General features: G+C 50.0%; 1 protein-coding gene and 1 long non-coding RNA gene across 2 annotated transcripts; one reads left to right on the top strand and one right to left on the bottom strand.

Moving 5' to 3' along the window:
• Positions 1–27771: 27771 nt before the first annotated feature.
• Positions 27772–43288, bottom strand: WNT4 (Wnt family member 4). Its single transcript, XM_063176869.1, has 5 exons — positions 43152–43288; positions 31244–31479; positions 29133–29264; positions 28622–28764; positions 27772–28417 (listed from the first exon to the last, which is right to left on the bottom strand). The coding sequence occupies exons 1-5, from the start codon at positions 43226–43228 to the stop codon at positions 27950–27952; spliced, it is 1056 nt and encodes a 351-aa protein (XP_063032939.1). The 5' UTR covers positions 43229–43288; the 3' UTR covers positions 27772–27949.
• Positions 43289–43537: 249 nt separating this feature from the next.
• Positions 43538–89788, top strand: LOC134429757 (uncharacterized). The gene is made up of 3 exons (XR_010030643.1): positions 43538–43662; positions 51159–51394; positions 89588–89788. It is a non-coding gene; the product is annotated as an uncharacterized LOC134429757 (long non-coding RNA).
• The last annotated feature ends 50173 nt before the right edge of the window (positions 89789–139961 follow it).

The raw sequence follows: 139961 nt of genomic DNA, 5'->3' as shown, positions 1-139961 counted from the left end.
AACTCTGGGCTTCCTGGAGAAGGTTATGCTGGTGTGTGTTGGTGGCTGTTCTTACAGCTTCTTCACCTTGTAACAGCTAATCCTAATTCCTATGTCTAAAGCCAGCAGCAAGACCAAGGGATTGCCTGCAGGAAACTGCCTTTGGAGTGGAGGGAGAACCCTTATGACTTCTTCAGGGTTACCCTGTCAAGCCTTTTCTGTCTTGGGTATGTTCTTAAGTGGTCCCTCTGCATACATCTTCATGGCAGTGTTCTGTGCCAGCCCTTTTGGCCAAGCAATCAAGTCTATTCTGTTGAATCAAGGCCACGAGGTTAAACTTCACTCTGGAGGGAATCCAGGAAGTGCTAGATGGAAAAACATACTTTTCAAGGAGTGGTGGTGCTGTTTCCTTCTTCCTAGTGTTCATTAGCTTTGCAGAAGTCTGATAGCTCCCTGGATCTGCTAGGATATAGCTGTCCCAGGCCTGTGACTGGTTAAACAAGCTCAAACAGCTCTCATGCCGTTTCACACTATGCCTGGCTTTTTCTGGAGTGTGGTGGAGAGGTTTGTCTGAGGCTAGATGTGTGAGATGTGCTCTCTCTTGCCAGGTTCTTGAATGAGCTCTGTGGTGACTGTCTCTCTTCCCGTATAAAAGCATGAAAAGCTGTCAAAAGCAGGCAAATCCACCACTTGCTTCCCCTTCTGGAACTGCCACTTTCAGCTACTGGGTTTGAGAGCACAGGGCTTGGAGGCAGGTGGGAATATGTGGCACATTTTTTGTCCTAGAATGGCAAACCAGTCTGTAGTGTGAGCTGGGATTTCCTCATGTTACTGACAGAGGATTTGCTTCTGCAGATACACTTGTGGCTAATGGCTCTTGTCCTCTCACTTGTGAGGGCTGCTGAGGCACCTGCAGCAGCTCATGAGTACAAATAGGAATGAGGTTTTGACTGGCTGCTTAACCAGCTGCCACATAAAATCCCAGAATCCCAAACTGGTGTGGGTTGGAAGGGACTTGAAAGCCCATCTCTTTCCACCCCCTCCCATGGGCAGGGACACCTTCTACTAGACTTGGTAGCTGCAAGTCCTGTACAGTTTGGCCCTACCTGTGCTAATGGGGTCCTGTGTAAAGGGCCAAACATCTCTGATGGGAAGATTCCTGAGAATTGTATCAGGCTTGGGCTGAGGGTTACATGGAGGCTGAAGAGCAGCTTTGTGTTTTATTGGCTGAGACACTCCAATTTCTTATTAAATTTTTTGGGTTATTCGTATAAGTCTTTTACTAAACAGCCACTTCTTCCTGCACAAGGATTAAGTTTGTGATTTGAGGGTTTTGGTTGGCGCTCATTGTGAGCTACTAGTTTCTAATCAGGTTCTTGCTTCTGTTGGCTACTCAAAACAAGTGGCACTGGATCAGCTGGTTGTTGTCTCTGAAGCAGGAATCATCTCTTTTCTCTGTCTGGGCTGTGTGTTCCCACACGTCCTTCACATCAGTTCCATCAGCTCCTGTGCAGGGAGACAGTTACATTCATTGCATGGAAATTTGACATCTTGCACAATATTTTCTTGATGAACTAGTGGACCCTGTTTTTCAGGGTCAAGCTGATACCAAAAAGAGTGCAAGGTAGGAGAGCAAATCTGCTGTAGAGGGTTAGGGAGTAGGTGGGAGCATGCCCACAGTGTGACCACTGCAGCTGTGCCAGGTAAACTCCTGTGTGCTGTGGTGACAAACAGCATGAATCAGTTTGTTTTCCCACTGTGCTGTTGTCAGTGGAGTTGACATATGGAAATCGAGGACTAAATAGGGAAGTAGTTAATGTGGAGAAAAACCTTGCCTCTTGTAGGGGACGTGCTTGCACCTGAAATCCAAACCAGGACACTGGACTCCAAGGTTGATTACTGTTGGGAAGAGTGCTCCAGGGCAGCAGTTGCTTTCCTGAGCAGAAGATAATTTTAAGCATACCCTAAGCTTAGTCCCTCCCTTGCTGATTTAGATGGTATATGGAAATTTTCGACTATATATAAAGATGATTCAGCTAATCTTGCTGTTCCTGTACCTTTTGGTGCAGACATAGAGTCTGCATAACTGCTGTAATGCTGACTGGTGCTAAGATTGTATTAAACTAGTGGCCATTTTTTCTCTCCAAGCTTTCCTGTGCTCTACTATCATGTTGGAGTCATGTGCCTTTTCTTGCTCTCCCTTGCCCGTTTCCCTGTGGGGCAATGGGAAACTGTTATGCCATGGAAGAAATGGTACTGTTGAGCATCAGATGCAGTGAGGGTCATCTTTACTGAGGCGTTAGGGAGATCAGTGAGACAGGCTGAGCTCTGCAACTTTCCCAGAAGGCAGCTTCTTTGATCAGCTGTGTTCTTCACTCCTCTCCTCTCTCTCTTTCCCAGTAATGTGCTGGGCATTATACATAGTGTGGCCCTAATTGAAGTATGGGGAGGCTATCAAGTAAGGAGAGATGGGCATATTTGATAGGACTTCTGAGAGAAGAGCTTTCAGGAGCAATGGCATCCTCCCCAACACAACTGAGTCACCCAGGCTTCTGAGCAGTTGGTTTCATGGCATTACATGAACCTGTCATGCACCCCCAGTTAGCTGTTGCCTGTGGCCTTGAAGGCTTTCTGAGGAATGTGTTAGTTCATCTGACCTGGGATGGTTCCCTTTGTGCTTCGCTGTCTCTGCCTTCGTTATGTGTCTGCCCTTCCTGTCCTAAGGGGTTCTCAAAAAGGAGATTTGATCTTGGAATGCAGCTGTGAAGCTCCTTTAGTGTTACATTAGATTGATGTACAAATCTCCTGAGTTTTCTGTCCCTTATGTGCTCTGTTTCACATCCTAGAGTGGTTTTGAAGTGTGGTATTGAGATTTGCACTAGGTGAAATGTAAGTGGATATTGCCATTCAGTGGAGAATGGAATTTGGGTCATTGGGCCCTGACTGGAGAGAGTTTGAAGGGCTCCCAAAATCTCAGTTTTGCTTTTGGGTTGGTTTTGCTTGGTGGATCTGTTCCTGTTGCCTCTGCTGCTTGCTGCTGCTGAAGCTAAAAACAGACCAATAATTTTCTCATGTTTCCAAGAGACAGCAGTGTCCTCTGGTACTTCGCCACCATCTAGGTCTCGATTTGCAGATGGCAGCAGCTGCCTCCTTTTAAAAGTCTGAGTGGTACTTGCAAAAGCATTGTCGCACTGACCTGACCCAGCCTTCCTGCTGCCTTATCTTGTGTTAACCAGCCTTCTCACTCTTCCTGTCCAACTCTTCCATGGGGTGCTTCTGGGGTGCTGTGCTTGGAAGGTGTCTTACTTTGCTTCCCCTGGCTGCCCACACTCTGCATCCTCTGAAGAATATTCCTCAGTGTTGTTGCTCTTTAAAAAGGTCAAGCATGACAGAGGAAATTACTGCTTCAAAAACTGCAAAGAATAATCCTGAACTGATTAAACTATAAATAAACAAGTTCTAGCTACTGAAGTGCACTCGTGAATTTCTGCTAGTTTTGTCACCTTGGTCCCAGTGGTGATCTGTCCGTTTCATGGACTGAATCAGTTCCCGAAATTGAGCCTGGAATAAAGCAACCATGATCTGGGAGTTGGCTGGAGCTCTCTGTGAACTTCTGCCCTAAATGACTTGTCCAGGATTGCACAAGAACCTGGCAGCATTGGTTCGGGCTGGAGCTCAACAACAAGGTTATTTTAGCTAGAGATCCTGCTGCCCTGCCACAAACACACCAGCAAGTCCAGAGCTCCTCCCTCTTTTTCCTTTGGAAGCTGATGCTGACTGACCAATTCCTCGGTACAGTAAGGTGAGATGAAAATACAGCTTATCATGGGCTTAGGAAAAAAGCCCCTGAATGCAAAATAAATTGACTGTAGAAGAGATGGAGGAGCTTGAATGAGGGGCAGGGGAAATCCTGATCTGCATCTGAACTTCTGTCTGTGTATTTTTTTTCAACCCATCCTGATGCTGCTACCCTCTGCTTACTGCTCAGCTTTGGAAGAGCAAGCAAGGGGGTATATTTATCATATCACCCCCTAATGCAGCGGTCCCTGGAAGTTAGTAATTTTTTTAAGTTATGCCAGGGAGATTTTTGGCTTGAATTGTTAATGTGAGCCCTGTGAGCTGTGGACCAGCTGAACATGGGCCCTGTGCAATGTGTTCTGTCAGGTTCCTGGCACCTGGCAGAGTGCTTCCCCGAGGCATGGATGGGAGGGCAGCTCCTGGCCCCTGGAGGGCAGCGTGTGTGCCTGGCTCTTGTCAGTTCCTGTGGTGCGGTAGCTGGGCAAGGGGAATGCTCAGCAGTGGAACTTTTCACCCTGTGTGCTTGTCTGTGGTGCGTTTCCAGCTGCCCTCTGGTGGTCTGCGACAGGAGGGCTGAGATTGGGACTTGGCCCGTGTTCCTGGCGTCGCGTGCTCGCGAGAGCCTCCGCGGCCAGCGGGACCTTCCGGAGCTGAGCGACCCTCGGAGCGGGAGCCTGCAGGGTGGGACGTGGTGGGCGCGACTCGTGCAGCCATCCGGGCCTCCTGGGTGACCTGCAGTGATGCCTGGGTCACAGCTGCTAATAAAGCCTGACGAGGTGCTAAACGAATCGACTATAAGGGTCATACAAGTTGGTTCCTGCACGGGAGTTGTTCTCATGTTCCAAGGTGAGGGGATGGAGTTCTCGAGCAGGAAAACGAAGACTAAAGTCTCTACGGGGGAGATGTCTCCATGGGCTCTGGTGAGAAATGGGGTGATCTCTGACAGAGAGATTTGCCATCACCTTTAATCTTGCCATCAGTATTAGTGCTGGAATAAACTACATAAAATTAAACTAGATACATACTGAGTTCCTGACCTTTCGTCTTAATGTGTGTGTGAAAATACTTCTGTTAGTTTTGAATTTCCAGCTCTTGCTTGGTTTTGAAGAAATGGGGACCCTGCTGAGGGTTGCGTAGGGCAGCTTGGGGTGGCTGCCTGCACGTACTGGAAGTGTATGTGCATCTGCTCACCTCCCCATATAGTGGATACTTTTGCCCCCGACGAAGGAGGAAGGATGAGGAAGACTCCATCTTATCAGAAGGCTAATTAATTACTTTATTATACTGTATTATTCTATACTATGTTATATTACATCGAAACTGAATCTGCCAAGCACCCAACTGCACTCCAACTGCACAGCATCTCGTGACTGTCAGCTCATGGTCCCGACACGCACACATGCTTGGCCCTGATAGGCCAAGAAACAAAACACTGTCACTTTGGGAAACAGTCTCCATATTGCATTCTACTTTTGCACAAACACAGGCACAGCAAATGAGATAAGAATTGTTTTTCCTTTCTCTGAGGTTCAGAGAATGTGAAACCCAGAAATATTCTTGGGAAGAATTGTGCCTCGCTTTTCTCTGTGAAGAGAAATGTGGTGACACCCCTGTGCCTCTTTGTGGTGCAACTCTCAGCCTGAAGTGGCTGTGTAAATGGTGTTTTCAGTGCATGAGGGAGAAGCCTAAACTCCATAATACAAGAGCTTTACTGGTCCTGTCTGTACAGTCCCTGGAAATCCTATACGGAGTTGGACATGTACTGTGTAGGGTTAATGTTGCTTATTTTGGGGTGGTGGTGCTCACCAAAGTCTGCCTGTAATTGTATGAGGAGGAGAGAGGATTTCTTTCCACAGCAGGGAAAGGTTGGTTACTTAGTCCAACACCCAGCTCTGGAAGGATGGGGGTGTTGGAAGCAGAGTGCTGCATACGCCTTCCTTGAATTCAGTGTAGGACCTAGGTCTAGGCTGCTGTCCCATGCTAACTGTGACACCCTCCCTGTGCTCCCAGTGACAGTTACACTGGAGGGAGCTCACCCCAGGAGAAACACACCTCTTGGCCCTTCCAGAATGTTTTGGGAGGCTAAGATTGGAGTAGAGGTTCCCTTGCCAGGTGCTGTGGCAGTGGTGAAGCCCATGGGAATCTTGCCTCCTCCTTTATAGTTCTCTGCTGATTTGGTTCCCATCAGGTGGGAACCGTCAGAAAGTCCCGTGCTCGTGATCTGTAGCTAGTCCTAACTTGGATCATATGTTTCCCAAATCTCCTCCCTCCTACCTTCCACTGTTGGCTATCCAAGGGGAACTGGAGATGCTAGCACAATGCTGCCCACTTCCCAGAGCTCATAGTGGGCTGGACTCCTCCTTGATGGCTTCTGAGTTGTTGGCTGTCAGTCACCTGCTTATGCCATTCTGGGCTGTGGACCTTATATCCCAGGGTCAGCGTAGGGTGAGAAGCAATTCCTTTTAAATGCAGCTGAGGCTAGTGAGGGCAAAACTCAAATGATTGGAAGCTTGCAAGAGTCGAGACCTGATACATTCCAGGCAAGGTAAGTGACTGCTTTGGACCTTAAGGAGTGTTTCAGCCCCCTTGGCCATGGCCTGGCAATGCAACCAACTTCTTCCTTCCAGCCTGTGTGTGCTGCAGAGGTGCAGGGCTGTGCTGAATCCATGGAAGATGCTTGGATATATGTGGGAACTTGGAGCATGAAAAGGGCTTGTCTAGGAAACCTGCTCTAGCTTCTTCCCTTCTCTTGTGGAGAGTCTGAACTGGGCATCACTTTCAGAAACTGCTGCAGAATCATCCTGGCAGCCAAGAGGTTTGGTTCCTGTGAGCCTGGTGAGCTCTGAGATCTGGCCATGTCTGAGTGGTTCTGCCGCAGAGAAGCCACTTTGTTTTCTGGAAAGCAGAGCAGGCAGAGGCAGGAGAGCAGGGCGATGGGCTGGGGGGGCTCTGATGGGGCTGTGATGGGGCTGTGTGGTTGTTCTCTGCTTTTATCCAACATGTGGCTTTAAGAGATGTTGGCAGCCCACTCTAGAGCACAGCATCCCTGACTCATTGCTGGTGGTGACAGTGCTGGGATATGTAGGTGGCCGGTGAAGTCACTGTTCATGGCAGGGGATACTCAGGAACTGAGGACATTGTTATGGCAGATCACAGAACCCTAAAATTGTTTGGGTTTGAAGAAACCTTAAAGATAATTTAGTTCCAATTCTCTGCCAGGGACAGGAATACCTTCCACTAGACCAGGTTTCTCCTGTCCAGCCTGGCCTTGAACACTTGCAGGAATGGGGCAACCACAGCTTGTCCAGATCCCTGGAGGCATTCAGCCCTGCTTCAGAGCTGGAGTCTCTTGAGCCAGCAAAGGCTGAGGTAATGAATGCTGATTCAGCCATGACTGTCTGGGGTTGGATCCTGGTGGAAGGTAAGGCCTGCTCAGTTTGCCAGGATTGCTGTGTGACAGGAACTGGATCTCAGTGGCTCCTGTAGAGTGAATCAGAGATTTGTGAGCACAACTGGTATGACATGGGATCCTTTACTCCCTGTCAGGGTTTACTGTGGGTGGGACAGTCTTGTCCTGTGTTGCCTCTGTTCAGCTCAGCTCACAGAAGTGTGCACCAGTAACTTGCAGCTTTCCAGGGAATTGCCTCTGAAGCACAAGGAAAAAGCCTTTTCCATGAAGCTGCATTTCCCATCTCATCTTCTGCACCAGGAGCAGAGCTCCAGCAGTAAACCAGGTAGGTATTGGTAGAGGCATGGTATTTGCAGGGCTGGGGTTCTCTTTTGGATTTCATGACAAAGAAATGAGTCCACCAAGCCCTAGTGAGGCTGGCTGGCTGTATGTTTTGCCTCAGGCAGACAAATCTAGGCTTCTTGCACAGATTCTGGTGGTGGTACCCAAGCTCCAGGGATGTTGTGAGGCTGCAGGCCTTTTTTTACTTCCTTTGAAATAAGGAAAAGAAAAAGGGAAAACTAAAGAAAAATAAGTCTATGGCAAACAAGGGCAAACCAAAAGATGCTGGCTGATAGCTAAAGCCTGTTTAAAATAAACCTGAAAATGTTTTGCACAGCATCTTCTTCTTTCCTGCTTTGATTTACTGATCACTGGTTTGGGATGTGTTTGGATAACATGAAGATTTGTCACTTTTGTGCAGTGAGTGAACAGGTGGAGATGGAGTTGGCTGCAGGAAGTCTGGAATTTCTCACTGCTGCTCAGCATGTGTGTCTCTGGGGCCTGTGCAGACAACCTTATCGTGGGGTCCCCTCCTCTGGTCATGGGGCTTTACCTAGTATCAAATCCAGCATTTGGGTTGGTAGTTTTCCATTTCCTGTCACATGCAGGATGACTGCGCCACCCCTGAACTCCTTTTCTACAGGCTGAGAGCCCTCAGCTCCCTCAGCTGCTCCTGGTGTCCCAGACCCTTCCCCAGCTCCGTTCCCTTCTCTGGACACACTCCAGCCCCTCAGGGTCTTTCCTGTCATGAGGGGCCCAGAACTGACCCCAGGATTTGAGGTGGGGCCTCACCAGTGCCCAGCACAGGGAACAATCACTGCCCTAGTCCTGCTTTGCCTTGGCCCCTTGCCCACCTGGGCACACACTGGCTCATGTTGGGCACCCCCAGGTCCTTTTCTGCCCAGCAGCTTTCCAGACTTTTCTGCATGCCTGGAGCACTGCCTGGGTTTGGTGTGACCCGAGTTCAGGACCTGGCACTTGGCCTTGTGCAGTTGGCCTCGGCCCATCACTGCAGCCTGTCCTGATACCTCTGCAGAGCCTTCCTGCCCTCCAGCAGATCCCACTCCCACCCAGCTTGTGGTGTTGGCTGTGACAGCACCACCCTGGCTGCCTGGGGTGGATTTTTGGCTCGCACCACATAAGCACAGCCCCCTTGCCCTGATGGATGTTGTCCTCAGCCATGTTCTCCCAGAGCTGGGCTCTCATTGGCAGGATGCTTTGCAAGGTGCTGCTCCACCTCACTGTCCAGAGCGTCAGGGGGCTGAACTGGGACCCTGCCGTGCCTCGGGCAGAGGTGAGTGCCGGCTGTCTCAGGACAGCCCATGTCAGGTTGTTCCCAGCCCACTAGATGGCAAACATGTAAAGGCTTTGCTCGTTCCTGGCCAGCCCGGTCCTTGGCTCCAGTGCCAAGAGGAGTTGAATTTCTTTTTGCTGGTGCCGTCTGCACCAGCAGCCACCGGCTGTGAGTCCAGTGCAGTCATTTACATTTCCAGCTCCTTTGTGTAACATCAATACTGGGGCGTGCACTAACTGCTGAGCTGTTTACAGCTGTGCCAGAGCTGCAGCATCGGCTGAGCAAGCCACATCCAGCTGTGCTCCCATTGCTGCTGGTGTTGGTTTTGGCTTCCTCCGGATGAACCCAGCCCTGGTTAACAGAGGACCAGGAGGAAGAGGACAGAGGCTTGGGGGTTTAGTGGGATAGTTTGTTCCACTGAGTATCCTGAGCAGTTTGGGCTTCCCTGAGTCTCCCTGGCTGCTAAGCAAGCATATCCTCGGCTGCCCTGACACTGTCCCCATTGAGTGCTTTACAGGCACAGTCCCTCTCTGGTACCCCAATCCGAGACGTTTCTGCAGTCCGCAGCTTCCTCACAAGGGGCAGTGGAGAGGCAAGGGCTGATTTCTGCTCTCTGGTGACCAGTGACAGGTCCTGAGGGAATGGCATGAAGCTCTGTCAGGGGAGGTTAAGGCTGGATGTTAGGAAAAGATTCTTCCCCCAGAGGGTGGTGAGGCACTGAACAGGCTTGCCAGGGAGTGGTCATGGCCCCAAGGCTGCCAGAGGTCCAGGAGTGTTTGAACAATGCCTTCAGGCACAGGGTGGGATTGTTGGGGATGTCCTGTGCAGACTCGGGCTGAACTCGAGGATCCTTGTGGATGCCTTCCTGCTTAGGGTGTCCCATGGTCCAGGGTGGGTAGAATGCTTCCCAGACACCCTCTCTCTTTAGATGTCCCTTCAGTGCTGTCTCCTCTTGTCTTTAGCACTGGTCAACCTGGGGCATTTTGGCCTCTTTGGTCAAAGAAACTGCTGCAAGTTGGGTAGCACAAACCTGTCTGAGAGAGACACTGCCAGTAGACCAGTTCCTCTGCCCAGCTTTGGCTCCTGGGCCTTTTGCCTTTCTCACATGAGCGGAAGGTGCCGCTTGAGCTTCCAGGCTGGGGCTTTTCCTTTGCGGTTCAGTGAAAGAGTGGGAGCATCTTCTGTCTGCTGAGAGTGATGAAGCTGGAGTCTGCTAAGGTATTGTGGGATATGGAAGAGCTGCTGCCAGTTACAGATACTGGCCAGGGAATGTGGGGACATGGCTGTTGCTGCAGCAGAGCAGGAGGCTTTTGAGATGCCTGAATAATTCAGGAACTTGATGGATACATGTACTGAGGTGCCTCTGAAAATCCCTCCAGACTGTAATCTGTATGATGAGGAACTGAAATACCTTTGAAAACGTGGCTGTGGTGTCTGGTTGGAGCTCAGCTGCCATGATTAGAGAGCAGTATTACTTTGAAGATGGGACTGTGTTGCTTGATGGGCCTTTAGAAGTGTGAGCTTTGACCTCATGCCCTGATCAAGCCTGTCCTGTTCCTCGGTCCTGTATGGAGACAGAATAGGGCATAATTTGCCTGGGATGACCTGATCTGACTGAAGTGTATGTTCAGATACATTTGTAACCCTGGTAGGAAAGAGGAAGGGTCTGGGCCCTGTGGTGTGTCCACAGTGCTAGGGGGACCTGTGGAGTGCATATAGCACTTGTGCCATCCTTCAGTGATGAACTTGGCAATGGATGCGAAAAGCCTTCACATAGTGCTATGACCATCTGCTTTTTCACAGTAATCCAGACTAATTTGGACTGGAAGGGGCCTTAAACCTCATCTTGTTTCACTCCCCTGCCATGTGCAGCGACACCTTCCACTACACCAGGTTGCTCCAATCCCCGTCCAACCTGGCCTTGAGCATTTTCAGGGATGGGACAGCCACAGCTTCTCTGGGCAGCCTGTGCCAGGGCCTCACCACTCTTGTGGGGAAGAATTTCTCGCTAATGCCTTATCTAAACCTACTGTCTTTCCGTTTAAAGCCATTTTCACCTGGATCCCGGCCCACTGCATGGTGCAGGCTCTGCCTCTGCAGTTTGATTCCTGGCTCAACCTCCCTTCCTTCAACTGTCTTCCCCTTACTCTGCTCCCCTCTAGTTTCATCCTGCCTTGGCTTCAGCCTGGCTCCAACATGGGTTAATCTGTCAAACTGTTTCTAACAAGCCCAGGCAGACAATGGATGATCATGGATCTCTGCCTCCTCTACCCTCCTATGACCTACAGCAGTTTAGGTTAGAAAACAATAGTCCTGGTCTAACAGACCTGATTTCATTCTCAGGAAGATTGCAGCTTTGGTTGTAAAGATAACCAAGTTTGCATAGGGGGCTCCAGATCTGCAGAAGGTGTAATTTACGGTTGTGATATTTAAAACTTCCCACAGCACACCATGAGCTGAGGGTGCTTGCTTGCTCAGCCTGCTGCTCCTGTCCTGTGGGGGCCATCCTGATGAAGAGAGCAGGAAATGGCAGACACCCTGCTGTGTTACTGAGGGTTAGCTGAGGCTGTGGCCTCCCTTCCCGAAGCACAGAGACTCAGGACACTGCTTCTAAGGCAGAGTTTTAGGGTTGGAAGGGGATGGGGCACTGACCATCTCTGTTGAGGGGAGTTCCAGGGTGATGGCAGCTGCTGAAAACATTTTGAGCCAACTACAATGCCATCCATTACAGCCAAGCATGATGTCCAATGCCCTTTCCCAGCTTTAAATCTGTGGAAGGATTTGTTTGTGTACTTAAGAGGTTCATTGCTAATGCAGTGATGCCAAGATGGTGGTTGTGTTGGAGATGGAGGTAAGTCTGACTCCCACCTTTGCCTTGCCTGGTAGAATCACAGCTCAGCCCCAGTGCCCTGGTTTTATTTCCAGGTGTGCTCTCCATAGGTATCATGAGTGAAGCCAGATTTACAGTCTATTTCTTGCCTGCCCCCTGCTTCTGAGGGGGACATCTATTTGCGTACTGATAATGGAGCCCATGAGCTACAGCCATGTTATTCCTTTTCTTTGTGTGCTGGTTTTGGCTGGGGTGGAGTTAACTGCTGTCATAGTGGCTGATGTGGGGCTGTGTTTTGAATTTGTGCTGAACACAAGGTTGATAATATAGAGGTGCTTTTGTTATTGCTCACTGGGGTTTACACAGGGCCAGGGCCTTTTCTGCTTTTCCTAAGGCCATGCTGGGGAAGAAGTTGGGGATGCAGGGGAGGCTGGGAGGAGGCACAGCCAGGACAGGTGACTCAAACTGACCAAAGGGGTATTTCAGACCACACGACATCATGCTCAGTATGTAAAGCTGGAGGGAAGAAGGAGGAAGGAGGGGACATTTGGAGTTACGGCGCTCGCCTTCCCAAGTTGCTGTTCCATGGGATGGGGCCTTGCTCTCCTGGAGGTGTTGAATACCTGCCTACCCATGGGAAGCAGGGAATTAATTCTGTTTTTCTTTGCTTGTGTGTGTAGCTTTTGGTTTCCCTGTTGAGCTGTCTTTATCTCAACCCACAAGTTCTCCAGCTTTTGCCCTTCAAATTCTCTCTCCGATACCACTGGTGGGGAGTGAGCGAGTGGCTGCAAGGGGTTTGGCTGCTGGCTGGGGTTAAACCAGGACAATGTGCCAGATGCCTTTTATTACTGTCTTGGGTGGAGTTAGGAACTGCTGGAAAAGCAATCCAGGAAGTGCTGGAAAGCACAGTGCACCCTGCAGGTCCTGCCACAGCTGGAGCGGTAGGGGAGGCACATACACCTGCTGTATGTTCATTGCCACACCCCCTGGTCTCTCAGCATCCACCCCCAAGGCACCCCGAGAAAGCTGGGGGGACCTAGGCTCCCTCCTGGGTGCCAGAGCAATTCTACAGCTTTGCATCAGTGATGCGTGTATCCAAAGACCAACACTGGGTCCTGGAGTCTTGGAAAATGAGGATTAATAAGGGGGGAACATGAAAGCAAGTGACACTGGAGGAGCTACTGCTCACTCCAGTGACCCATGGACATGTCTTGGGACCAGGATGCTGATTTGGGAAGGTCTGTGTTGTATTTTCATTCTTTGGAACAGTTCAGGGAACCAAACCTCTAGTATGCAGCTGGTCTGTCAGTCTTTTGACACTGTCCTATCCAAAAAGTCCCTGAATCTGCTTGTTGAGCTTGCCAGCTCTGGCTCCCTGCATGCTTCCCTCCTGAAGGCTGGTTGGAAGGCATGAGTGTGGGCAGAAGGAATCTGTCCTGATGTCACTGCAGTGACAACAAGGATCATTTTGGTCACTACAGGTGCTGTCAAAGCTTGAAGGACCAGACACTCCCAACACATTGGCTGTATATTGGCATCTCTGGCTGGGAGCTTCTCGTCTGTTTTGGGGAGGAGCAGGCAGCTGGGGAACCGAGACAAAACGGAAACACTGTTTTTTCTAAGCTCTCATGAGCCTGAGCAATGGTTGCAGTAGGGCCCTGATTCCAAGGGAATCATTCTGTCTGCAGCTGTGGCAATGCTGGTCAGTCTGCTCTGTGGGCACCGCTGCTGCCATGGTGTGCTGGGTCAGTCCCAGCTGGCTTGGAGTTTGGGGCAGACTCTGTTCAGTCATGGCTTTTGGAGGTTTATTCCTCTGCGTCCCTGGCTTTTTCCTTGTCTTTGAAGACCTTGCATGGGAAGGGTGAGAATCTGAAAGGTAGATGTCCTAGGAGTTCAGCTGCCTACACAACATTCCCAAAATAAGCTGCCACTGCTGTGGCGTTTGTATACACAATCTTTGGTCATGTATTGTACGTATGGCTTCCTTCCTTCTCCTGTCTGGGGATATGGCAGCAGCCATTGTGCACACTGGAATACACTGAGAAGACACTGAACCACAGAATCAATTAGAAAGACCTCTGAGATCATTGAGTCCAACCCATGAAAACCATCATGTCAACTGGACCATGGCACTGAGTGCCTTAAACGTCTCCAGGGACAGTGACTCCACCACCTTCCTGGGCTGGCTGCCTAGGAGCAGAGCCTGACCCCCCATCTGGCTACACCTTCCTGTCAGGGAGTTGTAGAGAGCCAGAAGGTCCCCTCTGAGCCTCCTTTTCTCCAGGTCGAGCCCCGCCAGATCCCTCAGCTGCTCCTCACAGGGCATGTGCTCCAGACTCTCCACCAGCTTTGCTACTCTTCTCTGGGCCTGCTCCAGCTCTTCAATGTCTTTTCTGAATTGAGATACCAGAACTGGAGACGGCACTTGAGGTTTGACTTCCCAGTGCCCAGTACAGGGGGAGAATCACTTCCCTGGTGCTCCTGGCCACACTATTCCTGATACAGGCCAGGATGTTGTTGGCTTTCTTGGCCACCTTGGTCTTCTTGGGCACATGCTGACTCACGTTTATCTGCTGTTGACCAGCACCCCGATGTCTGTTCCACTGGGCCACTTTCCAGCCCCTCTGCCCCAGCCTGTAGTGCTGCATGTGGTTATTGTGGCCAAGGTGTGGGACTCGGCACCTGGCCTCATGCCAGTGATCTGAGCCCATTTATCCAGCATGTTCAGGTCCCTCTGCAGGCCCCTCCTACCTTCCAGTAGATAAACACTCTGACCCAACTTGGTTTTGTCCATGAATTTACTGAGGGTACACTCAATCACCTCATCCAGATCATCAGTAAATATATTAAACAGGGCTGGGCCGAGCACTGATCCCTGGTGTACTCCATTAGTGGCTGGCCACCAGCTGGATGCAGCACCATTCACCACCACTCTCTGGGCCTGGCTGTCAGCCAGTTCACCTTCCCCCAGTGAAGATGTACCTGTCCAAGCTGTGGGCTGCCAGCTTTTCCAGGAGTATGCCATGGAAGATCATGTCAGAGGCTGATGTCAGTCTCATGTCAGAGACTTTGCTAAAGTCCAGGTAGACATCTACAGCCTTCCCCTCACTCCCTAGGTGGGTCACCTGGTCATAAAAAGAAGAAAGGTTGGTTAAGCAGGACCTGCCCTTCCTAAACCCCTGCTGGCTGGGTCTGATCCCTTGGTTGTCCTGTATGTGCTGTGTGACAGCACTCAAGATGATTTGCTCCATGGTCAGGCTGGCAGGCCTGTCGTTTTCCAGATCCTCTTTCCCGCTCTTCTTCCCAGCCCATCTGCCTCGGGTAAGTGCTCAGGAAGAGCTTGGTCTTGCCAGGTATAGTGGTCTGGCTCTCCCGCTGTCAAATCTTCAGCCCCTGATCCATCTGCCAGCTTATGCCCTGGTTGCTTCACATTTCCCTCTTCTGTGTCTTTGCAGATGCGTTATGGGGCTGGAAGCTTCTGGGTACCCACAGGCACAATAGGAGGGAGCCCAAGGGCTAGGCAGGGTTGGTAAAGGGGCTGCTTTGTGCCTGCTGGCAGCCTTTGGGCCCTCCTGGTGCTAGAACCCCCATTCCTTGAGATGCTTGCACTGAGGCACAGTTTGCTGAATGCCACCAAGTGCTCCGGCATGGGGACTCCTCGCCAGGATGACACGACAGCATGATCCTGCCCGTGTCCTGCCATGGATACTGGGTGGGCTAAGTACAGCTCCAATAGAGTGAAAGGGGAGGAGGATGGCACACTGGGGTTACAGCTTCTCTGATGCCATCTGGGATCCCCAGTACCTGCTGATTGCAGGCAGGACACAGTTCTCAGCATCACCATAAGCCCACCAACTTCTCTCCCACACTGCTCCCAACACATCTCCTGGTGTGCCAGCTCTGGTGTGTGCTGGCTGCTGCCATGTGGCTGTCTCAGCACACTTGGTCACACAGGCAGCTCTGACCTGCTGGGGATGCAAGAATGGCATCTTGGCCTGGCAGCAGCTGCACAGTGCCTGGTGCCAAACAGCTCCAAGCAGAGCTGGCCTGATGCAGGCTGGCATGCCAAGGGGCACGGTTTGCTGCCATTGTGCCTCCTGTCCTCATCTGTCAGTCTCCTGGAGAGCAGCCTGGGTCCCTTTGTTGTCACATGATCTCCTTGGAGAGGAGGGGCCTGGTTTTAACCTGTTTCATCCAAAATTGTGATGTGCCTCAGAAAAGCCTGTCCACCCTGCTTGCGCTGCTGCTTCCAGTGATTCTAACATGAGCAGGAGGTCTTGGCTGAGTCCCAAAACCCTGCCAGGGACTGTCACCAAGCCCAGGAACATCCCTGGCTCCAGAGGGGATGCGTTGATCTTTGTGGTGACCCACTGGCCTGCATCCCAGCAGTGCCTAGCCAAGCAGGGCTGAGGCAAGGGGGCCCAGCAGTGTTTTCCCCCTTTCCCCAAGTTGTTATTTCAGCTGCTGGAGCCTTGGCAGGGCTGATAAACACCCTGCAGGTGCCGTTTGCAAGTACCTTCTCTATGAAATACCCCCGTGCCCTGGCTGGGGGTTCCCTTGCTGCCTGCCCCCCGCCCTCACGCCTCTTCCCCAGGCTCCTGGGACAGGCCCTGCATACATGGACCCTTGTACTTGCCTCCCTCCTCACCCACCCGTTAACAGAGGCTGCTTTTCTGTGGGCGTAGAAGCCGGCAGCAGAGTTCAGCCTCAGCCATCGTGCTCCAGTCCTCCAGGGCCACTTCTTAACCTGGAGAAGCAGTGGGTTATTTGTGTTGCTCTTGGCAGGCACACCCAGGCCCTCCAAAATGCATGGAGGTGTGGGGCATGGGCCAGCCTGTGCTGTTTGTGTTGGACCCAGCATGCTAGGAATTAATTCAGTTCAGCTGCTAATTGCTTCAGAAGTGTGGGGCTGTGTCAAACAGATGCATGATAGGGACAGCAAGCACGGCTGGGGAGGAAGGCTGGCCCCATGCTGTTTTTGCTCAGCACTCTCAGGACTTTGGTATCTCACCTCTCCTGGCTGCACCAGCCCCGGTGAATCTGCAGGGAGTGGAGGTGTTTGGGCTGTGACCCTGTTTCTCAGAAACCTCAGTATGGTGATGTGATGCTCCTTTTCTGGTGGAGAGAGAGCAACCCCCTTCCCTACTGCACATCATCTCTTCTAGGATGGAGAGGAGAACTGGTGGGCAAGAGGCTTTCCCAGCCCCAAATCCCTCTGCAAAGCCCTGCTGATTCTTCCTGCACTGGCTCACCCAGGTTTGCTCTCATGTTTGTTTGTAAGTTCCACAGTGCTCACACTGGTGGGAGTGGAGGATTTTGCACCACAGAAGGGTTCTCCCTTGCCCAAGCATGAGCTGATTCCCTCCATTCCTGTCCTTCCACTGTACCTGGTCCCTGCCATAGCTTCAGTGCTGGGGTGGTGGTGGAGTTCACTCACCTTGATATGAGCACAGCTGATAGGGCAAGGAGGAGTGGAGAGGCCTTGAAAGCACCACCCTGTGTGTTGTACAGAGCGTTTCTGGGACCTCCAGACATGCTAGCATCCAAACCCTGGATGCTGGCTGTGGGCTGCTCAGCATTTGCCTTTGCACACTGGACACACCACCATTCCCCTTTGAGCAGGTCAGCTTCACCACTGTTTCGTGCAGCATCAGCTGTCCATCCAGGCGGGAGAGGATGTCCTTTCCCAGAGCTGGGTGGGATCTAGGGCAGGAGGAGGTGCTACCAGGTGCTATCCTGGCCTTGGAGGAGGCTACCAACCCTGCCACCATCTTTCATTCAGCCATGACCATGCTGCTGACTCAAGGCATGTTGACCCCAGGGCAGTGTCCGGGGAGAGGGCTCTGTGCCAGGTCAAGGACTGAAACCCCAGGCAGACTCAGGTCTTTGGGGTGGCCATGCTCCCTTGGTCTTCATGCCTCTGAGATTTAGCATTGACTGTTGCTTTTGAGCCTCTGTGGGCTAAACCAGGATGCCTGTCCTGTGGCTTCATCTCTCATGGATGTTTAGCCCTGCCTGCCTTGCTGCCCCACTGGCCTGCATTCTGTCATCCTACCTGTGCCCTCTCCCACCCTTCTCTCCTTGCCCCTGCTTTCCTTCAGTAATTGTCCTTTAAAAGTCCAAACACCTATTGTCCAAATGGGGATTAAGCACCATCTGTACAAACTTTGAGGCCATTTCCAGTGACTGGAAGGAAGCAGATGACTCAGAGAGGCATTGTGGCACAGATCATCAGTGACCCTGGCTGAGCCAGAGGATCTCAATGGAGCAGCCCTGTTAACCCAGGAACCTCCCAGCAGACTTTTAAGGCTCATGGCAAAGCAGCCAGCAGCAGTTTTCAGAGTGCTGTGGGATCCCCCCTGATTTGTGAGCTGTTTCCAAAGAGCCATCCTTCATGGCACAGCTGCAGTCCATCTGGTCCTACTGTTAGACCCTGAGATCTGGTTTGGAGTGGTGCTGGTGAGAAGGTGATGCAGCATGTGGGCTTCATGGCAGAGCGGTCAGGCTGGAAGGTTCATGGTTAGTGTGGGACCTCCCAAGACCTTAATGCTGTGATCCTTCTCCTCAAAATGGTGACCAAAGATGGGTGGCGGTAGCCCTGGGAGAAGGCGACAGCATCCACTGATGGATGTTGGGAGATGTCTCTCATGGGAGCAGAAAAGTGCTCAAGTCCCTTCTCTCCACACCACCCCACCTGCCTTGTACATGACACGTTTCTGTAGCCCCTTGGCACTGCGATGGCATCCAAACTGAGGACGTGGTAGTGGTGCATGGGAGGCAGAGGACCAGGCTGCTGGCTGTGGTGGCCCAGCAGTGAGGAGCACTTGGTCAAAGTAGGATATGCAGCAGGAGGTTTTGCAGGCAAAAGCAAAACCCCGCTTTAGCAAAGTCCAGCAAAAACCCCCTTTGATCCTGTGTCCTGAAGAAAGTTAGGTGAAACAAAACAGATTAAGGTTGGGAAGACTGAGTGGATTCGATGTTTTGAAGAATTTGAGATGATTTAGCTGATCCCATGGTTACAGGAGGTGGATCTAGGTCCTGAGGAGTGCAGGCACAACTAAGCCCAAGGAACGAAACAGGGATCCCTGGGTGATGGATGTGAGGATGAGGAGTGAAATGCTCCTGTTTTTTGTTTGTAGGAAAACTGTAGCTTGCAACTTTTTTCCTTTGCTTGCTGTGTTTGTCATTCTCCAGCCCACCACGGCTTGTTTGTAGCTTACCCTAACTCTGCTGATTTGCAAGATGTGATGCTGGAGCATCTTTGAGCTCAGATCCAACAGCAAGGATGAGGCAGGCCTGGACTTCAGGTGATGGCAGTGGTGTGGGAGGAGCATCAGGAAAATGCTCCTCATTTGGGAGTGTTTTGCCCAGCTCCTCGTGGTGCTGTCCATGCTCACTGCATTGGCATGGCAAACTGGTGTGATATATACTGGGGGTGTGCATGTATCTGAATCTCATGTCCTGTGCACAGCTCAGTGCCTTCCCATCCTGAGAGGTGATGGCTGGGACAAGAAACAAGTAGGTCTCAACAAGGAGCTGTGATGAAGACAGCTTTACCACATGTGAGGCCTAGACAGATACAATAGGGCCAGAAGTTAGTAAAACTATTAGGCAGAGTTTAAGTAAAATTATCTGAAGACACTGCTAAGACAACTAAGATTTTGCTTGGCTTAACACACAAAACAGAGAAGAAAAGGAGAAGAAAGAATTTCCCCAGTGAAAGTCTCAGCTGGTTCAATTTCTAGTGACAGTCAAAGAGTTAAAGTGATATGTTGGGAGTTATGAGTGTTTATCTAAAAGAAAAGTGGCAGGTGAAAGGGATAAAATAACACAGTTTGTACAGCAATGCAATATGTTTGAATTATCCAAGGATCAGAATAGGAATTTGGAAGGTAATATTGGATAGAAGGAAATGAGAGATGGAGACAGAAATAGGATGTGGCAAAACCAGCTTGAGGTGGCTTTCCCATTGGTTAGTGCAAAGGAAAAAAAAGGGGGTTGGTATCATTAGGACCATTGTGAATTTGTCTGTTAGAAGGGCTTTTTATTATACTTTTAGAGTTAAGCTCAGGGTCTCTGCTGTATCAGGATGCAGAACAGACCCTCCTGAGCTGGGTTTGGCTTGAAAAACATGTGCAGTCTGTTGCTGTGCTCAGAACATCCCTGAACAGCCCTTGTTCTCAGATGAACACCCAGTGCCGTTCCTGACTGAGTGCTGCATCCTTTGCTTCCTCCTCGGGGTGCTGTGAGTGCTCAGCCTCATGGCAGAATTGGGTTTCCCCCAAATCTCTGGTGGCTGAGCACTTCTTCAGCAGTGCTGAAACAACTGCTTTCCATCTGCCCAACCAGGTGCTTCTGCTCTTGCCTGCGTAGTACCAGGAGGTTTTCTTCATGGGGAAGCATGTGGGTGAAAGAGTGCTGGCACCATGGGAAGATGCGTGGGATGCAGCTGGGAAAGTGCTCTGCTAGGAGAGATTGGGCACTTCCAAAGGGCTGCTCTTAAACTGTGGCAGAGCCATGCAGGAGGATTTAAAATAAGTGTATCCCACTGCCCTCACTCTTAATTGCCTTCTACAACTTTGTCTTCACCTGCTTTTCAGGCACCTTCCCCCCTAGCCCAAAGATCAACTTTTCCTGGGCTGTTTGCTTGGTTCTGGGACGTTTCCAGCTCAGGCTGGCTGAGAAACTCAGAGAGTGCTTGAGGAAGTTGCAACACCTCCACCATTGCCTCTGCCTTGGAGCCTTCTGCCTGGATAGCTCTGAAATCTCTCCCTCTTCAGCCACATCTTCATCCTCACCTCTGCTCCCGTAAATGGTATGGTGTTGCCTCCAGCATCTTCATCTGACAAAGCCCTTGGATGGCAGCTCACAGCTGTGATGTTGGAAGATGCTTTCCTATTCCATAAGTGGATTTTCTTATCATGGCACTTATGATTTTGCACTTTGGCACTCACCAAGGAGACCAGGACTGTATTCCAACCTTTGTGAGGTTTACAGGTACAGTGACAGACACCAGCCTTCTCTAACCAAGAGAAGGTAAAACTAAAAATCTAACGAGAATGAGTAATTGATGCCTTGACTCCCTGAACCTGCAGGCTCCCCAGAGCAGGGACTTCAAGGTCACCATAACCCCAGTGACATTTCTTATCAGCCTGACATTTCCTAGCTATGTCACATGGAAAATTGAGATGATGAAGTGACTTTATTGAGAAAAAATGTCACAGAGGACTGATTTAATTTGCATCTAACTCAGCTCTAAGGCCCTCCCAGATTTGCTAGGTTTCTTGATGGAAATTAAATGGTGGCATATATTTCAGCTGATCAGGTAGCAGAGTACTCACCCCAGGCCAGGTCTCAGATGAGCTATCTACAGGGCTTCCACTGCTGCTTCTTTACTTTGGTTGTTCTGCCTTTTCCCATAGTCATCTCAAAGTTCACTGTTCTTCACAGCATCCTGGAGGTCTGGTCTGTCCCACTCTTCCCTTGTGGTCCCAGACCTCTTGAGAGTGTCATCGTTCTGCAAGGTTGTCCAGAGAAGCTGTGGCTGCCCCATCCCTGGAAATGTTCAATGCTAGGTTGGATGGGGCTTGGAGCAACTTGGTCTAGTGGAAGGTGTCCCTGCCATGGCAGGTGGTGGAACTGGATCAGCTTTAAGGTCTCTTCCTGCCCAAACCACAGTGATTCTGTGATCTTCATGGTGTCCTTGAAAGTGGCTGCAGGCAGACCATCACTTTGTATTGGTCTCATAGAGGTTGTCTGTGCAAGGTCTGTTACCCCGGTAATTCTGAGATGCCACATGAATACTGATTCCTTTTTATTTTTCCTCCAGAGTTCCATGTTTTTTCACACTTCAAATTAAGCTACATAGTAACTACAGTGCCTAGACCCTCTGCTCTGTTCTGAACATATTCTATATTTCTGTGGTCATTCTTGTACATCTTGTTTTACAGCCAAGGCCTCTATAACCCTGCTACATTAAATTTTCTGCAACAACTTCCTTCCTGGACAGTAGCTTAACAAGAAATTCTGAAGTACAACAGGATTCCTGGACTGTCTTTTTTCAGAAGCAGCCTGAAAACTCCCTTTTGAAAGTTCTAATTCTTGGGTTCATGAGCTATTTTCTGATAAACTTCTATACACCATCTTCCTGTCCTTCAGAAAAGTGGAGACTTTGAGGCTATACATTTGATGATGTCAGGTGCTGCTGTCCTGGCTGTCTTTGGTGGAAGCTGTAGATGAGAAGGAAGACGCAGCGGCACTTCTGGTTCCTACATCCTTTCCTGGCCACAGCAATTTTTCTGACAGTTCCTTGGCATGTTGTGGGGTTGTGCATCTCTTGTATCTTAACCAGCAAAACAATGATGTACATGAAGGCAGTTGAAATGATCTTGCAGACCAAAGGATGGGAGCTGGAGAAGCTGATGTCTTCTCAGATTATGCTGTAGGGAAGAAGTCACAGTCCATCGTGCTCTGACCTGGTGTGCAAACAGCAGGTACATTGTTCTGGCAGTGGTTTATGTAGCTCTGTGAGATCACTTATGGGCACCTAGGGATGATAAGATAGGTGAGAGGTGACCAGCCATCATAGTTTCAGTTCCTATACTATAGAAAAGTCACCAATGAAGACAGATTACCTACCTGCTTTGCCACCCTGCTTGATAGTCTTCCTTTGGAAAGGGCTTGAGGTGGTGGTGAGACTTTCTCATGGGCTGCGTTTGGCCACCCCCAGCTCAGGAACCTGAGGCACCTGAAGATACAGGCTATTGCATTCTTCTTAGTAAGCCTTGCTGTAATAGCCTCACAACCCTCTGGGTAAAGAATTTCTTCCTGACACCCAATCTAATCTCACCTCTTTTAGCTTAAAATAGTTTCCCATGGTCCTATCACTATCTGCCCATGTTAATTATGGGAGCAAAGCTGTGCTAATGCAACAACTGTCCTAGACCAGAACAAGAGGGACAAATAGGCTCAACAGCCACTGAGGGGTTTGGGGTAGGTTATTTTTTTGTACTGCTGAGCAAATGACTCTAATTAAGGCTTGCCATTTGTGATTTCATTTGTGGTGATGAAGATCTGGAAGGAGAGGATCCTGGTGGATCATTTAGCTCCTTTGGACCAAACATCTAGCATTGAGGCGCTGCCAGAGCAGTCTGGGGATCCACAATGGTATGGAGCTCACCTAGGCAACACTCCTTGCACATGCACTTGAGAAAATACCGATGGTCAGATCTGGGATTGGAGAAGGAATGTGTCGCCAAGTCTGGAAGCCAGCCTAGGAGAGATCATAGGTCCTGAGGACTTAACACAGGCACAAGGATGGGACTTGCATGTGGCTGCATCTCTGGATCCCTGGTAAGGAGTTTGGTGGCTTGGTGGCTGCAGAAACACCCTGGGCATACCTGTGAGGGATGAGAAGGGCAGAGCCCAGTGCAGGTGCTGCTCGAGCTCCAGGTGTTAGTGTGGTCCAGCCTAAACGCTGCGAGGCAGGGCCTAATCCTCAGCCCAGCTCCTGCCCCTTTCTCCCCTCCACCCACATTGAGTGTTACAACTCAGTCCAAGGTAGGTTGCACAATTTATTTTCCTGTGCTTAAAGCAGGATTTTGGCAGTCAGGGTTGGGAGGCCTCTCTGAGGAGCGCTGGCTGGGCGCCCTCCTGTTGTCACGGTATCATGCTGCTGTCAAAGGCTCTGCTTCTGCTGAGTGCCTGTCCTTCAGCATGGCCTTGTACTGCAGCCTAGTGCTGCTGAAGGACACGCTGCATGGCCAAGGCACCACTGACATCTTCAGCAAGTGCAGGTGGAAGTGATGGTTGCCCCAGTGTGGGTTCTCCTGTGCCAGACTGATGTGAGGCCCATCATGCCCAATTACAAGTGGCATGATGTGTGTGGTGTGGCAACTCTAAGGAGGACTGATCCTCTTCTTTACCTGCCCATGCAGTAAGACACCATTCTGTCCTTGAAGTGTCTCTTTGGTAGTCCTAGACACTTCTTTCCTACTGTCTCCATTACCTTGCTTCCCTACAGCCAGCTGGTAAAGTCATGTGGATAAAGGGAGAGAAGGAGATGCAGGAGAATTACTGTGCTCATTGCTGAAGGAATATGCAAAGGGATTTGCCGTAATGTTCACTGATGGCGTGAGGGAGGGAAAGGATGTGAGTGCTAACTTGTGCTCTGTCAGCATCATTAATGTCACCCACAGTGATTTAATTGCTTTGCAAGGAGCAGTGGGTGAGGCTGAACATGCCCAGGGAGGGAGAATGAGATAGTTGGGAGTGATGGAAGTGTCCTTGCCTAGTAAAGGGCATAAGCGTGATGTGGTCAAAACAGCTGGAGAAAAATACCAGCTCTGCACATGTGCTTGGCTGTGCTGGGCTTGGACTGGATCTGGGATGGAGAGTTGGGAAATGCGAAGCCCAGAGTTTCAAATAGCTGAGACTGAAGGTACCTGACACCTAGGTGGATTTTCCAGTAGAAAAGGCAAAGAAAACAGAAGAAGCAGATCATGGTGGTAAAGTTGTGAGTTTGGGGAATGGGAAAAAAAAAATGAATTTACCCTTTGGAGCAGGGTGGAGAGGACTTGGAGGTGATGTCCTATTTTTGCTATGATGATCTCGAGTTGGCAGTGGGACATCCAGAAAGGTTTATGAGGGGGAGAGGCTGGGTGGAGATGTCAGCCTGTGAGTTCTCAGAGGAGGGATGAGCTTACTAAGGAGAAGGTGTTGGGGGACTGAGGATGAGGACCCAGTGCTGGGCCTGTGGGCCAGGAATGGGGCTGAGCGTGTGGCAGGATGCAGTGGTGGGGAGAGGCATAGTGTGATGTGGTCTGATGCATGTGGGATTCAGGGGACAGACGGAGTAGGTGGAGGGCCTTGGAAGAGGAGAACACAGATATCTTGCTCTGTGGTCACAGAGAAGCTAGTGTCTCCATACACCTTGTTTCAGGAGAAGAGTGAGGCATCTTTTTTTTGTTGGAGACAATTCCTTACCTGAGGCTGAAGCTGGAGTGGGGAAAAGAAGTGCTGGAGGAGTGGGATCCATCAGGGGAAGAGAGAAGCTGTTGGAAGTAAGGGTTTTTCAGAGGCTCAGGCACCATTTTCTCCCATCCTACCAGGGGAGGCCTTTCTGCAACAAGTTAAACTTAACAACATATCCCTCAAGCCCTGCCAGCACAGAGGCCAAAGGGAGAGAAGACATTGGTTTTACCATGAGCCTATGAAAAGGTGAGCTTTGAGAGCACACAAATGGAGAGCCACAGCTAAAGAAAGGAGACGAGGCAGGGTGCACAGCTGGATCCAGCAGCAGCACCTGCTGAAGCAAGAAGCTCCAGACTGTAGGGAAGTGTGAAAAGGATGCAGCCAATGCTTCTGGCTTGGAGGAAGGACAAGGGACAAGCAAAATGCACTTTGTGGGCAGCTTGGAGCACACCTGGGTATCAGGCACTGCATCCACTCCAAATCCAGCAAACTGCATCACAGCGATGGAGGCAAAAGGCAGCAGGTCCCTGACTTGGCATCTATGGGCAATTCTTGCCCCCTCCCAGCTCAAATGCACCTCAAGGCCGCTGGCAGGATGCTTCCAGCAGCACACGAGGCAGCTGGGGCTCCTTGGCTGTGGGCAGGACAGGGCAGCACTGTTCTAAGCAGATGGATATTGATGCCCTTTCTACAGGATGAAGGCACAGACTTACTGAGATCTAAAATAAGTTGCCTCTTAAGCCAGTGGTGTGTCAAGTGGTTAAGGCAGAAGCAGGCTATACTTCCACTGATGGGAAAGCAGGGATGCCATCTGTGGTCCAAACACCAGCATCTCCTGAGGAGAGACTGGAGGAGGGACAAAGAGAGCTTTAGTGTTCTTTTTGCATTGCCAGGAGGCACCATGTGGGCACCTCTCTTCCCAGCCAAGGACTCTCGGGAGGAGACCAGCGACCATGAGGTGTCTGCAGCACATTATGGTTTTACACAGCCCAGGGGAGCTGATTTCAGGACAGGAAAACCCCATGGCTTGTTCAGCACAAACTTATTATTTAATAGACAAAGTTAATATGAAAACGCATTTCTAAACCCCCCTGTGGTGTTGAAACTTAGTTATGAGAAGAACCAGAGCGCTGCAGAGCCAAACTAACCTTGGGTGGCATTTGCAGGGCTTAGCTTTCATTGCAGTCTGAAAAAAATCCCATGTGCAGAGATTATCTCTATGCTGTTTTGAATTGTCTTGTTCAGCTTTGGCCCTCATCCTAGATGGACAAGGAGCAGAAGACTTGGCCAATGGCCTGAGGTCTGTGACCTCCTCTGCATTAACTGGAAAGGGAAGAACTGTCTCTAAGGTATTTGAGGATTTGCAGCCTTGGGGTTCCATGAGATGCAACCATGGGAGGCAAACCTTAGATTCCCACCCACCCCCCCTTCCCCAGGGATTTAATGCCGTACCCTTGGCCAACTGAGAGAAGCAAACCTTGCTCTGGTGAGGAGATGTCTGGTTTGCACTGAAATGGATCAACCCAACCCACAGTGCTCCACCTCAGGACCCCACCACCATCTGTCACATTTCGCTGGAGGTTTATTGGAACTGGTGCTGAGCAGGCAGGAGAGAGGCAGCTGGGCTGTGCTGGGGTTTGCCCTAATGCAAACCTCCCTCACCCTGCACTGCTTCAAGTCAGTTGTCAGCAGATGGTGTCTGGAGACCTTCCAGTGACCACAGGCTCTCCCCCAGCCCATAGCTACCATGGCACAGATGGGATTTCACATATGCCTGTGCACTCCCCCAACCTCTTCCCTCTCAGGGAAGAGCAGGAACATTGCAGGTTTTGCAGAGACCCCCTCCTTCAGCTGGGAGGGTGATGGCCACAGCTCTGGGCTTTCCTGGGCCATGCAGGGAGCTCCCTCCTGCACTGGAGGGCTCGGCAATGCTGAGCCCCATCTGTTGGCTTGAGGTGTCATTTTGAGGTTTTCCTCTGCTTCCCTTTTACTTCTTGACTCATATACCAGTGGGTAAGGGAGAGAGGAACTGGTTCACTTTCCACCTTCCCTCATAACGTCCCTCTGCTTATTAGTTCTCCAAATATTTCATACTGGACCCTGCACTAACCCAGTCCTAGGCAGAGGGAAGCCAGAGCAGGCAGGACAGCACCTTATCTTCATGGCAATGTCCCAGGGAGAAGGACAGGACTGCTGCGGCCCTGTTGCACTAAATCTCTGTCATTTCAGGGCACACATGGCAGCATTCCTTTGGCTGAGTCCTTCTCGTGTGGCTTCCTAAGGGTGACACAGCAACAGGGGCAGAGCACCAGCATTCCTTCAACCCCAATTGCTCCACTTTATACTTTTGCTTTTCCCAGCGTTCCTAAGGATAGGAACTGTCCCCCAGTGTCTTCCTGAGTGAGGAGAACAGGCACATGGAGGAGAAAGAGGAGACCTGTTGTGGGATGCCTGTGAGGTGGGGGCAATTATGGGACAGAGGAGAAGAAATCAACTTTGTTTTTCTCCCATCAGCTCTCAGCTCCATTAAATGTCAGTGGATTGCAGGTATCACTGCCCTTCACTGTCTCCAGTGGAACCAGGTACTGGAGAAGAGATGGGGAAAGGGAGCATGGTGGGACCATCGTGTCTTCCAATAGCCCTAGGCAGCCACTGAGGAGCTTCTGTAAATCAGAGCAGTCCCTGGAGCTGCTCCAAAATCCATCCATTCCCAGGCCTTCGAGCATCCCACAACAAGGGGGTGCAGGAGTGTCTCACATTGCCCTCATGAACTGATCACCCCGGCTGAGCTCCACGTGGACTTAACTCTTGGAGGACAGTGCCAGCCTGTCACCACCTGCCTGTCCCTTGCCGTGCACCTGGCTGCACAGGCTGGCCGTGCTCCTTCCCTTCCTGAGGCTTAGCCAGGCCAGTGGCACTCCAGGATGCGCAGCACATGCCTTTATACAATAGAAGATTTCAAATGCTGTACTACCCTTGCCTCAAACACTTCTTGTCTGCAGCACTCCAAAAGCAGCAGGAGCCCACCCGACAGGAGCTGGCATCACACAGGTCCCCAGACAGGCAGAGAGCAAACATATCTGCCAGCACAGGACACCAAGGGGCTCTGGCTTCAGCAATACATACAGCAAAGCAGATAAAACAAAATAAAAAAAGCCAACAATGATCAGTTTTTTAAAACTTTAAATATTTTTTTCTTTAAAATCTGTTTTTCTCTGTGGTTCTGTCTCTGTAAAGAGCTGTGCTCTCCCTGCAGCATCTGGGTCACTTCCTCAGTCCTGGCTGTGGGGCAAGGGAGAAGCAGGGTCAGTTAAAGAGGATACAGGTCGGTGCCCTCCCCCGTGCATCACCGGCATGTGTGGATCTCCACCACCCGATGGCAGGGTTTGCACTTGACGGAGCAGCACCAGTGGAATTTGCAGCTGCACCTTTCCACAACCTCCACTTCGTCCGTGTGAAAGCCACGGCCACAACACATCAGCTCGCAGCCATCGATGGCCTTGGAGGTCTTGTTGCACTGCCGTCCACTGGTGCCCAGGACCCCGTTCTTGAGGTCGTGGTCACAGAAGTCAGGACTGGAGTCTAGGTAGACGAGGTCCTCATCTGTATGTGGCTTGAACTGGGAGTTTTTGGGCACCAGCACTTTGGTGGATCCAATCTCGCTCTGTTCGACCTCTGTGGCACCGTCGAATTTCTCCTTGAGGACGTTGCCCACTTTGCGGAAGGGGGGCATGGCTTTCCAGCACGTCTTGAACTCGCACGAGCCTGACACACCATGGCACTTACATTCCACCCGCATGTTGTTCAGGATCGCCTGCAGGAACAGACCCAAGGAACAAGATGGGGTGATCAGTGTGGGATGGACATAGCAGGGAGGGTGCAATGGACAGGACCTGGGAGGGCTGTGCAGAAAACACTGCTGGGTGGGTATGGGATTAAAAAAAGCCCAAATGGCTCAAGCCATGGCTGGGATGCTGCAGAGCGGTGCCAGCTGCCTAGGTTCTCTCCTTGCCATTACCTTCCTCCCTGCCTCGTTGTTGTGGAGGTTCATTAATGCTCTGTTGGAAGAGGCCCCTTTGCTCCTCTCACGGATGTCAACGAAGGACTGCGAGAAGGCCACACCGTAGGCGATGTTATCGGAGCAGCCTGACCACTGGAAGCCTGAGGCAGAGAGCACAGATGAGACAGGTACTGCCACCCCGTAGTGCTTGAACTCTCCAGCCCTACTCTTCCTAAAATCCAGCTGGCCTGCCCTCTCTCTGTCTTGCTGCCTACTAGTCTGCGCCACACGGGAACAGGGGAAGCTAGGGAGTGTGGCCCTAGGGAACACACGGACAAGATGTTTTCAGTCCAGTGGGTGATGCATTCAGGTGTCTTTCTGAGGCAGTCACGTGAACTAACCAGCATTTTGGTTTTTTTAAACTTTTCCCTCTTTTCTGGATGGCTTCAGAGAGTGGGTTTGAATTGCAGGTATTTGGGCTACTTTGCGTCTCCACACAGCTGCAGCTGCTCCCTGTTCAAACACTCACCCTGTGGACTGCCCCCCTGCACTGTGCGGTCACAGCCACACTTGTCCAGCTCGCCACTGCTGCAGGCGCGGGTCACGGCGAAGGCCACCCCTGCTGAAGAGATGGCGTAGACGAACGCTGCCTCTCGTGTCCCTGCAACGGCACAAACCGCGGTGGGAAAGGTGGCAGAAAGTCTGAGGCAACATGAGCGGGAATTCTGGAGGCAATGCAGCTCTCGGTAGACTGCCACATGTATCTCTTCTCCTCTTCCCTCTTAACTATGGTGTGGCACATAAACTCCCCTGAAAATCTGGTCTGAAAGACAGGTCTTGGCAAAACACTTCCTCCCAAGATAGAGGCAGCACATGCAGGACCCTCATTGTCCCCACCCCCGGGGATGCTGTTTGCTTAGTGCCAAGCCTGGACCTGACTCATCAGTGACCCCTGGGTGCTGGGAGATGTTTTGCAGAAGTGAGAGCCCATTCTGCAATAGTGAAGAAGCTGGGAACTGCCCCACAACATTAAAAACATGAATGACGGATGAATGATAAAACCGAGCACTAGGAGAGACAGAGGCTGCACTGCTAATGTGGGCAGAGCTCTAGCTTATATGGGAAGACTGTCTTGCCTTGTGCTTGCAGGGCAGCTCTGCCATGAAATCTTTCCTGCATCCAGAATAGATGGATGCAGGAAAGATTTCATGGCAGAGCTGCCCTGTCTGCTTTCCACATCCAGGAACATTCCCTGCAGCTGCAGATCCTTGCCATCCTCTTTCACAGGGTTGTGTAGCTTGCAATGCCTCCCAAACTACCATGCAAAACCCTGTTCTGCTCCCAAAGCACCCCACAGAACCCCACTAGTGTCCAGGGTGCAGTGCAGTCCGAGTTTTTGTGTCTACCTATGTGGTGCCACATGGTTGAGAAAAACTTGTTTGGGAAGTTGGGCGCATTCCTGGGCATGAACACACAGAGCAGCAGGGGCAGGGATCAGCTTTAGCAACACACAATGCCCACTATCCTCTGAGGCTGGCTGAGGGCACAAACCCTCCATTTTTGAGCAAGGAGGGCTGGCATTTGGGGTGGTCCCATGTTAGGTACAGAGGGGCAATGGCTTCTGAGCAGGCATCGCTCAGCTTGCCAGTCGGAGAGAGGGCAGCTACTTTGGTGGTCGCATCCCAGACTTTGGTGGCCCAGTTGGCAGTGGCTGGGGAGGACCCAGCCAGTGTGGGACTGAACTGCCTCCAAGTTAATCGAGGTTAATAGTAGGATCATGTTGGTCGGTTTGTGCTGTGGCTGCCTAAAAAGAGACGACTTTGAGTTTCTGGTATTTCTGGTATTTCCAGTCCCTGAACCTTCACGAGAAGAGATCTTCACCCCTGCATGGAGGGGAGGAAAGTCAAAAAAGGAGCCAGGGGGATGCTTTGGTTTAGGAGTCCTGGGATGGGAGGTGAGATAGTGCTTGAGGGGAGGCAGAGATAGCACCTGAGGGGAGGCAAGCAGTGCTTCAGTGATCTTAAGGGGTTGCAGAGGGGTTTTCCCCTCTGTATCCTCACTCCACAGCATTACAGTCCTGTGCTTCTGGGAAGTCAGGGTGCAGCTGGGGGCTGCCCTGGCCATGAAGCCCTGAAGGCTGGTGGTGGGGGATGATGCTGCCACATGTTCTTCCCATGCCAGGCAGCACCAACCCATCCTCCTGACGGCGCCCCCATTGATACTCTGCTCAAGAGTGGCCATGTGCCAGTCTGGCAGCAGTCACTGCTTCAGCACTGCTCAGAAAGAGACTGAGTAAATGCACCCATGGCTTTATGGAGTGGAGCTCCTAGTTTGGTGGGAAAGAGATGGGACCAAGGTGACTTTAGGACCTTTGTTCAAACTTGGCATGTCCTTGTCAATTGGTGTGGAAAAAGTTCAGGAGAGCTGAGAAGCAGCAGGAGTCTGAATATGCTGTACCCAGCATACTGAATAGAGCCCCACTGAAGTGCACAGGGACCCATCCACCCCGAGATCCAACACTGGATGGGCCATTCCTGACGCTGTATAGCCACTGGTTCAGGGGCAAGCAGGCAAAATCCCACCTGCAGCCCACCAGGCTGCTTTTATAGCCATTCCCCCAGCAGCATCACCCCAGCTCACCTTGTGTCACCACCTTGCCGAAGACAGGCAGGGTATCCAGCGTGGAGCAGTTCCAGCGGCGGTTGCGGAATTGGTACTGGCACTCCTCAATGGCCAGCTGGGCTCCGCGTCGCACCGAGTCCATCACCTCCAGGTTCCTCTTGCACATCTGCACCTGGCGCTGGATCAAGCCCTTCAGCTTCTCGCAGGTCTCCTCCTCAGAGATGCTCCCTACTGAAGACAGCTTCGCCAGGTACCTGCCAGGACACCAGCACAACAGGTTAGGAGGCAAGGGCTGGGGGAGCCCATATTCATCTGGGACCCATGTTCAGCCTTCCAGAAAGCAAGGAGACTGAACCTAGTACCCCCTCCACAGCTGAGACCTGCTGCCCCTCTGGGTCACCTTTACATGTATCACAGCAGTGACTCTGCAGGATGCATTTCTGGCTGAGAGAGAACAAGCCCAAGCAGAACGACCGTCCCTCTGCAGCCTAGCTCCTGTCTCTTGGGGAGTCCAGCTGTTGGCTCCCCTTTGCCTCTGTTGCCTGCAAGGAAGATATTTTCAGCGCTGTCTGAATGTGCCTGGTCAGGTCTCCTGAGTATTGGCATATCCAAGTGCTACTAGGAAAAGCCAGAGGTCTCCAAAGTCAGCCAAAACAAGCAGGACAGGCACTTGGCTGCCAGCTCCATCTGCCACAGTGCTCCCACAGCGTGTCTGTGTGCTCATAACTGGCAAACATTGCCCCCCAAACCACTTCCCTCCTGGAGGCTGCTTTTAGCTGCCCCAGACCCCAACAGGCAGGGATGGCCTCTGGGAGCTGCCAGGTTTCCTGTCACTTGGGATTCAAGCAGGATTTGAAGCAAGGAAGCAGAATCAGGAGCCTACCAGGGCAAAATTGCACAGGCTGGGCACTTCCTCCACCAGCCCAGCTTGTGAATAGGGCCACGAGGTCTTTGCTGATCTGGAAAAGACTGGCCCTGTGTGGAGGGGACCATGTGTTCTGCTTTGCATAGTGCCATCCTCAGCAGTAAGAGTCACAGAGCTGCTCTTGGGTGTCAGTATTAGGGGAATGAGGGAGCAAACTCCTTGAGGAGCAAGCACCTCAATCCCTCTCAGCATTTCCTTGTCCAGTGTGTGGGTATGATGGTCCCTGCTGCACATCCTAGTAACTCAGCCTCCCACCCCTTGTTGTGTTGTGGGCATGGTGTCCATGCTTGCCCATTTCCCAGTTCCATCCTCCTGCCCCAACCTCTGGAACACAGAAGGAGCTTAAGATAGTCCCAGTCAGATTTTCCAATGAGGCTGTGTGAGAATTCAATATCCTCTACAACCATTGGTGACTGTGTTGGCAGGTGTGTATATGAGACTCCCTCCTTCCTGTGGCTGCTGGCAGCCACTTCAGGTGACGCTGCCACAGTGGAGCCCTGACCTGTTGTGGACATGGAGGGTCCCCTGCATGGGACAGGTGTGACTCACACTTGCATCCATCCACTGTCCACACTGAGCTTTAGTGTCCCTGGGAATTGCCAGCATTGTCTCACACTGCTACTTCTCTGCACCAAGAGCTGCAACTACTGAGCTTTTTTAGAAACTTCATTCCTTGACTCTGCATTTCCCAGCCCTACACAACTTGTGGGTTTGTTTGTGTGTTTTTTTAACTCCTCCTCCCAAGTTGCAACATCCTGCAAAGGATTTTTCTTTTGAAGCCCTGCTTGTCTCCGAGAAGTGACTGTGCAAAAGTGGCTCCTGCTCCCTGCCTGTTCCCATGTGTCCCAGGAGCCAGATCTGCTGACTTAAGCCACAAAATCAAGTTGTCACAGCCTCTTCCTCCCATTAACCCTGCCAGTCTGCCCCAGGAGGGGAAAACAAGATTTTCTCTGCTGTGCATCAGCAGAATTATTCACCAGCTTGGTTTTATGCTCACAACTGGGGGGGCCGTGGGAGCCAGGGAGAAAGCTGTCTTGGCTCATGGTGTCCGTGGGGAGTCTGCATGGCGAGATGTCAAAAGTATTCAGTTTTCCCTGTGTGTGATCATGGAGGCAATGCTTCTCTGACAGTGGGAAGAGGCAGGCTGCTGGGGTTTCAGATTCAAGTGCTGTTAGAGCCTTTATACCAGCAAATCATCTTTGCCCAAGGCTTCCTGCTCCTCCAAGGGGACAGCCCTGCTTGCAGAAGACAGGACCCGATGTAAACAGGTGGCTTGAAAAACCCACTGTGGCGAAACTCAGGACTGTCACCTTTCTGCTGGCCCCCACACCATGCAATGGGTGTTCCCAACCCTGTGGGGCAGTCCCAGACATGGAGTGCAACAACTGCTGTTCTCCCATCTTGCTGCACTTGGCTGACCTGGTGTGAAGGCACCAAACCACCTCTGGGAGCTCTGAGGATGTTGAATGCTGAGCACACACAGGGTGCCTGTAACAGCTGTCCCCTCCCAGGTCCAGCCATCACTCCAGTTTGGGCGTGGGGAAGATGACACACAGCAGAGTGGTAAGATTCAGCTCCAGACAGTGTGGGTTATTGATCAGCTTTGAGCCTGGAAGCCAAGAAAATCAGAATCTATCTCCAGCACCAACTCCTTGTGCTGATTTGGCTTCCCCCTCTGCCTGGCATTTATCATGTCAGGCAAGCAGCTCCTTCAAAGCCAGTGAGACTGGTCCTACAGATGAGTCAGTGCCTGCTTTGAGTGCAGACACATTGGTGGAAGAGTTTTGTGACACAGATGTAGCATCTGCATTATTATCAGCTCTGCTCAGGATGGGGCATAATCTCCTTTTCTAATACATTTCCCAGCTTGAGATTCTCTGGGCAATGTGCAGTAATAAATTCAAAGCATGCATAAAGTGTGACAAAAGCCTTTCAAGCTTTTCCAAGGAGATGCACCTGATAAGGTGCCTCCCCAACTCACATTTAATGCTATTTAGGATTATAAAACAAAGGCCAAGGATGCTTCAAAGATAGGTACAGCTCTCAAGAACAGGTCTGGTAATTTGTTTTGCAATGCAGACAAATAAGATGAAACTATCCAGAACAGTGCTCTGGCCTCTCTCCTCCTTGACAGGTCCTGTGTCCTATCACCCCTCCTTGGCCTATGTTTGCCAGCCCCTCTGTGGAGATGGAGACAACTGTGCCTAAAATGCCGTGGCCCTATAATGCTATTAGTTTGTTACTCATCCAGGAGAACTATCACTGCTTTCCAAAAGACAAGGTTTTTGATGGGGAGGAGGCTCACATCCTGATCCCCGATTCAGGATCCAGCAGCTGAGGCAAGGATTTAAGGAAGGACCTTTGACTGAAGGACCTCAGCTTTGAGGCTCTCACATGGCATCTCATCACAGCACATTCAGGAGCACCAGGCAGGAATTACCCTATCCCCTTCCCCTCTCTGGGGCAGATGAAGAGTTAGGTAAGAACTGGGAAACATGCTCTGCCTTTGTCAGCACTCAGAGGTGCTTCCATCTCCTGTTTCTCAGGGCTGTGGAGCACCAAGGCTGTCAGGAACCAAACACATCTGCAGCATCCCACGGTCCCCATGGAAACCTGGCTGGAGCGCTTTGTCTGGTCGTTAACAAGAACTTTGCTCCAAACTTTGTTTCCCTGGGCTGAAGTGGTAGAATCTGCAGCCAAAGCCTTTGTCTACCTGCACAGAGAGATAGACAGGCACAGCAGGAGGAAGGCAACAAACAGCTCCTGCCCTCTACAAAGTCTCACTGCAGATCCTCCATCATGACATCACATCTCGATTGCTATGCAGAGCTCTGGATTATAATTTAAGTCTCACATACAGCCTCAAAACAGCCCTGTTTGTGGAAAACAAACTAAAACAATGGCGTATTTTCTTCCTTTTCCAAGACTGGGCAAAGAATGTTTCTGGGCAAAGAGGAGAGCTGTTGCCCGCACCATTTTTTAAAGTTCTGTCTTCTTGCTTCATCGTGGCCTTGTATATTTCTTTTCTCCCGCCTTTAAATCCAGGCAAGTCACTTGCACAACAGATTCCCTCTTAAGAGTCATTGATTTAGGAGAAAACTGACTGCAAGCCCTTTCTTTTTTCCCATCTGAAGTATTGAGACCAGGATTGAAGCCCATCATTCAAGCAGCTGCAGCTGATGCACTCTGCAAGATGGCAAATAAGTAAATCTCAAATCCAGCGAGCTTTGGAAAGGTGGGGGATGTCAGAAAGCCCTGCTTAAATAAAAATTATGATAATACTTTCATGAGGAAGAATAATTAGTGAAATGACAAGGAGACATTGAAAGAGCCATAGCATCTGGCAGATAGAGCGAGGAGGAGAGGGGAGAAGATTCCCTGCCATGGACAGGTGTGGGAATTTCAGTCACTGACAAATGCTCAGTTGAAGTGCGTCAGAGAGGGTACCTTGGAGAAAGCAGAGATCTCTAGTGTTTCCTTTTTCCAAACAAATGAGTTTCAAGTGTGAACTCTTTGTATTGTCTCATTTTGGGAATATTTTCCTGAAGATGATAATTTTCAGACCCAGCCAGTAGCATCCCTGATAAACCACTCAATACATGTTCTGAAATCACTCTCAGAAGCTTCACCCTGCCCAGCGAATACCCAACCTTCCCACAAGGTAGAGTGGCCAAGGCCACAAAAAGCTTGTCCAAACCCTAAACTGTGAAGATGATTCAGCTCTGCTCCTGTCTGAGAGGCAGCAAACACCCCCGTGCTTGTGGAGGGGTCAGCAGGAACATATCTGTGCCTCCTGAGGGTGCAAGGACAGTCAGCACTTGGGATTATCCTAAGGATTGAGACAGCTCATGCAGGCAAGCTTCTTCTGGGGTAGGACTAGGATTGTTTATAATGTGAAAAATCCATGGAAAAACCCCATGCATCCCTGCATGCATCTATCTGTCTCCATAGATATATCCATGCAGGGAGAGTTACTGAGCAGTGCTATGGCTCCTTACAAGGAGCCATCCTGCAGATACAGAGGAGTGTTTTATCTTTGCCTTGTTGCTTTCTCCTAGCAAGCAGGGTGAGTGGAGCCATGGAAAGATGTCTCAGTCTGGCAGGCCAGATGATGCTCTATGCAGGCCCTACAGCTCCCATGATTTCTCATGGTGTCCCACACTGGGCTTAGTGCCAGTCTCTGTGTTCCAACAGCTCCAGGCCAGTAGGGCCCACCACATCCATGGTTCCTCAAGCCTGCCAGCTTGGGAATGTTCCTGTCAGGATTTGCAGGAGACCTGCAAGGTTGCCCTTGTCCAGCTGCTGGCTCTGTAGCAGACTTGGCCCTCCTAGGGACCAGGCATTCCCCTCCTGGGATTACACATCCTGCTCTTCTAAGTGTAAACTATGATTTACAAGTCATCACCTGAGAACCTGTCTGGTTGTCTTCCTTGGAAAAAATACAGCGGTCTGCCTAGTCCTTCCTGTCACAGTTAGGGCACCATCTCTTGGCTGAAACCTGGTTTTCACACCTACTCTTCACCTGCAATTACCAGCTGGAGAGAGTGACCCAGGAGGAGGCAGGGCTATGCCTATACCTCCATCCCTCAGCTCAAGGGTGAGTCTACACCTCCTGTCCCCCATTCCTTGGACCCTGCATCCACCACCGTGTGCACCCAGCCAACACCCATGTCCCAGCCCCTGGTGGTGGCTCACCTCCTGTCGGTTTCCCGGCTGTTTGGGTGACCTGGAAAGGCCCGGGGTGGCCTTGGACAGCCCGCGCTCCAAAGGACGAGAAGAGGCTTCAGATCTTTTCTCGGTCTCAGTGTTTATTAATTGTTTATCTAAAAGATTTTCTCTTGGCCCAACAGAGGTCTGCACAGCAGCCAGCCATGAGCACACTGAGAGCCCCCGGGGCGGTCACCTATCTTTATACTCAAAATTACGTATACAATATTTATCAATTTTCCCCAATACCTTTTACCCTTATTAACCAGTGCACTTTTAGTAATAACCAATCCCAAAGTGCCAACATCACCACAGAAGATGGAGGCCAAGAAGAAGAAGAAGGAGGACAGGACACGCCCCAATTCCTCCATCTTACTTCTTTAGACCCCCCTGTAGAGAAATCCTAAACCCTGTGTTTCACACTCTAATTAACTTATCCCTTCACCATTCACCCAGTGAAATCCTCCCATCCTCATACAGGTGTCGTCTCCTGTGCAGGATCAAAGTGCAGCCACCAGACACTTCTGGCAACATTCCAGGACCCCCGAGCCCCCCAAGGGTGGTCTCGGTCACTCTGCACATCAGTCCTGAGGTGCTGAGATCCCACATCCTCCCCCCTCACAAGTCTTTGGGGACTGGGCACAGTGAGATGGCCAGCTGCTGCTCCCGAGCCAGTGCTGCTTTTTGGCTTTCTAAGCACATGGGGGCAAAATCTCCACTTTTTAATGGAGGGGAGCAGGATGGAAGCTAGGGAGAGCCTGAACAGCATCTCTTTTGGAAATCTGCTTTCAATGTGTAAGAAATTTCCTTTACTTCCTTTATAAGACAATAGAAGCTACTCCTGGATTCAGGTACAACACCTAGGCCTTGCTGCAAGGGGAGGCAAGTGCAGACCAACTTCTGCAGTGCTTCAGGCTAGACCTCTGCAGGAAATCTGATGAGTTTAAGGTTTTGATCAGAATTTGCAAATACGTGACACAAAAAGCCTTCGACAGTATTAGTTTGATCTCACCCAACTTTCAACAGACCCCAGGCTGCTCTCCATTGGCCAAGAGACTCAATTACTTTTCCCCAAGTAATTTCATGAAAGCACAATACTGGCTCCAGTTCTGCTGAGCCAGCCAGATCCTGCAAGGCAGCTTCCTGGCTGTGAAGTGCAGCAGCCCATGGCAGCAGCTCCAGGAGAGCCTGGAGGATGCTGCCAGGGCTCACCCACAGGTGTCGGGGACAGACACCCCTGGGCAGGGAAAGCAGAGGTGGCCTGCACTCAATATGCAGAGCAGAGGCTACCATTCAAGCAGCCTTGGATGACTGCAAGTTTTCAAGCTTTAAGAAAAAAAATCACCAATTATTGTAAGAGCCAGTGTCATTGCACTTGTAAGGAAATACAGAAGAATCTCCTAGAAACTGTTAACCTCCAGGATCGTTCAGCAATTTCATAATTTTAAGAGAGTGGCTGTAATGCATTTCTCTACATCTACAAGGATGAATTAATCAAGCAGACAGTAGCTCTCAGCAAAGTAACATAAACACTTTTTTGCTTCAGTGCAAAAGTCCAGTTTTGATTCATGGAGTCACATCAAGCCATTGCAAAAAAGAAACCTGCCTCTTGCTGTTGCTCATTTTTGGAGCTTATCCAGTTCTTCACAGCCTGGCATGCAGAGTGGTTTTATCTCCTTCCTGTCCATCCTCCCTAGAGTTAGGTTCTGCTGTGAAAGACAGGGGTATAATTTTACTTGAAGCTTTCTTAGGAAAAGACAGAAATGCCCATCACCACCGAGGAGCTAGAGAGCACGGGGCCCTTCTGGCAAACACAGCCCTGAAGGGTGTCTGCCAGGCAGGACCATTGCTCAGAGACAAGCCAAACTTGTTTGGAAGTCCAGTGCCAGGACTACTGGGGGCAACCTGCAGGGTGCAACCCACAGCTAGTCCATTTTCATCACTGAGATAAAATTAGCTGGTATTGTCAGAAGTGGCAAGACTTACAAATAAATAAAAATTAAAATATATATCCAGCAGTTTCAATTTCCTACCTCACAGCCTTGGAAACAGGTTCCATTGGTTCATGCTCCGACCTTGTGGATCTGACAGGATTCCCAGAGCAATGCAAAGGAGCCCTGAGCATCTCAGAAGTGGAGAGCCATTTGTCCAACTCACAGCACCCCTCAAAGTAAGGAAATTCCTCATCAAACCCAAATGGTGCAACCCACCACCCTGGCTGCTGGGACCAGCTCAGATGTGACCAGGGAACCTTCCTGACACCGTCCTCACAGCAGAAACCATGGAGCATGGAGAAGGGAGTGCAGACTGGCAGGAACAGCTCTGTGTTAGAGCACCTGCCAAATCTGTGCCATGGCAGCATGGCATCTGAGGAAGGGAAAATACTGCACCGGTTCCTCACCACGTGAAGGACGGAGCATTGCAATGACAATGCAAAGAATGTTGTACAAAACTAAACTATGTCAGGCTCCAGGTGAAGTGATCTGTCCCCACTATCAAAGCTGTGGAGACTCACCTGAAAAAAATAAAGCCTGGTTTAAAACCAGAAGGATGCAATGCAGGACCCAGGCACGCTTCCTCTCAAATCTTCTGCATTGCATAATGACCCAAACAAAACAAGCATTCCGGCTGCTCTTGCGACATCCCCACTCCTAAGCTGGCAGAGATGGGCACAGAGAATTGGGCCGCCTGTCTGAAAGCACTTTGTGATGTTCTGATGAAAGGAGGCCAGGGAAATCCAAACTCCTTTTATCTCTTCCTCACCAGCCCTTGAAAGTGGTTAGAAAGCAGCTGCTTAGCCAGGCTTGTTTGGACCTTCACAATGTCTTCAAGCTTTCCCAGAGCACTCATTTTTTTTTTTTTTTTTTTTAAGGTTTTAAAAGCCCATCTGTGCTCCTGGCCCTTTAAGCCAAGTTCCAAGCCCAGATGGAGATTTTAAATCCCTGTAAAGAATGGGTAGACAGAGCTGCTGGTGGTACACCCTGCTCTAAAATGGCATGACCATATCTCAGACCAAGCATGTCCATGTGGAGAGCCTCTTCCAGAGCCAGTTTTAGCTACAAGAAAATGGAGAGAGGCTGTAATGATTCTCAGATAGTTTGATAACCAGGGGTCTCACCCCTAAAGGACCCTACCCTGTTGTATCTGATGTTTTCTGTTTCTGTTCTCTCATCATTCAGACCCTCTGAACAGCTAGAGAGCAAGGCTGTGGGCCCCAGTGCCCCATGCATTTAGTGGATGCTTACATCCATAACCCACTTTGCACACCTTCTAGTTCACTTTTTCACATGGACTTCCTTCTCTCCAAAATAGGTAAATAAATTAATAACTAACTAACTAAACAACTGGACTAAAACCAAAGCCTGGCACTCCTGTGCCAGCTGTGGAATGCTGCTTGTTTGGCTAGAAGTCTCTATGAAACACCCTCAGCATCAGGATGAGTTTGGAGTAGAAGAGGCCTTGCTTCCAAATTCAACCACATCACTGCACATGTGGGTTCAAGTGTCTACGAAGTGCAAGTTGTTTTGAAAAGTAACTCATCTGCTTCCCCTGTAAAAATTTGCACAGCCCTGGACTCCTTAAGAGATAAAGCAGAAGCCAGAGGGACCTTCCCGCGCACAGCCAACAAGATGTAAAAGGCTCTGTCTACAGCCCTTTATTTAATTTACAAACCTCTGCCTGAAGAGGCGGGAAGCAAATCAGAGCCTCCAAAGGCAGAAGGAAGAGCAAGCCTGAGGCTTTCACAAAAAGTGGGAACAGAGTACCTCTTCAGATTTGGAGAACAGAGGCTTTCTGGATAGGCAGCAAGGCAAGCGGCAACTCCCCAGACTCAAAACACTGATAAAAACCACCTGAGGTTTGCTTCCTAACCAGGGAGAAAGTAGGTTGGTTTGTTTCATGAAAAGACTTGGGAAATCCCTTCCAGCTCAATGGCCTCTGTAGCAGAGTGATCCCTTTGAGAGATCCCTACATCATCTCCTTTTTATACTGGATGGGGCAGCTCATTGCATGGCCAAAACAAGTGCTTTCCCCACAAAGTCAGGCTGACAGAAACCCTTAGCTCAAGCATTGCAAGCAGCGTATCTCCAAAGCACTGGGGGAATGCGAGTCTGTACAGGTCGAAAGAAGCTTTAGAGCTTTAGGAGGAGAGAAAAAAAAAAACCCTCACAACTGAGCTTAATCTCTAATCCAGCAGGTTTCTGAAAAAGCAAACTTCACTGCACGCTGCCATTCCGTGCACACACCTCTGTGCAGAACTATGTGCCTGGATCCATCCCGTGTGCTGGGCACAAGCTGGCAGCGCCCTGGGATAACGCCGAGCACGCTGAGCCCACACACGTGAAGACATACGAGGCACACTCATTCCTCGAATATCTGATAATTCCTGGGATCCTTCTAACTCTGTTTATTGCCTCCGGCAGTCTTTGTTTCTGATGTGAGAAGATAAACAATGGGAATTGTCTTAATCCTAAAGGCAAAGAATAAAAAGCACTGAGCGGGGGACGATCCTTTTATCATGATACATTTGCAACATCAAAAAAAGTTGACCCCCTTCCTTTGAAACGCACTGAAATGTATCTGCTTTTCCTCCCCTGTTGGCAGGAATGAGCCCCCCGCGCCCACCCTTGCTCTGCCAGCACGGACGGCTGCACACAGCCCTCCCTGACTAGTGCGGCGAATCACCGCTCCGCCTCGCCTCCCAAATCCCATTCCAGCTGCGTGCGGCGCCGGGGACCGAGGGGAGTCCCACCTCTGCACATCCGTGCGGGGCGGCTTGCCGACCTCACTCATGAAATCCCCACTTTCCGCCGTGCCCGAACCAGGGCAGCCGAAGCTGCTCCTCTCCAGAGATCTGCCATCATCTCACAGAGCTTCCTCAGCAGGACTTTCTTCCTGCAGGAAAAACACTCCCACAGTTCCCAATATACCTTCACCAGAAGCATGACAGCTTAAAAGACCACCTTGATAGCTGCTATGATCCACCCACCAGTTGCTAGAGACGTGCGGCATGCAAATCGCTCCATCTGGCAAAGAAGGAGGACAGAAGGACTAAGCACTAACGCATCCCAGGCAGGCACCTTTTCCCACAGGCAGGACACTTGGAGAGTGCGGCTGACCTGGCACTTTCCCCAGGCATTGGTGAGCATCCTCCAAAAAACACCTACATCCCACAGCCTCCAGCAAGCCAAAATGTAAAGGCAGGAGCTGCATCCGGATGCAGAGAGGACTCTGTGCACAGGGGATGTGTGCCCATCTGAGCACCTGTGTTTGGGATACACGACACTCAGGATCCTTCATGCTGACAATCCTGGGAACTCCTTAACCTGTGTGGTGCGCTTGCCCCTGCCGAGAGAAATCCATGAAGGTGAGATGGAGGCGGCCCACGCTCCTCAGCCGGAGAGCGGGTCTGCTGGGTGCGTGCACGGGAACTAATTAGTTCCCGTCAGCCGGCAACACGGCAAAGCGGGGGAAGCACCATCTCCCACCAAAGCAGATTTATCAGGAAGAACCGATGCCTTCCTTCAAAGTTAGGTGGGAAAGTGTTGTCATGCTCCATCCCCTCTGACCCGGGAAGGGGGAAAGGGGGGGTGTCCTCTTCAGAAAGTAGTCCCACCGCCTTGGCAAACACGTAGGAATTTTCCAGAACGATTTCCGCCCCTGTTTACCTTACACATTATTTCAGTGTTTGTTCAGCGGGTTCCCGATGTCATCGGGCTCCTCTGCGGCGTGCAACAGCCCCCCGACACCCGTGCTCTTACCGGGAATGGGGGGCCGAGGCGTGGGCAGCCCTGCTCGCTGCAGATCCCCGGGCCCAGCACGTTTGGCCGCTCCCGCTCTGCCAAATCCTCCCCTGGACCGCTGGCCCTCGCGTGGCATCTCGCCAACACCCAGGCCCCGCTCCGACCCGACGTCCTGACCTCCACCCGTGATCCCGGTGTGATCCGGATTCATAACTTAAGGACAAAAAATGGGACGGGGCTAGATAACCAGCCCCATTCCCATCAGCCGCGATAACACTCCGCCGCTGAGCGGCTGGGCAGAGCCGGCATCCCCTGCCGCCCACCTGCCCGCGGATGAGGGCTGCAAGCCCACCGCCCCGGCGGCAAGGGTCACCGGGGACAGGGCAGGGGCGCGATGGCGACGGGCGCCCTGTGCCCGGCCGGGACCGAGCAGCATCGCTGCCGGGGGTCGCGCCCGGCGCTGCCCGACCCCGCGGCACCTGCTCCGCGCCCCCGGGGCTACCAACAAGTGGCGGCGTGTCCGCGTTCCCCCTCTCGCCCCGCGGCTACTCACAGCCAGTTGCTGGCGTTGGCCGAGAAGGTGGCGAGGATGATGAGCAGCAAGGAGCGCAGAGAATACTCAGGGCTCATCCTGGAGGGCAGGCGGGGTGGGACTACGCGGAGCCGGCGGCGGCAGCGCCCCCGCCGCCCCGCGCCCAGGGCAGCCGCCGCCGCAGGTGGGCGCGGGCAGGAGCGCCGGGCGCTGCCCGGCTGATGCTCCCGCGGCCGCCGCCGAGCCCGACTGTCAGCGCGGCCGGCCCGTCCCGGGATGGAGCGGCGGGGCCGGAGGCGGGCCGGGGGCGGAGGCAGCCCCGGGGGCCGCCCCGGCTCCGCCGCTCCCTGGGCGGGACTCAGTGCCGGGGACATCCCCGGGGCGGGCCGGTGGCGGGGAGGGCACCGCAGAGGGCACCAGGGGCTCCCCCGGCAGGGAGGGCGCTGGGAGTTTCTCCGGCGACGTGGAGGGCAGCGGGGAATCCGCCAGCGTCCCCCACCTCGCTGCTGCACCCGCCAAGCGGCGCCTCTGGGTGGGTTCTCTGTGTGCGGGGAGAGGCGAGGGAACCTCGCAAAGGGGAGGGGCGGGGGTTTCCGCATTTGATGTTTTTGGGGTAATTTCCTGGTCGCTGTGAAGCAGCAGAGCCCTGAGATGTCCTGGCGCTGCCTGGAGTGCATGGCCCAGGCTGCCTTCTTCATCAAGCACCCCTTTGACTGGGAGTGATTTCCGAAATTCCAGTTTCTGAAAATTCACTGTAAATACCAAAGTGCATCTGAAAATTGCAACTACGGAGAGGGATCTGGGTGGGTTCTTTCTGGGGGTTCTATCAGGAGAACAGCATTTGGGGATGGAACAGGGACAAGTTTGCAAACCCTCTTGGCATCTCAATAAGGGCTGCCCCGTGGAGAGCTGCCAGTGGCTGGTGGCAGGCTCTAGAATGTGCAGATGGAGGGTGATGCTTGAACAAATATCAAGGTTTAAATTCACCTCTGGAAAGGTCAGCTCTTGAGTAATCCCAAGAGCTCCTAACAGCATGTCTTAACCACCCCAAGAACAAGAGATGTGGTAGGGATCCCTATCTCTGCTCCGTCCACTATGCCCCTGTCTATCCATATCTGCATAAATGACTTAATTTAAAGCCAGGAGCAACATGAGCTGGCTGCTTGGTGTGAAATCCAAGATCCCAGGCAGCCACAACTGTGCACCAAATCTCCTCTTGACAATGTTGTTACTTAGGTCCATTACTAAAACCTCTTGCTACCATCTCTAAAATCTTGCCAAGCTGGTTTGGAGCTATTCAAGATTCCCTTTGTCTTTTCAAACTCCGTTTTCCTGTAGCTGGGGCACACTTATTCAAAGCACGGCAACTTGCGCTAGGCTGCAGATGCCTGTCTAACTTTATTACACCTACTTTAAAATCTCTGCATTAGTTCCCTGTCAAAGTGAGGATTTAATTTCAAAGTGCTTTGACTTATATTCCAGCTCCTGACAGGCAGCAGCCCACCCTCACCTAGTCATTCATCTGGCTTTCACATCCTTGCTGATTATCCTGGATGAAAATGGGATTCTGGCTGCTTTGCTGGTGAATTGGAGGTTGTTGCCGTGAGCCCTGTCTGGGTAATTCAGTGCAACTGGAGCTGATTAATCTGGCTCATCATTTGAGACAAAGCCGATGCCTTCTGGCTTCTAATTGCTCAGGGTGTTGAGTGAACTTGTCACGAAGGCAAGAACTAATTGAGAGGCTAAGGGGAATGAGAGGTTAGAGGGCTGTGGCTGGCTGGCCAGAGCCACATGGGTCTATGGGAATGTCATACTTTTGGGCCTCTCATGTGTTATTCCCCTCCAAGGAGAAACATCAGACAGAAGCCAGAAGGGTGGGCATGAATCCTGAGGTCCTGTCTGCAGCCCACGGGGCGCTGCTGGCAGAAATGTTCCTGGTGCCAGGGCTGGCGGTGCTGCGGGCAGGCTCAGGGCACCTGCTGCTCTTTTTGGGGTAGCTGTGGTGGCAGGATGGTGCAATGGGTGCTTGACATTGATCTGGAGGACCTCTTGAGACTTCTCTTGGCCCGGGTGAGGAGTTGTAGATCATGTCCACCTAGTTCTGCAGCAGCTTCAGGTCCTGTTTCCGTTGTAGCAGGTGGAACAGAGGGGACTGTCCTGACTTAACCAGCAGGAGAACAGGAAAGCCAGACCATTGCAGCAGTCACAGTGTGCATTGGGGAGAGAGTGTCACATCCACAGGATGCACTGAGGATAGAGTGTCCATGGACTGATGAGTGGTACCCCCGTGCCACAGGGGAGGCAGATGCAAACACCTCTGGAGTAAGTCACTCCAACAGGAAGGGCAGTGTGAGCTGCCTGTGGAGATGGTAACTGTGCACCAGGGCATGAGGGGTGTTTATTTTACAGTCTCTGGGGTGGAGGAGGTGATGAGTGTGAATGGAGGACAGAATATGGAAATGGGCACTCACTTCAAGGGTGTGGGTTCCTTGATCTTTTCAAAGATGCCCATGAAACACTGCTTGGTCATTGCCTACCACTTTCTGGAAGCTGGATTCTTTTGGCCTCTGATTCAGAGGGTGCTAAGGTTCTTTAAAAACCTAAAGCCCAACTGATTTGGAAGAGAGAGAGCCCCAATTCCAAGGTAATGTTTAAGGGACACAGCGGGTCTCCTGGCCTGTGCGTTGCTGCAGAGGCCTCTTGGCCAGCAGGGCCCCTTCTGTGTCCTCCTCTCAGGACAGCAGCTGGTGATGAAGCCTCTTGCCACTGCCAGTGTGGGTTGGAGCTCAGTGCCTGCTGGCTACCCCAGGCTGCACGGCAACACTCTTTGTGACTGACTGTGTGTTGCTTAATGAACGTCTGACTCCCATTAGATAAGGAGACTCCCTTTGATGTGTAAATATTTCAGTGATGGGAAGAGGAATGAAATGCACCCCAAGGCTTGCCCAGGTGGGTATTTGTTCAAAGAGAAATTACCATCACCATATCACAGGCAAGGCAAAGGGCAAGCAGTGGTAACAGGAAGGGGTTTTCAACTCAGAGACCAATATGAAAACAACAAAGCATGCGAAAATCCATGCAAAATTGTAGCCAGGCTCTGGATATAAGTGATGTAAATACAAACTACACTGAAGAGTAAGTGCAGGCAGGTAGCACTCTTCCTCATTTTCTGGATCTGACCAGTGCTATCAGTCGTGGAGGTTATGAGAGGTATTTTACAGGTTTTTTTCAGGTTTCTGATTCCCCATGGGCTTACCAAATGGGATTGAAAGTAGAGTACTCTATAATTTAGAGAATGGTCTCTACCATGTGGTGGGGAGAAGAGCTGCAAGAAAAAGTTCTCCTTAAGTCATGGGTGAATCTGAGGCTGTGGGAGTTGGCTCTGAATAGAAATAAATTCCATTTTGGATTTAATGGAACATACCTATTTGACACTTTAGCAACAGTATATGTAATAATCCTGTCCTGGAGAAAGGAGAAGTTGTTCTGGGAGCCTCCATGCCAGAAAATACAGGACAGTTGTACTCCTTTACAGAAACATGTATTTTTTCTGATGAAATTTATTTCAAACTACACAAACATTTCTGAGTGGCACTGATGACTGGTTAGAGTAGGGACTGTATGGGACTGCAGTTCACAATCAGAAGCAGCCTTGCAAACATGAAGGTTGCTCTGACAAAAGAGCTGTGTCCAGTCCATTACAGTCAGGGAGCGAGCAGTTGCTGTAACCCATGCTCAGCTGGGCAGCTTGACTCATCACAGTGGCCACTGGAACATCAAGACCAGCCTTGTTTTTAGCTGCAGCAGGATGCCTTTAGCCCCATACCTATTCCAGAGCCTGCTTGGGAATGTGCATATATTTGTATGAGTCTTCAGAAGCAGGTGTTCAGTTAAAATAAATCTTCAGTGGCATCGCCTGAAATCTGGCACTGAGGCTGGTAAGACTCACTCCTCCAATTTTATTGTCAAATAGGGCACTGAAAAAAATACAGTGGCTTGGGATTTAGGGACTTTTCTTTTGGATGTTGTCTCTGAACACACCATCAAAATTTCTCTGGGAAAAATGAGTGGCTATGGTGATCTTGTGGGTGCTGTCCATGCGGGAAGTTAAGAGCATCCCCAAATATTGTGAATGCCTTCAAACCATAAAATTGCAGAGAGAGCCAACTTTTCCACTGCTCAGATAGATCCTTTTTCACAGGTCTGTGAATGAACTGTCCCCTGGGTTGTACTATTTTCAGAGGAGATTGTTATCACAGTTCCAGATTCTGGCATTTAAAACATATCCCAGCCGATTTCCCCACTGACTTGGGTGCCATCCACACCAAGCAGTGCTAACAAACCTTGATCCAGGTGCCGGCCTGGCAGTGCACACGTAGACAGCTGACACTGGAGTGACAGCTCACGACTACATTGGCCCTACTCGTTCTGCCCAGGAAGAAAATGAGATTTTAGGCTGGTTGGATTTATAACACCCTGATTCACTCCTTTGCAGTGCTCATTATACCTCCAGGCATTTAAGAGCACTGAGACTTCATCCCCCACCGTGGGAGCTGGGAGAGCCCTGCTCAGCTGAGCAGAATGAAAGGAGGGATGGAAGCCACCAGGACCGCAAAGGGTCTTCAGGCTAGGGATGGTCAGGAGAGGACAGGGCATGGGTGAACACCTTGGACCGTTCATGACTTGTGGTGGAGTTATCTTCAGCTTATCTTCACATTCAGCAGATGTGGCAGATGATGGAATTCCAGACTGGTTTGGGCTGGAAAGGACATTAAAGATCATCTCATTCCACCCCGTGCCATGGGTAGAGACACCTTCCATTATCCCAGGTTGCTCCAAGCCCCATCCAACCTGGCCTTTAACACCTCCAGGGATGGGGCAGCCACAGCTTCTCTGGACAATCAGTTCCAGGCTTCACCACCCTCTTAGTAAAGAATTTCTACCTAATTCATAAACTAGTCTCTTCTCCTTTAGTTTAAAACTGTCCCCCCTTGTCATGTCACTATCTGCTGTGTTGAAAGGTTATTCTTCCTCTTTTTTTATAAGCCCCTGTAAGGACTGGAAGGCTGCAATGATGTTTCCCCAGAGCGATGAGACCTACAAACCCCCCGGTTGGCGTTACCATTGCCAAGGTGCTCAGCCTAAGTAATGCCCACATCTTTCTTCCTGTGTGTGACCAAGGAGGCCATAGGGCTGTGTCTTGCTCCATCTCTCTCCTTGCACCATTGGTGCTCTTGCTGGTGTGCTTTTGGCCCTGCCAACATGTACGTTGCAGACAGTGGCTAGGCAAAGAGCAAGGGATATCTTGTCTTAAGCCACAGGAGAGGTAAGGCCAGTTTATTTTAGGCTTTGCTATATGTTCCCCAACAACTCCATGCCATTTCACCCTCGGTGCCACGATTCCCTTGCCTGCTTTTGTAATGCAGACATGGCTTTTTGGGGATACAAACCAGAGGTGTGAAAGAGCAGAAGAAAATCATTGAAAAGACAGGTGCTGATTTAGGTTATTTGGTCTACTGGTGGTGAATAAAATACTGATGGAGGAAATCTTCTGAATCTCTGAAAACAATAAAAACTATGCCTGGAAAGAAATTCCAAGCTTTGTCCCAGGACAAGGGCCGACAGAGGCGAATGAACTTGTCTGGGCCAGTGGAGAACTCCAGGACCAAATTCTTCTGCTGCTTGTCACCCAAGGTTTCTGCTTGTCCATGTGTAAATTCCTCCTCTTTCATTTGGCAAAGAGGATGAAGAGTTGCATTGGCCAAGCCATTTGAAAGCCATGTGAAATATCAATAAGGACAGAGTTTTTCCTGTATTTGGCTATCGGATAAATCTCGAGACACTGGCGTTAGAGCAGAGCATGGCTATGTTTGGAGGACATCAAGCTGCATTTCCCTGCCCTGACTGATGAATGTTTTAAATGGAGACAGCATTCTCTCTCCATACCCATCTTCAAGAGGTCCTACTGTTTCTGTAGAACCATCTTTGCCCTTGGCTCAGTTTGCATCCACCAAGTGGAGGAAACGGGAGGCTGGAATATGAGCAGCATCTTTGGGAGGTCTGTTCCTTTTGTGAGGATGTGTGTGGAGCAAAGTTCTGGCTGTACAACTTTTCATGCTGGTGTCAGATGGGTGATGCAGGTGTGTGGATAGGGAATTCTCTCCTGACTGGGAGGAAGCAGAGCTGGGCTTTGGGAGATACCCAAGGGACAGGTTGCTGCACTCATACCAAGTTTGAGCCTGCTGCTTTGCCAAAATGCAATTGATAATTGAACCTGATTCCTGAACCAAGTCCTTGTTGCTCCTGAAACACATCAAGAATGAAGCTCCTGCAGAAGTGTTTGGCTGTCTGGGGCTCATCTATTTAATTTTCTCTTGTGGTGGGAAATCTCCTATTTTAAGTGAAGTTCTTTTCAGAAATGACTAATTAAACTACAAAACAGGAAATGTGAGAGACAGTAAAATCCCCTCAGCCGTCCAGTGCATTTCTACGTAAATATGGTGGCAAAATGATGAAAACAAAACCTTTTGGAGACAAAGGCGTATGAGAGACCTGGTGAGGCAGCGTTGAAAAATCTATTGTTTGTTATAATAAAGTGAAACCACTGTGTTTATCTTGTGTCTTGGAGGATTTGGCACAATTATTCTTAGGAAGGTAGGGAAGCCACATAGAAATCAGAATAGCCCAGATTTTTTGCTAAAATCTTTTTACAAATCAGGTTATTCAACTACAGAAAAGGATTTCTTTGGGGCTGTTGCTTCTGAAATTATCCTGCAAAACTGGAAGGACTGTAAATGTTTGGCTTTAATAGCTACATACAATGCAAACCTAATCAGTGAAGCTTGAAATGTCCATAGCAGGGAAGGAAGGTAGAGTTTTATGGCTCTGTGGAGGTGTGCAGAAGACCAGACACAAAAGCTGCCTAACACCCATGTAGGAAGGCAGCCACTGCTCTCCCATCTGACAAAAGTCGCTCTGTGATCAGAGACAACTGGACAAATTTTCCATGCCAACATGATCTGCTTGTTTGCCTGAGCTGGTTGTGAAGGCTGGGAGGAGGAATCGCACAGACTCTTCTTGCAACCAGCCTCCTCCCGCAGGGCGTTCAGCAGCCTCATTACCCCAGCTCCCACCCAGGCTGCGTGGCTGTGGGGCAAGGACCTGGCAGAAACCATCCCAGCAATTTGGGGAGGAATTACGCTTGTGCTGTCTAACTTTCAGTTTTTGCCTCCAGCAGAGGCTAAAAATGTTCCACATTGCTTAGAGGTGTCAGGTTCTGTAGCCGTAGGCTGGGAGCAGCCCTCAGAACCTCTCAGTTACACATTACCCTGAATATCTCAGCAAATTACTCGTAGCTAATTGAAATAAAGGAAACACAGTGGCTCGGTTTACCTGGTGGACTGTATATAGCAACGCAACCACTGCATTTTGCATTGGTCATAAAAACACGATTCATTATCCCACCTGTCAAACACTGACCTTTTTTTCCCCCTCAGTCTGTGCTTCCTTCTCATGTCAATATAGCAGTGTTCATCCCAACTAATGTCAATAGTTTCTTATTAACATTTCAGCTCTAAAAGTGCAGAGCCTCCAAATAATCCTAGACATTCTCTAGAATCCCAAAACCTCTGGTCAGTGATTTTCAACCTGCTTCGGTTTGCTGAGTCTGAAAAATTTTCCTGTGGCAATGCGGACCCTTCTAAAGCAACTTAACTGTACTGATAACAGACTCCAGGTTGATGAGTTACTTTTTGTGGACTCCGCATAAGTAGGAATTTGCAGATCAGAAGTTCAAAAGTGCAGATGCAAGAGATACACGGGAGACAGGTAATCAGTCAGATGTGTGTCATTTTGCATGTTGAATTTAGAGGGGTTCTTAAGTTCCTAAGGCAGGTGTGCATCAGAAAAACTCCTAACAGAGATCACCAGGAATGGGACTGTTAAAGCAAATTATGGTTGTGGGTAGTTGTATATGTTTGACTTATGATGATGCATATATATCTCAATAAATCTCTGTCTATATCTCAGTGTATGTATGTATGTATGTATGTATGTATGTATGTATGTATGATCTATGATCTGTGAATCCAGCTTGAACTTCAGGAAAATGTCGCATGAGAAATCATCCTATGCTGGCAATGATGAATCCATCACCTGTCCCTGCTAATGGGAATGCTTCTGGAGACAATGCGGCTGCTGCAGCACAGGGAGCTTGTCCAGCTGACTTCTGCAGCATGGGGATTTCTCCAGAGCAGAATAAAGAGGTAGGTCATGAATACCAGAGAACCAGGGAAAAAAAATGCAGAGGGGCTCAGATGCAGGAAATTTTGGGAGGAGATGGGATAAGAAAGGCAAATGTTTACAGTCTCAGGTTAGTGACAAAGAATGAAACTGCTGGAGGAAAGAGCAAGGAAGCTCCACATGTTTGGGGGACAAGCCATGGGCAAGTGGAAGTGGAGAGGAGATTAAAAGGAGGAGATTGTGTTGTCCATGTACCTGTGTTTCTTGCACTCAGTGACCAGATGATGGATGGTGATGGATGGTGGAGCAACACTGTGTCTCCTTGATGAGGGGAGCTGCACCTCCAGAGTAACTCCCTGGGGGCTTCTGGGCACATGCCAGTGGAAGGGTGGCCATTTCAGAGGAACTAGACACTCTTTAGGCTTGCTAGACCAAATGTCCTCTCCCATCCAAGGGGTAGCATTTGGAATTTGTGCCCTGGACTGAGGAGCATTGTGGGTTTCCAAGATGGCAAAATGTCCAAGCCACAGGGTGGACCACTGAGTGCTGAAATGCAGGAGCCCTGCCAGGATGGTATTGGCAAGTCAGAACATGCTAGCAGAAGTGCTCTGGAGTCACAGCTGATGAAGAAGAGATGTCAGGAGCACAAAGGCATGGCACAGAAGTCCAGCAGTGGAGATGGAGGATGTGAACTTCCCATCACCCTTAGATGTCTGGGTAAGCAGTGTCTCAGAGGGATGTTATGGGCACAGGATTTCCCTGACACAGATGTTTTCTGAGGCAGATGCTCAGCATCAAGGGAAATGTGCAATGTCCTGACCCTCTGCACAGTAAACAACCTAGTAACTGAAGCTGAGAGGTGGCCATCTTTCTTCTCCCAAGGTTTGCTCAGTATCCTTTAGCTTTGGACCCCAGTGGGTACCTACCCCAAATGGGTGGCTATTCCTTCTCCTAGAGAGGGTGAAATATCAGAACACATAGGGGAAGGAAGGCCTTGGGGATACTGAGTTCTCCAACGGGAATGCCATGCTAAGATGTGCAACACTCCACCGTTGTCTCTGAAACACTTGAGAGCCTAGAGGATATTGTTGGCCTGCTGGATCCTTCAGTGATCCTCAGATGGGTCCTTTGCTGTGATTAGAGGATGAATCATCCTGCAAAAGACAGATCCCCAGCACACTGTGGGAAGCCCATGCAGGACAGTCCACCTCAAAGGGTTTGATGCATCTTCCATAATGTAATTACCTGAAGAGTGGATGTGAACTGTAAGAGAATCATCCAGGCTCCCTTCTTAACCCAGGGTGAAATGCTGGCCCCTTCATCTGTCCCCCACGCATTATTCTCGCAGGGGCTGTCGCAAGGCTTGGCAAAGCTGTAGAGAAGACTATGCCAAAGTTTGGATTTTTTTTTTTTTTTTTTTTTTTTCATTTTGGTGTATGAGTGGGTGAGATGAGCTCACCCCTGTCAGCCCTTATGAGGAGGACTCAAAAGCAAGATTTGTGAACCACTTGCTGATCAGAGGCATTTTCCCCGGTTGTCTCTGAAAGGGAAGTTAGAGCAGAAGACGCAGAGATCCAGTCCCACAGAGCTGCTGTCACTGATGCCAGAATTTGTAAATGAAGCCATGGGTGACTCAGAAGTCTCAAAGGACTCCCAGCTGTAGATGCTGACATTGATATATGGGTCATCTCCCATCCTAGAACAAAGTTATGGGCCTCATATAGCCTACAAATGTTACATGACTCAGGAAATATCTTGGGGCACATCTAGCATTGAGGGAAAATGATAGGGAAGATGTTTAACCATCTCTCTGGCTTTCTACCAAGCTGAGATAAGCAGTACAGACTGAATAATGTGGACTCAGGCCTGCTGAAATCAGTAGAAAAATGCTCAAAAGTATTAGGGTTTTCCCCCCCCTTCACAAACTGCATTTTTTTTTGTAATTTCTTCATTTTTCAGATTACTGATTTCTGCCACTTGGGGAATTTCTATTTTTAAAGAAAAATGAGAAATATTTGAAGCACTGTTATCCAAGCAGGTCCCCTCCAGAGGTGCAGGAGTTGATGGCAAGAGCCTTATGGTGACTGAACAGGGCCTGCAGCACTCACAGCATTCTTTTCAGTGGGCCCTCTGATGCTAAGTGTTTGAGGGTGCTTAGTTTGAGGCCCCCAATTAAGAAAGAAATTGAAGCACATTTTTGTGAGTTGAATTTTTAACTATCTGGCTATAGTCCAGCATGCTTAGCAGATTCCCAGCGTGTCCCATCTTCTCTTAGGGCTGTTATGGTCACTTCCCTTAGCACCATTTCAAGACCAAGAGTGGGTCTGCTCTCTCACCAAAGGAAACATCATACTTATTCCACACAGTTCAACTCTCTTGGGCAAACCAGGGCAGTTTTCATTTTTCACTCTACCAGGATATATGGAAACATGAAGGTGTGAAAGAATTGCTGTTTAAGAGAATCAGCCAGAGAAAACAACTAAATGTTTAGGAAAGTTGAAACAGTGATGTCCCACAGCACACACAACTAACAGGGAGCCAGACCTGATGTGTTTTTCAGCACTAAACACAATCAACAGCCATAAATGCAGCAAGGATATAAGTTTTGATCCTGACCCTGTTGTGATACTGTGGATAGGGAAAAATGAAACCAGAACTGCTGAGTAAATCTATCCAAATTAACAGTGACAAAGAGTGCTACATCCTTGTTCGGGTGAAGAGGCATCTTCTTGGCTTTGCAGCAGGCACTTATCCCTACATCTGCTGGCAGCACTTGCCAGAAGAGAATTCCATTTAATCATCCCATTCCTCCCAGAAACAAAGGCCTTCAGAGAGGCAGGGAAGATCACAAACTTTGGTACCTTTGGCTGGTATCTGTAGCATTGTCCTGATTTTTCAAGCCATCCTCCGGCCCTTCGTAGTCTAGCTCTGGAGAGGTTTGGGGGAGTTGGGAACATCCTGCTCGCTTTCATGGACCAGTGTTTCTCTCCAGGAACGCCTTGCCCTGCCAACACTGATGGAGGATGGCATTCATACAGAGCAGCAGCAGCAGCATGTTCTTTTGGAGGTCCTCTTTGTGCGTGTCCTCTTGGAGGTCCATTTTGTGCACGCTGCCACGAGTGCAGGACCTGAGTCGCGGCATCGCGCGTTCGTGGTGACCGTGCCACAGCGAGCGCGTCCGGCTCGCCACGCTGGCCGGGGCCGTGCTGGCTGGGACACGCCACTAGAGGGGGACACAGCCACATGGAACGGGACCTGGCCACGGCCACCTGTGGGGCAAACTCGGTGGCCCAGTGACCGGGCGCTTAGCATGTGCCATGGCCCGCTCAGGTCTTGTGCACCTCCATCGCCAGGGTTGCTTCCAGCCAGCTCACACTCAACCACAGCATTGAAACATGCACATCAGACTCTCTGACACTTCTGATGGTGAAGCCAATGGCTGTGGTGTGGGATGCATTGACCTCCCTCTTTGCTCTTCCCACTCATCGTTGGTCTGACTTTGGAGGTTGGTTGGCATTTTCCAGATCTGAAAATCCTGGAAACTCTGCATTGGGTCTGCTCAGTATGTGGAGTGGGCATAAGGTATGGTGGGATATGAGCTGTGGGGAAGACCCAAAAATTGCTCAAATGAGAGGAAGAGTTTCTAGAGTTATGTCTGTATCTTTCCTTTTACTATGGCATCTCTTTAAAAAGGTGTCACTAGTATGGGACAGCCAGGCTGTATGCATGTCTGGTTTCATGAGCTGCAGCCTCCTGCTTCTTTTTGCTTACAGACCTTTTCTTGAGGGCTCTTAGCTGCAGTATCTTCTAATGGTACAGCTGGTTTGATCCTGGGTGTACTCCTCTGTTGAGGCCTGAAGGTGGGGCAGAGTGTCAGAGGATGGAACAAGATTCCTACTAAATTGTAATGGGATCAGTGCTTAATTCTTCAACCAACTTTGAAAGCTACAATGTTGAGGATCAAATTCCCTCCGAAAGAGAATGAAAGTTATAACTAATTATGCTCATGATCTTCTGTTTGTCTGGAAATGAGAAAATTTTTTGCATGCCTGCAAGGTCCATCTGCTGAGTGAAGGCAGAGGTGTGATCCCAGCTATAGACATGCAGTGAGGAGAAGAATGGGATGTTCAGAGAAGAATGTAGGCTGGAACCATGGAACTTGATGCAGAGGGTGTCTTGCAGATGCTTGTTCAGACAGATGAAGGTCTGAGGATGGGGTGAGATGTGTCCCTTTTGGCTGCTTGTGAGTGTCAGTGGAGCATCTGTGGCTTTGGTGTTCTCCTGTTGGACAGCGTGGACAAGGCAGATGTGAGTGGGCGTGGGACTTGAGGAGCACATGTTTGTGTGTGTGCTTGGATGGGATCCACTGACCTCATGGCATGTCTCCGGCGCAGGAGTTTCATGTGGCATATCTAATCCTGTGCACCAGTTATCTCATCCTCAGCAAACCACACAAAAGCCCTGATAAAGCTGACTGATACCAAATTGAGTGATTCTCTCACAGGTGAGAGGCAATGGTGGAGGATCCTGGCATCTGCAGGTGCATGCAAACACGCAGAAATGCAGCAAAGATCTCTAGGGAAGGCTAAAGTCTTGGCATCAACATCTCCCCGGTTATGTGTTCCTCTGGCCAATCCCAAGGCTGTTGCAAAAAGCAGTGGTCTGTGAAGTTTGACTGACAGATCATGATTTTGTCAAAAAACATGGGAACACCTGTATGTTCCTTAGAGGTTTTTCAATCAGCCACACAAATTTTGTTTTGCATCTGAAAGGAAAAACAACTTAAAATTCAAATTAGAGTACGCGAATTTAAATGCGTGGCTTCAAGTCCCAGCAGAAAATAAGGAATGAAATTACTTTGCATTGTTTTAGCTAATTTGCTGAATTTTACAGTAATTTCTCCAACTCAAATGGTAGGTATTTTATTTAGTATATTTATTGCTAACTGAAACTGTCCATAGCAGTGAAATTACTTAGGAATTCTTTAGTATAAATTATTATTAATTTCAGCAATTGATTGCACAATGAATACTCTTTTTATCGCTCCAGAGAAATGCAAGGCTGGGATTTCATACCATTAATTTTTATGGGAGTTCAATGTCAGGGCTCCTTGGGGAACTTTGAAAATCACAGCCCCTAATTTTTAATTTTCAGTCCTTATAAACAATGCTATTTATTTGGGTGTGCCTGTGAACTGTGGGCCAGTCAAACACTGGTTCTTCATAGTCCCTGCCAAAGGCTGGGTCCTTTGGAGTTTATTGTTTTAATCTGTAGTTACAGGGAGGAAGCTGAGCCCTGATGTACAACTTGATCCTGCACTGCCCTCCCCCAGTCCCTCATCTGCTTGTCTTTGTTGGATGCATTGATGCACTGGACCTATGTGAGGCCTTAGAGATGTGACAGATAAGAGCCAAAACCTGTTATTTAGAGGGGTTGGTGGGGTGGACTTTGCTCCTGCTAGGCTGAGTCCGGACACCTACAGAAACTGCAGGGGGCTGGAGGATCAGGCTGGGTGGAGAAGTCTGTGGCCGTGGTGGGCCCTGGGAGATTTCAAGCTCAAGAGTACACACTGCACTAGTATGATCTGCAGGACCTGGAAAAAATTTAAGAAAATTATTGTGGAATCATCTTTCCAGATGTGCCAGAGAGGAGGTAGGAGGCAGGAGAAGTTTGGAAAAGCCTCTCTGCAGGATTTGGTCCTGCGGGGATCATGTGAGTTTAGCTTTGTTCTTTGTGACCAAGACAGAGCTGGCATCCCATGCCTGAAAAGTACCTGAAGCTCTGGAAATGCCAGCCATACTGTGATCTTCACCTTTCTCAAGAGAAATGGCATTAAATCTCCTGTTTTGCCTTAGGGCACAGGCATTTCTCCCGGGAGAGCCTTGACTGGCTCCCACTGCAATGACCTTATTGCCCTGACTCACATCTTCCTGGCCCATCTTCTCCTCTCCCTCCCCTTCATGGACAGGCTGCTGGGGGCCCAGTGGCCGCCAATGCCTCTCTCTGCACTCTTGTGTGACAGAACCCACGATGCAGCCTGGCACCACATTTGCTGTGCTGCTGTTCATCCTCTGAGGAGCAAATCTTCCCCACGCTGTCACTCGTGGCCAGTTCATCAACTCTTGTCCTCTGCAGCAGCTCTGTGGCTCTGGACTAACCCAGAGGTATTTGTACCTTGCTGAGTAGTGGATGTGGGTTAAATCCAATTTAAAAGAATGGGAAGGTCACAAACCATACTAAGTAAAGACCAGCGTTATCAAATCGAGAGCCAAATTTATGAGAAAATTTAGCTATGATTTATTAGATTGTCAGTGAAACAGAATTTCGATTGGCAAGAACCACCACAGCCAAGGGTCAGCATCGAGCCTGGGATCGGCACTGGGAGAACCCACGGACCTGACACCTGAATGTCCGCGGGTCCTTATGCAGTTTATTCTGCCCGAGGCAGAGATGACTGAATGTTCTTTTGTGTCTCTTCACATGCAGAACCGGGGCTTTACATGTGCAGAGTCAGACAAAAGTCCAGTCCAGGTGTCTGGATGTTGTCAGAGCATTCACATGTAACAGGGTGGCGCTCGGTGATCACCATGGTAGATGCAATCTTCTCTTCCAGGTGCAAAATCACTCTTGAGTGGTCCTGGCATTCCAGGGAAGTCAGTGATCATCACTCAGGAAGATTCCATTCTTACAGTTAAAGAACCTGATATTATCTTAACTCCGGGAACTGGATGAATAAGAGTAAGACTCTGCTCCCAGCTGGGGTAGTCAAGACATAGCTTGGATCTTACAATATTTTATACATTAATAGCATGAATTATCTGTACCATATACTACACCAGGATCATCCCATGTTCATCAAAGGTAAAGCCCAGGGATGTGAGCTGTTTCCTCTACCTCACCTGCAGCCTGTGGTTCCCTGCCACATTTTTTGTTCCAGGAGTACATTTCGCAGTGCCACTGATTTGGGTGGGGAAGGGTTTAGCAGGGTTCCTCATTCCACTCAGAGACAGCCCTGGGTGTATTGGAGCCCAGGGAGTATTGGAGATTTGCAAGAAAGTGCTGGAAACTCCCAGCATCTGAAGCTGAGAGGCCATGGAATGTGGGGGCCCAGTCCTTGGGTGTATCCTTCTGACAAGGGGCATGTTGCTCTGGAATTTTGGGTGGTGATGAAGGACCATGACTATGGAGGACTCCAACTCTCTTTCAACAATGAGGAATAGAGTAAAAAGCTTGCAAATGAGTGAAGGCATTTGCCCCAGGAAAGTAAGCTCACTGACTTGGAGGCAGAATCTTCATTGGTCCTGGTGGCCCATTAGCTCATACTTGACTCTGGCATGCAACACTGAGGTCCCTGAGACGGGGCTGATGAGGTCCAGGACCCACGGGAGGCTTTAAGGACTAGTACTGAGCATCACCCCTCACCATGCACCCATTCATACACAGTGGACTCACATGCGAGCCTTTTTGATGACTTCTTGCTGCCAGGTGAGCTCTTGTTTGTGCAGTTGCCCAGTGGATGAGATGTATTTATAGCTGTTGTTAAATCATAGCCATGCAGCTGAGGGACTGGGCCGCTTCCAAGGACTGCTCACGATGATGTGGTGGGGGATGGAGGCAGGTTACATATTTACACATTAGTTTAAAATGTGGATTCTTTCCCCCTGGGGGCCCAGAATAGCTCATAGGCAGCTGCTCCAGCCATCAGCTCAGCCCGTAGTTATTTGTGTTTTTCAAACATTTAGTCAGTATTTACACAATAGATGCAATATTAGTAATATCTGAAATAATTTATATGATACCAAATGGGATTTCTCATGGCCAGTGAACTGCCTGAGGACTTGGCCCCTGATCCTTGTTAAAAACTCAAAAAAGCACAAATTAACAAGCTGTAAAATAAAGTCTTCATAAAAGAAGAGAGGAAAAAAGGCCAGATCCTGGGATGGGCTGGGTGATCGTGACAGCCCTGAAAGCTGCTGGGAATGGATGGTGCTCAACACCTGTGCAAATCAGGGCTCTGCTGCTCTGCAAGGAGGAGGAAGGGTCCTATGTAGCTCTCCCGGCCTAGACCTTGGCATTTCTCTGTGCCATGGTAGGAACTGGAGAAAACCTACCACTAGATGCTAATGGCTACTGCTGGAATCCCTTTGTCCCCCAGGCAGTGGCTGGGACCACACGCCACTGGGCTGGAAGCCTCTGGCTTCTCCATCTGTGTCTTCTGTAGGTGCTCGTGGTGAGAGGAGTTGAGAGGAGGCAGCCAGGCTTTCAGGGAGGGGCAGACTGGGGGCACGTGCCAGAAGCAGTGCTTGGGAGGGAAACCAGCGCACGTCCATCATCTTCATGGTTGGACCCTGTTTCCACCCTGGTCCTCTGGGCACAGTGCCGCTACAGGGACCAGCAAAGTGACTGCTGCACCTCGGGGACGTGTTTTCCTGAGAGATGGACTAAAATGAGATTGTATGTGGGATACCTAAACATAGGCCAGTGTTTTCCCATCTTTCTCCTGAAAAGCCAAGAAAGAGAAGCATTGCATGCACTTAGCACTGCCCCTTCGTCAAACATCCTTCCTCCCATTCACCAAGCAGCTTTTCTTGCACCTCCAGCAGCATCCCTGGCACTGTGAGCCAAGGGGCTCTATGCAGGCAACTCTTGCAAACTCCCATGTCTTCTTGCAGCCTTTCAGAGTCCTGGTGGGTGTCTTGCTTCACCAGAGCCCCTACAAGATCCCTATCCTGTGGTGACTGCAGATCAGAAGAGCATCTTCTGTTCTTTGGTGCTGCCCCAGAGTGTTCCCTCAGCACCTTGCACCCATTGACATCAGACCAAAGGTGACTTTCCTCTGATGAAATTCTCCTGGCGTTGGCTCTACCTCCCTCTAAGCAAGCCTCAGCATCCTGGGGACAAATTGGCCCCAGTGCTTTCATGCAGCCCCCACAGTGATGACACATCACTGCTCATGGGCTAACAGGGGGCTCTGGGGAGGGTTAGAGAAATAAAACTGTGGCATCCACCCTGCTTTCTTTTCCCTTTATATCTCCCCTCCTAATCTTTCTCAATTCCAGGGAAGGTCGACATGTCATCTGTGTTATCCACAGCCATCCTATGGATGTTACCCCCTACTGCTCTGAGGGGTTGTCCTCCTCCTCCTCCTCCTCCTCCTCCTCTGTGCCTCACTCCTGGCTTTTGGCCAGGGTTATGAACTCCTCAGCAGTGTCAGGGATGTGGGTCAGGCTGGCAGTGGCCTGAGATGATGGCATGTGAAGATGGTGGAGAAAGTTTGGGGATGTAGGGTGGGGTCTTTCAGCATGATGTAACTGCAGGCACATGGTCCATGGGTGCTGGAAGCAGGAGGAGGTGTGTGTTGTATTTCGAGCACGTCCACACTGTCTCTGCTTCTGCAGCCACTCGCCATATTCAAACCAGATGCAATATCCGCTTGTCAGCAGTGTAGTGTGCATGGGGGGATTTCATTCATGTGTTTTGGACCTATCCCAAGCTAAATAAATGATGGAAAGGCGCAATTAACCCAATTTTAAATCTAATCTGCTCTGAGTGCCTCTCTGTCCTGGGCCCTGCCTGTTCCATGTGGTAGTGACTTGCCTCCAGATATGTGTGAGGAAACACTGGACGCCCAGCCAACAGAGCTGGTGATGAAGAACTGGTGCTGGTGTTGCTGCTGTGTTACAGTGAGCCTGAAGAGAAGGTCACATACTTGTGAGGCAGCATCCTTGCCCCAGTGTGTGGATGGGGAGGTATGACACAAGCCTGAGATCATGAGTAGAAAGGGACCAGGTGACACACTCTACCATCTCCATGGCCACGGCAACAGCTGTGGAACACAAAAGTAGGGATGCTCTCATGTGAACTCCCCAGCCCTGTTCACCAGGTCCATTTTCATGGCCAGTGCAGAGGAGGCCTGCTTCCATTCTGCTTTGTTCAGGGCTGGCTCCAGAGCCATCAGATATTCCCAACACTGAACTGTCCCACTGAACACCTTTTGTCCTGGTCACAACAATTTCTCTTTTCATTTCCCTCTTGTTGAGAGCCATTTGGGTCTTCTTCCACTGCCAAAACACTGCACGAGGACCATTCCAAAAACATCTTTTGGCAGATCCATAGGCATTGCTTTCTCTTCAGTGTGCTGAGGGAAGAGGCTTTTGTGCACTTCTTCATCTGCAGGGCAGAGGAAAGGGAAAGGTCTTTGTGTAGCTTGTCCATGGGCCTATTGACGAGGGATATCTTCTAAAAGAAAACTCCCTGCCCAGTTTTCCAGCTTTCTATCTTTTTGTTTAGAATTATCTGAGGGGGCCTTGACCTCTGAGTCTGAGTCCAACTGAGTCTCATGAATAATCGTGGGGGATGCTCAGGGCTCTTTCAGGGGAGCATCATTGTGAAGAGATGTTGCATGAAGAAGCTGGCTGTGGTTCTGGATGTGGGAAGCTCAGTGGAAAAATCCCTGGGGAGCACCACAAACTTTCACCCAGCCTCAGAGGTTCTTTCTCCATCTGGGGTGGAATTCAGCCCCTGGGGAGATGCTGTCTCTGCTCAGACCCCAGGAAAGTTGTCTGGATTTGGGATCTGTAAGTGGTGAGAGGGGTTTGTTTTCTCTTGGATTGGGCTTGCCATCTCAGAAAATAGCTCAAAACTTGCAGCACAGAGCTTCCAATCTGCTGCCAGCTCAGAGAACCTTCTGTCCTGGTGTATGCATGACAGAGATCCTCCAGCCTCCGGCGTCATGGGAGTCGCCTTTCTAATCCAGCCCTGCTCATGACAGAAGCTACAGGACAGTGGACATGGGATAGAGGGATAATAGGGCAGCACCGCACTGGGAAATGGGCCCAGGAAGATCACTGATCCATCACCCATCCCAATGCCATCTTCACCCACTGCTTTCCTCCTGCAGGGCCGGGTGTGTACCCATCCCACCTGCCTTGCCTACACCTGCAATGACAAATCTTCATTCTTTCCCATAGTCCATCTTCATCTGGCTCCATTCCACATGTTCGTGTTCTCCTGCCTCTCTTGTCCAGCACAGGCTGCTCTTGCTCTTACCCCACCACTAAGTCTGCCATTGCCCTTCTTTGCATTCTGCCCAACTGTAAGAGGGCAGAATTCTCTGCAGAATTCTCTGCAGCTGTGAGCTCTGCTCTCCTATCCCAGCTTCTGGAATTCCAAAAGCTCCAAGGAAGCTCAGGACAGACCCTTCAGCTGCTGTCAGCCTTGCTTTCTGCCAGGGCCTGCTGGTCAGCTCAGAAAGCTGTTTGGGATAGATTTATCTGCCTGGGTCTCTTTACAGCTCATTTCATCTGTCTGGATGCCTGGCAGATGAGCAGGCACCATGGCCCAACTGTGTCAGCCAGCGACTTTCATGAGATCTTCAGCAGGGACTGGGTGATGAACTGTAGCCACACAGCATCTTCTCACCCAGGCCCTTAACACTTAGAGCTGCTCTCCAAGACCCTCTGTGGGTCCTGAAGCCTCTTGACGGCAAAGCCTCCACAGGAATCTGTTCAGGAACATCTTGCCCAAGCCACCTCCTGGGTTTGATACCCACTGTGAGGACCACTGCCAGGGCACCTTGCTGGGCTGACTGTGGATTGTTGTGACAGAGTCAGGGAGAGCCGGGGGGGTTCATCCAGACCAGGCTCACTGATGTGGGTCATAGCTGGTATTTCATCCAAACTGGATAAGTTTTTCTGATTGTCCTTCTGCTGATGCTGTGGACCATAGGAGCAGGAGAGTGTTTGTCTGTCTATAGGCAGACAGACAAACATGCCAGAGGAGAGTGGAGATGGAAAACAGCGCACACTGGGGAGCAGAAAGAGAAGTTGAATGTTTTCAGAAAATTTTATCTCTGATATCAAAAGGCTGCTCTGCATTACAGTGTGGTCTCTCCTGATGTGGCTCCTCCTGGCATCTCCAGGTATATGAATAGTAACCTGTTTTCTAAATGGTTGAAGTGACTGCTCCACCCTCACAAAAACAAACAATAAAAAGTCCTATTGTGCCCTTTGCAGCCATGTACACTTTGGATAAAATCATACTTGTCCCTGTCTGTGTTGCCACTTTTTGAAGATGCACTTCTGCCTGGCCACACCTGGCATGCAAAGTGTGCCAAAGTCCTGAAATGCTAAAGCGGAGGAAATCACCAGCTCTCAGTAAGCAGGTGAGCCTGGAGAAGCACTATCCTTGCTGTTTCATTCACATCCCAGCAGACAAGCTTGTGGATGCAATATCTAGCTAGCACTGTGTTCCTTATCCCCCATTCTCTTTTCTCCTCATCTTCTCACCTAATCTTTGCTAGTCCGTTCCTGTAGGCCTTCACAAGCTTGCATGGAGAATTCCAGATAAGGTACACCCCAAGCAAGACAGAGTTGAGGATTCCTTGTGAGTTTGCCTCCCTCCACTTGCACTTCATTACACCTGCTCCCAGCCCTGTGGAGCAGCTCCTCAGGCTGTGCCAGATGGCAACATATACCAGAACCCATAGGCAACTCAGCCAGGGCACTCAGTATCACCCCTAATTTCTTCCCGGCCTCCAAATCATGTGAAGCTCTGCAAAGATCTGCAGAGGGAACACCATGGCGTGGCACCACAACAGAGATCTGAGGGTCTGCTGGCTCAGGTGAGTGGTGGTCTGGCAAGAGAGAAACACAGCACATCTTCTGTCTGCCAAGATCTATATGGGAAGGGAGCCAAAGGCAGCAGGGAGTTTGCAGTGAGTAAAGTGGCTTAGCATGTGATTGCAATGTGTTCATGTGTCAGGGCCTGGCAAGTGTGGCTGTAAAAAATAGATGAAAGCAAAGAAACACTCTACACGCTCCGTAGATGCCATCTGCCAGCGGTTTTCTGTAGAAAAGCCTCTGTGGATTTGATGCAGAGGAAGAACTCAGTCTTCCTTTGGTAATCCCCTGATTCCAGGAGCTGGGTCTTGAAGGGAACAGCAAGTCTTCCAAAATGTGCACTGAGAGCTGGCCAGACTGCAGTGTCCTGCACTGCTGGGCATTGCTTGGTCCATCCCAGCTGGGGGCTCTGGGCATGGCTGTGGCTGTTGAGTCCCTTCATCTACACAGGGCAGTAGCTGATGTTGGTGCTTCCTTTTGTGTGTGAACTGGTGGGAAGGTGCTGGGTAGGATTTCCATGCTAGGAAATATGTTTCCCACTGTAGAGTCTCTCTGCCAAAAGCACATTGTGTGACACTTTCATATGTACACAGGAGTGGATGGCTTCCACTCTGCTGGGACTTGAAGTCCTTTGCCGGTGCTGGACCTCAGAAATGCCCTTCTGCCATCACAGTCAGAGACCACCTCCAGTGGAGACCATCCCAGCAGCTGGGCAGGGATGTGGGGCTGTCTTGCTGTCAAACAGCCTTTAGTTGCATGTTTGTATCTCAGCATGGCCAGACCTCCTCCATTCCAGCTGCTCCACAGCCTGGACACTTGGAACAGCCAGCTGGCCCTGTCCTTGGCCACAGGAACTGAAACACCAGCAGATTTCTCCCTGCTCCTCTTCTCTGTCCTGAGGCTGTCTTCCTGTGTGCTGGACAGCTTTGGAAGAGAATTTTGTAGCAGTGATCTGTTTATGAGCAAGGTAAACAGCTGATGCAGCAGGGGCATTTTCAGGGAATGCTTTGCTTCATCATCCAGTCAGGAGAGCCAACAAAAAAGCTTTTGGATTTGGCCATTTCGATGGAACAGTCCAGCTGGCAAGTTGCGTGCATTTGTCCCTTCCAGAGGTTACAGATGTGTGCTGGACACTGTGGGAATGGGATTTTATAACAGTAATTAGTTTATTCCTGAGGTAAGCAGTATAAATAGGAGAAAAATTTGTTTCCTGTTCCAATGCAAATAACCAACTGGCAGCCAGTTGGATAAGGGCCACTGAATATCAAAAGCCGAACAGGGGACTGTGTCAGCTCTATATCCCCTTCTGGCTTATTTGCATGCTGGTTGGTAGTGGAATGTTTCTCTTTAGGTTACTAAATTTACTAGCTTACTGTATTTTTTTAGCTTGGGGCTGGTTATTTGAGTGGCCACTGGCCAATTGGCTGCCTACTGTTTATTTGAATGGCCAGTAGCCAGCATTTGTCACTGGTCCTCTGAGCATCCCAAACCCAATTGCAGTTATTGACCCAGGAGAATGTGTCTGAGCTTGGCTGACCCCGAGACAGCAGCAGAGCTTTATGTCATGTCCTGACAGTCTTCTCCTTATACAGCCATGAGACTTTTGCTTCTTTGTCTCTTGGAAGCACCGTGTGTTTTCTTTCTGCTTTTCTTGCTAGCTTCTAGTTTTCCCCACAGTGGCATAAGCCACAGCTTGAAAGAGTTCCCGCTGTTCCCTGCTGCATGATGCTTTCTAATAACAGTCTGGCCTGTCTCTGCACCTGGGCTGTGAGATCCACCTCCTGCTCCAGTAAACATTGCATCTGTGTTTTCCCCAAATTTTCTTCATGCCCAGTCCCAGACTTGTACAGGATCACCACCCTCTGCCCACTGTACCTGTTTGGCTTTGGCTCTCTTATGATGTCCAGATGGGACACAACCGCTCTCCCACAGAGGAAGAGGAACAGCTAATTGTTTTCCCATCAACAACCAACCAGACCAGAGGTCCCTTGTCTGGCTATTGGTGCTGGATTAGTAGAATGATGCTCCGCTCCCTCCTAATCAAGATCTGCAATAGACTTTATTTTCCTTCCTCTACTAGAACCATGTGGCCTTTTCTCTGTGACTTTCTGGCCATCTTACAAGCCACTGCATTTTCCTTCTCCCAGCAGGGTTTTTACATGACAGAATGCAGCAAGATTTGGGGAGCCTTGACAGTTCCTCAGGCCCTCAGAATCTTCCTTCTTGTCTGCTGACCTACTTCCACCTACTATCTGAACACCTTTCTTCATCAGCCAGCCTACCTTCATCTTCCTCCATAGTCACAGTCTTGTGTGTTTGGGGTCTCAGCCATCTCCATTCCGCTACCTCCCTGCTAAATGTGTCTAGCTAGAATTCATTTAATGCCAGCAACATCCCTGGTTTTTCATCTCATTCACATGGGATCATCATGCAGGACAAGCCCCTGTCTTCATGCAGACCCTTGGCCTGTGAGGGCAGTGCCATAGGTCATGTCCTTCCTGTAGTTAGTGACAAAGACATTTCATGGGAGCTTTCCCCTGGCCTGTGGCCAGGTCCATAAATCCCTCCTGTTTGCCTGAAGAACATCCACCCAGCATACAAAGGTCACTCAGTGTTTCCCACAATTAAAGACTTGCCATTGAATGCTTTGCAACCCTGCCAGCTCTCATAGCTGAGGCTGGAATTATCCCTAGGATGGTGTTTGGGGTTTCTTTTCCTAGAGAAAGTGGGATATTGGGTAAAAAACAATCTCAAAATAAGGACAGGAGAAGGGTACCGTGTCACCCAGGTTAGGAGCAGGCTTGGTGCCTGTGACTGTGGAAAAGTCAAAGAAGGAACATTCTGGTGTTGGGAAGCTCTTTTGCATCCTCCTCTTGAACATTTACCATGCCTGGTGTCTGTCTAGCCTTGCAGAGAGATACAGTGGACACGGTGTGTGAGACATGAGCTCAGTCCCCAGCCTGGACAGTGCTCCCTCGGGGCCCTGCCAGGGCACAGGGTCGCTGCGGTTCAGCGATGTGGTTCTTCACTGCCCAGGGCTGTGGAGGTTGGTTAAGGACACTGCACAGACACCAACACGCCTTATTTACCAGGCTGAGCTTCCTGGGATCTTGTGAGGACCTAATAACAATCCTTTTACATGAGGACTTTCTTAAAATGTTCTTTCTTAAAATCCTTTAGGAATACACACCTGCAGAACAGGTGTGTATTCCTAAAGGTAGCCTCCCTTTTCCTGCCTTGAAAATGCATTGCGAGTGGCAGATGCTTCCATGGGGGCTGATAGCAGAAATATTCATGGGATGATCCTTGTGTCCCCAGAGTCCCCATAGACACTGCAGGAAATTGTTATAGTGACACCAGATGCCAAAACCCAGACTCATGAGGGTATTTGGACGTGCTGTGACATTTAAGCCCCTAATGAGACTCAGCCCACACTTCCAGCTGCTCTGGAGTAAAGTGATGTGTTCATGCTAAAATGAACACTTCAGGAGAGGCTGTTTCAGTCAGAATTAGAGGAGTCTTCCCTTGAAAAAATGGTAAATCTCAGATGTTTTGGGGTTATAGTGTAGAGTGAGTAACTGTTGGATCAAACCCCATTCATGGCTCCAGCCAGTGTGGCTGCAGATCCCTGTCAGCACAGCCCATAGTATTGTACTTTGCTGTCTTGTTTCTAGACACACTTCTGGTGCTGTGTGGCTCCACATGGATTTAATGTCCAGCATCTCCCAACACATGCTGGTGACTCAGCAGAGCTCTGGCTGCCGAGGAGGGGCTTAGGGCAGGGCCCCTGTGCTCGTCGCTGCCCCACCATCACCATGTAACTCCCACAACAGATGAGTCCCCTGCTCCTGCCCTCCCAGCCCTCTCTGCAGACATAGGCTGGCATTGCTCCCTTTTCCTGAGCTCAGTCTGGCTGGGTGCTGCTGGAGAGTCCTGAAGGGACTGGTAGGAGATTTTGTACCAACCCATCTGGGGTGGGAGGTGGAAAGCCAGCCATGAGGTGTCTGCAGGGGCTGACAGCATGTCAGATGATGGAGGCACCTCTGCACGTGGTCTCAGATGTGTCAGGAGCAGTGGCTGGTCCTAAAGTGCCCAAGGGGGACAGGGACTGTGAGGCTTCAGCAGGAGGCTGGGTGTGGAACAGCCAGGAGAGGAGACCTAGTGTGGTGCTGGTCACAAAAGCCAGCTGCTCTGGCAGGTAGGCTGAATGGCAGGTCTCTGAAGAGCCCAAAGCCTGCTTTGACTTCCCTTGGGCACTCAGTCCATACCAGGTCAGAATAAGTATTGCTGGGGCATGCTTACACCTCATGGAGGACCTGCTATGAGGAGACAGGAGACAGTCATGGTCCCTGGGCCAATGCACAGCTGTCTCTGATGTGGATGGTTTTGGAGTCCCTTGTTCCCAGTGCCAGAGGTGGTCTGGCCTCAGCATGGCCTCGTGGCTCCTCTTTGTGTCTGCTCATGGCCACTACCATGAGTTCAATGAGACAACTCCTTGCCATTCTCCCATTGAGGAGAACTTCCACCAGGCTGCTGTCTGAATGGGGACCTGCCATCACCAGCCCAGTGGCTTGCAGGACATGAGATTTCATCTCCTGGCCCTTAATTCCTCCATCTGCTCTGCCAAATCCAGCCCCCATCCCACCTACTGCTGGCTGGCTCTCCAGCATATTCACAACCTGCCACACAAACCCGCTTGGGATTATTTTGAATTTAAAATCCTATTAGTCTTAAATTAATTGCCTTTTCTTTTGAAGCAGTGGATTGGAACTGGCGGGCCTGGCTTGTAATTATTAACTGGGGAAAGGCTTGCCCAGATAAAAGCTGTTTCTTTCCTGCTGGGTTTTGCTCTATAGGCACGGCCCTTCAGTCCTGCTTTCTTCTTTGGCTTTTATTAACCAGCTCATCCCCTTTCGCTGATCGCCTTTTTATCTGGGAAGGGATGGAGAAGCTTTGAACCCTGGAATTAAATTCTCCTCAGAGCCATGATGAAGGGGCAAGTTTTGGTTCATTTCACTCTTGGGGAAAGTGGGAAAAGCCCTAATGGGAAATGCAATGTGTTGGCAGGAATGTCAAGGGGTTAATGCAGGGGGAACCACTGCAGCACCTGGGGAGATGATCCCACCTGCAGCCAGGGCTGGTATGCACCAGATCCAGGATCCCTGCTTGCATCATGGGACAGAGCTTCCCCAGGAACAGTATTCTCTGCCTTTTTCTGGCATAAGGACCCTTGGATCCAGCACAAGCCAGGGGGAGCCTCAAGCTGTAACTGCAAACAGCTCAGGCACAAACGGCAAGCAAAAATTATGGGGTTTTTTAGAGATTAAAATAGATTCAGGAAATTTCTGACACCAAGGCCTGGCATCCATGCACCCACTGAATCCAGATAAAGAGGGTTTGCATATCTGGGTCAGGGCTATGTGAAGGCATGGCTCTCCAGACTTCCTGTGCTCATCTGGTGGGATGGTGGCCAGCCCCAGGACACAGGTCAGGATGATGGAGGCGTTTCCCTTGTGTCCCTACTTGTGGTCTCAGATGTGTGAGGAGCAGGGGCTGGTCCCAAAGTGCCCAAGGGGGACAGGGACTGTGCTGGATTCAGTGGGATGCTGGGTGTGGAACAGCCTGGGGAGGACACCTAGAGTGGTGCTGGTCACACAAGCCAGCTGCTCTGGCTTTTTTCCCTCTTGGGTGGAGCTGAGGTCTGGCTGCTTCAGATCCCATCCTGACGGTGCTGCCTGCATGGAACTGGCTGCTGCCAGTCCTTCTTTGCCCCGAAGTGCTGGTGATGGTCAGTGCTGCTCTGCTGGTAATGGGGCTCCATGCTGGGGCCGTTCCAGGTCATTCTCACCTCTGGTCCAGGGACTCCAGAGGGATTTTGCCATTTCTCCAAGGATGTCGGGGATGTCTCAGGAAACTTCCTTAAACTTTAAGCCTCAGTGACCAGCTGGATCAGCATCGGCCAGCACAGACCACAGCAACCCCCAGGGCCCTCAGCTCCATGCCCAGGCAGACAGCATGGTGTGGGGAGAGCAGTCCAGTGAACATGGCAGTAGTGGTCCAGGCTTTTCCATGATTTTTTAATTCCCAATGACAAATCTCTGTTCAAGTCTGTGCATGACTGAAATTCATCTTGGCTTGTGGGAGCTCAGTGAGCCAGCCAGGGAGGAGGGGTGGGAGGCTGGGCAGCAGGCAGCCGCTCAGCTCGCCCAGCCTGCTCGCCAGATTAGGCAGGAACAGCTCTCACGACGACAGCTCGTGGCCAGGGTGAAACAGGAATTCCAGCTTCACAGACAAAGTTATTTTGGTAGTTGTGTGCAAAGCCTCCACTGGAAAATGTGACATGCTTCTTTATCCCCTTGAATTTGCTCACAAAACACTAATTAAGGCATGTAATGAACACAGCAGCATCCATTAATAAAGAATTGTTATGGGGATGGATTAGTGAGCTTATCAGAAACAGGTGAAAGTGAGCTGGGAGTCTGCTCTGGGCAGCATGTGTGAGTCAAGGCTTTCCCAGCCCTCCAGGACAGCGTGCCAAGAGCCTCTGTGGGATGCACTGGGTGGATGGGCTGGACTGGGGGCTGTGCACTGAGGAAGCTTCCCTGCCTCACAGTTTGTTTTAGGAGCTAACTCTTCAGCCTTTCTCAAAGTGTCCCACTTCCTGGGATGCTACCAGTGGCCTTTGGTCCTGTCTTTTGAGAAGTCACATCCATCTGGTGCAGCAGATAGGATTTGCTGGGGAGAGCATGATCCCCCAGGAAGGAAGGAGGTAGGGATCTGGAGCATGGGAAATATTAACTTCTTGGAGCAATAATAGATTCTCAGGCCAGGGGAGTATGTCTATTGTGCCCCTGTTAGCCCCTGACAGCTGCCTGGCTTCTGTCTTGTTATTAATACAGAGCTGACTCATGGTCTCTACAGCCCCTCTACTCAGGATTTAGGCTGTGAGGACACTCTCACTGGTCTCACAACCCTTGATCAGGAGATATTTCCATGCAATCCTGTACTGCTGCCTGTGTGATCGGGAGCTGCCTGCCCTCCTGTAAACTGGGGACATGGCAACCCTTCTTCCAGTCACAGACCCTGGTAGGACCCCCTCCCACCTCTCTCTGCCAGCAGCTCCTACTGTGTTTGCACAGGCCACCAGCAACCTCTGTCCCTTTGCCAAATGGGGCCCCCCATGCCCCCTCTGACCGCCTCCCCCTTTCAGCTCTGAGGTCCCAGTCCACCCACACGACTCTCCCTGTGTCCCCAACTTTCTGATCAGGTGCACCCACACACCCCAGTATCTGACACCCTTCCACATCCTCTTTCCTTAGAAATTTCCCATTTCTCACAGGGTTCAGACCCACCTGGGGTGATTCTGGCTGCATGCTCTGATCTTCTGTCCCATGGATGGTTACACGTGGGCTGGAGGTCAAGGATGCCTTCTGGGAAAGGACAAGAAGTCTGCACTTATGGACATGTTGTGGAAAGCTTTCCCAAAGCCCTGTCTTTCCAGAGACAGGCAAAAAGGAACTGCTTCTTCTTTCACACGTATCCTTCAGTGTGGATGCTGGAGCTCCCTAAGCACTGCCCAGGCTGCAGGGGCACATGAGGGTGCTGAGGCTGTGGTGCTCGTGGTTGTTCTGGGAGGGAAGCAGAGCAGCAGGTGTTTCTTTTTAGCTCAGGGCATGATGTCCTGTGAAGAGCAGGGGAAGGTGTGAGCCAGTCTCATGGAAAAGGAAACCAGAGAGGTGAGATTTATCCATGGGCATTCTGTGTGGTTTCTACAGAAAAGTGGTAATGCAGAAAGGACATGCATTCAACAGGAAGGATGTTTGGCTGGTGGTTCAGGAATATTCTGTATATTCTGATGGTTTTATTGTACACCTGTTAGCACAGCAGAGGAACTGTGTCTGAGCAGCCTTGGTGCAGACCTGGAGCTGCATCCCAGAGGAGCGTGACTGACTCCCAAGCAGGCCGCCCATTTTCCTGAGAGGGAGAACATTCTGGCTTCCTCTGGAGCACCTGGGACAGAGCATTTTGATGGAAGGGCAGTGCAGAGTCCAGCCTGCCAGAGGTCAAAGAGTGTTTGGACATTGCTGTCAGGCACATGGTGGGACTCTTGGGGCTGTCCTCTGCAGGGCCAGGAATTGGACGTAATGATTCTTCTGTGCCCCTTCCAAGTCAGGATGGATATTCTATTCTATGATTCAAGGATCCTACTGTGGCATGTAGAGGGACAGGACTATGCCCCCAATGGTAGGACCAGGCTTTCCAGGGTGAGAGGATGTTTTGTTGTGAGTATTGAGCCCCCTGCTCTGGTGTCTGGTCTGCAGCTGAATGGGTTACACCTGGACAGATACTTGGCTCTCAAGTGCCAAAAGAATCAGCAACTTCTCATGTTTTCACTTACCACCTTTTTGTCTCAGATGGATCCCTTAAAAGCTAAGCCTAACTCTCCCATGTGTCTGTGCCAAGTATTGAACAAAGCAGAACTGTAACAGGTCTCACTGAGGTGTTGCTGTTGGGATAATGCAACGTGCTGGCAGCCTGAAGACCTCTGCACCATGGAAAGACTAAGGGAACCCCAAGAGAAGTGGGGTGTTCAGTGCCAGAGGCTCCTGTTTTTGGCAAGGGCTTCTCCAGGAAGCGCCCCCCCAACACCCACCCTACAAGGACCTGCTGGAGCTCACCCAGGCCATGGAGGGCTGGGGCAGAAGCACAATGTGTGAGGATATTATTGCATTGCATTTACTTCCATGTCTCTGAAAGAAAAGCAAAATCTTTTGTTTTGGTGGATGTTTACCCCTGCCAGGAAAGCTGTGGCTGGTTGGCAGAACGTTCTCAGGAACTGATTTCATGGCAGATCTCATAAGCAGTGGCTATCTCCCAGCTCAGCCTCTCCAGCTATGCATTCCCACTGGTCATGCTGTGGCTGGAATCTTCAAAGAAGTCTCAACTCCCACTGCATTCCTGTGCCTGCACTCATCTGTGAATCGGCTCCTGCAGACCAGCACGGGGCTGGGCAGGAGAGCAGGAAATGCCTGCAGTTTCTTTTACTCCAGACCATCAGCACATCTTCAGTCCAATATGCTCTGAAAAGTCTTCCCTGGATGAGAGTGGTGGTCTCTACTCAGTCCAGCTCATGGCATCCTTTTGGCTTCTTACTGTGTAAACTGTGATTTGCAGGGAGAACAGAACCTCTCCACAGTATTTAAAAAGCCCTTGTTTTTTTGGAACTGAAGTGAGCTGCACAGCATATTGCTGGAGTGCAGAGCATGACCACCACCTCTGTTGCTCTGGGTGCCAGCAGTAAATCTCCATGCACTTCTCCATCCATCTCAGCAGAGATGTCTGTCAGAGGCAGATTCTTAGTGGAGCTCCTGCCTGAGCTTCATACTACCCGTTTCTGAGCTCCTCCTTGCAAAATTTGCAAGGATGAAGTTTCCCAGGCAGAGAAACCAAGGGGAGGGTCAGGAGAAGAGCAGCAGCCCTCATGTTTTATTGACTTGCTTTCGTCTTTCCGGGGGATTTTCCTTTCTCCCTTTTGCTTGTTGTTGCGCTCTTCTCCTGTCTGCTTGTGGTTTGTGATTTCCCCTTAATGTAACCTGAGTAGATTATGTGTTTATCTGTAATTATACTACATGTTTTGGCTGCCTCCTTGGTTTCTGAGGTTATTTGTGGAGCCTTAGCCCTGGCCACCCCCAGGCTCTTAGGGGTTACGCTACCCTGCACAACAACAGTCTGGTATGGCACAAAAACTTTCAGTGCCTCATGTTGTCCTGTCCTGAACATGCGTGGGAAGTGTCTTGTGGTTACCAGAGTGGTGTGGAAGAGCCTAGATTCCTCCCACATTGTAATACATCCTCTGCTGCACGACACTGGTTCTTCCTCCTTGCAAACCTCCCTCTTCCTCCAACAGGCTCTGTTGTTCTCTCCTCAGCCACTCTCCTCCAAAAGATCCTTTCTGCTCAGTCCAAAAAAGACTATTGTCCTCCTACCACCCTCCACCCTTGATGATCCTGCCACAGGGGCTGGCCAGCCCACCCTGCCTGACAGCTCTCAGTTGTGGGCTGCCTGGCTGTGGGCCCCTGCCACCAGCTAGCTGCTGCCTGCACCCAGCTCACCCTGCTGCCTGCACCCTGCTCTCCCTGCTGCCTGCACCCAGCTCACCCTGCTGCCTGCACCCAGCTCTCCTCACTGTCTGCACCCTGCTCTCCTCACTGCCTGCACCCAGCTCACCCTGCTGCCTGCACCCTGCTCTCCTCACTGCCTGCACCCTGCTCTCCTCACTGCCTGCACCCTGCTCACCCTGCTGCCTGCACCCTGCTCTCCTCACTGCCTGCACCCTGCTCTCCCTGCTGCCTGCACCCTGCTCTCCCTGCTCTCCTCACTGCCTGCACCCTGCTCTCCTCACTGCCTGCACCCTGCTGCCTGTGTTCACATGCAGGGGCTGGGGGCTGTTGCTCCTGCCTGGAGGTACTGGCATCTGGGCAGGGAGTGGTGGGAGCATTCAGAAGGCAATGGCACATGTTTTGGTAACATTGCCAGTACTGTAAAAAGCAGAACTGTGATAGGTCTCACTGAGGTGTTGCTGTCAGGATAATGCGATGTGCTGGCAGCCTGAAGACTTCTGCACCATAGAAAGTGCCTAGGGAACCTTAAGAGGAGTTGGGTGTTTAATCGTTGCACCTTTGAATATTTTAGGTCTTCTTCTACTGGCTGTGACTGTCTCTGGTTCCCAGATCCTGTTGCCCTTGAAGACTGTCTTTATTTCCCCCATGAGGAGAGGATAGAAAAGGTGGTGCTGCCCATCTTGAACTGTCCTTTTCCTTATAGATCCCTATAGATTCCCTATAGGAGCTGTAGTCCAGCAGTTTCTTGGACTCTGTACAACCTAAGTTCCTCAGAGGTGAAGCCAAGCTGTAATCTGTCAAGAATAAAAATCATGGAATATCCTGTGCTGGAAGGTGCCCACGGGAATCATTGCATCCAACTCTGGGCCCTGCACAGGACATCCCAACAACACCATCCTGTGCCTGACAGCACTGGGCAAATGCTCCTGGAGCTCTGGCAGCCTTGGTCGTGGCCATTCCCTGGGGAGTCTGGGCAGTGCCTCACTGCTCTATGGGGGAAGAAATGGAAGAAATGCATGAACCAAGGTCTCTTGCTGAGGTTACCATGGTCTGAAAGATCAGCCAGCAAGCCTCCTTCTGCTCTCCTGATAAATTGCTTTCCCTCAGCATCCCACCCTCCAAACTATGCTCCGTGTTCTACCTCTGGTGGGTATTTATTTCCTTTGCAGCCTTTTAAGGACTTGTGGACTTTTCAGGTAGGTGAGAAGTTCCATCCTTTTATTTGTGCTTGTGGAGGGCAGGCTGGTCCCACTGCTCAAGGACACCCTGTTTGCCAAAGGCATTGCTGGGCAATGCACTGACTGACACTGTGCTTGCTCAAAATCATAAGCCTTTCTTTTATTTGGAAAAGTCTAGGTTTTCTTTTTAGGAGAATGAAATGAAGATGCCCTGTGTTGCTGTGATCTAAATGAACAGAGGGAACGCAACCATTGGAAGTCTGAGGGTGACACCACATTGAGGGAAGGGGTAAATACACTGGAGGTCAGAGCTGTTTAGAGGAACACTGACATGCACAAGAGGCTGCCAGAAAATTTATGAGGTGTGGGGCAAATGCAGATCCTGGGATGGAGTATCCTCATGCAACAGGAAGCTGGGAAGAACAAATAGAATTCTGTCCCCCATTTTGGCTCTTCTACAGAAGAAAGGGGTCTGCAAACTGAGGTGGGTCCAGCTGAGGGCCACAGAGGTGGTTGGTGGCTGGAGGACATGATGTCTCAGTGGAAGGACACAAGTTTGCTGCATGTGGAGAAGAGGAGCTTGGTGGGGATTTAACTGCCTGCGCCACTACTAAAGACAAGTGCGCAGAACAAAAAAGGCCAGCTCAGGTGCACAGAGAAACATGGGAACGTGTTGCACTGAGAGAAACTCTGACGGGACGTAAGGGAAAATGTCTTCATCCTAAAAGTGTGAAGCACTGGGAAGAGACTCTGAGAGGCTGTGACCAAAAACTGTCTCTATCCCTGGAGAATTTTGGCACCCTAGACAAAGTCAATTCTGAGCAATCAGATCTAAGTACAAGTTTAGCCATGTGTGAAGAAGGGGCTTGGATGAGAGACCTCCAGAGGGCCTATCTAACTTACATTTTTATATTCATTTCTATAATTAACCATGTAAAGTAATTTGCAAATTGCTTGTTCCTGGGTATTTTTACTTGTACACATGCTGCCTTGCAAATCACAAACTGCAGCTAGAGGCATAACCTGCAGTTTGCCCAGAACATCTGTAATTACTCAAGCATGCATTAACTGAGAGACAGCAGGAAAGTGGGCTGGATCTAAGGTATTGGATAGGGGTGTGCCCTATAGCTTAATTCAGCTCATGAGTTTGTGCCCTCAGGGGTCCTGGAGAAGTTTCTAGGTAAGAATAGTTTCTACTTACTTCAAGTGCATTTCCACAGCTTAACAAGAAGAGATCTGAATGGCTGGGGTGGGGGTGTGTGTGTGTGTTTGTTTCTTTGTTTGTTTGTTGGTGTGTTTTTGGTTTTTTTTTTTTGTTTGTTTTTTGTACAGTAGGGATTGGAAAAAGTACTGTGGGAGCATGAGGAGGCAAAAATCTTTCTAATCTGTCCAATACTGAAAGAAGGTTGTGCCTATGCACTTCTCTGCTTACATGGGTGAGATTTCCCCACTGCTGTGAACATGCACAGGGGGACCAGGAGCAGATCTATGTAGTGTCTTTATATGAAATTGAGCTCTTATATATTCCATAACCTTCCTGTGACAAACACAGCAATAATGCCTCTGGAGTGTCAACTGCCTCTGAGTTTATACCATGGCAGATTGCTCAAGTCATATTTGGCTTTTCAGGTGCATCAGCCATACTTCCACCCATTCAAATGTTGGTTTGTCATACGGGAACATCTGTCTGGCCAATGATACCATTACTATTACTATTCTTTGCCTTCAATCTTATTATTCTTTGCTTTCAATCTCCAACTAAACTCATCTCCAGACCTTGGCCAAGGTGCTGGGAGGAGTAGAGTAAGATGCCACTGCTGTCACCTAGGTGGCAGGATGGATGTTGGACTGTGTATCTCAGCCTTGGAGGAAATGTGGAGACAATGTTTTGGCAGGTTGAGAGTGAAATCCCTTGAATCTGCCATGTCTTCTCCATCTTCTTCATCTGCCTGCTCTTGGCTCTCACATACCTAGAAAAAAGGAAGAACTGGGTTGAGGAGGTTCTTCTCAATCCTTAGGTGCAAATGACCCATGTGTCACTTCCTTTCATAAGGTATATCATCCCACTTGAAAATGCTTCCAAATGCCATTAGACCCACTCACCTTTCAACACTGTCCCCTCTGGCACACGGGGACAAGGGTCCAGGGAAGGACCACACAGTGGAGCCTGAGCAGAGATGGAAGAGGTTTACACCAAACAGCTCTAGACTGGGATAAAGGAAGTGATGTTTTCAGCCTGTTAAAAGGATGATCAATTCCACAGTTCTGTCTATCTGTTCCTTGCTCTCCGCCTGTTAAAAATTTCCTTGGTGCTTCCGTGTAACCAGCTCCAGCTCATGGGATGAATGCAAACAGACAGCCCTGGGGGTGAAATCTCTAGGTGAAAATGAGACTGCTTCTTGTGAGGTATTTGGAGCATTTTCCTTTGGCCTTGCAGGGCTCCTAGCCTCTCAGACCTGACTGAAAATGGAGATAGACATGGAGTGGCTTTGTGGCCATTCCCAGACAGTGGGAGAACTCCCATCCTTGACCAAATTCGAGCAGAGATTGGGATCTGATCAGAGCAAAGCTGCTCACTTGCATGGGGTGAGCCCCCTGTGTCCATCACAGGTAGTGGTGCATTCATTATTAAGCACTGCCAGGCAAGGAGCATAGGAAACAAGGAGGAGGAGGCAGTGTAAGGCTGGTTGGATACCACCTACCCTAAGACCTGGCAGCAGCTGGTGCCTGCATCTCTACAGGTGTGGAGAAGCTGCCACTGGAGGGGAGGAGGATATGGGGACAGCAGCACCTTCCCAGCCCCCAAGGGGCTGCATTATCCACTGTGCTTGCTTGGCAGGCCTATGTCTCTGGAGCTTCAGGGGTGCCAGGGTTACCCTGGCACCAATACAAAGTTATATCCAAAGCAGCCTATAAGTGATGTTCAGTGTTTCAAACATAAGCCATCAGGTCCTCAGAGTTGCAGAGACTGGAAGCTCTGATTTGTCCATTTGTCATTCCTGTCTTCAAGCTCTGTTTTATCACAAAATATGTGTGTGTTTTTCATGAAACCTGTGATTCCAGGTTGCTATAGGGCTCCAGAGGCTGAGTTTTTAAGAGAACCTACTGTGCTTTAGGTGTAACAGCCACTGAGGATAAATTTCTCAGGATAAATTTCTTGGTGTTAAACCACTCCCTGTGGTGGCTGTCAAACTTGTCCTGGGGCTGTAAAAAGCAATCACTATTGAAACCATCTTAAGTTGTTCCCAGTGAGAGGTGCTGGACTAATTCAATTAAAGGCCTAGCACAGATGGATTTAGGAGCTGGGCTGGAGAATGAAAGAAAGCAGAGAAACAGAAAGATCCCTGTGGAGGCAGGGAGTGGTGCTCCCTGGGCTCTAAGTCCATCATCTAATTGCTCTCTGCTTTGAATCAAAGGGACAAAGGCTGTCCCTTGCCTTCCATTCCCAGCATGGCCTTTTCCTGGCTGGAGGTTTGGGGGTACCCTCTCTGTGCATGCAAGGAGAGAGCTTCTTAACTCCCCTTTGCTGTCAAAGGATTTCCCCTAATCCTGACCTCTCCCTGTGCTGCTCAAATGCGGCTGTGGAGAGCAGGGTGTTAGTGCCAGCTCTAATCCCACCCCACTGCTCTCCCCTCCGCAGGGGGCACTCACCCCCTTCTCAGCCCCTGTGTTTGGTATTGAAAGACTTGCAAAAACATTTGGAGTTCAGTTCAAGAGCCACATTCCTCAGGACACAGACCACTCCCTGGGAGCCAGATTGCAGTGGTGCGGATGGCGCTCTCCTAGAAACCCCGCTCAGATGCTGAGGCCATCGGGGTCTACAGCAAGCACCAGGGCTTGCTGGCAGAGGAGATGGACCCTCTGTTTTCTTCTTGGAAAACTCTGATGAAGTGTTTCCAGCTCCTCCTGTGGGATTTTGTCCCATGAGCAGTAGACGAGTCCTGGCAGGGTGGTTTCATCTGGCTGAGAATGCTCTGCCATCAGATTTATGTCTCATGCTGCTGAGGCTGCTATTGGCAGATACAGCTTCTTGCACACAAAAGTGTTCTCCCCCCTGCAAAGCTTGGCAAAGAACGTGCTTTGCTGAGGAGCAGGAAGCACAGATCAAAGTGACTGTCTGTCCACAGACTTTTCTGTCATTTTTCATGTGGGTAATTGCTCTCTATTGATGTGTGAAGCCCTGAACAGCATTTTCCATGAGAGGACAGGCTGGCTGTGCTGTCAGGTGACTACTTAGGCTAATCCAAGGATACCCAGAGGAAAAACTAGGGATGTATGTCACCATGTATATGATGGCTGGAAACACCGGAGAAATGTAGTGCCAGGGCTGCAGGATGGTGGAAAATGGGATAAAGAGGATGTTTTCTCCATGGTTCCCTGGCAGTTCTTTCTGCCTGCAGTGTCTCAGGCTGGAAATCAGAGAGGTGAATTCATGGGCAAGCAGAGTCTTTTGTAGGGAAGCAACTACAGGACCATGAATGAGCACTGTGGCCTTCATGGAGGTGACTGACGGCAGAGGGGACTCAGCATGTCCCCAGGCTGGAATCACAAGTGCAGTGTTACTGCTGTTAGTGACTGCAATGGGGAGCAAGGATGAAGTCACCCTGTGAACCACAGCTATTCGGCTCCATCCTCCTGCCTGTGAGCTGCTATTTTGGCCAGGCCCAAGACTGGACACAAGTACTGTGTGAAGCATTTTTCATGCATATGCAATGGTGTCCTTCAGCTGGCAGAACTGCATCTGCTGGTCCCTAACAGGCATGGCTGGGTGACAGACAGCACCACTGCTCATCTCTGCTGCCGTAACATAGGTGGCTGTGAAAGAGGAAGGTACTCAGAGGCTTGAAAGCTGCCTTTTGGGCAGCTGGGGAGCCCGTGAACAGGGTGTATATGCCAGCCTGAATGCTACCCAAGTCCTGCAGTGATGCCTGCAAGCCCTAGGACTTTGTTGAGGAAGGCAGCATTAGTAGTGATGGGAAGGAAACACTGTGGTCTGCACCTCAGTGGAGACTGCACTATCTTCTGCAAGGGGTGTGGAGGTATTAATTGTCTGGATTCACATGGCTTGATCTGTTTGCTCACTGCAGTTCTTTTGTCTTCATCAAAGGACAAACTTCCACTATCAGCCCAGTCCAGAGCATCTCATGAAATCCCAAGGCGTCATCAGACCTACTTTCCTAGAACAGGCTGCAACATGAGGATTCCTCCTGATCTAAGACACTCATCCAGGGACAGGATAGCTCAGGAACATTTCAGGAGTGCTGCAAGCTCTAAGTGATGCTGCGGAGCTGAGTCAACCCTAAATGAATCCATGCAGTCAGTGTCAGGTTGTGGGTGGACATAAGTCAGGGAGTCACACTCGGCACGTCCGGTGGCTGAGAGCTCTTTGTCTTTTCTTGTCTGGGCCATGGAAGGCTGCAGGGATGAGGTTTCTGAGGTGCTCTGAGCTGCTCAGTTGGCAGTGTGAAGCCGCAAGGTGGTTTTTCTGCTGCCAGCCATGCTTCACTCAAAGACCTCAGACTGGGCGCTGAGAAGATGGGGGCAGTTTGGACTTGGGCCATACCAGCACGTTCAGCTGCAGATGTTTACAGGAACAGATAACGGGTCCTGCAGAAATTCCAGGAAGTCTGATCACCCTGGAACATAGATCCTATTCACATCGTCTGTAACCTGAGAACAGCTCTTTGGAGCTGGGATTAGTAAAAGTATTTGGCTTCACCTGCCCTACTCCTAGGGAGCTGGTGGGCCAGTGCTAAGCCCCTGTCAATGGGGAAGGAGAGGAAGGGTTTTCTGCAAGCTAATGTTGGTCCTGGCATGGGAAAAACTCACTATGCTGTGGTAATAGCCATCGAAAGGTGTGAGCAGAGGCTGCACCTGGATAATTCCCTGCCTGGATCACTGATGGCTATGAAATCCATAGGTGATGGGTCACAGGCACACCTTGCACACCCAGACTTGTCTGCAGGGTGAGCCATGTGCATGGGTGTGTTCTTGCCTTACCACCCTGAAATATCGCAGGCTGTGTGGTGGGATAGGGTGAATGGGGTACATGGACAGACTGGCCCCTGGAGCAGGAGAATTGCTGAAATCTGCACCTGGAAATTGTCCTTTTCTTTGTTGAGGTGTATCCTGCTCCCTCAGACTAGGCAGAGACCTGTTTCTGCCCTGTGGGATGGCACCTGGTCCCACAGCCTCTCCAAGGAGATGATGTGGCTTGTTTCTCAAGGTCTTAGGCATCCCAGCAGTGATGCTGCCTGGGCAGGGTGATGCCCTATGCCCACCACTGGAAGAGGTGATAACAGAAAGTCAGGAGATCATATGGAACTCACCATGGCTGGAGCCAAGTTAGGTGTTCAGTGGGCCCTGATTGTCTAAATTTCTGTCCCAGAAGGCATGTAAATATGATATCAGGTTTTTGAAATAAACACCTAGGAAACTAAAGGTCACCCAGCAAAGTATCAATATTGTAATAGAAACTTGTATTAATAGACATATGCACATTCACCTGGAAGAAGGTTATGATGACTACTTGCTGCAGAGGTGGCGCATCTCCAGGGCAGCAAGCTGAAGGAAAAAACATACGTGAATCAGGGAGAGTCACTTAGAAAATTGTCCTTGGTTTTCCAAAAGCTCCGTCACTAAAAGGTCTTATTTTGTCACAGCCTGAGCAAGAATGGAATTTCATAACTTAGAACAGGTGAAGAAGCTGATTTGCCAAGGGGAGATGTCAGCAGGTGTAAATCCAGCTAAAGGAAGGGTCTTTCTACTGTGTGTAACTAAACAGTAGCACTCACTGACATGCATGGCTGGTAAAAGCCAGGTGCATTAAAAGTTATGAAAAGCAAGCAGATAAAGCCATGAGGGACAAATTAATACAATATCCACAGTCTGTCAGCTGGGAGGTATCCAAAACCCAGCTGGGACATGCATTTCAGTTTCTGTGATTTGTGCTGACCCATGTCATGTCCTATTGGTTGTGAGGAGGAAGTGGGATGAGTGACCTCAATTTTTCTTTGTGCCCCGTAACTCCACCAGTTGTATTTTGACGTTACTTGGGCTTTTCTTGGCATTTGTTTCTCAAAGACCCATTTTGCTTATGGCTGATCTCAAGGCTGGATGCAGAGACATCCTTGTGCTGCTGGGGCTGGGGCAGGCTGTGGCAGGGTAGGGCATGCACATGAGGCAGTGAAGGGAGCTGGATTTTGTCATACTGAGGGTGCCTCTGGAAGAGCTCAGCAATGACAGTCCAGTGGCTCAGGCCCTGGAGACCTGGGGTTCACATGGAGGTGAGGCAGGACTCCCAGGAAGATGGATGACCATTGAGCCCTGGCAGTGCTGCTGCTCCCAGCAGTTTCTTCTCTGGCAAACTCTGATGGACAGCACTGGCCTTGACAAAACCCCAGGCCACACCAGGGTGATAACAGTATTGGGGAGATGGCTGTAGGGTCAGAATATCAGCCCCAGACCCTGCCATACCAGGAGGGCTTCCAGACCCTCAAAACCAGCCGTCAGAGACATGCTCAGATGAATGGCAGGTGCTGGAGAAAACATGCATTCAGGCCAGGCCAAGGAGCCACGTATTTGGGGAGGGATAAGCCTTCAGATCAGTTGTTAGACAAAGGTGGGCAGGCCTGAATGTTTTGCTCCAGCAGACAAGCGTGCAGTGCAGTTGGCCTGAGGGCAGCAGCTGCATTAATCCTGACCCGTTCTTTATCTAAGGCTCTGTCTGAAAAACACCCCAGTGTGTGCCTTGCACACCCTCCTGAGCTATTTGCTCCCTGTTCTGTGCAAGGTAGAGACTGTGGCGCAGAGGGACAGCTCTGATGCACTGGTCTGTCCTTCTGCCAGGAGCTTGCTGTAGGACTGTGGTAGTGCATCCCCTGCTCCAAGCTCAGATCTATGGCTGAACCCAGGACAGGGCTTTGAAAGTGCGATAGTCAGCCTTAGGTCCAGAGAAGCAGTGTTCCACCAGGTCTCCAAGTCACTTGTTCCTATATTTTATTGCTTTCCCTGCTGCAAAGCATGTGTGTCTGCTGCATCTGTTCTCTGCAGAACCAAACCCCACTTGCTCTCAAGCACCTCCTTGCATGTGAGCAGTTGGACCACACCTTGAGCATCTCTCTGATAACTCAAAGCTGCTGCTGCTTCTTGCTTGGCGGCAGCTTTTCTAGACCTTGACTTGTGCTTGTGCCCTCTCCTTCATTTTCTCCATGTTGCCAACAAATTCACTGAAGTGCCAACAATGGAGCTGTGCCCATATGGCAGCAATGGGCTTGCTCCCACCATGCTCAGGGATAGGCTGCTTCTCCTCTATTGACTGTCCCTCTGCTAAAGCCACTAAGAGTGTTTGCCTGGAAGCAAGCTCTCCTTTGTCCTGGAAGCTTATGCTCAGCTCAAGTTGTTTCCACAATTGCCTAAGGCCCTTTTAGTGCTGCTTCTTTCCAAGAGAAAAGACCTGGCCTGGTACACGTGACCCCCAGTCATCCTTCCCTGAGTTATTTGGCCATGTTCAATGCACAGCCCTTGTAAGCCCAGCTTTCCATCGAGTCCAGAGCAGTGGGGAACATACCTGCTGGTGACACAGTTTGTAACTCCCTCACCTTTTGATACTGCACAGGACCATAAATACAATATACCCTTACCATCTGGGCTGGCAGGCTTAGGAGAGATGAGTTTGGGTTTGAATGACCAGGCTGATAACAATATGCAACAAACAGTGCAATAAAGGGGATGTGTTCCAGCCCTGCAGAAAACCCACTGTCGGTGTGTGGGGTGTGGATTGTTCAGTGTCAGAAAGGATGGAGGAGAACCAGGCTGGGGAAAAGGTACTGAGTATGTTCAGAGGTGTGGACTAGCAGCAGGTGGCTATGCCAGTCCAAGAGCTGGCCAGCATCAGGAAGGCTGGTACCTTGGAGAGCTGAGTATTTTGTGGCTTCAGACCTCTATGTTTCTCCATCACCCCAAAGTAGTCATTAGGATGGAGTTACTCACAAGCACTCTGGGTCTGAGTCCCTGACCATTTCACATGAGCAATTTGCACTAATGATTAATTATGTTACCTGGTCACAGATGTGGAGAGTGCCACGCACATGTGTTGATACAGAGCTGGGGACTGAATAGTGGCTCAATGAGCTCTGAGTTTTGGCATGTTGGAAGCTGCTGCTTGTCCATCCACATTTGGGGAAGCCTCTGCCTCCAGGCAGGCTGTTCCCACGAGAGCTGCCCATGCCAAGGAGAAGGCAAAGGCTTTATATACCATCCACTCCACCTATGGGTGGGGAACACTTGTTTGGTGGTCTTAGTGTTCCCAGTTTGGACACCACCTCAGCCAGACTACAGGAAAGATAAACCTCTGTGACCATTGGAAAGCAGGATCTTTGGTTTTAAGAGGACAGATTACATCAAAGCAGGCAGAGTCAGCTAGGGGGAAGCCAATGTGTCTCTGTCCCCCAGGTTATCACTCTGGATGGACTCTATGGGCAGTGGCAGTCTGCACCAAGCCTTGGCTAACTTTACAAACCCACTGTGCAGCAGCATTTCACTTTGGGATAACCTGGGATGCTACAAGGGCACTGAAGGTCAGGGATCCAGGTCTCATCAAATGGGCACTCTGTCATTGTGTGATGAGAGCTTTCCCCTGCTACCAGAGTCTTCTCTGACTACAAACTCCTCAGAACTAGGCAGGGAGCTGCCATCCTCTCAACCCAGCCAGTCTCAGGCTGTGCATACTGGGCTGATAAGGAGTTTTCAGCTGCTTGATGGAGGCTTGGACCAGAGATGAAGCAGAAAGAAGCACAGACCTAGGAGCCAGGGGAATGGGTGATTGCAAGGCTGGACATCTTGGTTTTGAGGGATAAGGTCTAGCTTTGTTCAGAGTTCTTCATTCTGGCAGCACCAGCCAGTGACTAGTCAGCATATTTTCCTTTAAGACGTTGAAAGCTTCAGGCAGATTCTTCTGGAGCAGGCTGACATGTAGACAACTGGGATCTTGCACTTTGATTTGGACAGTTTCAAAGTGTCCGTACTCAAGGGATGAAGTTTTACTGTAGCAAGGAGCAATTCACTAGGAGATAGGGACCAGGTGTTGATCCTGGACCCTCTTCATGATACCCTTTCTTGCTCTTCATTTGAGTGTTAGCTGCTACTGGGCTGGATTTATGACTCCTCCAACCCTGGCACCAAAGGAAATTTCCAGGTTTCCCAATCCTCTTTGCCAGGTGCTAGAAATCACCATCTTTTCCTTCCTTCATGCTCCCTTCATGGCCCCGGGCTCAGTGCCAGGAAACTCTGCACATTCCCACTACCCAGGGGCTGCAAAGCATCCACATCTAAACAAAATCCTCAGCACAGCTGGCACAGATGCTGATCCTGGATCCCAAAGCACCTTTAGGGGAGAATGAATTAACTCTCCTTGTGAATGCTGAGCAGGTACTGCCTGGACAATTGACCACAAATATTCAAATACAATTTGAAATGCACTTGTGCCAACCTGCTCTCTTAAGAATGCACTTTCATAGGCAAACACTCAGGAAAACCACATTGTAAGCTCAATTGTTCCCTGAAAACGAATTTCAGAATCATTTAAGTAACCACTAGTGGAGAGAACTGGAGATTTGGCACTCAAGACAGAATCTTCAAAAGGCAGAGTTCCCTGCTTGGAATGGATAAGTGGGTCAAACAGCTCATCTTGCCTGGTCTTCAACCCTTGCTCCTCATCCTCTTTTGTGCCATAGAATGGAAAGGCTCACACCTGAGATGAAACCATTTCTTGGGTTTCTCTGTCCTTCTCTGGCCCGAACATGTGTACTTATGGTGAGACAAGGAGCACTGGGCCAGATGCAGGCAGGATCCATCCAAGTGGATACCTCCAGCTGGAGGCTGATCCTCTGAGATATGGACACACTTCTCGCTTGTCAGTCCCCCTAGCCTGGTGCCTTTCTGTGCCCTGGCACCCTGGGTAAACCTCAGTCACCCAGTGCTCAAAACCTTCCCAGGGTGGCTGCCTGAGGGACTCACTCAGTGCCGTGGCTGATGGGGCATTTCCCTGGATGGAAAGACTCAGAGCCAAGCCCTGCCTTTGCCTTGCAGAGCTAGCTCTGCCAGTGGGGGGAGCGTGACCTTGTGACTCCCACAAATCCCAAATTAATTAATCCCGGGGACACTGGGGCAGCATGAACAGCCTGTTTGATTTCTCTGCAGTTTTTTCCTGGGGCTCAAAGGGATTAGTGCAGGCGGGAACAGGGAAATATAACAAGGGGCTCAGCTTTCAGCTCCTGCTCCCAGCCAGCAGACTTCTGTTCTTACCAGAGGTATTAACAGCAGTAATCCACACTGTCTCTGAGCATTATCTGTGTGCGGCATCCTCTTCCTCTCCCCCTTGCCTTGGCATGTATGCTTCCATGCTCAGCTCACTAGTGTGTGTCCATGTCGTGCCTGATGAACTTGCACCACCCTTGTTTCTCCTTGACACATGCCCCTCTGTGCGTATCTCATCTCCCTTATCCTATGGCACATGCAATGCCCCACACAGAGCCCACCCAAATTACTATGGGGCCACGCACTTCTTGCATATAGCCCAACACTTTATGTACAACTCACTGATGCACTCTCACATGCACATGAATACCCCTCTGGGCTTGAGCATGTCTGCATCCGTTCCCCATGCATGCATGCACATTTCACTCATATAAACTCACATGGGTTCACACTTTGCTCATCACAGTCTCATCACCCTCCCTCACACGATCTGCACCAAATTCTATCTCAGCTCTGCATGACCAGCCTGCTCATGCTGTAGTCTGTGGGCTCATGCCATTTCTCTTAGGCCATTCTTCCATTCTCCTTCCATGAGAGTGGTGTTCCCGTTCAAACCCTTTATTAAAAGGAGTGTTTTTACCGCTTGAGCAGGTACCAATTGCAAGGACCCATTTGGGCTGGGTATTCTCTCAGTATGAAGAAGCCTTAGATGGAAATGGGTGAGCTGAAACCATCTGCTTCCACCAACAGATCTACAAGAGCTGTTGTGGTTTGTCACACCTTTTAGAACCTGTGGGGTAGCTGTGAGCAGAGGGCATCTGTGGTATTCACATGCCCTCTGAACAGAGAGAAGCTGTGAGACAAGCAGAGAAGAGGGAAAACACAATTCTTATCTCGCTTGCTGTGCCTGTGTTGTGCTAAGGTAGAATGCAATATGGAGATTGTTTACCCAAAGTGAGGATGTTTTGTTCCCTTGGCCTATCAGGGCCAAGTGTGTGTGTGTCAGACTGTCACGGGACAGTCAGGGGAGAATCAGAGATGAATGCAGTTCTGTGCAGTTGTGAGCAAGAGTGAGTGCATGGCAGATTCAGTTTAGATACAATGTACACAGTATGGTATAATAAAGTAATTCATTAGCTTTCTGATGATGGAGTCAGATGCATCATTCTCTCTCCCCTTCATTGGAGTCACCTTTGATTTACAATAGGCATCCCTGTGAACCAGCAGGCTTGGGCATCTCTGGGAACACTTTGGGTCACTTGACTGAATCACCAGCTCCAGTGCCTGGCCATGGCTGCTGAGGTCCCAGATAACAGAGAGTTGAGGATGGATGGATTGAGCGTCCCCTGAGCACCATTCATGCTTTGTATCCAGTGCTTTGCCATCCAGACGGGAAGATGTGAAGACCCAGAGGGTCCTGAGCACAGTCACAGTTAGCATAAAAGAAGCAAAAAAGTGTGGAGTGGACAAAAGTAAAGGGATTTTGTCAAAACATGAATCACAGGAGGGTGAGAGGTGTCCCCTGAAAGGGCAGGGAGGAATGACCTGCTGCTAACTCAGAACAGATCCACAGAAGATCTCACTGTTGTGCTATTAACCAACAGCATCTGACATGTGCAAACGCAATATCCTCTTCTCCAGGAGAGAAGGGGAGAAACCAATGAGAGATAATTGGAACCCTCCCAAGAATGATCAAATTCCTTACAATGTGGTTTTCCTGAGTGTTTGCCTATGAAAGTGCATTCTTAAGAGAGCAGGTTGGCACAAGTGCATTTCAAATTGTATTTGAATATTTGTGGTCAATTGTCCAGGCAGTACCTGCTCAGCATTCACAAGGAGAGTTAATTCATTCTCCCCCAAAGGTGCTTTGGGATCCAGGATCAGCATCTGTGCCAGCTGTGCTGAGGATTTTGCTTAGATGTGGATGCTTTGCAGCCCCTTGGTAGCGGGAAGGTGCAGAGTTTCATGGCACTGAGCCCGGGGCCATGAAGGGAGCATGAAGGAAGGAAAAGATGGTGATTTCTAGCACCTGGCAAAGAGGATTGGGAAACCTGGAAATTTCCTTTGGTGCCAGGGTTGGAGGAGTCATAAATCCAGCCCATTAGCAGCTAACGCTCAAATGAAGAGCAAGACAGGGTATCACGAAGAGGGTCCAGGATCAATACCTGGTCCCTATCTCCTAGTGAACACGCAGTGTCTTATCTAGAGATCTTGGGTGCTGGGCTGGAGCTGATACCTGGACTGAAACATTGCACTGCCCACCTTTAGTACTGATCATGAACATCATGTTGTGTCCTTTGTGCTGCAAGCCCATGAAATAACTGAAATTACCCCCATGAAGATCCTGAGCTGACCTCAATTTTTTTTTTTCCAGTGGCTGAGTTGCCCACCTGCTTTCCCTTGGACATTTCCAGAAGAGGGAGTTGGAGGGAAGGCTTGTTATGGCCAAGCAGTTATGTCATTATTGAGTACCGGGTGGGGAGTGACTGGAAGTAATGGACACAGTTGCAGAATGGAGAGAGTAAAAACTGCATTCTGAGAAACAAATGGGTGCATGTGGGGGCCTACCTAGAGAACTCAAGACTGAGGAGAAGCTGCTGCAGAGGTGGCACCACCAACTTCCTAGAGGAAAAAGTCCCTACCTAGGAAGTTCTATTTCAATGCTTTTCTCTTCATGGGAAAAAAAAAAAAAAAACAAAAAAAAAAAAACAAAAAAACAAAAAAACAAAAAAAACCCAAAACAAAACAAAAAAAAAAAAAAACCAAAAACAAAAAAAAAAAAAAAAACCAAAAAAAAAAAAAAAAAAAGAGGATTTTTTTCTTGTTTCAAATCATCAGTGGAATTTACAGGAGAAAGCTGAAAGTCCAGTTTCAAACTCAGCTTTTCGGGTTGCATTTCAAAGCCTTTCTTTTGAAACTGGAAATAGGAAGCTTATTCTCTTTCATCTCAATTTGCTGCTGAGGGCAGTGAGATGATTCATGTGCTGTAGTCTGGCTTTACTGCCTGCATTTTACTTCCCCTTTGTTTTCTCCAACTGCAGGAAAGTTATCAAGTAGGAACAGGAGTATTAAAATCGTGACACCATGTCACCTGATGACTTGTCCAGCACTGGTGAAATTTCAACTGAAAAAGAACCAAGAAAGAAGGAGGGATGAATGAAACCGGTGATTTATTAGAAATAAACTTCTTAGAAGCCAGCATTTGCATTTTCATTCATCTTGAATAAAAATAACTTTTCTTATTTGTTTCACCTCAAAATTTGCTTCTTTGCGGGGAATTTTCCTGATAGAAATGATCTCACTTTAATATTTTGGCAGGATTTTCCTGTGCATTTTTTCTCCTTGGAACTGCACTAATGCAGGGCAGTAAAAGATGACGGATTGGTGAGTTGAGTGGGTGATGAAAGGGTTGAAACTGCTGCTCTATAGCTGCAAAACTCACTTGGACATGGAACCAGTGGAACCTCCTCTAAGGTTTTGCCAGGCCAGGGCTACGAGAAGTTGGGAGCGTCTGGTGCTGCCTGCACTGCCTGATGCAAAACCTTCCCAAGGAGTTCTGTGGCGAAGCATTTTAAAACAGGACCCATTTCCCTGGCCAAGAGGGAGGCTAGGAGCAATGGCTTATGGAAAACGAGTATTCCCATCACCCCCCAGCCAGTGAAGATTGGAACAGCTGCAGTTTTCCTAGGAATTTTCATGGGTACTTAGTGCCGCAGGCCTGCAAGAAAGGGTTAAAGTGTTTTCAGTTACGAAGTGCACAACAAACAAAGGGGATGTGGTAATCCCTTCTGCCACAGAGTGAAAAGTTCACTTGATATGCTACTTTACACTGATTCTCACAGACTCTGGGATTAAACCGGACACACTCTGACGTCCAGGTTTTCTAGTAAAGGGCTCCAGCCCAGCCTGCCACATTCACTTCATATTTGGGAACATATTCTCTGAAAATCCTGCTGACAGATGAAGAGCAGGAAGACAGCCAGTTTCCCATGGAACAATAACTCCATGCAAACCACATCTCCTGGCACCCAACCTGGCCTTGCTGGGGTGGCGGCTGGGGATGTTGACTGGAGCAGCATCTCTGGGTCCCTGCCAGGTGCAGTCTGCCAGGATTGTCTTTCTGGTCCATGTCAAGAGTTTTCCTTTTATGCCCTGTCTCCCTGCCAGGCTTTGGGGCTGTGCCACACTAATGGGTTACCTGCCAGTTACTGAGCTTTGGCTGAGCTCAGGGACAGAAGATGTAGGAGGCCAGCATTGGGATGGAAGGGGCAAGGCAGGATGCCTTGTGCCATGGGTAGGCTGGGATGCTGAGTGAGCTGTTCTCCCTGGATGCCCCTGGCCTTGTTTATTTTTATGCTTCTATGTCTTAAAAGGTTCTTGCAGAGTGGTCTCATGTATAGGGACAACTAACAGAACTCCCCCGGTTGCAAATCTCTGTCACCACTGCCTGGTCCACAACATTTCAATGGCCAGTGGCACATGAGTACAAGTAGGACATTTGTTTCTCTGGGATGTTTGAGCTACTTGGAAAAAATTGACAATCTGACTGTTGGAGAGGGCAGATTCCTTTCAGTTGCACACAGACCTTGGCCCTTCAGGTGTTCTGGGTTTCACTCTTCATCTGCATGGCAGCATCAACCCAGCTTCCCCTTTGTTGGGAGATGTTGCAGTGGTGTTTCCAAATTCATTGCTCTTTCTTTCTTTCAGATGAAACACTGAAACTTTTCTCTGACACCAGATGTTTTAATGAAAGTAACTCATTCAGGTGAAAATCTGATTGTGTCTTCAAAACCTCCCTTTAGTGCATAATTTCTGACCAGTTTTTCTATATAAGCTATTCAAGGAACAAGGTACAAAACTTCCCTCTTGTTCAGTCCTTCCGCTATTTCCCTGCTTCAGGGCACCACTATTAGCTCCTCTGCCAGATTCTCTCCCAGTGGGTGTGAGAGTGGGAGAGAAGCATGGTACACATGCCAAGGGGATGCCACACACCAACATAAGCCTGCCCACTCCACTGTTCCCAGCTGCTCCTTGGAGCAAATACTTTGGATTTGAAAATAAGAAGAACAAAGAGAAAGGTTTCTGGAGACGTTTACCAAAGGCTGCAGCCTGCAGGGTTGTTGTGACCATCACTGGTGGTCATGCAGAGGATGAGCCAGGGCAGCCATATTTGGAAAAAAAACCCAAAAAAAACAAGAAAAGAAAACAAGAAGTCACCTTTTCCCTTCAGAGATGTTCAGAAGGATTTTGCTTCAACATCTCTGGGGCTGAGCTGAAGCTTAAAATGAAATTTAAGTCACAGCAGTGGTCCCAGTGTTACCCAGTGCCCTTTTACATTCATCTCTGGGTGTCGGGGGAAGAGTACATCCTGTTCTGACCCTTCAGCTCTGAATGGAGAGATCTTTAAACTGTTCACTTCTCTCTTTCTAGACCATTGCAGTGTACAGCAGTTGGGGAAGACTCCTGGGGGTATCCAGAATGCCACTCTCTATGAGCCAGGAAAGGACCTTGACATGGATGAGACACCAGAGCACTGTGGTTAAGTCCAGAAGGGTGGGATGGGATGGGGAGAAGCTCTCAATACCTGCAAGAACCACAGACCTGGGACCTCCTAGGCCATGCACAGGACAGTCCCCATGGTCTGCTGCAGATATTTGCACCCTCATTTCCCATCTCCTCACCCCATGGCTTGGGTGATGCTGCAACTCAGCCCATCCAAAACAACAGGACCTTGATCCAATAGAGCCAAGGGAAAGCAGGGCATGGGCTTGATCCTGCTCCGTGATCTGCGCTCCTGACCCACACTAGTGAAAAGCTAAGTTGAGGGGGCTGGAGACTTGCAGACCTTGCCCCAGAACAAATGTGACAGGGACACAGCTGCATGTGGGATGCTTCCAGGATTGATGGAGTGGGAGAAGTGTGGGGCAGCTGGGGCTTCAGACAGCCAGCCCCCCCCGCCTGCCTCCCTGCTGCTGTCCCCTGTCTGGAGGAGGAGAAAGTGCCTGCAAACCTCCAGCTGTCTGTCCTGTCCAGGCCAGGGTGGCTGTACTTAGGGGGTTAGTGGAGCATGAACTTTAAAATGCATCCTTCCCCTGTCCCTTACTCCTCTTCTCTTGCTCTCTGTCCTTCCCCTATGCCCTCCCACCCTTTCCTCTTTCCAGTGTGGCCCACCACACTCTACCTTCTCTAATGAAACCTTGTCCCTAACCCTCACAATCTCCTTGCTCCTCATCCCCCATCATCATCTCAGGGATGTGACATGAGGGAAGAAAGGGAGAAACAGGTTGAACTGTTGGGGAAGAAAGATCGAGAGAGACATGCAGCTCCTATCTCTTCAGAAGCTGCAGGGGAACATCTGGCTTCCAGGAATAATAAGGGATTTGAAAGGAATTGCCCACTAAGGGCATTTCCTTCCAGCTGAAAAACCTCCTGGGAGGAGAAGATCTGATCCTAAAGATGGTTTGTGGAGACTCCCTCCACCAAGGCATTCCCAGCCCCATGTCAGATGAGCTACATGTGGGTACACACACGGCTCTGTGAAAGCTGGCTGAGGGTTCTGAGCCCTTGGGTCATCATCCTCCAGCAGCACTGCACCATCCAGGGTTTCAGAGAGCACCCTTCAGTGTCAGGAGAGGCAGCTGCGTCTGGATGTCCGGGGACAGGGTGTGCAGCTCCCAGCTGGGGAAGGAGGCTTTAGGTTTTGGCTGGACCTCAACAGCAGATCTGTTGGCAGCACTGGTCTGGGAAATGCACTGTGCCTCCTTCTCCAGCCAGATCCAGCCTGATCCAGGCCCCCCACACAGCTACTTTTGCTACTGTGCTGCCAACCCCACACAAAGTAGCTGCAGCACTGCCACACACACAGAGGGTCCCAGTGACCCATCTCCTTGTCCCTGCAAGTGGGAGGGGATGCTGAGCATGGACTCTGTTATTGCCTCCTCACCCGGGGGGTCTGGAATGCTTTTGAGGTTATGGTGGGGTGCAGCTGGGCTGCAGGGCTTGTGGCTGTCCCTTTCCAGGACCTGAACAGGGCAGCAGGGTGGGAACAGCACATGGGACAGGTTTCTACCGTGTCCCCTATTGCTCATGCGCTGCAGGTGAAAGAGTGGGAACAGACCTGGCAAGGAAGCACATCTCCAGCTCTGAGTCCCAGTGTTTAGTTGACAGAGCCCCACAATCTCCATGGCTGAGTGACCTCATAATGCTCCAGTGTCGCTGCCTAGCAAGTGCTGGGGGATGAGGAAACAGCTGCCGGCCAATGCTGGACAGCTGTGTGCTTTCACGCTGGGTAATACACCAGAACCACGCTGCAGAGGGCTGCTGGCCTGACTGTTCCTATGGAAACTCCTTTCAAAGGAGGAAGGCAGACAAACGCCCACCCGGTGATGCTGGGTGCTGGCAGGAACTGGATGCTCTTGCAGGCCTGGGGCTGGCTGGGCTGGTGGCAGCAGCTGCTGTGACCCCAGCGTGAGGCTGTGGGGAACATGGCCAGACAAGGGGGTGATTCCTATGGTGCTTGAGCTCCCTGGAAGGACTTTTGCTCTATCCCCACAATCTCAGCAGTAACGAAGGTAGTTAAATAAGGAAATGAGCTATTGAAGGAGAGGGGTCAGATCACAGCCCTCTCCTAGGGCTAGGGATTGCAGCACTGTGGCAGTAGGAGGGATGATGTTTGGCCATCCACAGTTGTGCAGGTAGTCACAAGGACACCACAGAGAGCAAGCAAAGATTTGGAGGCAGGATCTGTCTCTTTTCCTGGTGCATGGCACTTCCATGTCTGGAGGTGAAAGGATGCTCTCTCATAGGATGGTTATCCCTGCAGGTAGAGCTGTGCTGGGGGAGTGTGTTTCTGCTACAGAGGCTTCGTCCTGCATCTGCAGTCCAGGCAGAAAGATCCCTGGCCAGAGTCCTGGTGGGGTTTGCAGCTGATGGGCATGGATGCAGGAAGGACCAGTTGGGATGACAGAGGGGAGGCAAAGAGCTGAGCTCTGTCTGTCCATATTTTCTGCAGGGACCAGACCATGGGAAACCCACTGAATTTCCATAACAGGATGGTGGTTAAGTCTGGCAACCACAGGTCTCCCTCAGTGAGCAGATGTCTTGGGGTGAGCAAGGGAGGCAGATGTGCCCTTGGGGAAGAGTTGTCTTGCTGCCCTGGAAATTGCAGAAGTTTAGTTAAGTGCATGACATTGCAATTCAAGTCTCCCCTGGCCCAGGCAGTGCCTACGGGGTGCTCAGGGCTTGGTACAGAGGACAGGGGTGTTCAAATGTCTCTCTTCCCCTCCCCTCCCTTGGATATTACAAGCCAGCATGTAACAAGGCTGATGGCACCAGCCTCAACAACCCTGGTGCTCAGACTGCCTGGTTTGTCTTCCCAGGGTGAGGCAGGTGGTAAACATCAGATGTGCCCAGTGTGAGCTCAAGCAGCAGTGCCTTGGGCCAGCAAGTAGCTGCTGAACTGGAGAGCCTCCCATGCCACCCTGGGGGCATGGTCCTGTCTCAGGGACACTGTGGCCTGTCACACAGGGATAGGGACTTTCCTGGCCCAAGTGGGAACTGCAGCTATGTGGGATGCATGGCAACACTGCTGAGGCCTTACTGGAATAGAAATGTGTTGGCATCTGCTTGGGCTGAAGCTAAACAAAAGTGGTGTAAAGCCATGCATTAATGCTTGGGCTGTCAAACACTTTCAGGTGGGCCTCTGCCTAATTGAATCCATTTCTTTGGGCAGAGAGAGCTGGAAGTGATGTGGGTAAAGGCATCTCCTGGTCACTTTTAGTTAGGTTTCTGTGCTGGTTGGAACTTCGACTGCTTCTGAGGTGATGCTGGTCCATCAGTCTCCATCATGATATGCACAGTGTACTCAGAAGAGTGACTGCTCTCCTGTTTCATCACAATCAAATTCTGGAACAATCCTCGTCTTGGATATGGAAGGTGGTGAGCAAGTCTCTCACTAAATTAGTTTTAGCAAGAGGAAGACCAGGTGCTTCCAAGAAGATTGATATCTCCTAAAAGCTGATTTGCTCTTAACTGTTGATGAGGCTTCAGCAGCTTCAAACTGTCTGAGCATACACTGGAGTTCTGCGTTGGAATAACTCTCATGTGGCTCTGGTAAACCCTCGGACACCTGGGCAGACAAGCATGTGCACAGGTGACAATGCTGCATGATCTACCCAAATCAGAGGTTCCATGATGGACTCTGCAAATTATTTTGAGACATGATATCCTGTTGTCTCTTGAAAACCTTGCAGGTATGCTGACAAGGTCATACATCTGCCATGAGCCTGCTTGTGCCAAGATTATTGAAAATATCCCAAGTCAATTGCACAAACTTGGGCACCCCTCCCCGACAAGCTCATCCATTTCATCTTGCATTTAGTTCTTTCACCCTTGAAAGAGACTGGTTGTGACAGAGTCTGGCAGCAATCACTTTTGACCACAGAAATATCTTCCCATCTTGTACTGCAGCTGCCTATGAAGCATTTGAGGGGTGCACAGAGACACCTTTGTGTGCGAGCATTTCTGCTGGGAGCGGCTGGGCTGCAAAAGAAGATAGCACAGTTCCTCTTGCCATGTGTTGTATCATGGGGATGTAACCCATGTAAACCTGCAACCATGTTACTCTGGGCAGGCTTAAATCTTGTCTTTGCTTAATCCAATCACATCCAGCTTTGGAAGAAAATTCTCCTGGGACACCAGGACTAACTAAGGAAGATTTCTGATGGACAAGATTCTTTGAGTCCAAAATACTTCAATTCCAACAAATACTAAGTCAGGCAAAAATGCCAAGAAGTCAGCACAGATGAATAAAGAAATCATAGCCAAATGAAAACATGAAAAAGAGGCATACAGAGGGTACATGTAGGGTTGGATAACTGGGACAAATACACAAACATTGTCAAAGCATCCAGGACTGAAGTTAGAAAAGCCAAAGCCCAAGTGAAATTGAATCTGGTTGAGAATTCAAAAACAACGGGATGGACTTTTGTAAGTATATAGGTAATAGATGGAAGAGCATGTAACGTGGTCAACATCGGTCAATTTGTTTGCAAATAACATATGTCTTGGGGATGGTTTTTTATCCCATACCCATTTTTGGTTTTGTTTTGTGTCCAGGGTGGTTGCTGCCCCTGCATCCTCCTTGACCCTGGCTCTGGGAGTGTTGCAATGGGTGGGAGCCAGCCTGGGATTTTCTGCGAGAGGTGGGGGGGACGAGGAGCGGTTGCTTCCTTCTGTTGAGGTGTGTCCTCTCCATGGCTGCATGGTGCAATCTGATGAGAGAGACTTGTTGCCATGTGGTTGTTGCCTGCTTTTTTTTGTTCTTTTCCTTCGGCACTGTGACTAGAACTTACTAGCTTGCTTCTCAGCTTCTCTGCTGCCTGGGAGCTCAGAGCCAGTGCATGCCAGCCCCAGGTCCCGAGAGCATCCCGTTCCTGGCTGGGGACTGCCCTCTTGGCGCAGCCCAGCCCCGGTGTCAGCCATGGCCAGTGAGCTACCCAGGAGAGCAATTCCCTGCTCAGCCCCATGGGGTGCTGCTCTGGCTGGGTGACAGGAACAACCTGGTTGTTCCTTTTGGGTGACAGGGACACTCCAGTCATGGGGTGCTTCTCTGGCTGGACGACGTGGACAGCCTCGCCAGTGGGAGATGTCCCTGTTGGGTGACAGGGACAGCCTGGCTGGAGGGGACAGAGGCAGCCTGGTCAGGGGGTGGCAGGGACACCCCAGCCAGGTGAAAGGGACACCCTGGCGGGGTGACAGGGACAGCACAGCTGGGTGACAAGGACACCCTGGCAGGGTGACAGGCACAGCCCGGCAGGGTGACAGGGACTCTCCAGCCAGGTGACAGGCACAGTGTGGCAGGAGGTGACAGGCGCGCCCCAGCCGGGTGACAGGCACAGCCTGGCAGGGTGACAGGCACAGCCTGGCTGGAGGTGACAGGCACACCCCAGCTGGGTGACAAGGACACCCCAGCTGGTGACAGGCACACTCCAGCCAGGTGACAGGGACTCCCCAGCAGGGTGACAGGCGCACCGTAGCCGGGTGACAGGCACATCCCGGCAGGGTGACAAGGACACCTGGGCAGGGTGACAGGCACACGCCAGCCGGACAACAGGCACACCCCAGCAGGGTGATAAGCACACCCCAGCCGGTGACAGGCACACCCCAGCCGGGCGACAGGCACACCCCAGCTGGGTGACAAGCACACTCCAGCAGGGTGACAAGCACACCCCAGCTGGGTGACAAGCACACCCCAGCCGGGTGACAGGCACACCCCAGCAGGGTGACAAGGACACCCCAGCAGGATGATAAGCCCACCCCAGCCGGTGACAGGCACACCCCAGCCGGGTGACAGGCACACCCCAGCCGGGTGACAGGCACACTCCAGCAGGGTGACAAGCACACTCCAGCAGGGTGACAAGCACACCCCAGCAGGGTGACAAGCACACTCCATTGCCCTGCGGAGAGGCGGCTGCTCTTGCGCCACAGCGCCCCCTGCAGCCACGGGGGACTCATCGCACCTGCCCCGCCCGGCCGGGAGCCAGCAGCGCCCCTGCTGGCTGTGCCCGGAACTGCACCAAAGGGAGCCTGCAGCCGAGAGCCTGGGACTGGGTCTCTGCTTCTGTTTGGTGTTGCTGCCATCGTTGCTGTTTGTTTGTCTTGCTATACGTATATATACTAGTAAAGAACTGCTATTCCTTTCTCATGTCTTTTCCTGAAAGCTGTGTAATTTCAAAGCTATAATAATTCAGGGGGAAATGGGTCATATTCTCCATTCCAAAGGAGGTTCCCGCCTTCCTTTGCGGACACTTGTCTTTTAGACCAAGACAACATGGAAAAGCCTGAGGTTACAAAGGGCACATATCAGGCACATGATAGACAAGAAAATAATCAGGAATAGTCACCAAGAGGAAGTCATGCTTGATCAACATAATTAACTTTAATGAAAGACTGGCCTAGTTAATATGTGGAGAGAGTTGGACTTTGCCTGGACTTCAGCAAGACCTGTGGCTCTTTTTTCCCACAAGGTTCAAATAGTTAAGCTGTGGATGTACAAGCTCAATGAGCAGACAGTAAAATGGATTGAAAACTGACAGAATGGCCAGGCCCAGGAGTGAAACCAAGTCTAGCTGGAGGTCAGTAACTAGTGGTGTACCCTAGGGCTCAATGTGTTGAATTAAACCTGGATGCATGTCTGTACCCAGCTCCTAGCAAGCAGCTGCTAAACGTTGAAATCTTGTTGGGAAGGACTTGAGGAAAAGCTCCACCATGCAAAGAATGCTTGCTTTCCATGAGACAATTTGGTGTCAATTCGGGTTTTCATCACAAACTTCTGTAAGTCAGCAGTGAGGAAGGCAGCCCTCCACAGGGTGATCCAGATCATCCCAAGCTAGATACTTAAAAGAGGTCACCACTCTCTATAAAGGCAGCTGAGGGATGTATTTAGGTATGGGCTTTTAACTTACGGGTATATGTGGCTAAGTGAAATGGAAATGGTGTATTTACAGGCAAATACTTACAATTTCCAAGCCTGTGATAAATCCAGTTAATGTGCGGCTACAAGTACCTGATGGTTGCCAGCTGCTTCTTTCCAACTAATTGCTGTCAGGCTATTGGTGTGAGTCCAAATGGTCAGTGGCTTAGGGTGGGTGGTGGGTGTGTAGAGTGAAGCAGACCCTCTAGACTGGAGGAAAGAGTTAATTTTAGTTCTTTTGCATAACACATACTTCACTACTTTTCAGCTGCCTGCTAAGACTTGATTTTAAACTGCTTTTCCAGAGTGGGTATCATTTTCTGACAAGCTGTGAAGAAGCAGGCAAGTGTGAGCAAGGGGAAGTGAGAAGTGGAGAATCGCCAAATATTGTCTTCAAACACAGCACAGAGGAATTGAGAACACCCCTCATGAAAGCAGCCTGGAGTGGGTTGGGTAGGAAGTGCCTGCCCTAATTGTCCTACCCAACCTCTTCAAAGATCCAGTCCTAAATGTATCCAGGACTGCAGACCCCACAGGAGCACTGGGCTCTTAGAGTAGGCTCAGGTGAATCAGGGACCTTGCTTAACGCTATCCTGCATGTTATTATTAGTGTCTTGTAAGAGTCATCAACTTCCCTGTCACACCAGTGGGATGCTTTCATCCAGTTTGTAATAATGCCTAATCTGGCTTTTCCCAGAGGAGTTTCTGGAAAGCCAGGGCTTGGTGAAAACTCTGCGGCTAGTGTGTCCCCATTTGTATCTGCTTTTCTATCTGTCATGGTTTGACTATCTTATCAGGGCACGTGGTGGAGCAAGGAGGAAAGAGCTAACAGAAGTGTGGGATAAGGTCAGACGGAGTAATCCGTGTAGGGTCCAGCAGGGACTGGTGAGCACCTGCTGCCTCCTAGCCTTTCAGCATGTGCTGGGCAAAGCTCATTTCCTAAAGCTGATCCCTTGGATCCTCCACTCACAGTCTGTGCTTTCAAGTTAGCCCTACCATGACCTGAGATTCAAGGGGCTTTTTCCTTTAATTGGGGTCCAAATCAGAGCCACACCAGGGCTGCTTAACATGGTGTCTCCTTAGGTGGCATCTTGAAGTTATCCATATCCAGAACATGGTACTGTGTCTTCTGTTGAGGTGAGCCAGGTGAGCTTCTTCAGGGCTGGGAGCACAGCCTGGGGGACACATTGGTCTCATGGGGATGGAAAAATATCCTCAGAGCCCTGTGCTGTGCCTGCTTGATGGCATGAGCCTGTGGGTGGCCATGTGGCTTCCGCCCCTGGCCCCAGCCATGGACCTCCTATCCCAGACACAGGAATGAGAGCAGGCAACGAGGGAGGAACTGGGAATGGAGAGGACAGGAGCCCTGAAAGGAAGAGGGAAGGGAGGGGGCAGGAGCTTTTTGAGGGAGGTTCAGCAGGTTTTGGAAAGCACTGTGTTTGTACAATTCAAGGGGCCTGAAAGGAGCAGTAAAAGAAGGGGGCAGGGCTGGGCAGCAGCTGCCAGGGAGTGAATGTCCCCCGCTCCTTTTCCCTTAGTCTGCTTTGTCACCTGCCCACAATGAGTCTCAATTTATCACCCCAGGAGTCTGCAATAAGTCAATCATCTGCCTGTGGCTGCCTAGCCCCTGTTTCCAGAGAGCAAGTCTCCTCTTTCCCATGGGTAAGTGATTAGGCAGCCATGTACACTTTGAGTAGGTTCAGGGTGGAGGAGCTGCCTTCCCCTTGGTTCTGGGCTCTCCAGCGAGACCAGCTGTCCTCACTGCCCTGATTGTCCTGCTGGGCGCTTGCACTGCTTGTCACTGCCCTGCTGGGCAGCAAACCCTGGCTGAAAATGAGGCCTTTGCACAGTTTTGGGGGAGAAGCAGAAACTTTGGGGTATGTATGGCTCATCCTACATTGCAGGAGAAGGTCCTGTCAGGCTCCAGTGTTAGGTAGGGTACAAAGCTCTGTCTGCCCCTCTCTCTACCACTTTACCCAACTTATTTCATGATCTTGCACTCAAGACAAAGGTCATAGACAAATATCTGTCTTCCCCTCATATAGAGAGAGATCATGATGAAGAGCCTCATGATGGAGCCATGACTCATGTGAGGACAGATAGGCTCAATGAGGATGTTGGTGCAAAGTGAGGTTGTGCTGAGATGCCCTCTAAGTCCAGCCTTGTGTGCCACTGGGACTCAGTTTCCACAATTTGTTGATGTTCCCTACTATAGAAAAGCACCAGCTGAGTGTAAAGGCTGATGAAACAGGTCCTGACAGGACCAGTTTAGGGTAACTGCACTGGCAAAGGCTGTCCTGTCCATTCAGCAGGGCCCCAGGAGCCAGGCTTTTCGCAAACCTGTGTGCATTTCTATTGCAGACATTGTCCTGTGTATTTCCTTTGGACACCTTGTCCAAGGTATGGATGATGAAGGTAGGATGATTTGCTCTGGTAATAGAAAGCATGGGGAGGGAGGCTTAGACTTGCTGTTCTGCTGTCCATTCTCCCCCATCCCCCTGCCCAGACCTTTACGTAGTGCTGCTGAGGACAGCAGGACTTTACACCTTGCACAGCTGCCAGACTCCTGGCTGTTGCAGCTTGGATGAGAGGATAAAGGGTGCCCAGGCTGCTACAGATCCTCTAGCCTTTTTAATGTGCTCTGCCAGCCTCTGAGAGGGACCAAGCTGGGGGAAAGCCTGGCCTGTCTGTATCTTCTATCTCCACAGAGAAACCCTGTCCATGGGGATGCTTCTTATGGGCCCTGAAGGGACTAGGCTGGGTTTTGCAGGGCTGTGGATACCACATGGGTCTTCTTGTTCAGGCTCCTGAGGGATGAGCTGAGTAATCTCAGCAGGAATGGGATGAATAGCAGATGTACTCTCTGTACTTCATGCCAGTCATCTGGCACGTGGCATGGCCCATCTCTGTGCTCACCCTCAAAGAGGTGATGAGCATGTCTAAGGGCACACAGGGTATTGTCTGGTCCAACCTAGGGCATGAATAAGCAGAGCTCTCCAAAATTTCATGCTTTCTCTCTCATACCTCTAGCCCAGCCCTTCTCCTCCCAAGAGCTGCTCCTCTGCAGCCACTAAATTACCTCTTGCCTGCAGGAAAGAGAGGCCTTGGACTGTTTCTGTTGTCACCACAAACACCATGGCAGCAGGGGAGGATGGGTGGTAACCCTGACAATGCCAGTAAGCAACTTGTGCTGTGCAGTGTGACCAGCAGCCAACTCATCCCACCAGGTAGACCCCAGGGCAGTGACTCACAGGGGTGTCACAGCCAGCATGGTCCAAGCTGGTGTGTGGGAATTGCCCATGGTGCTTGGAGAAGACTTGCTGATTAATGGGATGAGTGCTCTTCTGCTGATTATATTTATGGCTGCCTCCAGGGAACATGTCCTAAGCTCTGGTTTTTCTGGCTTCTTGTTTCCCTGCCTCTTCCTGGCTGTCATGTTGCAGAGACAGTCTGTGAATAGTGTCCTGACCAAGAACCTGGAGCACATTCTTCCTGTTTCCTCCTCCATGAACTGGTCATGAGGTGGGTGGCTTTCTGTTTTCATGAAGCTGTGTGTGCCCCATGCCATGCCATGCCATGCCATGCCATGCCATGCCATGCCATGCCATGCCATGCCATGCCATGCCATGCCATCCCATCCCATCCCATCCCATCCCATCCCATCATCCATCTGCCCATAGCTGTGGTTGCTGCTGGTGGCTATTAGCTGTGACAGTGACACTTAGATCCTATAAGGGGAAGGCCTGAATGGGAAGCATAAAGACCTTGAGGTACTCTCTCGAGCCACTAATGCCTCTGAAAAGGAAAATTATCATAGCGGCAGGAAAGGACACCTGGAAGGAGGTGCAAACACCAGCCTAGGATGACTGATAGTGTTCTGTCTGCCAAGCTTTGCCTACCCAGTGCAAGCATGAGCTTCTGCCCTTGGCTGGTGGCTCCTGGAGCATGCTGAGGGTGTGGGTTTGGGGCTGCCTTCCCACTATGTGTTGTTCAGGTGGATGAGCTCCAAGTCCTGCCCCCCAGGCCCCTGAGTTCCTGAATCAACACTTCTCCATTCCAAGGCTTCTCTCGTTCAAATGTTCAACTTGGTGCCTGAAGGTGAGCACCTGCTGGCCAGTGGAGTCTCAGCCTGGGGATGGGAGAGGTGCAGCAGGACAAGATGAGTGACTCACCCCTGAAAATTCCCAACCCATATCCTGGCCACGTCCCAGTTCAGAGACCTCTTCCTGTGTCAGAGCCAGGTGGTTTCTTATGAATCCACAGGGAGCTGGGTTGTCCCTCCCAGGGTTCTGTGGCAGCCGTTGGAGGCCACCTTCACTTGTGCCATGGAGGGAGGTGGTTAGTGAAGCATGTACTAAGAGGTCCTGGGTGGTTTTTCAGCATGTACCTCTGACAGGTGGCACAGAGGAGAGCAGTTGCCACATTGTTCCTAATGCCATTTGATCCAAAGAGTGCAGGCAAGGACAAAGCCTGTGAGAGCTGCTACACCACCCCACTGGCTTTCTGGTTGCTGGTACTGCTTGCCTTGAAACAATCCCAGTGGGGTGAAATGAATTGGCCAGGATGTGAAACCAGGCAAGTGTCAGTGGTTCCCTCTCTCTTCCCCAAAATAACTCTCCCAAAGGGGAAACAACATCATGGCAAGGTAAGTCACTCCATCCCAGCCTGCTGTCTGGATGCATGTCCTTGCTGGTGTTTGCCCCCGGAACAAAGTACCCAGGACCTGAGCTCCCTGTTGGGCACCCCGAGCCAGCGCATGAAGACAGTCACCCTTCCCCATCACCATGGACATTGGTATTTGATTTATTGCATCTTCAGGAAGGACTCTTAGACTTGCCTTTGGAGCTGAAGGCAGATCTGAGCAGCTGCGTTTGGCATGGCGGGGTCCAGTGGTTGGAGCTGGAGACGAGAGGGCAGGACTCCTGAGCTCATTACTGTAATGAAGCTCGGGGAATTGGGGTTGCTGTTTTTGGAGCTTTCCATTTAAGGAGGCCAGACTAGATATGAAGCTACAAATAACTCATCCAATAATTAGAAATTTGAGTCTCATTCCTGTGAGTATTACAGGCTTGCTGGACTAGAATTTACAAAGGCTGGACCGAGCTTTCCTCATGTTTTAAGAGAAGTGATTTCCTGGTAGCAGGTTGTGTTGGTTTCAAAAGACAGGTGTCTGCTAAGAAAGGCAGGAGCCTCCCTTGGAATGGAAAATGCAAACCCTCTCCCTCTAAATTATAATAGTTTTGAAATTAAGGGGGCTCTCAGGTAAAGATATGGGAGTAGGAATAATAGTTCTCTATCAGGAAAAATTTAAAAAAAATTCAGTAATATAAAACAACACTGACAGAGTCAGAAATATGGTCTGAGACTCTGTGGGTCAGGGTGGTGTCCCAGCCCCATCCCATGGTGGCTGCAGTGCTCCTGCAGTGCCAGCTGTGGTTCTGTTGAAGCCGTGATCCTGTAAAAGGGTGGAGTTTTCCTCTGCAGCTCCAGGAGTGGTGTAGATGGGCCTGGTATTTCTCTGGGAGTCCAGTGGAGAAGAAAGCTGCTCCTCTGGGAATCCAGTGGAAAAAGGCTGCTGTGGTGTCCCAAAGCTCAGATTGGACCCAGGTAGGAATGCTTGGCTCCTCCCCTGGGCGGAGCATCTCCCCATGTAATACTGGAATTGGATCAGCCATGCAGGGACACTCAGTGGCAGAGAGATCTCCTGGAGGTAGGATTGGTTGTGGAAGAGATAAAGAAAACTACCCCATGAACAGCAGAGAACTGCCCCATCTCTAACAGATGGTGATAGAATGGACACCCCTGGCCACATCTTGCATTTGCAACCTAAGACATGTGTCCCCTGAGCAAATCCCAAGGCTGATGTCATTGGCGTTGGTATGGAAGCATGTGCAGGTAAATGACACCACTGTGAACTTGTGTCATGTCCAGTGTCATCTGGATGTGGCAAATAAGGATAATAAAGTGGGAAAGGTCAGATTTCTCATGATCATGTCTCCTCTATAGTTTGGATTGACTTGGTGTCCTTATCCCATCCCACAGAGCATGCGCAGAGCATCCAGAAAAGCAAATGTGATGCTTGGTAAGAAAACTTGGAGGGGAAAATGCTGTTTTCAACATGCATCTTCACCTGCTGGTCAGGGCGTATCACTTGAGAAGTTTTGTATCCCTAACATGTCTCTTAACTTTGTTACTGCTTTTTACTTGAACAAGTGTTACTGATTTCAGGTCAAGTCTATGTGCAGGGTAACCCTGGTGTTGGGCATATTTGGGGGCATGGAAGGAAGTCATGAGGATGGTGGAGGACTTTTTTCTCTCTGAGGTTTTTCTCAGCAACAGGATTGTGGCCACATGGGCCTAAATGGGGCTGTGAGGAGAGGTTTCATGACAAAGTTTGGGAATTTATCACCAAATGAGATTCGGAAGTGCTGTTATCACAGTTTTTTGTACAGCCCCCCTCAGTGTTGCATGTATTGTCTCTCTTTTTGTCCTCCCCTTTGCTGTATGTTCCTTGGTTTCACATAAGATAATTTGGACTGTCATCTTTGCCTTTTTAGCCCCTATCCATATCAATATTTCTTCTTTCCCTACCTGGCTGCAGCAACAGTTCCAGCGCTGCCAGGAGGACACTGCATCCCTAGTGCTACCTCCCAGACCTGCCACTGCCTTCTCTGCCTTACAGAATAGACTGAGCTGGTGGAGGCAGCCTGGGTCAGGATATAAATCTGTACTCAGCCAAGCTTGGCTGATCATAACCAGTATCTTTTAAAAATACAGGGAAAGGCTGCAGTGAATCAGAAGTCTGAGTCACTCTCTTCTTCCAACAGTGTGTATGTATGCAGCCTCCAAATGGGTAACAGCCATGGAAAGCATATCCCTTGGGACCAGGGTAACAAGTCCCAGGCAGAGAAAAATGCACAAAGGGAGGAAAAGGGGGTGGCCATGTTACCAAGGGGATCCACTCCACAACAAATAAAAAGGTGTGATGAAATGCTGGGTTGCACATGAGCAAACATCAGCCAGTGGTATTTCCTTGAGCAGGACCTGAATGCTGGGGCTGAGAGCTCAACAGCTCAGCATTGCACAACGGATGGGCTGGAGTCTAGTCTGTTCTTGTTTTCCCAGTTAAATGCCTTTTTTGAAATATTTTATCCTTTGTGTTCTTTAATCTCTGCCATAAACTATATGGGACATGTCATGAATTAGTGCTGCAGCAGTCTTGGGAAGTTTCCATTTCTTGAATAAAATTCCTTCCCCTTATAGTTTTGTAGCTTTAGCACACACATCCCTTTCTTGGATCTAGATAGCAAGGTTTAAAACAGGGGTCACAACAGCCACCGAGCATCCTTCATTCATATCTAAAAAGACCTAAAAAAGCCCTTCCCATTCATGTCAAGAAGTCTTCCTGAGAAATCCTTTCTGCATTGTTTTTTGCTGACATCTGTACTGCCCCAGGTATGATTAATTCTCCTGCTCACAATAAAATGCTTCTCCTTTCCTCTGAAGCAGTCTGCAATTTCACAACTAGTTGGTAAAACACACCATGCATTCACCTTAAGCAGCAATGTGAACCCAGGCAGCTTTGCTTCTGACAGCACGAGGGAGATTTGCCCTCAAGGGAAAACAGCTTGGCACTTGTAGCTTTCTGAGGAAGGATGTCCCTAACAGAGTTTAGAGGTGTTGGAGCAAGTGGTTTAAGTTTCTCAAAGGACTGGTTGTTCTTGGGAAGCTCTTCCTAGGGTTTGTGAGGCTTGGGGTGGGCTTGGAAGGAGGGTGCATTTGGGAAATCACTGTGGGCCCTGGATCGGGCTGATCCAAGCGCAGGCCTCGGCACCCCGCACCCGCTGCTCTTTCAGAACATACCTCTCATTCCTGCAGCCTCAATTACTGCATCAGATCCCTTCCCTGCCAGAGTCCCCGGGACACAAACAGACACCCGCTGATCAGGCTTGGGCTCCTCTGGATCCCTGGGGCCCTGTGGGAGCAAAGGGGCCTCTGCCAACACTTCCACCCGCACTAAGGGCTGCCCCACAGTTCTCCCTAGGGACCTGGGGATCCTTCCAGAATGAAACTCAGGCATGGATACTTTTGTAAGAGGAGAGGTGTTGGGGGGCTTGAGAATGCTGGGGTTCTACAGGGCATTGGCTAGCATCTGAAGGATTAAAGAATGATAGTCGGGAACAATGCTGGTGCCAATGTTAGGACAGGCTGGACTGAGACCAGGGTCCCTGGAAGCCTCTTGTAACTCCCTGTGTCCAGGACAGGTCTGTGTTTCTCGTGCTGGGGTCACTCTGCCTTGCAGCTGGAAAACCCCCCTATAAATCCTGCTGCAGGGAGCTCTCAGTCCTCACCCGTGATGATAAAAGCTGCTTGTTTGGAGCAGGGCTGGCAGATCCTGCCCTATTCCGTGCAGCAGCTCTTTGGGGTGGTCCGTGTGAGGGGGGAGTTAGGCAGGGTTAGTGCCTGGAGGCTGCAGCCTGGGGCTGGGCTGGGCTGGGCGGGTGCAGCCTGGCTGGTAATTTATCGCTTTCGTTAGTGGCAGAGAGCAGGACCCAATCATCCAGCACGCGTGCAGCCAGGGAAAGCTATGAGCACTGGCTGCCCAGCACAGAGTGTAAAGCTCTCCAGCACTCTTGTAAAAAAGTGCTTTAAGGTTCAACCTTTCATCGACTGCTGCAGCTGAGTGTGCAGCCACTTGCAGGAGAGGTGTGGAGGGACGGAGCAGTAGCAGCACCACCACAGAGCCCCTGAGATGGTGGCACCCCTGGTGTTTGGGCTTTCCCTGGGAGAGATTGTCGGAGGGATACATAAATGAGTACCCCCATCCCACGTGGTGACTGAACTGGGATCCCAAATCTGCCTTTAGTCCAGAAGAGCTTGGGAAACCACCAGTGAACAGAAAACCGAAGCTTTCTGAAGCCATGGAGAGCTTGGACTCAATGATCCTTGTGGATCCCTTCCGACTCAGATTATTCTGTGATTCTGTTTTTTCAGTGGTATGTCTTTAAGGTTTATCTCCCTCTGTGCCATTGTAACTTGCCTCTATCACCAGTAAAGTGCACGGTGGCCGCCCATAAGGGTGAGGTGTCTTGGCTGCGTATATGCTGCCCAAGTTTGCCTGGTCAATTCCTAAACACCAACTCTCCAAAGGAGTGGTTTTGTTCTCTAGACAAGGCACACAAGTTCCTATTTTAGAAGCACAAAGAAGGTCATATAGACTGACAATGCAACCGGGTTCTGGTAGGGTGTTATGGGACCATTGGTGGGATGCAGAGAAAGAAACCTGGAAGGAGAAAGAGCTGGAACACAAAAAATTGAAAACAAAGAATAAATCTGCAATGGGGTCTGGCAACAGGGTAGGAGACAATAATATGTACATGGATGCAGATGGAAAACTCATGGCCCACTGTGCTGAAAAATCTCAGGATGGACCAGTGTGATGGCTTCTGGATATCACATTGCCAGGGTGAGACTGGAAAGAAAGGAGTGAGGAGAACACAGCCTGGAGGGGCAGGTGAAGGGCCATCTGGAGACAACCTACAAGGGAAACAAAACAGCCTTGGCTGCCATCCCACCCTGGTCTGTTATCTCAGGAATAATTGGTCTGAGAGCTGCTGCTCAGCTCTGTTTTCTTGGGCTGTTTTGCCCCAACAACTGGATGTTTGCGTTCACATCTCAGCTCTTGTTTAGGGTGGGAGACTGGATGATGATGAGGGAAGTAAAACACTGACACTGCTGAGCAGAAGGGGATGAAATCTAAGGTACTCATCAGGAACCAGACTTTTCCAGACTCCTTTATCTGAGATTTCTGTGAACTTCAGTGGCTTAATTAATATTTTGACTAAAGCTTAGAATCTGAAGGACAGATTCTCCCTCCTTGTCACAGAGCTGTGAAGACACAACATGCAGCATCCCCTTATTCCTCTTTAAATCCCTAAGCTTGACTTATCCAGGTGGCCCCATTTCTACCTCCCTGATATTTCTAGTGGGAAAATTAAGCAGAATGCTCTCTTCATGAATTGCAAGTTTCTGCCACTCTTTTTCCAAGTATCAGAAAGAAGGGGGAAACATAAGCCTACGAGATAAATCCCTTGCGAGTCCTGTATCTGTCCTGCCTTTAATTAAATGTTGTTAAATTATTCTCTGCTTCAGCAATTTGGTGGCAGAGACTGGTGTCTGGAGTAGCAGAGAAGATCCTTAGGGCTCAAGTGGAACATGATTGTTTTGTAGTGTAGACCTCCCTTTAATATCCCGAGTTTTCTAAGTTCTTCTGTTGTTGGTAAATAAAGGCAAGAGGACAAAATAAAGGTGAAAGAAAAGTTTTTCTGCATAACTGGTGTATAGTGAGGAGTCAGGGACCTCTCTCACTGTGTCTGTGGTCTTTGGTGTGGAGCATTGCAATGCTGCAAACCCATTGGAAATGGCCCGAAAATGGGTTGCAGCAGCACCCTGAAGGCAGGGGCGAGTGGGTGGGGTCTCACTTCTCATCTTCACCCCCCTGGACAGCTCCACCATGGCCTGAGCCACACGCTGCCCTGGCCAGCAGAGCCCCGTATCAGTGTAAGTGGCCCCGTATCACTGCACCCACCACCCAGCTGGCTCTTTGTCCTCCCTGTGCCCATCCCTGAAGCCGCCCCAGGGCAGCTGCTTCCTCCCAGCACTGTTTGGGGTGTTGCCGTGGGAGGCTTAGCAAATTCCCCGGGGCTGTGGCTCTCCAGGAAGCCAGATACCAAACGCTCTTCTCTTCCCAGACCCTCCCAGAGCCAGAGCCTTTCCTCAGCATCTGTTTATAACTCCTGAAACTGGCCAGGCTGTTTGGTTTGGGATAAAGCACAGTCTGGCAGGACTCCTCCCTGCCACCACAGTGGCACACAGCTGCTTATCTTCCATGACAGACCCTTACCAAAAGCCCTGGGAGCTGGGCTGCCTGCACTGGCCCCAGAAGGCGTATGCCCGGGATGGGTGTGGGAGGAAGACAGCAACACCAGCTGGGTTTAATCATGCAGGATGTGCCGGGGAGCTGGGTGGGATGGCTGTGGTGGCAGGCGCTGGTGCTGGAAGCAGGGAGATAGCCTGGGAATGGATGTGATGTGGGAATGCATATAGGGAGAGATGTGGAGAGCAGATGCTGGCCGTGCTGGGCATGGTGTCCTCAGGGAAGTCTGGGTATTCGATTCCAAGCAGAAGAAAGCTCCTTTGGAAGCTTTTGAGTTTGGGGAGGGGCAACATGCCTGTACCCCAGCACTCCAGGATTGCCCAGGAGGGTCCCAAACATTTTGTGGGTGACTGGTCAAGCAAGGCACTGGCCTGGCTGCTCATGCACCAGCTTGAGGACCTTGTGCTGGAGTGCTGGGGAGGAGAGCATATGCACATGGCAATGTGGGCTGCTCTGCCTCTTCCCCTGTTCTGCTCCATGGAGAGCATTTCCATGTGTGACAGCAGCACCTCCTCCAACAGAGAATGTCCAGGGCAGAGTGTCAGCAGGATGGACACAGGATTCCACCAGCACACCACCACTTCATGCCTGGCCTCAGTTCTGCCCAGCTGACCTTTGCACCAGGCTGGGGCTGCTCTCCTCCCTGGGAAAGCATACGGCACTTTCCACGTGGAGATGGACAGACTAAGACGAGCTGAAGGGCACAGCTCTGCCCATTGGTGTCACAGACACAAGCAGCCTCCTCTTCTTTCCAGATGTGGCTGTAGCAAGAGGGTGGTGGCCCTACTGCCCGCACAGAGGATGCTGTCAAAGCCGTGCAGCCCTGGATGGCTCCAGCCTGTCTCTGCCATACTCGGTGCACTGGGTCACTGCGCTCCCAGACCAGCAGCACAGGGCACAGCCCCCAAGCACAACCTCCCACAGGCAGCAAGCTATGAAATTCCCTCTTTTCCCAGGCTGGTAAAGGAACAGTGGCTGCCTCCTGACACACTATCAGTATGGAGTGATAAAGACAGCTTCCTGTCACTGGAGCACTTGCTTTCATCTCTCACATGAGTTTATAGACAATATTAGCATGAAATCTATTTTAACCCTAGACTTTCTGCTGTAAAGCTCCAGCCATCATCCAGGCATGACACTGGGCCAGCACCTGCATGATGTAACGTGTTTATAGGGAAAGCAGAGCCTGAGGTCAGCTTGGACCTCCTGGAGGAGGGTGAGAATCAACAAGCATTCACTTGCAGGCAAGTCACAAAACCTGCCAACACCTTCGCTGACTCATCAAAATGGAAAGTTTTTTTGAGAATAGAGTTCAGTTTTCTGCATTTCTGATGGGAAGCAGCCAGAGGGCCAAAGGAGTGATGTGCCTGAACTCTTCCAGCCACCCACCTTCCTGAGGGCTGTATGCCAGAGCCTGGCTCCATCATGGGGAATTTGGAGATTTCAAGGTCTGGGTCCAAATCATGGTGAAACCAATACTGGCACATCCCAGCGCCCCAGGGAAGGGATCTGCTGGCTATGCAGAGCTCTCCTCACTCCCACACAGCTGTTAGTAGGCAGCTGAGATGGCTCCCAGAGGGTAGAAGGTGAAATGCCTGTTTCTCCCAAGCTGGACAATGTTCATGCAGTATCACTGGGGTGGATTCAGCACTGCTCCTTGCAATTCTCTTCTCTACAGGCCTTGCAGCCTGCCTTGCTCTCCAAAGTCATGGCCTTACTTGATCCATGAGATTCTTTGCTTCCACAGAGCCCCCAGCTTACACCCTGCTGGATCCACGTTGGAAGCACTCTGGATAAGTTCCTCTGCTTGGATAATGTTTCTTTGCAAACCTGGGAGATTTCTCTCTGGCAGAGCACATCTGAGCCCTCTGAAAGCTCCTGGGCTTGTTTTGCAAACCCAAGATCTGAGTTTGCTTTAATATGCCAAGGCTGGGGGCTCTGCTTGTTGGACACTGAAGTTGCTGGAAGACTTGGCTGAAGACATGCTTCTAGGACAAGATAGGAGAGATTTGTCTTTCTAAATCTGCCACCATCTGCCCTTACACTGTTCCCACTGGCTGAGTTGCTTATGTCTTATTTGTAATTATTTCACTGTGTTTGCAGATTGGGGGCAACACTTTTCTGCTCATGCCAAACACAGAAATTAAGGGGCCAGTGACACATGCCCTCTCACTGCACAGCTGCTCTCAGCTGGAGGGAACAGCTGGGCTGTAAACCTCAATGCAAACCAGGGTAAGGGATGCTTGGACAGCCAAGGGACATGCAAGTCCTGTGGAGGGAGGATGAAGTATGGAGGGAGAAGGGGAGGTTTGCTGGGACTGCTCTCTGTGGCCATAAAAACCTCGAGCTGAACATTATTGGTGTGAGACTGGAGCTTGTTATTAAACAGGTCATGTAGACAAGGGACTGGAGAAAATGTGATGACTGGGAAACTGGGCAGGAGGGTGAGAGGCAAAAAAACACAGCGCAATCCCATTCTGACAAGGTGGGCAGAGGGGAGACTGAGATCTGCTGATGACAGAGGCAAAGCCTTGCTACAAACACCATAAAGAAGAGATTTCATTGCATCCTGTACATGAAATCTGGCAGGGCAAGCCAAGCCCTGAACTTGTCATTCATTTAAAATTCTACTGTTTGTCCTTCTTCCCATGGTCTTCTTTTGCTTTCTCCAACACTGGAACAGGAAGGCAGAAAGACATAGCTGAAATCTTGCTGCTTTGTAGGGGTCAGGGAGCAGAGTGGGAGTGAGAGGACAAGGGTGGTGACCCTCTGGACTGTTCCTTCTTCAAAGTCTGGTAGCAAAAAAGGAGCAGAAAATGAAAAAAAACAACAACAACAACATATGAGCCTCTCTTTGCCTCATAAAACAGTGCTTTAAAATTGGCCAGTCTGTTGTGGGAGTGTCCACAAGATGCACCCCTTCTCTAGAGACCTCCAACTGGTAACCACAAACTGCTCTATCACTTCCATTGGTGACTCACCTGCACAAACGTCAGTGTCTCCCATGGAGGTGTTCATACAGCTCCTTGCATGACAAAGTGTTGGTCTGGATAGCCTCCAGATGCAGCCATCCGTTACGTGTCAAAAAACAATCCTGCTGCTGAATAACCTCCACCACAAAGCCAGAGGAAGATTGATGCCTACTTGCAAATAAAGGTAGTAATAGCATGGCCCATCTTGAAGACCCAGCAAGAACAACCAGGTTGTTCCAGGGTTGCAGCAAGAAGGTCACAGCAGAAAGACCACAGCCAAAAGACACAGGGAGGTTACTGCCATGGGAACTGATATGATGTTGGGAGAGATCTGAAAAGGGTCATAGGGTATTTCTGCAGGATAACTCTTTCCTTTTTTCCCCTAACAGGCATTTCCCAAATCTTCAAAGCGGCTACAGCCCCAAATCTGACAGAGCCCAAGGAGTGTGTGGACAACACTCTCAGGCACAGGGTGGGATTGTTGGGGTGTCCTGTGCGTGGCCAGGAGCTGGACTCAATGAACCTTGTGGGTCCCTTCTAACTCAGCATATTTCATGATTCTTTGATCCTCCAAGCAACTCAAGAAGTGGAAAAATGAATCAGAGCCTCAGACATGTGGGACATCCCCTGTTGTGTCAAGCAGGTCATGCCAAGCAGAGTGGGAGCAAGGTCCTGTGGGGTCAGTAAGCAGGAGCATCAGGTTTGAAGCAGGCAAAAGAGGCCAGCTCCCCAAGAGGAAGCAGGTCTGAGTTCATACAGGAGAGGTGGGAAAATGAGACCACAACTGCAGAAAATTAAAGGAGCTCAGGGCAGAGTGTTTGTGGAGAGAAAAAAGAAGTTGCTGAACCATCAAGAGTAACTGAAGCCATCTCCTGAGGCACCTGCAGATGGGTACTTGGAAATGAAAAAACAGCTGTGAAGTTCAATGGCTTTGTCCCCAGACTCAGCTGACTGCAGGAACAGGATTCACTGAGCATGGGTGCTGGGACACTGCATTGCGACAATGCAAAGCAGTTATTGCATTGCTTCAGAACAACAAATTGAGGTACATTCTCCTCAGACCATGAGCTGCTGGGCTGGACTGTGCTGTGCATCAGTTCTGTTGCACTGGAGAGGGAAAGCACCTCAAGAGCACTGTGAAGAGCCCACGGGACTTTTTCACAGAGCTCACGTACCAAAGGTCAGTGCTCCATTTTGGGCCTTGACCAAAAGGTTCAGATGACACTCAGATGCTCTTTCTCCTACATCTTTGCTTAGACATGAATCAAGTGGTAAAAGGTTGGAGAAATAAGCCTGATGGGGTTCCAGGGCTCTTATTTCAGTGGCTTCAGAAAGCACAAGGCTGGCAGTACTGTGCAAAGATGGGACCATGTGCTGACCAGACCTCTCCTATCAAGTCAGGCCTTCTCCAGGTCAAATCGCAAGGTGTTTTTAGGACATAAATTGGAAGGGTTAAAGAGAGAAAATGCAGAATATTAAGTTAAAGAGGATAAAATAATATAAAAAGAAAGGTCTGTATGCCCATCTCCCCTTGCCCTCTCTGTCCTTCCTTTAGCACTCAGTCACCTTGTAAAAATCTGTCTCTGTGCCCCTAAGAAGTCTTGCTCTGCTGTCATCTCTGAGGCCAGGCCACCAGTCTCTTCCCTGCTTCTCTCAGCATATTCACAGCTTTTCTTAGCCACAGTCTCCTTTCCTGGTGATAATTTTGGTCCTAATCATGTTTTTCTCCACCTTTCAACTCTGTCTTACTCCCTTAGGACGAGTGTCCCATCTTCTCCCCAGGGAGGAAAAATCTGCTCTTCTCTTTTCCTTTTTCAAGTGATATGAGGGCAAAGAAGCACATATCCCCTCCACCACTAATTATCTCTGGAGATAATTAAAGCTGGAACAGAAGGAGGGAGCTTTCAAGATCTGTTGCCTTTGGTGTGGACGCAGTGATCCAAAGGGATCTAGGTGCAGTGGGACAGGCTGTCTGCACCAGCTGGAGTGGGTGCTAGAGCCTTCAGCAGGCTGGGGGCAGGTGGGGCTCCCTTGAGTATGGAAGGGCACCTGAGATACTTGAGAGCTGGCACAGCATCCTGCAAGAGCAGGAAAGTGACCCCAGCAGCCAACATCACCCCAATGCGTCTCCTCCCTGAGCTTGTAGGGGTGCTGGAGGGCAATGAAGGGGAGCTCTGCCCATGAAACCTCTGAGCACCCCTGTGACTGTGGTCACAAGGGTTTTCAGGATGAGAGAGAGACGGAAATTGTTGACTCCATGATCAGAAGGCTTGATTTATTTTTTTATGATATATATATATATTACATTATAACTATACTAAAAGAAATAGAAGGAAAAGTTCTCAGAAGGCTGGCTATGCTAAGAATAGAAAAGAATGATAACAAAGATCTGTGTCTCAGCAGAGAGTGAGAGCAGCTCTGCCGTGAGTGGTCAGTAAATCCAAACATCCACCCGAGACCAATCACGGATCCACCTGCTGCATTCCACAGCAGCAGATAACCATTGTTTATACTTTGTTGCTGAAACTTCTCAGCTCCAGCAGGAAAAATCCTAAGAAAGGATTTTAATGAAAAGATGTCTGTGACACACCCCCAGCATGGAGGGAGCTGTGCATGTGTCTGGTGGGGCTGGCTGAAGAAGACAGCCATGGTCACTATGACTCTCTTTTCTTGGCTTCCTGCATCCCAAGACTCTAGTATTTGTACATCAGGGCATTAATTCAAACCCAAACATTTCTGCTCTTCCCAGATTTCTGCAGCCCATTCAGCACCTTCCACCACTCTTGCGCCACATGTACGTTCATCAGCTTTCAGCCTCTTCCTCACCACCCAGCTGAAGGGGATCTGGACACCAAGCTCTCAGAGGGCCTTTATGAACTTCCTACTTCTTAACCTCTCTGAGTCATTCTGTGCCTGCCCGACATGGCCAGAGTGTCACCTTATTTCAGAGCTGTGCTGGGAGCACCCATGCCTGGGCAGGGGTCCTGCTCCTCACCAGAAGATTCAGACACTACTGCCCTTGGTTTTTTTAGGAGGGGCTCTTTCTAATTTTCACTTTTTATTTTGAAACTGTTCCCATAATTTAAAACATCTGTAGACCTGTGCTTAAAATACCTGCAGGGACTCCCAGGAGCAACCAGTGCAGTGCAGAAGAGGTTCAGGTTTGCAAGCCCTTAACTCACCATGGGACTATTTGTCCCTTTAAGTTCAGTGCTGGAATGATTCAAGGTGTTTAAGCAAGGCCAAGGCCAGGGCATGGGAATGCTGGTCTTTGCCAGGCTTTGCCTTTAATTATTTGCCTTCTTGCCTGCGCTCCCCTGCCCCCGCAAAGTAGAGAGATGGGAGCTGTGCAGACGGCCAAGGAGAAAGGTGAAGGGGAGGAACTGAACTCCTGGGAAAAGCAGGACAAAGGGTAGAGGGCTTTGCAAACACTTAGTGCATGATAAGATGTGGTACTGATGCACAGAAATAGTCCCTAGTTATCCTCATCAGCAAACCCAGCAGAGAAGAGTTGGAAGAGGGGTTTGCAGGGCCTGGAGAGGACCAGGCATTGCTTGGCTAAGGTGCTGAGCTCCTACCGGTGGCACTTTACTCTCACAGGCCACTGTGTCCCTGGGCTGAGGTCATTAAAGATGTCAAAGAGCTGTTTTTGACAGGATGGCGTGTTCGGTTTGATGCCTGGCTCTGCTCCAAAGGGAATAAAATCACAAGCTCCCTGTGGGATACATGTGCAGCTGCAGTGTCCAGGACTGGGGGCTGGGGGTATGACAGTGCTGTCAGAGGTGTTTTGGAGGGACAGAACAGTCCCTGAATTTTTACAGCCCCCCTAGGGTTGCCATAGACCCAAGATCATGCTGCAAGGTGGAAGGTGGCTGGAGCCAGGTTTAAAGCAGCTTTGGCTGCAGCTCAGAGGGTCTGGAAGCTGGGGAGTGCTGGGCAGCACTCAAATGCAGCAGAGGGACCCCAGGGAGGCTGAGGGAGATGGGAGAGTACTGGGTGGGCTCTGGAGAAGGCTGGTCTGCAGAGCCCAGGGAGGTGGTGGAGAGCAGAGGGGAAGGTGGATGAGAGAGGTCAGTGGGAGGGGGATCCCAGTGGGAGGGCATCAGAATGCTGGTGGTGATCCTTGGTGGCAAAAAGGGCTCGAGTTTTTGACCATGGACCCTGTGGTGTGACCTGCCTGTGCTGGCAGTTTTGTAGGATGGACTTGGTGTGCTGAACAGAAACTGTTGATGAGGAGACAGAAACCAGCTGGGGAGGGAAGAAGGATGCAGGGGAAAAGCAGCCGGGGCCCTGGCAGGATGGGGCAGGCCGAGATGCTGGCGTGTGGAGGGGACAGGGACAGGCTGGGGGGGAGTGGGGTGGGGAAATGCTGCCCTGCACCTGCAATAACAACCTCTGGGCACAGGGCCTGACAGCAGGATGGAGGCTGAGCTGGAGTTACAGCCCCCCGGGGAGCCCCTGGTGGCTTGGTGCCCGGGAAACACCTCTGAGTCAGCCCCCTCTACGCCCAGGAGCTGGGCCACCAGCCCACAGCTGCCTGGCTGGGAGCTCGTGTCCCTGCTCGGCTGTCTCTGGGCACCCGCTCTGTTGCACCGTCCCCAGGATCCCCTCTCTCTTGAGGAACCTGCTTCCAGAATTCCTCTGTTTCCCCCTGTGCTTCAGGGACCTGATGTGTGGCTTTGACCCTGGACACCTTTATGCCCTATGTATCCCCTCACAAGTCTTCTCTGTCACATGTAATGAACCCTGTTCACAGCTTTTCCCTGCCTGCCCCAAACTTTTCTCTGCTAGCATCCCCCAGCATGAGTGTTGCTCCCCGGTCCAGCCTCCTTGCAGGGGTTAATCCCTCCTGCTGCCCTCCCTGCCCCAAATCCTGACCCTGTTTGCTCCTACTCTAGCTCAGCAGACATTGCTCTCACCATTGCCATGTTGAAACCAAGGTATTCCATACCTTTCTCCCAATGACTCCCTCTCCTCCATTTCCCTCTGTGTTCCCTGATTTATCCACCACCAAATGTGACCTTCTGAGAGTGTGTGGGTTCATGGTGGTTCAGAAATTTCCCCAAAAGTGTATGTTCCAGGCAAACCCTAGGGACTGTTTGCTAGGTATCATCTGCACCAATTCCATAAGTGTTTACAGTCACACACCCCAACAGTCTGGCTATTGCTTCTCTTGCAACTAACTGCAGGTGATGCTAAGAGGAGGAAGTTAATGGGATTTAGGAGTTAGATCTCACCAATGGGACCTGGGAGCCTAGTCCAGAATATTTACTTTAAGTAAGAATGGTCACAAAGTGTAGATTGTCCCAAGCTGCAGGGGCTCTTCAGGTCATAAAATCAAGAAGGTCCAAGTCAGGAACCACCTATGCTGCCTGGAAGTGGGAAGATGGAGCACAGCAAAGCTTTTGCTTGCCCCTGGATGAGGACAAGCAAGAGGAGCAGGTGAATGTGAGAACTGATTTTTGCAGCAAATCAGTGTCAAAAATGAGATGTGTTCTTCCCTCCTTATGGCAGCTTGTCTTTGCCATAGGACATGCTGGAGATCTGGTGAAGCTGGGGAGGGTCAATCTGCTCAGGTCAGGGGTACGTCCGATGTGGAGTTAACAGGGGGTGTTAGTGTCCTCCCAGCATCCCTTCTTTCCTTTCCTTCCTCTCTTTGTCTTTGGGCTCCTGCTCTGTGGCTTGAGGCTATGTCACAGCCCCTTGAATGCTGACACGCAGACTGGGCTTGCTGCTACTTCTGCTCCTGACTCAGCCTCATGGGCAGGAGACCTCACTCAGGAAGGCTGAACATAGTTTGTCTGCCCAGTAACCTGGCAACTGCACTAATGCATGTGTGCGCATAAAACATCCTCCTGAACCAGAGCCAGCACCCACTGAGGGCCATATCCCCTTACAGCAGAGACACGCTGCACTCTGCACTGCTGCTTCACCATGGGCCATGCTGAAGGGCAAAACCTGCCCCATATTTCTGTCTTATTCCAGACATGCCTTCTCCTCATCCATCTCGGTACGGCACCCTGTGTTGCAGTAGGATGCTCAGAGGTGAAGGAGGCTCTGAATATGGAGGGGAAGGGGCTCAGCCTGGCCTTGTTACCACTGAGAGGCACATTCACTATCAGGAATGCCCCAAATTCACAAACCTGAAAAATACGTCTGGGTGTTAAAATCACAGGGCTGGTTCACCCCCACCTGCCTGGCCATCAGAAGAGGAGGCTGCCCCATGCCAGAGAGCAGGTCTTGAAGTGCTGTGGGGTACATGCTCCTGTAAGATGTGTTCCAATGACCAGGTCTGTGTGCTCGGGGCTCAGCTCTGCTGTGCTGAAAGCCTCCTAACCTTGTGTTCAACTTCTCAGATTTATTGAAAAATGTTCCAGCAGTAGACAGTGAATATAGAGGATTCTAAGGCTGATTTGACTTTTCTGTAAGAGTCTAAATATGGCACGTCAGATAAAATCTGCAGTGCTGGAGAGAATGTTCATGCTCCCCACCCAGCACCTCTGTGAGCTGGACGGCATTTGGATGAAGGCTTGGGGGCTGCGCTGGGGCAAGTCCCTTGAGGAGGAGACAGGAGGAGTCATTCTGCTGTTTGAATTTGTGTTTTGCTGCTCCAGAGGTTTCCTAAGACTGGAGGGCACGGGGAGGGAGGTGAAAAGAGAGAGGCGGTTGATTTATAGCTTACCATCTTCTCTGATCTTGATCGCCCTTTTTCTTGGGAGTCTCTCTTATCCAGTCATGGAGATGGGAGGAGGGGATCTGTTTCAGAGATTGCTGAACTCTGGGTGTTTGCTGTTTCCTGGAGATCTTTTGATGTTCCCTTTGCTTCAAAACATTTTCAATGTTAAGTTTTTCAGCCTCCTGCTGCACCTCGACTCTCGACATTGGGGCACGATCCATCACAACTTACCCAAACAATCTCCAGCAAGTCGAGACCTCCCCATCTCTGGGGCAGAGAGGCAATCTGTCCCTGCAGGACTCAGCACAGCTTCTGAGGCAGCTCAGGCCAGGACCACGGGCTGCTGTGGGCTGTGCATAGCTTGTTCCCGTCCAGGGTGACGAGGGATGGCAGGTGCCAGGGCAGCGTGAGGGAAGGCTGCACTGCAAACAAAGGGGGCGGATCGAGGCCTGGCACGAGCTCTGACTGAATGGAGCCCAGCACAGTGGCATCACACAGGATGGAAACCACCTCTCTGGGTAACAGGCTTGTGCCATTAAGTGATTCCTATAACTAATGCTAAATGTTTGATTTAGGACTCACTAGAGGAAGAAGCACAGGAAAAAAACACTTTCAGACAGTGAAAGGTCTCCAGCTCTGATGATCCCTCTTGTCCAGCATGTGCATCTTGTCAGCCCTGGTAATGGGCATCAGGTCTATTATTAAAAGCCCATCAAACAGTCCTTTTCCATAAATCTTTTCACAGCACTCTCAGTTAATAAAATTGATTTTGTTTAACTGGTGCTGTTCTCTAGAAGAGACAAGCCAAAGAACAACATTGCCTGTAAAACAATCTGTTTTGTTCTGTGAAAGTAATTAGTTTTTCTTGGACCTAATGTGCTTGGGGGTTAATTATTCCAAAACTACCCATAAACTCCGAAGATGTGGGGATATTTTTGTGGAGGTGCTGAAGGTGCCAGTTCTTGCACCAAGGCTCTTTATGACTCTTGATAATGTTCATTATTTTCCTTAAATTATCAGCTTAGTGGCATTGTGTGCTTGCATGAAACTTTTCTTTCACAGCCTGTCCCCAAAAAGCTTCTCTCCTTTGTGGTTCAGACCTACAGCCTGAGAGCACCAGAGACTACAGGCAAACAAGATTTGCTTCTGCATTACTGATTTAATAATGATTTTCAAGCCAAAGTCAATTTTGCAGTGGGATGAGTTGTGACTTATCATGGCTGAGGCTGTCAATGACAGCTTGTCCTTACAGCAGTGCCAGACAGCTTTTTTGGGATGAAAGAGGCCACAGAGGAAGATGGTCCCAGGCTTTGTTAGTAGCAATAATCTTTCCAAGGGGATGGTCTGTAAAGGTGAGATCGTGTTAAAGATGCTGATGCTTCAGCTTAAGAGGAGCTTTTGGGTGGAAAAAAGTGAAAATTCCTGAACTTTCACCGCATGTTTGTCTAGAAAAAAAAACATTCAACCAAAATAGCTAATAAACTATTTTTTTCTTTTTTTCTTTTCTTTTTTTTTTTTTTTTTTTTTTTAAGAAATGGCTATACATGGCCATTTTACTTGTAACCCAGCCAAAAATAATTTGTGGCAGGAAAGTTTGAGCATTTGTAAAAATAAAATAAAAATTAAAAAAAAAAAATTGAAAGCATGTCAGAATGTTCTAGTGTGAAGCCAAACAGAGAGGTGGATATTCAGAGGGCAGAATAGCCCTGATAACACAACACACTGCATTTCTGGCCATGTGTTGAAAGTAAGATTTTTTTTTTTCACATTTGTTTTATTAATCACACTACAGAACTCAGTGCAGCACTTGCTGATTTTTGACTTGTTAACATTTTTCTGTCCCATTGCCATTTGTTCTCCATTTGAGGTCTACACCTGCTTCCCATGTGATAAATTGGAACTTCATGCAGAGTAGAAAACCACCTCTTAGCCTGCCCCAGCTCATTTACCTTTTGCCTTCCTTTTGAAGGGTGGCTTTGGACCCCAGGGCTGTGCTGACTGAGGGGGGCTTCGGCTGCAGTCCTGGTTCACGTGGGATGGGCTTTCTTCATGGAAACACTTTCCCTGGACACCAGTGGGTTCTGCCGCGAGCAGACGCAAACAGGGGAGTGTCTCCCCAGAGTGATTTGGAAAGGGAATCAACGTCCCACTACACTTTTCCCAGCTCACCACAAAAGACAGATTTTTGCAATAAAAGGCTAGGCCGAAGTTTTGTGGTCTCAAGTAGGGAACAGTGCAGGAGAGAGCTGCAGTGCCTGTGGGATAACCCAGGAAACGTGGCAAGGAGAACAGGTGGTGGCTGGGGATGATAAACAGAAGTGTCTCTGCACAGAGTAATTTGCCACAGGATGTTGCTGAAGCTGAAGAGAGAAGCGAGATTCCAGCCTTGTGTTGGACATTTGCATGGCTAACAAGAATATCCAGAATTATAATAGTTAATACTGACACCCTGTTTGGAAGAGATATCAGATCCGTGGCCCCAGGGCAAATGCCGACTGTAACAGATTAAGGGGAGGCCTCCAGTAGGGGATGGATTTGGGGGGGATTGGATTAGCTGACACCTGCCTGATGTGTGGACTTGCACCTTTTCCGAGTGCTGGACATTAACCCCTCCAGTGGGCAGCCCATCTCCCACCTAAGACTGCTGATTCATCAGGACGGAAATATTTCCCGGAGATCCGTCACTGTGGATGAAATCCTGATGGAAAACTGTCCAGTTTCCTGCCAGCATACCCTTGGCAGCGTGCCTGACCAGCTGGCAGCAAGAGGAGAACATGGGAGCCTGGCTCCTGAGTTAAACTCTCCCAACTCCTGTGCAGACGCGGAGCGAGGGGCGGCGGGCTCGCTCCCAGCTGGGGCAACCACGGTGCTGTGGTGTCTTCCAGCCTCCCAGCCCGAGTCTACCAGCTGGGGGAAAGGGGGAGAGAGGGCCAGACTGCTCTGCCTTTTGTACAGATTGCTTCTGGGCTCTCATCTCAAACTGACCTCCAAATAAATTTCAAGACACTAAAAGGCAGTGGTAGTCTCCATGTTCCTCTTCTGTGCTGTCTGACCCTGCTCATCCACTCCTCCATTCATACCTCATGCCTTCACCCCTTCCTCACCTTTTTCTGATCTTTGAACATTTCCTGGGTGACCAAATGTCTTCCAGGGCTGCAGAAGATCCCAGCGGGTTCCTTGCTGGCAGAGCTGGTATGTGTCCAGATTTGTTACTGGACAGAGGAAGCTGAGACTGGTCTCTCAGAATCTGGCAGCCTCAAATCCAGGACCCTGTCTTCTATAGCAGCACTGGCATAACAGCTTGGGGACACCCTGTCCCAGTGCTCCATTGTGTTCTTCTTCTCAGGGTGTGGATAAACAGGACATGAACATGAGGATCTCCATAGGTGCAATGGTGTAAGTCCACTCCAGGCCTGACTCCTCAATGTCTGCTTCTGCTGTTAACAGTTGTATGGAAATGGCATTTTTTTCTTGCTTCAAACACGTAATTGCCTGGTTTTTAAAATAACCCTGAAACAGAAAATTCTGCCAGTTTCCTCCCTGGAAAGGTCGCCTGTGCTCTGGCCATGACAAAACTCCCATCCCTCAGATAAGCTGTCTTTCAGAGGAGAGCTTCAACAGCAACTGAAAACACTGGGCATATTAAATTTCTGGGCATGGGAGCTGTGGTGGGATGTGGCACTCCTGGAAGAGTACACAGTGCCATCTAGCCGTGCTGGTCCGAAGTACAGAGCTCCCCGGGCAGCCTCCCTGCCCCAAACCCCACCTCCAAAAGCCAGGTCACCCTTTCCCATCACCTCTGGAGCAGCTACTGGCTAACTAACATCGCCAGCATCAGGGGCAGGCAAGTGCCGATTTCAGACCTTTGGTTTTAGCTCATGGTGGGGCTTGTATCCGAGCAATGCAACTTGGCTGAAACAGTGACATTTTAGTGAAAACCAGGGCTTGAATTAGTTGGTCCCGTATTTTCACAGTCACACCCAGGGTGGTGGGTTTGTCTCCCTTCTATTTGGTGCCAGTGTGCTGGATTTCCAGTCCCCCTCCTCTACTGTTCCCTCTCCTGCACAAGTAATTCTTCTGGTCTGGGCCATTATTTCCCTTCTCCACCTGGTAGATCTCTGTGCCAGCCCTGGCATGCAAATCTGGAGAAAAATCAGAGATGTTAGGTCATCTGGAGAGCTTGGGGTGGCTTTAGACTCCATCTAGCAAGATGCTGAGCTCCTCTATTCCAGCACAGCCATGCTCAGAAACATCTGCATCAGGTGCCAGAGGCTGTGCCCTCCACTTGGCTTCAGTCAAGGTCCCCTTTCATGCTGTGGCATTTCACTTGTGAGGAAACTGTCTTGCTGGTGCTGAGTGTTGGTCCTTGGCGCCCATGAAGAGCAAGGCCTGTCTTTTGGAAATTTCACTGCTGGAGTTAGCAAGGCTTTGACTGTGCTGTTCTCCATCCATTTCTTCTCTCTTGCCCTCTACCATTTTTCCTTCCCTCTTCAGAGGATGGGATGGAGAGAGAAATGTGCACTTACCCTCTCATCTGGAATGGAGGGACATTTAAGACCTTATCTGGCTGGATTAGAATTTCACTAGGACTTCAGTCCTCTGTCAGGCACTGGTACAGCCATAGCTGCCATATTCAGTTGATTCCAGCTGCTGTCACCATCCAGGAACACCCACAGGACATCTTGCCTTTCTGAAGTCCCCTCTGCCTCCCGCCCTTGGCTACCTAACCTACAGTTGTGGCTCTTCCCAAACCCCAGTGCTGATAGCATGGTCCTATATCACCATGTTGTGTCACCTACATTAATTTCACTCCCCCCTCCCATTGCTTTTTCTTATTCTGGTCCATTTCTTTCAGCTTATTGTCCCTCCTACTGTTCCATTGCTGGACTGTGTGGAGCAAGTAGAGTGTTTGCATAAATCTGGGATGTGTTCTTCTAGAGCATGTCTATTACCCTTAGGGGCATAGTGCCAGTGGTTGAAAATGCTCCAAGATGCCCTTCACTAGCTAAAATCCCATGTCCATGAACAGTACAAGAAGAATGGAGAGGACAGAGTCTTAGAAAGACTGGATCCTTGGGTGTCCTCTAGTTATGTGTGAACACAAGTTTTTATGATGCTGATAACTTGGCAGAATTCATGGTAGCATTGAGATGCAGGCACTCACATACACACGGACAAATTCTTTAAGCAAAGACCAAGCACTGTTTCTCCTTGGCCCAATCCTTCTGGCCTCGATTTCCCTTCAGACAATCTAGCCCCAGCTGGGGGTGGAATGCCTTGGACCATCTGCAGACACCAGGTGTCTGTGGGAGGGACAATTGTGTAGACACCTTCTACAGTGTCACTTAATGCCAAGGAACTGTTCTACCTGAACTGCTTGCCACAGGATGATGTGACTTTTCCCCTAGAAGCCCCTCTTTCCCTCTAGTGGCTATAAAGGCAGACAGAGCCAGGCTGAGGTGGAAAATTGCCCGGTGGTTAAAGTCTGGTGAAATCTAAGTGACTGAAAAGAGTGTTTTATAAGAGGAAACACTGCCTTAACACCAGTGCTTGCTGTGAGACCCACCTGTGACAGTGCAGGAATGGGGAGGCAGAGCCAGGTCTCAGTTACATCCTGCCTCCAGGGCATTTCTGTGCCAAGCCGAGTGTCCAGCTGCACTTTTACAGTCATCTCCCAAGTGCTCTGGTAGTGACAATGGCATTTTGGAGAATGGAAAGCAAGATGTGTCCTGGGCCACAATGAGATGTCCTTAGGGGACATCTGAGGGATCCTATCCCCCAAGAATGCCTGGGTGAGTGCAGAATTCTATTGGACAGCTGCATCCCATAGCTTAGTGTAGGAAAATGGGAAAAAGTCACCAGAATAGGAAAAAATAGGGGAAAATGAGAAGAATGGGAGAAAATTAGCTTTGTCCAGAGATATTTTGCATTAACATTAAGGAGAAGCGTCAACAACAGTAGTTATGACAAAACAGGAAAATTTTCATCCAAAGATAAAATTTTCTTTTGGCTGTGAAAAGTGTTAAAACCCAGGAATGAAGCCATGACTGCCTTTCTGGCTCTATTAGGTATAATGTTGCCAACCTGCATGACAGAACTGCAAGTGTCTTTAAAAGTAGTTTTTTTCTTAAACCTTTGCCTGCTGCAGCCAAATAAAAAGCACCTAGTAAAGAATTACTATTATTAAGCCAGTCTCATGATTTCTGTAGCCTGATGCTTTAAAGATTGTTCAATTGTTTATCCTCTTTGGCAATCCCGTAGGTGCCAGAATACAGCTGGAACCTCACAAAACCTCCAAGCATGAGAACACATGAGTATTGGGTCTGCTGAGGTGCTGCCAATGGACATTATTTCAGCCAGGAGTTGTTTCCACAATAACCTGAGATACTGGAGTTTTGTGAATACCTACAACACTGAGCTTTTATTTGAAAATAAAAATCCTTTTCTAATCCCTCCAGTTGCAGAAGAAAAGGGTTGACAGACTGTTTTGAAAGCATTTTAAGTACCCCAAAAGCAGAAGACCTATCAACCAGATTAGCACAGGTAATATTTAAACAAGATTGCAAGTATTTTGAAGTCTAATCATACTCTGTGACTAACTTGGCAATGGCTGGGGTGAAGGTGATGTGAGCAAAGGAAAAGCCATCATTTTCTCTGCAGCTTAACTCTGCCTCTGCATCTTGTATGTTAAAAAAAAAAAACCCTTTGTGGCACATTTCTAAAGGGCTTTCCAGGACTGAGGGCCAAGTGTGTTCTTGGAAAGGGCAGGGAAATTTTAATTTGGGTACATAGTGAAATGCACAAGGTAAAAGGTGTAGATGGAGAGGTTACCTGGTGTAATGCAAACTCTAAAGGAACAAAAGAGACCAAGCATTTGCCAGAACCTGGGGGAAGGTCTGGAGCACAAATCTGATGAGGAGCAGCTGGGGAAGCTGGGGAGGCTCAGGGGATCCTTCTCCCTCTTCACAACTTCCTAACAGGAGAGTACAGCCAGGAGGTGGGAATCAGGTCCTTCTCCCTGGGAACGAGCAGAACAAGAGGAAATGGCCTCAAGTTGCACTAGGCAGGGTTTAGATTGGATATTAAAAAAAAAAAAAAAAAATCTTCACTGAAAGGTGGTCAGGCACTGGCACAGGCTGCCCAGGGCAGTGGTGGAATCACCATCCCTGGAAGTGTTCAAAAAATGGGAGTTGTGATGCTTGGGGACATGGTTTAAAGGTGAACATGGGTGATGGTGCTGGATTAATGGTTGGACTCAATGATCTTTGAGACTTTTCCCAGCCTTAGCAGTTCCATGGCACGAAGCAGGTCCTCTGGCTTCTCTGAGGTTCTGCACTCATGTCCTGCCCCTCCTCTATGTCCTCAGCCTGACACCAGGGCAGGGATGTTTGCTGGCTCTGAAGAGTAGTGCAGGTTATAATAGGTGTTTGGAAACACTTTTGGAGTGGTTTACTGGAACCCCAGCACTGCCTCTGGGAGGCTTAAGGCTCCAGTTGGAGTTGCAGACACTGGGGTCAAGAGGAGGTCAGGTTAAAAACACAGGATCCAAGCACACAGCACAGACAGGCTCCATCTGACACCCAGACACTTGACCTTGCCCAGATCCGTGGTGGGTACACTTGATGGCCACTGCTGCTGCTTGGTGCCATGCTGTGTCTGGCTGCTCAGGGTGGCCCCAAGGAAATCTCTTAACCCTCCCAGACCAGGCATTCACATCCATTGCCCCACCAACACCCCCACGGACACCTTTACATGAAGCCCAGTGGAAACTCAGTGAGGAAGAGAGGGAGGTGAAGGACTCAGCAGGAAGAACTGCAGTTCTGGGAGCTGCCATGCGGACAGCACAGGAAGGGCTTTTTGATGCTGAGGTGGTGAGGAGCTGAAGTAGGACATCCAGGACAGACAAACCTTGAGGAGAAGCCGGCATAGCACCCGCCTGGGTACTTTGGATTGGAAGGACTGTGAGAAGAGTGGATGAGGACTGAGTTCAATAGGTCCTGAGTTCATAAGGTCCCAACCTTATGCCTGTCTGCTCCCTTTTTAGGTCATGATCCTTGACATTGAGTATTTACTCAGAGCTAAGCCTCTGAAGAAGGGCTTAAGCCATTGGCAACTATTTTCAACAGCAGGTCAAGAACTTGTAAAAATGCGTGTGACAAGAGCGACCCTCAGAGAAGGTGGGACTTGGTGTGCAACCCTCTGCCTGCCCATATTCCAGTTTGGAGAGGATTGGAATAGGGAGCTATAAAAGCCAAGTTCCAGATCCTTCAGGAGACAAATGCACATTTATTTAAGTACTTAGTCAAGGACAAAGACAAAAAAAAAAAAAAAACCCATGGAAGACCATGCACATCTCCATGGCATCTCTGACTCTTGCATCAATTGTAGAGCCCTCCAATGGTTTCCAAAGCCAGATTTTCATTCCCTGACTGACAGCAGTGCTGGTTTAACTGAAAATACTCTTCAGCTACCCAGTGTACACAGGCATGCAGCCTGGGAAAGTGCAGCTAAGACAGTGAATGTCTGTCAGAGGCCAGAAGAGCTTTAACTACAGGCTTCCCTAACTGTTGCCTCTGGATTTTGCTTCTCCTTGCAAAATGAGGACATGAAAATCTTTAAGTGTCTCCTGGCAAGATGATTGCTGTGAAGTGTCTTGGGGCTGCTGTGAAGGGCAAAAATCAATGTGACTCAGAGGCTGCAGGACCTTGTCCTGCAAATAATGCTGCTGGGAGCAGGAGGGGAAGGTTCAGACTGAGGTGCTGGTGGGTCCTGGAGTGATGCAGTTCAGTTTGGGAATGAGGAATGCAGAGGTTGGTAGTGGCAAAGATCAATGAATGCATTGTCAAACAGGAGCTGATCCGTAAAACACAAACTGCTGCCACTCAGCAGACAGGTTGTGCTGGGACCTCCTGAAGAGACAGTGAAGAATGGAGCCAGATATCTGACTGGTCTGTCTTATGAATGACAAGTGCCTCGACCCTCTTGCTTTGGCCACAGGGTGCTGGTGGATCAGAGAACCCTCTGATGGCCATGGTGGAGCTGCATTGGTTTATATTGGTTTATACTGGTTAAGATCCAGAGTCCCCAGCAGGAGTAAATACAGAAGCTGATTTCTACTCTAGCTGTCTGGGAAAAAAAATTTGGAAAACTGTTTTAAGTCAACTCAGATCAATAAAATAAACAAAACAGAAGAATGAAGAAGAGGAGTGGGACATGCGAGAGAAGACCTTCCACAGGCTCTTGTATGAGCTCTGCCACGTGGGAATGAGGACTTGCAGGAGAAGAGTGCCCAGTGGACTTGCAGGAGAAGAGTGCCACGTGGGAATGAGGACTTGCAGGAGAAGAGTGCCCAGTGGCTGAGGTATCCATCAAAGACTGCTGCAGTTCAGCTGTGATGGAGTTTTGCATAAGTGCATGAAGGAGTTTGAAGGAGGCCCCTGTGTGCCAGAGGCTTGCAGACTTTCTGAACTGACAGTACCAGGCTCAGTCCTGCAGGGTACAGAGGAAAGGGTTAATGCCTCCCAGGACTCAGTTGTGTTGGGAATGAAACAGAAAATCTGAAAGCAGGTCAGTACCTCAGCTGCTTCTGAATTCTCATTAATTTGCATTCCCTTCTCATTTATTAATGGTCTGACTCACACTATATTTGCTTTCCCTTTGCTGCAATTTGCAAAATTCCTTCTTATTCCCAGTAGCCTTCTTGGCAGTGTTATTTTTCTCTGTTTTTCCCTGGCCTTTATCATTTCCTTGCAGGTCTTAGCTGAGTTTGCATATTCTTGTTCAGTTCCCCTGACTATTTCTTTTCAGCCTTTTTTTTAATCTTCAGGCCTCTTAAAGCATCTCTTGGGGCTATATCAGTGTGTCTGTGAGCAGCTGGGATTATCCTGCCACCCATCGTGCCCCTGAAGGGGATTTTAAGAGCTCCCTTGGCCCTCCATTCCCTTTTTTGTTCCAGTTCCATGTGAGGACTCAGATGGTCTTCCAAAGGCCTGGAAGCTTCAAGCTCCAGGGGTTTGGAGAAACCTGGGTTTTTCAGATGGGAACCACAGTCCTGAACAGCCAGTGGGTGCTGTGGAGATGCTGCTGTTCTGCACTGCTGTCTGCTCCTGAGTGCTCCGTGGGCTGGCTGTGGCCCTGGACAGGCTGGTTTCCTCTCCTGTGCTCTGCCCAACACTGACCATCTCAAGGGTCAGGTGGTTCCCAGCCTCCTCCCGAGGCAGCGAGGGGCAAGAACCAATCTCTGCTCTCTGATGCCCAGAGACAGGGAATGGTATGAACTTGGGTCAGGGCAGATTTAGGCTGGATGTTAAGAAAAACATTCTTCCCCCAGAGGGTGGTGGAGCACTGAACAGGTTCCCCAGGGAATGGGCAAGGCCTCAAGGCCGCCAGAGCTCCAGGAGTGTTTGGGCGCTGCTCATCTACCTCAGTCCAAGTCTCAGCAGTCACACAGAGAGCAGGATCTGACTTTGTCAGCCCATTGGGAAGGCTCTGTTTGGCTGTGTGAGCCCATCATGAGGGTTTGTGGCAGGATGAACCTTTGGGGGCTCTACAGGTTTGTTGTCCCAGAAGCTGGAGAGCATGGCATGCTTGGTGGGTGCTCCCTGTCTGGGGAGGTGAGAGGGGTGTTTCTGTAGGTGCCAGCCTTGCAAGGCTTCCTGAGTGCTCTCCCTCATACTTGCCCAAATTCACCCACAAGAGGGAGGCAGTGGCTTGTGGTGGCAGCTGCCACTGGTGTGGGGGTCCTGGGTGGTCGTGGGGGCCCAGACACAAAGCCTGGGCTGTGTCATGGCCTGTGAGCTGCATGGGAGCCATGTGCACCCTGCACCACACACCTGAATCACTGGAACCCAGGGATGGGATGGGATGGGATGGGATGGGATGGGATGGGATGGGATGGGATGGGATGGGATGGGATGGGATGGGATGGGATGGGATGGGATGGGATGGGATGGCATGGCATGGCATGGGATGGCATGGGATGGCATGGGATGGCATGGGATGGCATGGGATGGCATGGGATGGGATGGCTGAGGTACGTTCATGGCACAGCTTGTCCTGCAAGGGAACAGCCAAGGGATAGCATGGTCCTGCCTTGATGGCATTTATTTGTCGATAAGTGGAAAGATGCTGGTGAAAGATATTTTTGACCTGAGTGAGATTTCTGTCCTCTGCTAGGGCTGGGAGAGACATATGATGGTGCTGTGCCTGTTAGCAGAACGCTGCTCCTTCCCTGTGACATGTGTGGTCCTGTTGCTGGCAGAAGGTGGAGCTGGTGGGTACTGTCCATGGCAACCCTCTTCCCCTCCCTTTTGTCCAGAAAGAGTGTGGAGTCTCTCTCACTGGAGATATTCCCGAACCATCTGAACACAATCTTCTTCCCATGTGCTCTGGGATGACACTGCTGGGGCAGGGAGGTGGGACTCCATGATCCCACTGTGGTCTCTTTCAACCTGACCCAACCTGGGATTCTCTCTCCCAGCCTTCAAATCTTTCCAAACAATCTGCCTGCTCTGGAGCAAAGGGGGCCAAAGGGAAAGGCTGAGAGACTCCTTTGTGTGTGTACCAAGCTCATCCTTACAACTGATGCCGTTCCGTGCACATATGGAAGGTAGAAGAGTCCTGTAGGTGCAGAAACTCTGCTCCACAGTCATGGGTCCAAGACAACAGCTCTGTTTCCAAATACTCCTTGGAGCCAGCTCCAGGCAAACAGGCTTCAGTGACAGCTTTGCCCTCATGAAACTTGCCAAGATTGAGGGCCTGTTGGGGTAGTGTGGTTACCTCTGTTCAACCCAGGTGGATCATTCTTTGTTCCAATATCAAAATAACAGGTTCATCACACAAAATTTACTCAAATGCTGTCTGGAAAATTTCAAATGTAAGCAAGCCCCTTTGGGAAGTTCAAGAGAAATTCATAGCAGCCAGGGATTTTTGTCCCAGATCCTGAATCTTTCTATTGCTCAGAGGAACCCAGGCTCTCTGGGCTGGACGCACACAGCTGTGATGTTTTCCTGGCTACCACAGACAGAGCCCAAGCTTGAAGCTGCTGTCAGATGGACCATCCCAGACTGTGCCTCCCAGCAGGCAGTGGGCTCTGGGGTCACCCATGCCAAATAAGCAGTTCATTCTTCCATGCAAAGTGGCCTCACTCTAGCAAGGGCATGGAGACTTCTTGCCATGGAGAACTGTGACTCCAACAAAGGCTTCTTTTCTCTGAACCGCCACACAATTGTTGGAGTTAAATAAATCTGTCAAGCACAAAGCAAACTGTGTTAAATAGCGTCCTCTCCCACTCCAGCAGGATAATAGCTAGGCACTTTGGAAAGTTTTTAAAAGCCATTTTTCATTCGCTCGTATTCACTCTTCCCTCCTGTTGCATCCTCATTGCTCTCACTCATTCAGGGGCTTGCACAGGGACCTGAGTTTTTAACAGGAACAAAAAAGCATAAGGAGAATAAACCCAGTGTTAAAATTCATTCAGAGCTTCTATTATTTGGGACCAAAAAGGGCAGGTCCCTTGCAGGTCACTTTTAAATGTGTCTGTCTAGAGGCAAAGAGATTCAAAGTGCATTTATCATCCTTTTTTGTCGTCCACGGCAACAGGGATTTTTTTCCTGCTTTGTGTTGTGGTGATTGGTACAAATAGGACTGGGCTCAGCTGCTGGGTGGGGAAGGAGGGCTCTCCTTGGCCTCACACATCAGAACAGCACATACTGCTGTCACAGATTGGTGGTGGCATGCAAGGTGGGAGGGTCTGAGATGAGCTGTCCCAAAACTCACCTGGGCTGTGGGACACCAAAACCTGGGCAGGGGTGGCAGCAGCCAGCTGGAGCTCTTATGCATAGTAATTCACCAAAAATGGGGTTTCAACAGGAACAAAAGGAGCTGTAAGTTCAGGTTTCAGTCATTCGGAAGTATTTGAGAGTGTCAGCACAGTCCTGGTAGATGTTTTCAAGGTAACATGTATAATTTCAGAAGTGCTGGAGTATTTTATTGGACAGCCTTGAAATGAAACTCGTTTCCTATTTTCATAGGGCATTTTTATTTAAAGACTGACCCAAAGCAGGAGAACATGATGCTAAACAAAAACATTGGATGTCCAAAAGGAAAGGGTTCGTTTTGGGTCAAGGGAACAAATTACTCCAGAGAAACCTCTTTTGATGGTTGTGATCCATGGCCTTGGTCCCTAGCCTCAGGGAGGCTGACCCAAATTTAGGCTGAACTTGGGCAAAAGCAACTGATGCAGAAGATGAGCAGAGTCACGGCCAACTTCAGGACTGGACAGCTGGTGAGAAAAGGGAGCCATGGGAGAGAGCATGGATGGGGGAGAGGAAAAGGGAGGGCAGCATGTGGGTGATGGCAGAGGACAAGAAGGAGAAGTGGAAGAGGCAGAGCTTCTGCTTAACTTCCAGTGGTGCAAGGGAGGACATGGTGGGAGAGCAAAAGGCAAGCTGAGGCATGAGCTGGAAGGAGAGATGGGTGCTTTAGGGTTCCCTCACTATTGCCACTGGGGGTTTTGCTGGAAAGAAGACCCTGTAGCCCATCCAGGGGTGAGGTCTGTGAGGCTGGTTCAGCTTTACTGGGGTTCAGGATGGGACATCAGTGTTGCACAAACTGTGGAGGGAGCAGCCAGACTGAATGACCCAGTGGCTGTGTCCCTGGTGAGTTGTTGAGACAGGCAGGATCTGTCTGTCCACTGGGACAGAGAAGGAGTCATGGAGTGGTGTCTTCCTATAGTTCAACATTTCCAAGTCTTCATACCCCTGCGCATTTCAGGACACTGATGTAGGAGGGGATCTCTCTCTGGCATATCTGGCTGGTGCCTGTTTAGCCTTCCCTCCTCTCACCCCATTAAATACAATCTGGATTGTGTCTCACTCCCCTTCCAGCGCTGGTGTCCCTTCCCATGCTGAGCAGCGAGGCCAACGCTGTCATCTATCAGTCAACATCTATCAGTATTCCCTTAGCTCCAGATCCTGCCTGCTGCCGTTTAGGTCCCCCCATCTCTTTCCAAACAGGTGGCTTTGAATTAATGAGGTCTAGGGATAGTTAGAGTGTTATAAATATCTTCTGAGATGATGAATTTTAATCAGGAGTCCCTAATGAGCACAAGATGAAGTCAGGAATGAGAATGATGGTCCTCCAATGGATCTTCATTAACAATTCAAATGACTAAGGTCTTAATTAAAGGGCTTGTGATTTAGCTGAGGGATTACAGATTGCCCAGGGGGAGAAATCAAAGACTTCAACCCCCTTTTTTTTTACAGAAGGCAACGAGCTTTTAAATTACTTTTTTTTTAAGGAAAAAAATAACAAGGCCTTGTTGTTTTATCTGGCTGCTTTGTTAATTTAAATGATGGTCAGACCTTGAAGTGTGCAACCTTTGCCTGACACCCCCTACCCCCATCCCCTGCAAGTACCCACATTGCTCCTGTCACTGCCTCACCTCCACATCCCACTGAACGCTGACCCTTGGACACAGACAGCATGTGGGTATCCATGTTCCTCTTGGGGAATGCTCCAGGGTTCCCTGATCCCAGGGAAATACCTGTAGGAAGACAGTCAGATGAGCCCAATCTCCCATCAGCTTTATGACTCTCCCTCTTTGGTTAGTTTCTGGGTTGAAATGTGTTTTTCTAGAGAAAAATGATGCAAATATTCAGACTGTGTTTGTGGAAAGTTTCAGGATATAGAAAACCAAAGGGATTTTTACACTTGTAATGTGTTTTCATGATCTATTTCAGGCCCATTGCCCATGGCACACAAGGCTTCAGGCAGCAGGTTTCCCTCCTAGGGAAGCCTGCAGCAGCTAACCCAGCAGTTGTCCCTTCCTAGGACAGAGCCACCCTCTTGTCTCTGCTCCCATTAAATACCAGCACAGTCCCCTTGGAGTGATGAATGTGGTCCTGTTGAGGTGCTGATCCTGTAGAAAGGTCTGGTCCTTCCCTGGAGGTCCAGACGTGGTTATCAGCTCTTGTCCTCTGGGAATCCGGTGATAGTGCTCCCATGGTGTTCCATGCCTCAGATTATACACAGATAGGAATGTTCTGTTCCTCCCCCAGGGCATCTCACAGGGGGATGATATAATTCCACGAGTCGTTCTAGGAGATCTTGATGGACTATTATGGGAGATGGCTCCTCCCAGAGTGGTTGCTGCTTCCCAGGAGGGAATTATCAGGGCTGAATTATCGTGGAGAAGGTAAGAACACTGCTCCACCCATTTTAACAGCTCATGTAGATGCTAGTGGCATAGGTACTTTTGCTTACACCTTACATTATAACCCAAGACACACCAACACAACACCTCATCCAGGCAGTGGCTCTCCTGAGTTTGGGTTACTGGGTGTTAGGGTGACACCTGCAAGCAGGCGATGCCAATGCCCCAGAGTGACCCCTGCTAATGCCAGGGCCTGCCTGTGGCTGCTGTATCTGTCACATCCTGGGCACTCAGGCAGGGAGGGGATGCTCAGAGGTGGTTTCTTGAGAGAGCCCCCCCAGGGAAGAGGAGCAGTTTCAGACCATGGAGCAAAGATGAGTGCTCAGACCTCCTGATCCAGTGCTCCTTTCCAAGAAGGTGTGGCACAGAGAGGGAGAGAGATGGGGGATGTTGCAGAGGGGTGGGTGGAAAGACATGCCCAGTTACAGTGGAAGCGCCTCCAAAATGTGGGGCTGGGGCTGACTCCTGGCTCTAAAGAGGTTCACGAGCAGGTTTCACTTGGAGGCAAGGACAGTCCCATGCTGTACTTCATGCAAGATGTATCTCCATTCCTGTCAGCTCCTGAATCTCTGCTGCTCCCCCAGAAAGAAGCTGAAGCAGGGCTCCCTGCAGAGGTAGTTTGAGAAATCTGACTGAAGAACCATTCATTTAGGAAGAGCAGAAAGACTAGAGATGGAATTCCTGGTGAGTTGAGCCTGGAGGAACAGCCTCTGTAGGGATCCTTTGCTGGTTAAGATCTGAACTTCCCCATGCAGCCCGCAGGCATGTGTGAAGGAAGACCTTCCACCCTCCTCCCAAAAATATCTCAGGACTGTCAACCCAGAAGCTGCACTAGATATTTGGAGACAAAGTTGGACAAGATTTTAGAGGGCCGAGTGAGATACACAGAGGCACATAGTGCTATCCCATCACCTCTGCTGCCTTAGGAAAATGGATGGATGCACTTGGAAAGTGAAGCAGGAGTGCTTTCCAAAGGGGCTGACCTGGCTGAGTGCAGTCTGCTTGGGAGCTATGATAAAAGGCAATATAAAACCTGCAAAAGCCCTTGAAGTGACCTGCTGAGTGCCACGCTGCGCTCCAGGTTGGAGAGCTGGTAGCTCCAGCGAGGAGATGAAGCTGTGGCTGGGAGCAGCCAGAGCACAGGGCATGCTTACCTTGGGGGGGCCACTGGGGAGCCCAGCCTGCCCCCATGGACACGGAGCCTCCTGGCTCAGCCACCCTGCACAGCACCCAGAGGTGACACCAGGAAAATGCCAGGTCTGCATGGCTCCAGGTCTAATGATGAGGGGAGGGGATGCAGCAGGTCTGAGCCCTGGGGCCGGGCACCAGCCTGCAACAGGACATGGAGGATTTGGCCCTGTGTGAGAGGCATGAGGATGAAGAAAAACTGCTTCATCTCTAACCCAAATGTACCACAACCCCAGCATCTTGGCTTGCCCAGCTTTAGAGATGCTGGAGGGAGAAGCTGACTTTTCTGTGGAGCTAAAGGACCATGAGTGACCCTCAAATTTTGTTCTTTGGGAGGCAGAATCAGCCTATGGGAAAAAAAGCAAAAACCTTGTATGCTGACCCTAGTCTCCAGAGAGATGCTGGAGTTTCTGTGGAGCATTGGCAGCAGCTGGACAATGATCTCAGATAACAAAGGTCTGGCAGAAGGGTCCTAACTCATCCCCTCATTGGAGACCACTGAGGTTTTGGGGGATTCAGACGCTTCCCCTGCAGCAGAACAGGTGGGAAGGGCACACAACAGTTTTTGTTCTGCAAAAGATGTGGTGGTGTTTGCAGGGGACCCAGAATGAGGGAAAAGACAAGAATCTCGACTCCATGTTTCAGAAGGCTGATTTATTATTTTATGATATATATTATATTACAAGAAAATGATATATTAAAATTATACTAAAAGAATAGAAGAAAGGATTTCATCAGAAGGCTTGAAAGGAATAGAAAGGAATGATAATATAATCTTGTGACTGACCAGACAGTCCGAGCCAGCTGACTGTGACTGGCCATTAATTAAAAACAACCACATGAGACCAATCAAAGATTCACCTGTTGCATACAACAGCAGCAGATAATTATTGTTTACATTTCGTTTCTGAGGCCTCTCAGCTTCTCAGGAGAAAAAGATCATAACGAAAGGATTTTTCATAAAATATGTCTGTGACACAAAAGAAGCAGAGGTTTCCCATCTCGTCCCATGTGGTTGCTGGGACAGTCATTATCTCAAGATCAGGGCTGGTTTTACTGTGCAAAAAGCCCTGGAAATCTAGGGGCTGGCGGGTATGGGAGGAGTTTCCCAGGGATACAGCAGGAAGGAGGTGAATGGGTCTGATGAAAGGATGGAGGAGAAGCATTGGCCCCTGCCAGCTGCAGAAAGCTGATGATTTTATCACCCTCTGTGTGGCAGGTATTATCAAAAGTCAAGGAGACTGGCCTTGTCCCAAAAAACCTGCAGGTGAGGATGAGAGGATGGCAAGCACTGGGATCTGGCATTAGTCAATACTAATAGGCATGTTAATGACTTTCAAGGGAATCACCTCTGTTTTTTCCTCCTCTTGCTCATCTGTTCAAGGCTTGGTGCCCTTGTGAGATCCTTGGAAGGGGCAGCAATCTCCTGCACGAAGGGGAAAGCTGTCTGTGTGGGGTTTGTGGACATAGTCCTTGTGGGCACCCTTGATGGGCAACAGGAAATATTTGCAAACAGGGTGTGAGTCCTAGAAGATGACACCAGACAAGGTGACCCAGCTTGGGACCTGGAAAGTGGATGCTGCGAACAACCCTGACCCATCTCCAAGTTTTTCTGTAGATGAGCCCTGTGCTCATCAGAGCTCCTCTAAAGACAGTCCCATGCACTCGGTATGATGTTTCCCCCAGTGCATCCCCAGGATGGTGCAGAGGTGCCCCCACTCACCTGCAACGACCCCATTGCCATCCCCACAGCCCGAGGTGCAAGGGTGACTTCACTGGCGGCAGCTGCAGGTCTGGCTGGGACTTACACCTATCACTCTGTAACTTCTGACAGAGGCTGCATTTGCTGAAATGTTCACTGGATTTTTTCCAGCCTGCTGGGAACCATAAATCTTGCTGTGTAGGGGCTGCTTCTGCTCCTTTCCCTTGGTGAGCAGGGCTGGTATTTTTCTTGGATGGCGAGAGCCTCCTTCCAGCACCTGCTGCTCCACCTCGAGCTGCATTCCTGAGCACTGGTGGAGAACAGATCTGTCTCCACCAAACGGGGACACTGTGGCCTCCAGCTGGCCCTGCTACCTCCCACCTCCCCTGCAGCAAGGTAGGGAGGGGTGCTGGTGCTTGCCCTGCTCCCACAGAAACTCATTCTGCCCAGTCCTGTACCTGTTTCAGAGCTGGAGAGCCTGGCTGAGCCCCTGTTAGGCTCAGGACTCTGAATACCCTCCCTTACTGCTCCTTCTTGGACAGATGGGCCAGAAACAACTCGTGAATGCTGAATGTCCTGTTCTGCATCAATTCCTGGGGAACTGCCCTGTTGCAGCTGGGAGTACGATGAGGAGCATGGCTCAGGCCGTTCCATGGGACTCCTTCTTTGGGCATGGGTCTCTGTGTCTCTCATCTGGAGCTCTGGAGGTCTTGTTGCTGCCACAGGGAGCTCCCACATCCCAAGAAACAATCTGTGATTCCTGACACGGAGGATCCCTCCCCCTGGCCTGCATGGGCCATCCTGATCTGCAGGTGGGCAGAGCACCAGCTGCATCCAAAGATCAGCTGGCAAGAAACAGGCAGGGGCAGCCTGGCTGGGACAGCTCTGCATGCCCATCATTTCACATTCCTCTCACAGACTGGGATCTGCAACACCCCAGATGCTTTCCATCCATTAGTCCTTTACCAGTCCTCGACCACACTCCAGAGCCCACGTTTGAATGAGGAGCTCTGCTCTGGCCCTCAGTGTGATGCACCAGAGAACTGTGGTGCCACAGGGAGATGCTTCAGTACTGAATGAATGTCTTCCTCACTTCTTCTTGGTCACCTCTCACCACAGCCCTCTTGCCCCCATCACCGGGGCAGTTTTCCCTGTCAGCAGCATTCTCCAGATCCCCCATGGTCTCACTGTCAAGTGTGTGTGTGCCACAAGAGATGGTGAGCACAGGGATGCCTGGCCAATCTCAGGCTCCTCCTAGGCCACCTGGGATGTGCAAAGGAAAGTGTGTGCATGTAAGGAGGGCACTGAGATGCAGCCTTGGGCAGCGTGTGGAAAGTCAACCTTGGAGCCCTCTTCCTTGGCTGGAATTGCGTTACATGCCTCGCTGTAATTAACTTCTGGTTTTCCTTGCAGAATGAGCAGAGTTATGGGTATGTCACGCTGGCACAGGGGGGCTGTAAAACCAGATCTGCCTGAAATACAGCCATTGTTTGTCAGAAGGACCTGGCCAGAGAAAAACAGATTTATTTGCCTCTTTCTTTATCCCATTCTCACAGGCAGAATTGTTGACTGTGTTACAACCTGCCCCAGAAGGAGAAGGTAACCCAGATTAATATATTCCTTGGGGTGGATTAGAGGGAAATAACACTGAATGATCAGTGCTTATAAAGACATATACAATATGTAGGAGTTTTTTTAGAATAGTTTGGTTTCAATAGAAAATGTCTATGTAAGTTGGTCAAAATGATGTTCACAGTCTTGATCTGTCAGGGATGGAGGAAGCCTGAAAAATGTAATATTGAATGGTTAATATATGCTCAGGCTCGATGGGAACAGCCAGGTACCTCCCCTTGGGCAGAGAGTTCCATGCTGTGTGACTTGGATCAGGGTGGATCAGGGGAACTTCGAGGGCTTTTGATGGTTTATGACACTTTTTAAGACATGACAGCTGCTTCTCTTGTCATTTTAGCTGAACCAATTATGGCCCATCAGAAAGGGAATAATAACTTCCGATTTATATGTGATTGTCCCCAGTACTTCCCTGGAAGGGAGTTTTCACACCCGAGCCAATTATGTAAGTGAGGACATGATAAAAAGAAATATCCTGCCCGCAAAATCTGCTCATTACTGGCCTCTTCCCTTATCTGTCTCAGAGTTCATAATCCTCTCGGGATATGTGTGTGTGTCTGTGTGTGTGTGTGTGTGTGTGTGTGTGTGTGTGTCTGTGTGTCTCTGTGTGTGTGTCTGTGTCTGTG

This window comes from Melospiza melodia, chromosome 26, assembly GCF_035770615.1.
Source record: "Melospiza melodia melodia isolate bMelMel2 chromosome 26, bMelMel2.pri, whole genome shotgun sequence".
Classification (NCBI taxonomy): Eukaryota; Metazoa; Chordata; class Aves; order Passeriformes; family Passerellidae; genus Melospiza; species Melospiza melodia.
The sequence above is the reverse complement of the archived record's forward strand: the minus strand, read 5'-3'. Positions and strand labels throughout refer to the sequence as shown.

Bases quoted from the DNA above. Each gene is read 5' to 3' on its own strand.
- WNT4 (XM_063176869.1), bottom strand. From the start codon at position 43,228: ATGAGCCCTGAGTATTCTCTGCGCTCCTTGCTGCTCATCATCCTCGCC. The intron at 29,265-31,243 runs GTGAGCTGGGGT...GTGCCGTTGCAG, and splicing joins CGGCAAGGTGGTGACACAAG to GGACACGAGAGGCAGCGTTC. The intron at 28,765-29,132 runs GTGAGTGTTTGA...TCTCTGCCTCAG, and splicing joins GCAGGGGGGCAGTCCACAGG to GCTTCCAGTGGTCAGGCTGC.